The sequence below is a fragment of the Bemisia tabaci genome, chromosome 9 (genome assembly GCF_918797505.1).
Source record: "Bemisia tabaci chromosome 9, PGI_BMITA_v3".
NCBI classification, from domain to species: Eukaryota; Metazoa; Arthropoda; class Insecta; order Hemiptera; family Aleyrodidae; genus Bemisia; species Bemisia tabaci.
In genome coordinates, this window is record NC_092801.1 from 5,727,255 (window position 1) to 5,865,866 (window position 138,612).

At 41.1% G+C, this 138,612-nt stretch overlaps 3 protein-coding genes across 6 annotated transcripts; 1 reads left to right on the plus strand and 2 right to left on the minus strand.

Annotated features, from left to right (window-relative positions):
• Window positions 1–61,061: 61,061 nt before the first annotated feature.
• On the minus strand, window positions 61,062–74,973 carry LOC109035151 (uncharacterized). 2 transcript variants are annotated; one of them, XR_011900522.1, is made up of 3 exons: window positions 74,815–74,973; window positions 63,207–63,826; window positions 61,062–62,813 (listed from the first exon to the last, which is right to left on the minus strand). XR_011900522.1 is itself a non-coding variant. In XM_019048666.2 (2 exons), the coding sequence occupies exons 1-2, from the start codon at window positions 74,819–74,821 to the stop codon at window positions 63,267–63,269; spliced, it is 567 nt and encodes a 188-aa protein (XP_018904211.1). In that variant the 5' UTR covers window positions 74,822–74,973; the 3' UTR covers window positions 61,062–63,266. The 2 variants fall into 2 exon arrangements, 1 of the variants encoding a protein (XP_018904211.1); XM_019048666.2 differs by having other exon boundaries at window positions 61,062–63,826.
• A 9,189-nt stretch (window positions 74,974–84,162) lies between these two features.
• LOC109035157 (uncharacterized) lies at window positions 84,163–106,090 on the plus strand. Its single transcript, XM_072304260.1, has 6 exons — window positions 84,163–84,564; window positions 85,675–85,761; window positions 87,170–87,474; window positions 88,826–89,162; window positions 99,479–99,873; window positions 101,805–106,090. The coding sequence occupies exons 1-6, from the start codon at window positions 84,526–84,528 to the stop codon at window positions 102,181–102,183; spliced, it is 1,542 nt and encodes a 513-aa protein (XP_072160361.1). The 5' UTR covers window positions 84,163–84,525; the 3' UTR covers window positions 102,184–106,090.
• On the minus strand, window positions 87,297–119,929 carry LOC140225413 (uncharacterized). 3 transcript variants are annotated; one of them, XM_072304266.1, is made up of 3 exons: window positions 119,614–119,929; window positions 111,039–112,296; window positions 87,310–87,432 (listed from the first exon to the last, which is right to left on the minus strand). In XM_072304266.1, exon 2 carries the CDS (start codon window positions 112,292–112,294, stop codon window positions 111,362–111,364), a length of 933 nt encoding a protein of 310 aa, XP_072160367.1. In that variant the 5' UTR covers window positions 112,295–112,296; window positions 119,614–119,929; the 3' UTR covers window positions 87,310–87,432; window positions 111,039–111,361. The 3 variants fall into 3 exon arrangements, 2 of the variants coding, with proteins under 2 accessions (XP_072160367.1, XP_072160366.1); XR_011900521.1 differs by lacking the exons at window positions 111,039–112,296; window positions 119,614–119,929 and adding an exon at window positions 95,349–96,986 and having other exon boundaries at window positions 87,297–87,432; XM_072304265.1 differs by lacking the exon at window positions 119,614–119,929 and having other exon boundaries at window positions 111,039–112,300.
• Window positions 119,930–138,612: the final 18,683 nt, after the last annotated feature.

The following is a 138,612-nucleotide window of genomic DNA, read 5'->3' on the forward strand; positions in this document are numbered from 1 at the left end:
TAGCACAGGATGTCTACAGGTCTAGAAAATCGGGAATCTTCAAGGAATTTCATCATCACAGGGAGAATTAGGGAAAAGGTGGGGATTTTTTCATAAAGGCTTGAAATTTAAAAAAACCTACATTAATAGGTCTCGATGCGCGATCAAATTCCGAACCAATTACGATCAAAGTAGACCTGTTAATGACTGATGGTCACCACGCAACAGTCATCTTTGATCAAAATTGGACGGGCCGTCAAATTTTGATCAGAATGGAAGGCCACCATTCATCATTCCCTGCCGCACAAAACATGTCTGCCGATAAGTTTTTATTTTATAACCAAGCAAATGAAGGATTATAAGTCTGATGACTCATGCCACTCTGATGGTAATTGGTTCGGAACTTTGATCGTGTATCGAAACCTCATAAACTTGAGTAATAAAAAGAAAAGGAAAAAAAAAAGCGCTCAGCTGTTATCTTTGTGGGCGCGTTTTTCAGTTCCCCCAATAAAAGATGGGCGTCAATTTTGAGAGGACTACACCACCACTTAAAAAAATAAATTATAGAAAAACGATTATCGTCCTCTGTGGTTTGACTTCAGAAGCAGTAAATGAAGATATCTCAGATCAGTCTATTCTAGATAGGTCAACATCCAGTTTCTCCCGTGGCCTTGAAAAAAGGCCAGACCTTCTACCGTAGCAATTGAGCCATATTTTGCGAAAAGGATCTAGTATCTCTGATTATTATAGAAACAATAAATGATCTATTAGAGTCCCCCATAGATATTGGTGTTTTTAAGGATGAGTCAGAAATCGCAGCTCCCAATTACAAATATAGTCAAATTATTTCTTCTGACTAACTCGTAAGTCGCATGGGTCACTGGGGCTGCATTTTCATAGTAGGAACATTCTAGGCTCACCCGTAAAGGCACTTATCTTCGTAGGAAAACACAAAGCACATATGTTTATTTAAAAAATGAGCTATGAATATAGTAGTTCCCGATTACGAAAGTGAGTTCATTTGGTAATCGCCATTGGTGCGTGGACTCACATTGCTTAGAGAGCATGATTTTCCTCCTCAATGTGTGGGACAAAAGGACCTCAACAGCACCAACGACTGCAAAAGCCCAACATGCTCCGCATTCTTTCTCACCTATAGCCTGTCAGCAGAATTTTTTGCAAAAAAATAGAGAAAATCAATTACTAAAGGTAATATCGGAAGCCGGAAGAGAATGGATCTGTTGCATGCAAGAAATACAACCAACAAGCCCAAAAACATAGCCCAAATGTACGATTAAAGGAGGAGATAATTAACACATGGGTACACAAGGCTAAAACATTAAAAACACTCAAAGGTAGGACGTTTCGAGCTATTACCAGCTCGTTTTCAGCTGCAAAAAACACAAAAAACAAGTGGCGACCTGACCCCAGCCGTATCACCGATATCAGCCGATATCACGTAACCACTGGAACTCAGTACCGAATATCCGAGGCAGACATAGTGGCCGCCTACACACCAACCAATGTGGAAGATGGGTAGGCAACCCCTACACATTTGCCCTCAAAATACGAACTGAGGCCACTTCATTGAAAAAAAAAAATTGGTGATTTGCAGCCCCTGAGCCTTCCACGTCTGCTCGGAAGTTGCATAATATGTCTCTATATTTCGCAATACGAACAGCTCGAAACGTCCTGTCTTTTAGTGTTTTTAATGTTTTTGCCTTGTTGACCCATGTCATACGATGAACTGAACACATCTTTCTAGACTAAGTTCGCTTGAAAATCACTTTGGACACATAATGAAAGTCTGAAATTCGCTTCCCAGCGCACAGTCTGCGTAGTTTTTACACGTTTTTTTAAGTTTCCCGCGTCTTCGAGAAGTTTTTCTTAGGCACCGCAGACCAGCAGACCACAGAACATTCTTGAGCATGCTGCCAAGAAGATTTTATTTTAAATCAAAAATAAAATGTCTGAATGAAAACGGGTTTCTGCTTGATATAAGTGACATTTCTTTTTATATTAGCATATTTTCTTCTTTATACATTATTCTCTTTGTTGATGCATAAGGATATCTTTTAGGCGGTAAGTTTGAGCATATTTTTGCTTGAATTAATTAGTCACTTTTTCCTCAAATGAAGTTCCAAAATTATGCTGAACGTAATTGAAAATAGATACCTGACTTAGTAAATTTTTCGTCTATCACTCTCTTTTTATCACTGTCACTCGATTCAATTTGCGAGGCAACTTCGTGCTTTTGAAAAATGACAAATTCTTTTTCATTCATTGTCGAAAGGTGACAAATTCTTGTCATTCCTTGCAAAGATATCTTTCCAAAGTTATACTTTTGAATTTCACTCAACATTGAAAAAAAAATTGGTCGTATGAAACGAACTTCCGGTGTTCCATATCATCCAAACAATTCGGTTTGTCAAACTGAACTTTCGGTTCGCGTAAGCGACCGTTCGGCATGTATGACGGAACTTTGCTCGTCAGTTCACTTTACCGCACAAGTTCAGTTACACAAACCGAAATTTCGGTTGCTCGAACCGAAAGATCAGTTTGACGAGCCGAATAAGTCGGGACGATATGGAACACCGAACTTTAGTTCATACGACCGAACTTTCTTTTCAGTGAAGATCTATATTAAAATCGTTGTTTTAATTTTGATGCGATAATATTATCATTAAACCTCCCTAATCATCACTGATAAAAACGGTATGCTGTTCCAGCACCTAGGATGTCCAAAATGTGTCTGGTGATCCTAAGATGCTACCTTGATCACCCACGCAGTTTTTGCATTCATAGGTTGTAAAGTTAAGTGAGGGAAGTAAAGGCAGCATCTTGGGATCACCAGACACATTTTCGACATCCTAGGTGCCGAAACAGCATTTTTTCAGTGATGATGTAAACCACGTGGAGCCTACTCAGAAATAACGCTTAGTAAAGAAACACAGTGAATACGGCCATGGAGCTCTATAAATCACTTCTCTTCCTTAAGGTGATTCGATGGACGCCATATTTTGTGTAAGAACGGCATGCGATATATCGCATCAATTGGTTCCATTTTTTCAGCTACTCGTCATTTTTCTCCAATTTTGAGATCGCAATTCTGTTGTCAGGAGACTAAAGCACTCACTTACCAATTTCAACGAGGAAATTCAACGTAATAAAGGCGTGGTTTTTTTGGAGAGAAAATATCGCATTCGAGTGCAGTTTCGATATCAGTATCGAATGCGATGTTTTCTCTCTAAAAAAAAACACACACCTTTATTACGTTGAATTTCTTTGTTAAAATTGGTAAGTGAGTGCTTTAATCTCCTGACAACAGAATTGCGATCTCAAAATTGGAGAAAAATGACGAGTAGCTGAAAAAATGGATCCGATTGATGCGATATATCGCATGCCGTTCTGACACAAAACATGGCGTCCATTTCTGTTGAACTGGTTAAGGTACGACTATGAATCCGGTTCTAAGCACACAATGCAATCAGTGTACTGCCGTGGTAGCGAGGAGAGCAGTAAGTGCACAAATGAAGTTTTGAGAAAACGGACTCAGATGCTTCTGACCGGAAAAATGCATTGACAGTGAAGCCTCCGTTCTTTGTCACATTGCCACTAATCGTCCGAAAGACTCACCGGAAGGCTACGAAACTATTCAGCCACTGAGGCAACGCTAGGAAGTATCCTCTCCCAATGAAGGTGTTTCTTACGCATCGGTATTGGTATTTGGAGTGAAGCCGAGTGCTAAAAATAATGTAAAATTTTCTTTTCTAAAAAAAAAAAAAAAATTACATTATTTCTTGCACTCGGCTACACTCCAAATACCAATATATTCAATGCTAATACCTTTCAGACGTTGTATTACAATGTTCGCTGATTTTGATCGTACGCATCGTCACTTTTCATCGAAGAAATATCCCCCGAGGAACCACATCACTCGCTAATAAATGCTGCTACACGGGTGATCGGATTTTTGAATGATGCAACTATTCGACCTCTGAGGCAACGCTAGGAAGTATCTTCTCTCAGTGAAGGCGTTTCTTACGCGTCGTCACTTTTCATCGAAGAAATATCCCCCGAGGAACCACATCACTCGCTAATAAATGCTGCTATATGGGTGATCGGATTTTTGAATGATGCAACTATTCGACCTCTGAGGCAACGCTAGTAAGTATCTTCTCCCAATGAAGGTGTTTCTTGAGTGACGTCGCCTCTTAGCGAAGAATCATCTGAACCAATCGCATTTACCGACTAATCTGAGCCTCTACTCCGTTGATCTGGTTTTAAATATAATACATTACGGTTCCAATGTCTTACATGGCCTGCGCTGATAGCGTCCGTGATAGCAAAGAGACCAGTAAGTGGAAAAATGAAGTTTTGAGATATCAGGCTCAGAAGCTACTACTTAGAAAAATTAATTGACAGTGAAGCCCCCGTTCTTTGTCAAATTGCCAATAATCGTCTGAAATACTCCTAGAAATCGTTTGGATAGTTAAAAATCGATCGATTTTATTTCAATGGAGAATTTGCATGCAAATTTTTTATTGTTTCATCTGAAAGTGTTTAAAGAGCTGATTTCAAAGTATTTTTTATAATTTTTCTGATACGGGAAACAGTATAAAAATGTATTTAAAAGTGAGAAAATGCACCGCCTAGTGACCTCATTGGGCGGCATTTCCCATTTAAACACACGTATTTTAGCAGATTAGATCATTTTGTCATATCTTCTCCAATGATTGTTCAAGTCATGAAACAAGGGTATCCTCGTGTTCAGCTCACTCAGCAGTTTAATTTCCACTTAAACACGAAATTTATCAAATTCAGACACCTGTAAATTCTCTATCACATTAAAATGGTACTTTTCATTTTCATGTTAGGCTAGTGTTAGGAAATACGACCGCAAGTGCAATTTTCTGCATGCTTTTGTGGTTTCGTTTTGGACACACAACAAACGCATTTTCACGTTAGAAATTTGCAGAAGAGGGCGGCACTTTACTTAAAAGCACTGTTTTCATTGGCTCTCTGGAAGAACAATGTCGCTTACTGTCTTGCCTGAAACTTCTTAATGTGTTCGCACTCACGGCTTTGCCATATGTCTCGTTTTGATACAATTAAGAGGAATTTCGCTGTTTTAGCAATTCCAAAGATTCCATCGAGAATTCAGACGAATTTTAAAGAAGACTCGATTTCGAAAAATTTGACCCTTACTGCTCTCTTCGCTATCACGGCAGTATAACTAGTAGTTTGATTTTGCCCCAATGACCCCTTCGATCAAATCAAAACCGGGAGATATACGGACTTTGGTTTTGTATTTGGACGTATTTCTGTCAAACGGAACTATGTGCATTATGACGTGAGCCCTCCCTAGTAAAAATAAAATGCCCTTAGTGCGTTCGGAGTGCACTCGGAGTGCATGCGATATATCGCATGCCGTTCTGACACAAAATATGGCGTCCATCGAATCACCTCAATGGCACCTAATAGAAGAAGTAACAAAAATGAGGGTTCCTTCCGGAAGGCGACGGCGTGGACGTCCTGTGAAAGGTTGGCGACAAGGGGTGGAGGAGGAGATCAGAAGGTGCCAATTGCCTGATGATCTCTGGGAGGGTAGGGGGCAATGGCGATTGGGCGTCGCAGAGCGCGAGGTGGCGCTATAAAAGCGACTTTAAGTATGTAACGAAAATGAGACCGAAGAGGAATAGAAAACTAATCTTCAGAGTATCCGCTGTTATTATAATACTAATTAATAACTGTTATTCATACATTCTTATGGGTCTCAGGGCTCATGTCTTAATGCACATAGTTCCGTTTGGCAGAAATACGTCCATTTGATCCCATTGAAAACTTCATTATAGATAATTTTATTGATTTTTTTATCGGGGAGGAAGCGGATACTCTGAAGATTAGTTTTCTATTCCTCTTCGGTCTCATTTTCGTTACATACTTAAAGTCGCTTTTATAGCGCCACCTCGCGCTCTGCGACGCCCAATCGCCATTGCCCCCTATCCTCCCAGAGATCATCAGGCAATTGGCACCTTCTGATCTCCTCCTCCACCCCTTGTCGCCAACCTTTCACAGGACGTCCACGCCTTCGCCTTCCGGAAGGAACCCTCATTTTTGTTACTTCTTCTATTAGGTGCCATTAAGGTGATTCGATGGACGCCATATTTTGTGTCAGAACGGCATGCGATATATCGCATCAATTGGTTCCATTTTCTCAGCTACTCGTCATTTTTCTCCAATTTTGAGATCGCAATTCTGTTGTCAGGAGACTAAAGCACTCACTTACCAATTTTAACAAAGAAATTCAATGTTATTAAGGCGTGGTTTTTTTTTAGAGAGAAAATATCGCATTCGATACTGATATCGAAACTGCACTCGAATGCGATATTTTCTCTCTAAAAAAACCACGCCATTATTACGTTGAATTTCTTTGTTAAAATTGGTAAGTGAGTGCTTTAGTCTCCTGACAACAGAATTGCGATCTCAAAATTGGAGAAAAATTACGAGTAGCTGAGAAAATGGAACCAATTGATGCGATATATCGCATGCCGTTCTGACACAAAATATGGCGTCCATCGAATCACCTTAAAGTTGAAAATTACCTGAGACATAGTTTCTGGGTATGAGTCGGCAGGAAATCTCCAATCCTTGATTGCTTTTCCTTGAGGAGCCGGGCCCTTGTAATGTAAAGTCTGAAACGGTGTTTGCCTGTAAGACGGCGGGAGGGAAGAACCACGATCCCTGAAACTCGACTTTCTGACACTAGAATCCCTGAAACTAGGATAACGGGACGGATTCGCTGCGGGAGTAGGGGGCAACGAGCCACTCCTCCTGTTGTTGTTGTTGTTTTTAGTGCTTTTCGCGCTTCTTCGCAACATTCGCGGCGCCAGCAGATTTTCTCCGTCAGACTTCCGGTCCGGCTCAGCGATTCCCTTAGCTGCTCTGTACTCTTCGCCTGTGAACAGGATGTCGAAGTTCCCTTGTAAATTGGCGTGAATATTAATCAGGGACAGGAAGTTTATGGCTTACCATGTCAGACCTTAACAATGTGCCTGTTGCAAACTTTTGCTAGAGCAAAAATAAGAGTTGTTTTTTATAGAAAGTGTCTCAAATATCACGATCAGTGCATCGGAAAAGTCTTAAATGCACTCTTTACTTCACAATTTGCGTCAGAAATTTGCGTTTTTTCGAGCTTTCCGCTTCAAAAACGACACAACGGCACAGATGAGCATTTCGTAAGAGGAGTCATTGCCTCCAGCCCCTGCTCATAAGGATACTAAGCAATATTCAACATAAACGACCCCAATCCACCAAAACACATGTGATAGGACCAGAGACAAGAGAACCTCCACTGGCCTCCTAGCGACAGGTGGAAGCTTTTACTTTCGGGGTTTCAACAATTCCTTATGGACAATTATTAGGGAGCAACAGTCATCACGCAAGTTTCGGCTGTTGACTTACCTACATGGTCGATGATGAGCTTCGGATGACGTCATGAGCTAAACAACTTTCCCAAACGTCGGCCATTTTCGGCTTGTTTGCAAAACGAAACTGCCAACACGTTGTTGAACATCAACCATGTAGGTAAGTCAACAGTAGATGCTGAAGTCCCGAAAGTAAAAGCTTCCACTATGGCCAAGATACTAGTGGAGGATCTCTTGTCTCTGGATGGGACGATGATTCTCACCACCTGATAACAATCTGCGTGTTTACATTCACATTTTTCTCGTGTTGATAGATATCCGCCTTGATAGACCTCGTGCTCTCCTCAACGGAAGCGTAGGCCATGTTGATCATGGGATTGGATGGAACGACTCCTCCAACGGAATGTTCACCTGTGCTATAGTATCCTTTTAAAGCGGGAATCTTAAAAAAAAAAAAAAAATTTCTTACGCAGATTCTGAAATTAAGAGTGCATTTCAGGGTTTTTCGATGCGCTCATTGTGATTTTTGAGACACTTTCTATAAGTAATAACTCTTATTTTTGGTTCGAAATGTTCTTTATGGAAAATGGCTCAATAATCACAATGAGCGCATCGAGGACGTCTGAAGTACACTCCTGACTTCACAATCTGCCATGCTGCTAGCGGGACACAATTAAATATTAGAGGCAATTTAATTTGAAAGGGAGTGATATAAAATTATTTGCAGGTCTAAATCAAGGCAACATTTAAGACTTGAAAAATTCTAGTTGTTTCTAGCAGTGAGAAGTGAAAAACAAGCAGTAGCTCCAGCGGACTGCCGCTGGAGAGCGGCTGTGGGCCGCTCATGTCCAAGACATATACAGGGTGGGCCAGAAGTTCCAGGACGGTCGGCTAACTTTTAAACGGTTCGAGATAGAAAAATGAAACTATGGGAATGTTCCTATCTCAAAGGGGACCATATTATGGGGGAGTCAAAATTTTGGTCCCCCCTAAGGGAGGAGGCGAGGGGCCCCCAACTTTTTTTTTTCAAATGGCAACCCCTATCTTGTGATACCTCATTCGGAAGACCATAAAAAACTAAGAATTTTGGCGCAAACCGCAGATCAATATCTTAATTTTTGACCGAGTTATGATAGGATCAAAGGTCAAATTTGACCTATTTTCAAAAAATCACAACTCCGGTTCAAATTATCGTAAAGAAAAAAATAAAACGGGAAAATTTACTAATTGTGTTCGCTTTTTTTTAAAAACTGCAGAAATCACTTCGAACTAATTTTAAGGGGGGATTCGGACCCCCAACTACGTCAATTCAAAGGTCATTCAATTTTCCCGTGAAATAAGCCAATTTCCCCTAGATTTGCCTCCACATTACCTCTGTAAGGTCAAAATCAGTTCAACATTACGTTGGGCAAGTCCTCAAATTTCAGGAAAAGTTAAAAAAACGCAATTTAAGGTAATTAAATTTGACCGTTTAAATTGGTTTTTTTTTAACTTTTACTGAAATTTTGGGGACTTGCCCAACGTAATGTTGAACTGATTTTGACCTTACTGAGATAATGTGGAGGCAAATCTAGGGGAAATTGGCTTATTTCACGGGAAAATTGAATGACCTTTGAATTGACGTAGTTGGGGGTCCGAATCCCCCCTTAAAATTAGTTCGAAGCGATTTCTGCAATTTTTAAAAAAAAGCGAACACAATTAGTAAATTTTCCCGTTTTATTTTTTCTTTGCGATAATTTGAACCGGAGTTGTGATTTTTTGAAAATAGGTCAAATTTGACCTTTGATCCTATCATAACTCGGTCAAAAATTAAGATATTGATCTGCGGTTTGCGCCAAAATTCTTAGTTTTTTATGGTCTTTTGAATGAGGTATCACAAGATAGAGGTTGCCATTTGAAAAAAAAAAGTTGGGGGCCCCCCGCCCCCTCCCTTAGGGGGGACCAAAATTTTGACTCCCCCATAAGATGAGTAGGGTAAAAATGGGGATTTTAGAACAGTAAATTATCCAACAGCGTTGCATGATTGTGCAGAAAAATATGAATTAAATTACAGCGTTGTATAGGGATTATTGTTGAATATGGCAACGCTGTAAAAAGAAAGTATTGCATGTTGCCCCTTCAATGTGCGGGTTATGCAATCGTGTATGAATGCCCCTTCATTTTTCGGGTTATGCAATGGTGTATTTTTCAAGATGGCGCAGCAGCGTTACCAAACGGGGCACGTAAATAAATGATTTAATTTTGGGTGAAATTTTGCAACATTGCATTTTACAGTGTTGCCAGATGGGGCAAGAAATTAGTTGATTTTTCCGTACAGTGTTGCCAGATTGTGCAAAAAAATTCGGATTTTCGGACTTGAAAAATTTTTCGGTTTCGAGAGACCGTATCTTTCCATATGGGTCGGTATCGGATAGTGTAGATTAGGGTCTGATTCGGGAATTTCAAATTTTGTACTAGTGTGCGCTTGGAATGGATATTGCAATGTTCAACAGTTTGACGAATCAAAAATTTTTATTGGATATTTACAGTTACAGTTTCAAACAGTTCGCGTTTAGAAAACGCAAACACGTTTCGAAAACGCAAACACGTTTCGAAAACGCAAACACGTTTAAAAAACGCAAACACGTTTAAAAAACGCAAACACGTTTAGAAAACGCAAACACGTTTAGAAAACGCAAACACGTTTAGAAAACGCAAACACGTTTCGAAAACACAAACACGTTGAATATTATTATTTATACGAAATCCTTACTATCGATCCAACTATTGTGACTCGCGTCCAGACCCAACCATTTGACAAAGACCTGGTTTTTCTTGCGACGCAGAATTTTCTCCACCAGGAACGTATCTTTATAGTTGGTGGGTTGGAGTTCTTCGCGGTAGAATTTTCCTTTGATGATCGTATCGTGTGCGTCTTTCAGATCGTACGTGATCGGAACGGTGGGATTGACGCTGACAATCTTGAAAATTTCCGTGCTCCAATTCGGTGTGTATCCTTTCTCGAACATGGCTTTGAGTCTCGAGATCCGGACGTGATCACCGACATTCAGTTTTCGTCTGGCCAGACGTCTCTTTTCAATTTTACTCAGCGGCGGTCCACGAAGCTTTTGCAGGATCATCGGTACATCCTTTTCGGTGACATCGATTGGTTTCATCCCGATTGTGCGATGAACGCTCCCGTTATATACACGGATGAGTTTCGGTAATAGATCTACCCACTTGTACGATCCTTGCGCGCTGAACTCTTTCCACATCTTCGTTTTGAGCGTTCGATTGAATCGCTCCACAATGGAGGCTTTGGTTGTCGAGAACGAGCTGTACATATTGATATGGTGACGCTTCATCAATGCCTGACATTTGGAGTTGTAGAATTCCGAGCCCATATCGACTTGTAAATGTTTCGGTGACTTTCCGGCTGCTTTGAGAACGCGTTGCAGAGCATAAGTGACATCCGTGGCCGTTTTCGATTTGAGCGGTTCGGCCCACGCCTTTTTCGAGCACGCGTCGATGACGGTGAGGAGATATCTGTATCCTTTGTTGACCGAGGCGTACGGTTGCATCTCGACGAGATCGGCTTGCCATAAATCGAACAATCCGAGAATCCGTACTTTACGACGCGGATAGTTTCGTCGTGCAGGTTTATGTAGCTCCTCGACGATCCCACGTTTCTCTGCCGACATGATAATTACCGTCGACGTCGTCCGCTCTCTCGATTCAAATGCTGTTTCGTTGCTACTATTTTAACCAGACGATTGTAAGATTGCTGAAGTTGGTGGATACGCTCCAGACAGTGTTGAGCTAATTTCATGGCTTCCTTCCACTTCCGTTCGGACCATTGTTTGTTCACCACATCCTCATCGCTTTCGGGATCTTGCACTTGACGAATCCGTTTGTTCGATACGATATAATTTCCGTCGGAATCCAGTGAGAATCCGTCACCTTTTGGCCCGCGGCGGAATTTCGATCGGCCAAAACCGTCCGTGTGACTCATCGCAACACTATTTTCCTTTCATTCGATTCACAACCTCTAGTTGAGTGATTCTATTTTCCAGTCGTGATAATTTCATCTCGAGTCGTTGCGCGATACTTTTGTATTCTTCCATTCTCTCCAAACAAAGCTGTGCTAAATTCATAGCTTCCGTCCACCTCGAGTCTGTCCATTGTTTGTTCACGGCGTCGGTATCCTCTTCGGGATCTTGCAGTTGTCGGATCCGTTTGTTGGATACGAGATAATTTCCGTCCGGATCCAGTAAGAAACCGTCTCCTTTGAGACCTTGCTTCGTGTTGCGAACGTAAGTTCCTTTCGATCTTCCAAACCGGTCGGTGTGACTCATTTTTGTGCGGAACCTATATTTAGTGGATGTAATCCGCTTCGCGAAGCTCTTCGACGATACTCAGAATTTCACGATCGTGATCGGTGTGACCAGCTTGTTTCGAAGCTACAAGTAAAACGAGACGTTGGACCAATTCGTTCGGATCGTCCCAATAGACGAGTTCCCGTTTCGCACGGTGAATTTTCATACCAGAGCCTTTCTTCAATTTTTTACGCGATGACTTCCTCGTTGATCTCGGAGTAGATGTAGCGAACAAAGGTTTGATGAGATCGCGGTATTTTTGACTGCGGTTCGAGTTGGGTCTACCGTGTGGATGGTGATTCCTCCAATGCGCATTGGTGAGCGTAACTACTCGTTGGAAATTAGCACGATCATCTGCTGTGTAATTACGCGGATGTTTCTTGAAAATGAGCTCCAAGAACCCGGGTGTCGGTTCGAACACCTCATCGCCACCGTCCAAGATTAGTCGTCCGTCCGAATCGAAACTTATGATTCGGTTTCCGATAAGATAGTTTCCGTTGATCGCTTTCCGCACACCATACGTGGTATCGGATTGTTTCGGTTGTTTCTCCAGATCGTCCAAGTAGAACTGTACGTGCGGGGCAGTGATTGTGTTTCGAGAATCGACGTCATCGTCTTCAGTGCGACTCGTTGTTTGTTCTTTACCCGTTGCATCTTGGAACGATTCATCATCGTCATCATCATCATCCTCCTTTGAATCGTCATCATCATCGTTGTTTATATTTTTCGGTGATCCGAACGAAGCAAATAAACTATCAACAAACGTTGTTCCATCTTTCGTTTCCGATTTTGAAGCTTCGATCTTGGTTTTCTTTTCCTGAGGAGCAGCGACAAGTGCGGGAGTTGACGACGACGACACAGTTTTCTGCAACGCTGCGAGCGGATCTGTCAACGGTTTGAAAACTTTCTTCAACGTCACCTGAGCGTCCGCCTCTCCGGTGCGAATGGTATTTAACTTCCGTTTGATATCTTGACGGATTTTATCGATACTACCGTATTTCTGAGCGATCGTCGACAACGATAAGTTATCCATCTTGTTCAATAAAAGTATCGAAGCCTTTCCGGTACCTTCCCTCGTTCTTATTACTATCTTTATCGATGACTAAAAACCCGTACTTGTCCTGCCAGCACACCGAGCAGATGTGTCTGAAATCTTCGAACGTGAAATCTGTGTTGACGTGATCGTCGTAGATGTGTCGCAAGTTTGTATTGTCCTGTTTGAAAACTACGAGCAGGTTAGCGTTATCGCGAATCAATTGTTTCGGTATGCGAGAATACGTTTGACACAAGTAGAAACTGTCGACCGAGCTGTGTCTTCCCATACTGAAATATTCCCGCATCGCATTTTGTTTGTCACAAGCGACATCATCGAAAATGAAGACCGAGTCTGATGCGGCATCGTTTGGTGGAACAATCTCGGCCGTGTCCGAATAGACGTTGTATCCGAGACCGTCGATTCCATCGAATATCCGACGCAGTTCTTCGTACTTGGGTTGGAACGGTGTCTTGGAGTACAAGTACACGTTGCGGAACTTCAATCCGTTCGGATGTTGTAGCAAGCAAACCATCACGTTTGTTTTACCGCAGTTGGACGGTCCAACGACAATGCAACGGATACTGTTCGGTAACAGTTCACTGTGTCGTCGTCGTTGTCGTCGGTTTTCATTTTGCTTCTTCCGTTTGTCGAGGTTCCGGACTCGCAGTGACTTTCTTTGCTTGACGAGTCGCATCGTATTCGTTCCCTATTTTATCGGACAGTTATTTTCTTTACTTCTCCGTATAAATAGTATGGAGATTTTCGTCAGAGTATGTCACCGAGAAGAACATCAACTTGCAGCAAAACCAATCGAGGACGTGGACTGTTAAACTCGTTGATAAATTCACTACCGTTCGAACTACACTTACCGGGCGACTACAGGTACTGCGGACCGGGCACTCGCCTCGCAGAACGATTGAAACGCGGAGATCCGGGTATAAATCCGCTCGACGAAGCTTGCAAGTCCCACGACATCGCTTACAGTAAGACCAAAGACACCACCGAGAGGAACAAAGCCGATCTCATACTTGCGGACAGAGCTTGGGAACGTGTGAAAGCGTCCGACTCATCGTTGGGTGAAAGAGCGGCAGCATACGCCGTAACGAACGCTATGAAACTCAAAGCCAAACTCGGAATGGGACTAAACAAGACGGTGGCAGCGAAAAAACCGAAATCCAAGAAGAAGAAGAAGAGAGCGTCGAAGAAGAAGACGAAACCGGTGGAGCGGTCGATCGAACGAATCTTGGCTCTCCCAAAGATGGGTGCCGGGGTGTCGAAAACGAAGAGGAAGAAGAAACCGGCGGAGCGAATCTTGGCTATTCCGAAGACGGGTGCCGGAGTCAAGAATCTTCTGACGAGTATCGGTCTGGCCGCGCGAACAATCACACCGGTAGCGAAAATGATCAAGACGGTCATCGACGGATCTTTGAAGAAGAACGTACACCTCGGTGAAGGATTGTACTTGCGACCGTACCGTAAAGGTTACGGACTTTACTTGAGACCTTACCGAAAGAATTTAAACTGATCCGTGAGCTACCGCGCCGAGCGATGACGGATGTTGAGTTGAGGATCGCTGCGACAGAACAATTACGAATCCCGCATTTCCGCGGTGTGTTCATGATCGATGAATTGGCGACCAAGAAACCCAAACGTCCCGAGTGCGGTATCGTCAATCTGGACCGAAGCGATGGAGCCGGTACACATTGGACAGCATACCGGATTTCAAAGTGCGGTAACGCATTGTGCTACGACAGCTTCGGTGATCTACCACCACCCGTTGAAATTACGCGATACATTTTACGCTCACGCGGTAGCTCAACGATGACGACAATAGGATACAATTATGATAGCGAACAAAATTTCAACTCGAGCGTCTGCGGGAAACGATGTTTAGAATGGCTCGTACAAACCAGGAATATATAGTATTCTCGAAACCCGAATATGGAAACTCAGAAAAGATGTCACACGTTCATGTTGACGGGGAGGAGCAACGTTCTCGAGTTTGCACTGCCTAGACCTCTCGAGTTGTTCGGACCTTGCGAGATCGGTCTGACGGGTTTTGTAACTTATTATTCCATCCCGAACATCGATATAACGAACAGACTGCTTTTTCTACTCCGAGAGCCCTGAAGAGAATTACTCGGCAATTTCCTTCCCGATCGGAGCCTACGAGATCGAGGGTATACAAGAATACTTGCAGGGAGATCTTGGCGGAGCGGAAGCTATCAAACTCAAAGCGAACAACGCTACGCTTAAAGTAAGCATCAAATCCAAGTACTGGATCGATTTCCGCAGACCCGGCACTTTACGTAAGGTGCTCGGATTCGGAAAGCGTCTCTTGGCACCGGACGAATGGCACGAAGCTGACTATCGCGTCAACATCTCACCTGTAAACATGATATGCATCGAATGCAGCATCGCCGACGGTGGATACGTGAACGGGGTGCGCGGACATCACATTTATGCGTTTGCTCCCGATATCGAACCAGGATTCAAAATGGTAGAGCAACCGTCGACGATTCATTACTACCCCGTCTTGGGTGATAAGATCCAACGTTTGCTCGTTAATATAGTAGACCAACAAGGAAGAGCGATCAATTTCGGTGGTGAAGAAGTGACAGTTCGACTGCACGTGAGACCAGTAACTTATGGGTAAACGAAGGATCCAGAACGACGATACGTTCCTAAATTCTCTCGCATATAATAGTATTGATAATCCACGGACTAGTTGTCAGCAACAGCAGCAACAGAGGAAAACTTTGAGCGAATATTCCAAGAGGGCTCTCACACAACTCGGATTCGTGGTGAAAAATCCGAAATAAGAACAAAATGGAAGCTTGGCGACAAGAGATCATCGAATACGAATACATCCGTTTCGGTCCGGTCGACGAACGGCGTGGAAACAACGATTCGATCCGGTTCACCCCCGATACCCACGGTCTGATCACCGTGCCTCAAGATTCGAGGATCTTCATGCGTTTAGAAGTGAAACTCGAGAAAAATCCTGGAGCCGCCGCAGATGCTGCGAAACCTAAAGTCAAGTGGGCTAACAATTATCCCCTGCACTTGTTCGACCGTATGCAGTACAAAGTGAACGGGACGGAAATCGATAGCATGCAGTGTGTCGGAGTGACATCGACCGTGAAAAATTATCTCACATACACTAGAGCGGAAACCGCGGGACTCGCAACTGCCGGGTTTTGTGACATCTCTTCTTCATGGGCCGAATGGGATATGACAACGTTGGATGAAACTCAGTGCGCCGTCGTTCCGTTGTCTTCACTCAGCGGATTCGCAGTACATTTCAAAGACGTTCTAGTCAGATGCTCGCAAGAGTTGATCCTAGTGCGCAGTGGTACGGATAAGAATGCATATTATATCACCGACGCGGCGACCGCGGACGGTTACACCATCAAATTTAAAATAATCGAAATCTATTGGGAGATTCCCGTCGTCAAATTCACGTTGGAACTGGAAAAACAAATCTTGCTCAAGATGAAGAAGAACGACAAGATGAGTTTCGGTTACATGAATTGGGAATCGCACGACATCCCTGGGATTTTTCCGACCAAGACGTTCAAATGGAGCGTAAGAACAACCAGCAGGCACAAGCCCAAATTCGTGGTGTTGGTATTTCAAACGGATCGACGGGACAATCACCTGAAGGATTCCTCTCGTTTCGACCATGTAAATGTGCGCTCGGTCAGCGTTCAAATCGGTGAGCGTCGGTTTCCTCAAGTTGATACGATCTACGATTTCCCGACTATGGATTATAATCACGCCTACCTGAACTACACCGATTTTATGAGAGACTACTGGAAAGGTGAGAAACTCTGCGAGCCAGCTATGTTGTTTGAAAATTTCAAAGATCGCGCGATTTTTGTCATCAAATGCGTTCAAGGTGAAGATCTAAAAACAGCTCCGGTGGATATCACGTTGACCGTTGTGGTAAAAGAGAATTTCCCGGCCAACACTACAGCCCAAGTGATTCTGATCACTCCTGTGAAGTATTCGTACGAACTACTGCACGGAACCGTGAGGCAATTGGATTGATCTTAAGCAAAAATTTAAAAAAAAAAAAAATAACATGTTTATTTTTTTCATTTTTTTTTTTATTTTATTTTATTTTATTTTTTTTTTTTCAACCATTACATCATTTACAAAGAATACAAACATGACATACAATATAAATCAAGCTGCAACGTTTGGAACGAGTGCGAATTTATATGTTCTTCCGATCGGGCCTTCGTAGATGAGATCGAAGGATCCAGCGTTGATATCCTGAATTGCATCGTCCGTCAAACGGTTCGTAATGTGCGAAGGTAGGAAGAGGAGACGATGATGATTCTCGAAGATGATATCGGCGGCAACGGTGATCCCGTACTTGGTTGGTATTTTGATGAGTTTGTTCATCTTGTAGCGGGCGCTTACAGTCAGCTCTTTAGCGTTGACGATCAAGATTGAATTGTTGAAAACTTCCATGTCGTCAGTTCTTTCAAGGTACAAATGATTCCAATTTTCGTGCGCTAAATATTTCGAGTGAAACAAGTTGTTTGCTATATTAAGCACGGATACTTTTCGACTGCTATATTTCGCTTCGATAATTCGTCTGCGAATGATTCCACTTTTCGTGTGCTATATATATATATTGAGTCGGGTTGATTCGACAATTTGTCTGCTATATTAAGCACGGATGATTTCACTTTTCGTCCGCAATATTTCGGTTCGTTCAATCTGACTTTCCATCTACTACTCCTTTATTATTATCGGGGTGATTCCTTTGTTCGTCTGCCACTATAATCTTCTCCTGCCATTGCATGATTTCATCTGTGAAATAATCACGATAATAAGATGCCGACATCCACATACACAATCGGAATGCGTTCGACATTGCGCAGAATGGATGTACTAAAGGACACGTATATGCTGTCGACCAACGAGCCAATAGTCGCAAGGACGGACAATCTTTAGTGTCCAAATTTACAACGATACATTTGTCCGGCACGAAACTACTGATGAAATTTCGTTTTTGTTCACCTTTAACATAAAGTACATCGTAGCGGTTCCCGATGCTATTCATTTTTGAAGTGAATTCATCGTACTCGAGAAACCCGCTTTCCCATTCCAAGTGATGATAATTGCGTGTTAACCAGTTGTTTGTCACAACGTCTTTAGCGCTCAACATGCTGCTCGGGAACGGAGGTTTGAATAAATAGAGTTCAGTTTGAGTACACTTCATGTCCACAAGACCAAACTCTTTGACGATGAAATTTCCTTGGCTCCAAAAACCTTGTACATCGAGACAAGCCATCATTTGTTCGTTCCGTTAGTTGCACTTTTACTATTTTCAAATTCGAGGTTTCTTAACTGACGGTTCTCCAGCAGAATTATTTATACTATTTATACGAGGTTGTTTAACAGCGAGGATGTTCCTATTTTCAAATTCGAGGTTTCTTAACTGACGGTTCTCCAGAATTATCTATACTATTTATACGAAGTTGTTTAACAGCGAGGATTTTTCTCAACTCGGTCTCGGCTCCGCAACTTTCATCCACCATGCAAGGATCTTTGTTGTCACGATGACCCCAAGGAACAGTGCTAACACCGTCTTCTAAAATACAACGTTTATCGTCTAAGCCGGAGAGGGTTCTTTTTGTAGTTTCGAAGGAGTATAGTTGATGTTTCCGCGCCCCGATCCTGCGCATCGAGGCGGTCATTCTCGATTCAGGATCTTTTAATACTGTGAGAAAATTGGCAAAGTTTAGCGATCTTACCACTGGTGTTGATATCCCTTTTGCCCTTTTCTCTGTTTCCCCGTCGCTAAAACGATACGCATACATCTTGGGTCGCAGCGCGACAAACTCAGCAATGGGTATTCCACCCGTTTCATCCTTAAAACTACCCATTACTTTACGGTTTGTCGCGCTGCGACATTGATGACCTTCTGGGAAGTTGGAGGTGTCGTACAAGTGTAGATCTGACATCATATCATCGTAGACGTTCGGTGTAGTCAACTCGTAAATGAACGAGTCCGTATCCATATAGAGAAGTTGAACTTGGTCGGGATTGTACTTCTTAAGCATGTGATTATAGTGGAATTGATACATGTGTACTTTACTCAGATCTAAGATTGAAAAACCAACAATCATTGGTCTGTCTATGACGACCTCTGTTCTCCGTAAATGGATTGCTACCAATTCTTCTGCGAAAATCGTGCGATCTACGAAATCGACCCGTGAGATGGCTTTCAATATCTGTCTGCTGTTTGTACCCAATTTAATATTCTTTCGCTTCAACGGGTTCTCGATAAATTTTCCGTAGCAAGCGTTGCTGCACAGTTTCAGGAGCGTTTGGTGGAACGGATTCGTAGCGTCCCGTCTCAACCGGGCGTTCAGCTCGATGAAGGGTGCCAAGAAAGGAGCCTGACGGAATTTGATGGCCCGGTTGACGCGCAGGAGTTTTAATCCTTGACCGAGCGCTTCTTTCAACATTACATAGTGGATAACATAGTTGTTTTTATTAGCTAGAGTCGTCAATAGTTTCGTACATTTCCCCGCTCCCGATGGTGGTATTTCGTTCTTGCACAAGAACGGAAGGTCCTTGTGCAGGTCGTGGAGGTGTTCTGGATATTCAATATCTACATCGAGTATGTACCCGAAAGGAGCGTCGTCGGGATGGTTGATTATAGTTTTCGCCAGAGTTAGCAACTCTTCTCCTTCCGGGACCCAAGTGTAGTTATCGTAGGGCAGATGCTTTCTCATGGTGTGTGCGTAAAGTGCCGTCACATCCAAGTATTGTATATAGTTCACTGGTTTTTTAGGATCAAACTGATCCGGTATCAAAGGATTGTTTGCAAGAGCGTGCCGTTTCACCACCTGTGTTATCCCACCTCGGATCGAGCTCATAATCATGAATACCATATCCATATCATTGAAGAGTTGAATTTTCACATTAGTTATTTTTAGGAAGGCGTCGAAAGCGAAACCGGGTAGCGTCAGGTAATTGGCACAGTCCAAACTATAATTTTTTATTCCGAAAAGTCGGAACTCCTCAAACACATCGCTGAGGAGGCACACATCGAGTCGCAAGTAGAAATCTGAATACTCGCCGAGATTACGGAAATTGAAAGTTTGCCAAACTTGGAGAAACCGTTCGTATTCTTCTTCAGAGATGTCCGTTTGAGTCAGGGTGTTGAAGAAAGCCTCTCGCGGTGGTGGACGCGTCTCGTTCAGCTTGGCCGGATTGTCAACGTAATCGTACGGGAACGGAGCTTTCCGACAAACCATATCGAACTCATTGTCTGTGCGAGTGAGTTTCCTCGTGCGAACGAAAGATTCGCGCGGGATCGTCTGAACCAGTTTATCCAACGATGCGGGGAGGAATCGGAACGAGTCGATGAACTTGATCGAAAACCTGTTTCCCAGATGGACCGTCATACTGATGTAATTTTCCTCCGTGTGTGGTATTATTTCGACGCGATGAGGATATTTGTTCAGAGCCAGCACTACCTCGTGGAAATCATACCTGCTACCATTGTGCAGGACGACTCTAACACATTTCTCATGTCGGAAAATAAGATTGCAATTTGAACATAAGCGCCTTTCGATAATTGGACCCTGTTTTCCCTCCCGCTCTCTTTTGATGGTCATGATCCCTTACCTTTACGATACCTGGTTGTGAGAAATCCACCTCACAATGTCCACACCTATTTTCCGCTTCAAATGTGGCCCGGTCTTCATGTGTCATTATTATTTTACTCTCTTTGTCATTGTAACTCTCACTGATTCTTCCTACGAGAGTGATTATATCGTCCAGAAATTTGATATGTGCCTCTTCGCCACGGTACAGTTTCGGTTCCGTCATTTTAAATTCGGGATCCTCCGTGACGAGGAGGTAAGCGTAAGAATTTGAGATGTGCCGCCTATACGCAGACGCTGGATGCTCCGAGTCACCATGAATTTGTTCCAAGTAGGCTTCAAAGTCTGCATAAATTACATAATTATGTTTTATTTCCTTGTGGTGATTTTCGAATTTGAGGTATCGCTCGTCTGGAAATGAAGCTAGGAATGCGTCTTTGCTTACTAAAGAGCAAAGAACTTTATGTTGATTCAATTCCTCCATCGAGTTCTTGTGTGTAAAGCATTTCTTGCAGATGTAGATACGATGTTGATGTTTTGTCAACTGATTACGTACAAGTTGTTCAAAGTTACTGATCCAGCAATAATGGTAACTTAAAGGTACGGGGGTTGAGAGACATAGTAGGTCGGTGTGGTCCTCTCTTTCCGGGTCGGCAACTTTAATTGGGTAAACTGTATACTTTTTCTTGTTGGACACCAAACTCTCACGGAGGCCAAATACCGAAACCGATACGTTGTTCCTTTTCTCGAATTTGATAATGTCATCTATGCTCGTGGGTAATCGAACGTCCGAGAAATCGTAACGATCGAACAGATTTAAATATTTTTCCGGACGATGTTTATTTTTCTCTTCGACTGGGAGAAACTTTCCCAACATTGCGTACAGGAAACAATCGTTTAATGCACCGTTATTTACATTGACAACATGCTTCGTCGAAAATGGCAGCTTAACATACGTTCCTCCTCGATGTAACGCGTAATAGCGGTTGATACGTAGCTCCATACCTTGTATCTTCTTCAGCACCCACCCGGATCCGTTCATGTGAAAATCGAATGACTCTTTATTGATCTTGGCCCTGAACTTTTCATAATACTCGTCCAGATCCGTTGACGCGAAAATAGCTTCGTTTTTAGTCTTAAACTTTTTCAACTGCATTCCTTCCTTGTCCTTATCGTCAGCTTTCTCGTACTCGGCGTAAACTAGTATATTAACCTTCAATGCCTCGCCGGTGAGTTCTTCTTTTATTTTTTTAAGCATGAGGTCTTTAGCCGATAGGAGGTACTCATCTATGATGAGATTCTCTGGCTGGAAGTTTGTGATGAAAAATGTTTTCAACCTGCTTTGACAAGCAGTCTCAACTTGAACAATCGGTACTTTCATCTCGAACAAATTTCTTATGTGACTTGCAGATTCTTCATGTTTTTCTCTTTTATGGTATGATATTTTACACGTGTCACAATATTCTTGATCGTTGTTGTCATCGGTAGGTGATGAGGTGGACATCTTTTCAATATGTTCGGGAGATTGCTCATGATTCTCTCCCTCCGCATAAAACTCATCACAAATATCACAATGGATGAGCGCGTTGTGCTCCTGTTTAATGTGCGTTTCATCGTTGATACCCTCCTCCTTCTTAATTTGTTCGGCACCATGTTCGTGCTTTTCACCTTGTCTATAAAATTCATCACAAATATCACATTCGATGAGCTCCTGTTTAATATTCGTTTCATCGTTGATACCCTCCTCCTTCTTAATTTGTTCCGCACCATGTTCATGCTTTTCACCTTGTTTATAAAATTCATCACAAATATCACATTGGATGAAAGTTTCAACATTCTGTTCTTGAGCAGCCATGATAAAGATACTATTTATACAGGCTCAAAGTCTTCCGAGTCGGTCAGAAAAGAAAACTTACACTTTCTTTACGTTTGCTAGATTCTGTTCACGGAAAAGATTTCAAAGCGAACAAGTGAATACTATTTTAAGCTCAAAGTTTTATACTATTATAAGCTCGAGATTTTCTGATTTCGTCAGAACAGAAAATCAACACTATTTTCTCGTTTGTAAGATTCTGTTCTCTGAAAAGATTTCAGAGTGAACATGTGAATACTATTGTAAGCTCGAGGGTTTCCAATATCATCAAAAGTGAGACTGAAGAGTTTTCTACGCGGAGGTAAATATATTTAGTTTCCTCACCGAGCGGAAAGAAACTGTAGACTCATGATTTACCTCAAAGTAAATATAGTAGTATTTGTTAATCACCAAACTCGGTTTCACTCGGGCAAACTGTGTAGTCATAAGTCGTAACATAAATTACACTTTTATGTAGAGTTATAATTTACCGCGGAGTAAATATAGTAGTATTTGATAATCACCAAACTCGGTTTCACTCGGACAAACTATGTCGTCATAAGTCGTAACATAAATTACACTTTTATGTAGAGTTACAATTTACCACGGAGTAAATATAGTAGTATTTGATAATCACCAAACTCGGTTTCACTCGGACAAACTATGTCGTCATAATTTGTCAGACTCGATTAGGTCGAATACGTTAGCACTGGACACTGAGGACGCTGGCGGCGAAACTATTATCCACGAAGGCGAAGACATAATGATTCCCCTACCTACTGCGCTTGACTAGAGTGGTTCGAGTAGCTGATGCAAGAGGCGAGAAAGTTGCATCAGCCAGAGTGGTTCGAGTAGCTGATGCAAGAGGCGAGAAAGTTGCATCAGCCAGAGTGGTTCGAGTAGCTGATGCAAGAGGCGAGAAAGTTGCATCATTGTTATCCACCACTTAAGTGCCTCTACCTCGATAACGCCCACTCGAGTCTGTCTGAGTGCTAAATTTTCTCAAGTGTACTTGAGTCCTAACTGTGTAGTCATAATTTGTAGTCGCAATATAAAACTACGCTTTCATACAAGTGGGAAAATTATCAATGCGAGTCGGGGGAACGTATAAATAGTGTCGAGGAAGTGTGATCGATCATTTCAAAACAAGAACTCGTCAAGTATGGACGCTCCAACCCTCAAATCACAATCGATCAGAGCGATGAACACCTTGGATATGGTATATGAGGCTCTCACTTTCAAATTTACAGGAATACGAGCAGAGCTTTTGAACAAGTTTGCCCGACTCCTTTTTCCTGACAAGTTATTCCACCATCTTAAACTCAGCTCAATAGACACTTCCGATCCCGTCGGGTGTTACGGCTTAGTTGAGATAACGGAAAGATTTTGCCTTCTCCTAGAACGTGTCGCAGACGAGCACGAAATAATTTACTTCCTAAAGCAGGGGTACAAGAAAGTAGACGAAGAGGACTGGAAGATAGGTAGACTGTTAAGTGCAATTCGCGTAGTATTATACACAAGAGAGAGAGGAGAGCGGGTCTAGCAGTTGGATTTCGTATAAATAGTATGCATTCTCTTCTCAGTATCGCAAGGAAGAAATCATGATTGATAAAATAATTCTCATCACCATCATCATTGCTGTTGTTGGAGTGAAATCCTCACTGGTGGAAAACTCATCCGAAGCAAACATCACAATGTGCCCTGTCTGTCCGGAAATCAAATGCGCACCCTCTACCTTGACGGATGTTCTTCTATTCATCTTGAGTTTACTGGCGCTCATTTGCTCCGCTCCGTACCTGTACTCCAAGTACCTTTCATCCGACTGCAAGTTCCGTTTCATCAGGATGGCCCGGAAAAATAACAATCGGAAACTCGATGACATAAGTGTAGATTTAAAGTTCGGAGAAGGAGAAGGATCCGATGTTTGTGGTTGACAACCCTCACGTTTTTAGTGCGTTTTCTAAACGCGAACTGTTTTTAAACTGTAACTGAAAATATCCAATAAAAAATAATAAAAAATGTTTAATTCATCAAACTGTTGAACATTGCAATATCCATTCCCAAAACACAAGGTTCCCGATACGCATCGGAAAACCCTCGTAGTCCAGCGTTCGTTAGCGTTCCCAGGCATAACGTGCAAGCGACACTGCGCGACATTGTGAAAACTGGCCCTAATCATAGGGTAGGCTCCTACATGGCGGTCAGAAGCCTTTCGAAGGGACGAACAGAAACGAACGGAGAGCGCGAGTGGGAAAACCCTCGTATAGTCCAGCGTTCGTTAGCGTTACCAGGCATAACGTGCAAGCGACACTGCGCGACATTGTGAAAACTGGCCCTAATCATAGGGTAGGCTCCTACATGGCGGTCAGAAGCCTTTCGAAGGGACGAACAGAAACGAACGGAGAGCGCGAGTGGGAAAACCCTCGTAGTCCAGCGTTCGTTAGCGTTCCCAGGACAAGTCCGAAATCTCGAAAACCAAAACTCGTATCGAAATGCGGTCAGTACAGTTTTCCGATCTTCGATAATGGAAAAGAATCGCATCGGTCCGCACCGGATCGGACGAGGGTGATTTTCCGAAAAATTTTCAATTTTCCCGAATCAGACCCTAATCTACAGTATCTGATACCGACACATATGGAAAGATACGGTCTCTCGAAACGGAAAAATTTTACAAGTCCGAAAATCCGATTTTTTTTGCACAATCTGGCAACACTGTACGGAAAAATCAACTAATTTCTCGCCCCATCTGGCAACACTGTAAAATGCAATGTTGCAAAATTTCACCAATAAATAAATCATTTATTTACATGCACCACGCGGCAACACTGCTGCGCCATCTTGAAAAATACACCATTGCATAACCCGAAAAATGAAGGGGCATTCATACACGATTGCATAACCCGCATATTGAAGGGGCAACATGCAATACTTTCTTTTTACAGCGTTGCCATATTGAACAATAATCCCTATACAACGCTGTAATTTAATTCATATTTTTCTGCACCATCGTGCAACGCTGTTGGATAATTTACTGGGCTAAAGTCGCCATTTTCACCCTACTAAGATGGTCCCTTTTGAGATAGGAACATTCCCAAAGTTTCATTTTTCTATCTCGAACCGTTCAAAAGTTAGCCGACCGTCCTGGAACTTCTGGCCCACCCTGTATAAACTACTAGCCATAATAAGCTCGCTGTGCGAGCTGAACATGGCTAGCCGGGGAGCCTAGCCAGGGAGTACCCCTGGATCCCCAGTTCCTCGCTTCGCGATGAACTTGCGACTCGTTCCGCGAGCCGCCCCTCATAGCTATTAACTTTTAAAAGAACGAATTTACTTTTTTTCACGAAGTATGGTGAATAGTGGCGAATATGTTATCTTCGTCCTCATCCACAATCAGCAGACTTAGCATTATAAGCCATGGCCGCCATCTTGGATTTTGAAATTTTGAAAATCTGACCAAAAATTCGAATTTCCCGTTGAAAAATACCTCCGGACACTGAATTTCACGAAAATCGAGTGAACAGGACCCGACGTAGCATTTTAGGCCATGGCCGCCATCTTGGATTTTGAAATTTTGAAAATCTGACCAAAAATTCGAATTTTCCGTTGAAAAATACCCCCGGACACCGAATTTCACGAAAATCGAGTGAACAGGACCCGACCTAGCATTTTGGCAATCAATTTAATATTAGAGGCAATTTAATTTGAAAGGGAGTTATATAAAATTATTTGCAGGTCTAAATCAAGGCAAAATTTAAGACTTGAAAAATTCAAGTTGTTTCTAGCGGTGAGAAGTGAAAAATAACTCTTTAGAATTTCGTGAGTTAAAAGATGACAAAAATTCCGGCTCAAAGAAATTGATCAGGCATGGAAATCGTCGGGAACTTGAACGCACAAATAGACAACAAGCCGCAACAAAAAGAAGCGCCTTCGAGAAGGCGTTGATACCACCAACCGTACACCTAGCATACATTTCTATACACTTTGCTGTATTTAGTGCAGAAGCATTGAATTGAAGGCGTTCTTGACGCTGTTTTGAGGGACTTGAACCGCAAGTTTGGTCCGGGCCTTGGACGCCTCGTTAGCTTCGACCGGAAATGAAGAGCTAACGTACCGGAAGGTAGCTTTCAGGTAAATGAAATTTATTTGAAGATCTGCCATCAGTCTTTTCTAAACCACAAGTGGACTGGAGTTTCAGTCTTAATTCACATGGAACGTGTTGGCTAGATTTTTCGGTTCATCGAACTGAAGATCAGCTCTTTCCGCAAAAGTAGCTGGTTTTCTCGACTGAGGGCCCGCAGTCTTCGAAACCAAAAATCGACGACCAAACTGAACGGTACTTATATTTGAGTTTTTTTTTCACGCCTGCCTCACCATTTCCTTTGTTTCCTGTCATTATCAACAACTTCGAAAATAATGTTCCCGTGCGGTTTCAATATGGTGAGTGCACATCAGTGGCGTGGCGTGAATTGCGATATTTCGATTGTTATGCCATTTAAACCTACGGTAAAGAATCGATTATTAAGGTGTTCGCTGCGAACACCCTGTTTATCGATCCTTTTCTATAGGTTTAAATGGCATAATAATCGATATATTGTAAAGCACGCCACGCCAATGGTGCACATTCCCATCGTCTTCAACATTTTTGAGATGCACTTAAACGCAACTATTCGGTGTTGCACTTCGTCAACTTGTTTTTCTTGAACGCTTTCACAGTGAATAGCAGATATCGCACTGCCGCACAGTGAATCGAATCAATCAAAAAGGTCAGACATGAAATTTGTGACTAAAACTGCAAATTTTGGTGTTTAATTCATCACATTTTGAATTATAAGCGGTGCCCCTGGAAGAAAATTCCACGAAAAATAAATGGAACCATTTTCGGTACCTTAAAATGTTGTAAAAATGGAGTTATAAGCTCTTAAAGTTTCTAGATTATGTCCGACCTCTCCTATTGACTCGATCCACTGTGAGCCGTGCAGTGTAAAAACGCATGAGCATTCGAATGTTGCCAAATTTCCTCCCAGAAAATATTAATTTTTGAAGAAAGCAATACACATTTTTCATTTACATTTTTAGAACTTTTTGATCAAATTATGAACGAAATTCTATAAAAAAATCGGAAGAGAAATATTCACTTTTCTTTCTGGAAATTCGTGATTTTTCGGAGGAAATTTGGCAACGCTTAATGGCCCACGCGGCGTTCTTCCTTAGCACAGCAGTGGCGTGGGTGCTTTGCGATATTTCGATGGCTCTGCCATTTAAACCCATGGAAAAGGATCGATAAACAGGGTGTTCGCAACGAACACCTTAATAATTGATTCTTTACTAAAACTTGAAATGGGGCAAAATCGATAATCGATCATTCACGCCTCGCCAGCACAGCAGTGTACATACTTGTGCGATCGGCGTACGGGCCAATTCCGAAAGAAACACTGCCTCCTCCTTCAGCCTGAAGCTCGTCAATCGTGGCCAAATTCGCCTTGAAGACCTCAAATCGGTACTTTTCCTCTGCCTGTGAGCCGTATTTTCTACCATAGGTCTCCTTGAACACCTCGAATCGTTGTCCTACGCTCAAGCATGATATTTTCGCCTGTCATTCAGGAAAAAATAAGAGGCAATTGGATTTAAGATGCCTGAAAAACAGTTTCAAGTGACAGAAACCTGAATGGAGATGTTGCATGTGTGAGGAATTTACGATTTGACTGTTGATTCTTATGTAAAAGTTTAAGAGAAACACGATGGTGCCACGGGTTTTCTCTGAAATCAACTCCCAAGCTCAAAAAAGCTCTCAAGTTGAGGTCAAAATGGAGGGGATATCCCGTATTCCACCATACCCTGAGAGTCCACGTCTACATCAAGACAAACTCTCCATGCAAAGATAGGGAGCAAATACATTGACAGGGCTGCCACTTTATTTGGGGGACTCCAAAACTGAAAACACGACGGCAACCTTGCTAATGTATTTGCTCCCTATCTTCGCATGGAGGGTTTGTCTTGATGTAGAGGTGGACTCTCAGGGTAGGGTGGGATATCCCCTCCATTTTGGCCTCAACTTGAGAGCTTTTTTTGAGCTTGGGAGTTGATTTCTGAGGAAACCAGTGGCACCATCGTGTTTCTCGCGAACTTTTGCATAAGAAATAACAGTCAAATCGCAAATTCCTCACACATGCAACATCTCCATTAAAATAAAACTTGCCCAGCCCATGCTTTGAAACCAAGTGTGTAAGATTTAAGACTCTCTTAACAGCGAAGTATACACTTATTTAGACGTACTTAAATCGGAAGGAACTATAATCATCCTGACATTAGCCCTGAGATCCATAAGAATAAAGGCATGTCGGCAATAAAGGCATGACCGCATGTCACAATGCTGCCGTGCTTAAGGAAGAACGCCGTATGAACATTCGAGGGTTGCAGAATTTCCTTCAATAAAATGTTTATTTCATAGGAAAGTCATGAATATTTTTCTTTTAAATTTTCAGAATCTTTAGGTAATATTGCGAGGTAAATTATCTGAAAAATTGAGAGGAAAATGTCCATAAATTTACCAGGAAATTCGCTTTTTATCAACGAAAATTTGGCAACCCCTGAAGGTTCATACGGCGTTTTACCTCAGCACGGCAGAATGGATATCGACGGTGAAACTACCAAACCACGTATCTCGTTTGCGGTGTTTAAAAATCTACGCTCACATTTTATTTTTTTGAAGTAGACCAAATCAATATCATTCCTTGAAATTTACACAGAATTTTCTCCACGCAAAGAGGAAAAATCACAGAAATTTTCAAGACTGGACGTTAATTAGTTTTTCATTTAAAAAATAAAGTATGACAGGAAGTCTGCGACGTCGCAAACCGAGATACGTGGTTTGGTAGTTTCACCGTCGATATGGTTCCCTTGGGAAGATTGCGTCCATTTCAATGGCAAAATGGCACTGAGATCTTTAATGGCAAACTAAAAAGCCAGCTGCCAGGACTGCTCACCTACAGTTTGTTTTCGTAAGGGACTATTCACCAAAACGTTTTCATCCAAGAATTTTATATCCACGGATATTCACCCAAAACCCTTTTAAACCTACTTTTTTTTGTTTTGTTTTTTTTGTTTTTTTTTTTTACCAAGAGGCGCTTTCATTAAGTTGCAAGTATCAAAAGTAAAAATTAAGCGCTGCTCTCTCTAAAAGGAGTTAGAAATCAAGTTCGCAATCAACTCTACCTCACTTACGACTTCCCCAAGTAGTGTAAAATGAATCGCGGAAGCGGTTGGTAAGGAACCAAGCCACATCACCTATCGCCAAATTTAATTGGACACTTTATTTTTTTACAAGAGAATACGTTTATGTAGATTATTTCGGAAATTTTTAGAAATGGAGAATTTGCGAGTGTCTAAAATGTTATGAATTTCGCGTTTTAGTGGAAATAACCGAGTGAACTGAACATCAGGATACCCTTAATCAATACATCGAAGAATTATACGAGATGTGACAAAAGTATCTGATCCACTAAAATACACGTGTTTAAATGGAAAATGCCGCCAGATGACGTCACTAGGCGGTGGATTTTTTCACTTTTAAACCTATCTTTAAACTATGTCACATACCACAGCAAAATTGAAAAAAAAACACTGCGAAATCAGCGGGCCGATTATTGAAACTGATGGACAAGGCCATAGACAAAGAAGACATAGGAAGTATGGAGCGATCCTATTGGTTGACATGGTTGGTTCTTATAGACTAAGGAAGAAAATGATGAACTAACTGTCGGGTCTTCAGTGGGTTGCCGTTAGTTAGTCTATTACATACCTCCTATGTCCATTGCCATCACCTACTTCCACCTATAGGATCCCTCCAAATCCCCTTTGTCGTCTTTGTCTATAGCTTTGTCTATAAGTTTCAATAATCGGCCCGCTGCTCTTTATAATAAAGAATTTGCGTGCAAATTCTCCATTTGATTCGTACTGTGCAGAAAATTCACTGAAATTTTCACAAAAAAAACCGCTCATCCGCGTTTTCATGTAAAAAATGAATTGCCCAAGGCAATAAATATTAGATGAGTCAAGCTACTTTACCGAGAATTAATTGTTTCCCATACATTTAAATGGGGGCAAAAAACACTGCTGCCAACTTTCGAGCATCACCACTACCTCAGTCTATCGCTTCGTCTTTCGATTTCAATTTCATTTTAACGTCTGCAGCCTGATTCTTGAAATTTTGTGTTTGTCGGGTGGACATAGTTTAAATGGCGGAGCGTGATTGGTCGGCTATGTCTTATCGCTGCCTTGTTGTGCTCTGTTGATCGGAATGAACGACAAACTAATGGCACCCTTTGAGTTTCCGACAGTATGTCGTCCATTCCAGCCGACAAAGGACGACAAAGAAGCGATAAGACATAGCCGACCAATCACGCTTCGCCATTCAAAATATGTCCACCCGACAAACACAATATTTCAAGAATCAGGCTGCTGGCTGCAGCCATAGAGTACATAGAGTCGTAATGTAATTGGGAGAGCTGGCGCCACTTTTAAGCATTTTCCATGTCTCGAATTCCGAGACTCCTGCGTGACGCCGGGTCACTTTTTCGATACATAATCGATAGTTTGCGATACACGGGTACCCGGCCATCCGATGACAACAACAACAACAACAGAGGAGATAGGAATTATACCACGTATTCCACACCGCCATTTTGGATCGAAAATGTATCGAAAAAGCGACCCGAACTCGGCGCACACCGGGCTCGGAATTCGTGGAGCAGAACATGACGCCAGCTCTCCCATTTACATTACGACTCTATGTACTCTATGGCTGCAACTTTTCGTGTTCCGGGAGTGTCATTGTTGCATACACACGAAACTGAAGGCGTTTCTCTACCTTGATTTTTTGTTCGGCCATGCTCCTTTGGCTTGGGCATGTAGCGGGAGCCGATGATCCTCCTGAACAGTAAACACACCATTTTTGATCGCAGGTCTGGAGCATGAGAGGATTCAGCTCCTGAGCGTTGAAAGTGCAAACGCAGATCCCCTTCTGACACTCCCCGCGAGTCCATGGGATGTTGTAGAGAGGCACCCTACCCCACAGTGCGTTGCAGTGCCCGCTGCAGCTTTGCGGATCCGGGCCTTTCGGATCACACTCCATGGCGGAATAAACTAAGCGAGGTTGGAAAGAGGAATTAAAGACATTTCGGCACCCTCCGAGCAAAGGTTCACGAGGGTGGTTTCACGATAACTGGAATAGTCTTGTCGCCGTGACGGACAACACATTTTCGGTCATATTTTTAGTAGAAATGATAATCACTCGAATTGTTTCGCATTATTCTACACATCACTGGAAAAAAACAGATTGAATCTAGAGTCCAGACTCATAAAAACATCGACAAAACAAGAACTCTTGATTCAATCAGAATCTAGCTTAAATCAAGAACCAAGCCTCTTAATTTAAGCGGATTTCGTTTTGATACAAGCAAAAATTCGATTAAATAAAGGGTATTTTTTCTTGTCAATGTTTTGAGTCTGGACTCTAGATCCGATGTGTTTTTTTTTCAGTGAGGGCCACGTATTATAACGCTTTTTAATGATTTATTGCTCTACTTTTCAATTAATATTATGTGAATTTTGAAAAATGCCTGTTACGCGGTATAAAGTCAGCGTAACAGACATTTTCGGTCATTTATATATTAAAATTGAAAATTAGAGCGATAAATCGTTGAAAAGCGTTATAAAACGTAACCCGGTGTAGATAAATACAAAAAAGTTCGAGTGATTATTATTACTGCTAAAAATATGACCGATATGTGTTGTCTGTTACGGCGACAAAACTATTCCAGTTATCGTGAAGCCACTCACGAGTGTCATGCGACGTTTTAAAGTTTCCACTGCCATTCTATTTTTTTTACCGAGAAATAGTTGGTTGAATCTGTTTGAAAATGTCTCTGGATTTTATCGGTAACACAAAGAAAATTTAGTTGATTTTTCGGACAGCTTCGTTGAACAATTTCTCTGTAAAAAAATAGAATGGCGGAGGGAATTTTTAAACGTCGCATGGCGCTTGTGATACTTTGGCCGAATGGTGACGATTTATGTCCTGTTGTTGTCGTAAAAAAAAAAAAAAAAAAAAAAAAAAAAAAAAAAAAAAAAAAAAAAAAAAAAAAAAATTCAATCGTGATGGTGAGAAAAGGTATATGAATAGGTCACTAAACCATTAATGAATTTTGACCTGCGAATATACATGATTCAAAAGGCAAATGACTTGTAGAAGACGATGCGCACATTAAAAACGATAAAAAATAACTCAGAAACTGAGAAATATGCAGTATTCAAAAAGCGCAACATTTCCGCTAATTCGAAATGCCCCGGTTTTGCGCCGAACCAAATGATGGCATCCGGCACCAATCAGGAGCGAAGACAGGTTTCCTTGGCGCAAAAGTAGGTAATGCTAGAGTACCTGTGCACGGGAGGGTATTGTCATCTCAATCCTTTTACTACAGATGAAGTTTGCCACTCTCTGATTGGTCGGCCATCATGAAGCCCCAAAGTTGGCCCAATGTAAACAAACCCCAGCCCCTCCGCTCCAATGTAAACAAACAATATGACGGAAAAGTTCCTCAAAGTTCTAGACGTGATTTTGGTTGTGATAGAAAAGTATTTATAATCAACTTTTGAATTGAGTTTGGATTGAACTTTGATGGATATCGTTGCTTAGAATTAACTTTTGGATGCGATTATCACTCATTTCTCAGCCGATAATACGTGGTCCTGTGGGTCGGATTTGCTTACATTGGGTCAACTTTGGAGCTTGATGATAGCCTAAAACTGATGAGCCAATCTGAGAGTGGCAGAGAGATGGCAATACTTTCCCGTGTATAGGTCTGGTACTCTAGGTAATGCGTAGTAAGTTCGTCAGCGCAATCAGTGGAGTGGCGTGAATTTCGATGCATCGATTGTTTTGCCATCTAAACGTATGGTAAAGAATCGATTATTAAGGAGTTCGCTGCGAACACCCTGTTTATCGATCCTTTTCCATAGGTTTAAATGACATAAAAATCGATATTTCGCAAAGCATATGCCACGCCACTGAGCGCAACGGTTTTTTTTCTCCCCGTGAAAAAGAAGAAAAAAATCCTATTGAGCGCATTTTTTGAATCGCAGTAGCCTCAATAAGTCTTGACGTCATAACATAATTGCTGCTTACGATGAAGTCGTTTTTTGGTTCCACAAAAAAACCATAGGTTTGAATGACATAAAAATCGATATTTCGCAAAGCATGCCACGCCACTGAGCGCAACGGTTTTTTTTCTCCCCGTGAAAAAGAAGAAAAAAATCCTATTGAGCGCATTTTTTGAATCGCAGTAGCCTCAATAAGTCTTGACGTCATAACATAATTGCTGCTTACGATGAAGTCGTTTTTTGGTTCCACAAAAAAAAAAAAAAAAAATCCATCTCTCTCGCTCTCACTGGATCCTTGCGTGTTAGTTTCCCACTCTTATTTCGAAAGTAATGGCATTAACGTTTCGTTTTTACCAAATTTGACTGCAGATGTTCACTTCTCGTGCATTTTTCGAACTTATTCCTCAGAGCATCGAGGGAAATACATCTTGATGAGAAATTTAGAGAGAGAGATAGCTGCGCAAAATGGTTATTTGACAGCAAAAGTGATGGTTTTCCGAGAAAACCATCCGTACGTCACGCTGATCACCATCGACGGACTTATTAGTGGCCTTTGTCGAGTTTCATGACGCATGGCTAAAAGAGTCCACTAGCCCCTCCATAAAAAGGCCATTTACGCAATAGCCAGCAGGTTGATGTGAAAAGCAGGAATAATCTGCACCCTCTTCAACGTTGCCGACAATTCCTCAGAGAAGAAATGTCGTTTTTTCATCGCCTTTACTCTTTCTTGGTCACACGGCATTATAACAACACGTGTTAGAGGACAACAAATATTTAGTTCTTAGTGTGCAATTGGTCAGTTGCGCTGGTCATGGAATCGTGTTTTTGTGCTTGAGTCTTGTAAGGAGATCAGCCAAAAATAATAATATCTGTCCAAAATCTAATTAAAAACAACTTCCGAAAAAAAGAATAGGTCCTTTTGGCTTATTAAAAACTTAATGAAAGTATGAGATCTATAAAAAAATGAAATTAAAACGGCTTGTCCAGAATGATGAGGGAGACTGGATTCAAACCAAGAACTTCCTGCTTACGACTTCATTTGCAGGGAATTGGTTGGTCAGAAATTGCCGTAGAATCATCGTATGGACGTAATATTTCCAGGGGTAATGCTTCTCGAGTGCAACATTCAATTTCGACGTTAGGCGCAAAAACTAAATGCACGCGCATATGTCATAGATCGTATATTCCATACATCAAATAGGTGAAATTCTATCGATATCGATTGGTTCAACATCTAAACACAGCCTCAAAAATTCTTCTTCTTCTTCTTTGAAGGTTTAATGGTTTTATACTCCAATGTGGAGCCTACGGCTAACTGTAGACATATTGTGGTTAGGAATTGTTTAGCTGGTTAAAGGGAGCTGATAGCCTCAAAAGTCAATGAAGTAATCCGAGGGAACGGGTTATTTATGATAGATTTTTCATTCTTATGACTACAATACGGCAATGAGAGGTCAAATTGTTGGGAATTTTCTCATTTTCAGCTTGTCCAGCTTAAATCCAAATTATTTCATTTGAGATTATGATCTATTGTTTTGAATGAAATGACACATCGAACCACTTTTGAATACGATCTATTATTGCCGGAGCATCAATTTTCGATGCATACATTCAAACCTCCCGCTCATGAACCTACATACTTGAGTTAAATCGTTCACTAAACGCCACTGTAATAGTCTCTACGGTATGACAGTATAGCAACCTCAATCTCAGCACTTCGGCTCAGCTGTTATTCGTTGCTGACATTTTGAAGACCACCAGGGCGTGCGGATGGAACAGTGAACAATTAAGACGCCTGCCAACGTCGTTGTAGTGCGCGGTTTGATTTATCTGGTTTTTTGTAAGCGGGAAATTTGAATTCCTCGTAACATTTGCTTAATAAATATTCTAAAGTCTTAATTATGAGTTACGAGTAGTATCAGTAAGTCCGGTGCGCAAATCGTGTTTTACGTGAAATTTTGAAGAGGGGATGGAACATGTACCTTACTGCTTCAATTTAAAAACTTATGTTTCCAAATTTGTCTTGGTGCTCATGTTATACAATTTATTCGATTTGCTCCTGGTGAAGATGCTAGTTTGATCGAGTGCAAGACAAATTTCGGTGGAAAATGTGGTCGGGACACGATGACCAATTGGACTAAATTTTGCAATTGAGAACTGAAATTTTTGACTCAGTTTAGAAACAACGTGCGCAGCATCTGTTTTCCTGAGAAAATAAGTAATATTACACACAAGCCAGAAATTGTAGTTCCTAATTACAAAATGTAGTCCAATTGAAGGAAGAGGAGACTAGCGAAAATTTGTATGACTGGACAACCCTTAGGAAAAAGATTAGGTACTGGGTGAAGACTGGAGAAATCTGCTCTGTGATTGACAATCCACATTATATTCAATTTTATTTAAAGATATTTATATATCGCTGTTAAATATAAATCTACAAATAATATTTAAAGTTTGTTTAAACTCATAAAATCAAGCCAACACATAATTTTTTTTTTTTTTTTTTTTTTTTTTTTTTTTTTTTACATTTTTCTTTATCTTGGGTATTTCTTCCTGAAATAAAAGTTATTCTACATAGAAAAATAAGGGCTTTAAAGGCTGCATGCACGATTATGTGGGGACAAGCTAATGAATATTAGTTTGCTAAAATAGAAAGAAATATAATACTAATCTGACTTAGAGTGGAAACAGCTACAAGTATTAAAATACCTATCACTACTGATGAATTTATACTGGCTCGTATAATTATAGCTATAGTTAAAATAATTTGTGCCCTAAGAAATGGGCACAAAGCTAGCTCAATTTTCGTGGGGGTGATTGCATATTTTATTGCTGCTTTTATTAATTTGACCAGTCCATTACATGTGTCGATTTTTTGTTTTCCTAATATTTATGATTCATTGTGCTCGGCGCCAAATGGCCTAACAAACAGAGTATGCTCTAGTCGCTCGTAGGGGGCCGTCCATAAATTAAACGTAACGCACTTTTCGGGCATTTTTTCGCATTTTGCCCCCCCCCCTCTTGTAAAGCTTTCGTGGCGTGGATTCCTATCCCTTAACACGTAGAGACAAAATAGCGTATCGTTTTCCTCGATACCCCCCCCCCCCCCCCCCCAAAGCGTTCCGTAATTTAAGGACGGCCCCGGGATGAAAAAGAGGAGGAACAACAACAACAATTTCGGAGGAACTTTGTTTCTTTTTGATATCTTCTCTTGTCCGCTGTTGACGACCAAATGCATTAAAGTCGTACTACTTTTATAGAATTGATAGATTTGAATTTTAAATGAGGGGCTTGCAGGACAAGGCGCACAAGTGCAGTTTTTGCTATTTTGAGAAATACGTGTTTGAAGTTCGAAATTACATGGATCCTAATGGCGGAGAGAAAGTTCAAACTGACGTAAGTTTTTGGAGTATGGATTGTAGCCGAGTGCTAGAAATAATGCAAAAATGTTTTAAAAAAACACTTACATTTTATTAACAATTTTATACCGAAGCTTTTCGAAGCGAACGCTTCATCGTCAGGGTCACAAAATCAATATCACAAAGGCCACAATTTAAATTTCAAAGAAGGTAACATATTTCATTGATGGTAACAATTGATAACAAGCTATTAGATCAGATCACTCGTAAGTTTTTGATGCGTAAAAATTGGACTTTGGAAGCGAATATTTCACATAGTATGCGTTAAGACTAGTTTTACTTGAATTCATTAATATCTCAATTTTCTCAAAAACTGCATTTATGCGCCTTGTCCTCCAAGACCCTCAAATATGTTTTTAAAAGTCGCGGAACTTACCTTTATCAACCAGGAAAATGAGAAGGCTGGTGTAGAGCATGGCTAATATTGGATCAAGAGGTCCAAAACCAGAGTTACACATGATCAAAGAGTGCTCAAGCAAGACTGTGGTCGCTGAGAGAGGCGTCATGATCGGGTTCTAAAGGGGGAGGCCACTTTTTTTGCCCTCCATTCAATTTTTTTTTGAAATATGGAGAGGTAAGTGAGGCAAATCTATCGACGCACTTCTATTTTTTGCCTGGCTCTTTTTCGTCCCTCGTGGAAAAAGTGAGCTTTTCTCGTCTTTCTGGAAAAATTGACTCAACGTTGCTATCGCGTGGTGAACACTGTCGTGCTAAGGAAAAACGCCGTATGAGCCTTCAGGCCAAATTTCCTTCGATAAAATGTTCATTTTTGAGAAAAGTAATTAATTTTTTTCTGATAATTTTGCTCGCACTTCCACCGAAAAGTCCTGAAAATTTCGAGGAGAAATATTCATAACTTTTCTCAAAAATGAGACTTTTATCGAAGGAAACTTGGCAACTCTCGAATGTTCATACGGCGTTTTTCCTTAGCACGGCAGAACAGGTTTGTTTGGAACGTACCTGACCACCACAATGACGCTCCAACCTGTTTCAAAGTATTTCTAACCAAAAATTCTAGCTGAAGCACAATTCAGCTATGCATTCACGACTGCAAAAATTTCGAAGGAAATCGACAACCTAGCGTGCATGAAGGTTTCAATTGTAATCTTCCGTCACATTCTTACGGCGCAATGATACAACTATTTGAACTCTCCGGAATGCGTGAGGTATCACGCCGCATTTGAAGGCGTTTTCAAAACAGCTTAGTTCCGATACCCGGATTATCGTTTTGCATAGTTCATATTATTTTGTTATATTCCGTACCACTTGTTTATTTTTAATCCTCGTATAAAAACCACCCATTTGCTAAATACAATAAATTCAAAACACATTTCTTGGAGTTCATTCTATGCAGCATCGACACAACTCGCCCTCTCCCGGGGAGAATCGTAAACAGTTCGTCTTCTACCGCACGAAGGAACGTAACTCCATTCCAAGGTTGCCAACTTGACTCGAACAATTCATTTATTTTACTAAGCTAAATCTGAAAAATGTTTAACGACAATTGGTCTTATTTTTGCGTGAAATCGGAGGTAAAAATCAGTGAAATTTTCAGGTAGAAATGCTCAAGATCCTCCTATAGTTGATATGCAATTTAAGAGGAAAAATTTGGCAACATCGAAATACAGTTACTTGTTCTTTCGTGAGGAAAACGACGAGTCTAAACTCGTGTCTATACGTTTATTCTTTAAAATATCCGTGATTTTTCTGCTCTGTGCGAAGAAAATTCTATGAAAAATTCACGAAATTATGCTGCTTCGCTTCCAGAAAAAAGAGTAGTGGGAGTAGAGATTTTTAAACACCGGAAATGAGATCCGTGGTTTTGGAATTTCACTGTCGAAATGTTTTAGATTGAGATTCACAAAAGGGCACACAGGGGCTGGTGGAAACGTTGTACTATGATTTACATACCGTATTTAACGGAACTTTACTCAAATTTTTAAGGTGCAAAAAATAAATTGTCTCCCAAATATAAGCGACACTTCACCGCAGCATAGAGCGAAGCTTTTCGATTTTACGCTTTGTGCCATCGTGCCTTCAATTTCACTGAACGTAACACGGACATCCATCGAGTACGAATAGTTGTATCTCTGCGCCGCCCCTATGGTCTTCTACAGGACCTATTCAACGGGACTTTATTCAAATTTTGAAGGTGCAAAAAATTGAAGTTTGGCACCACAGTTTCATCATACATACTCTAGAAGGGATCGTCACCTGAATTTCATTGACTATAAATGATTGAAAAGACTGTAACAGGCCTTATCAACAGAGCGCGCAACAGGTCTTCATTAGCTGATCGTGGGCCGAATTCGGTAGTGCGCCACAAGGTGTATATTTTACCAAGTTACGCCTCATCTATGTGAATTTTTGGGCAACATGGATCATACCTGATGGCAAGTGATGCCCTTTTTACCCAATTTCATTAAATTTGAATCGAAATTTGTATGCTTAAAAACGCCGAAAAATTCTAGAAATCAGTGAAATTTATAATTTTTTGGAAGCTCTACACTTTTTTTAACTCTAATTTACGCTATGAGAAGTATAAACCATTTTGTTCCGCGTACCCTTAAGTTTAAAGTGATGCCAATTTAAATGTCGCCTTTTGTCGCCGAACGGTCGAAATTATTTTTCTTTGCGGAGAGCATCTCGGCACATCGAAATGTGGAATATTCCGTGAATTTTTGGTATTTTTGCGACTGTTATTCCCCGCAGAGTGTAAGTAAAATTTTTCTCGGGTACAAAATAAAATTATACCGATGTATTGTGAGCCGCTGACTCTGAAAATGACCTTTGTTTTTTCCTATCACCACTCAGATTTTCCTTCCGAGAAAATGAGCAAATTTGACGTCATTATTGTTGACATGCGTGCAATTTGTTTGGATGAATTTCCCCGAACCCTTTGCACAAAATACTGGGAAAAATCGGACTCATCGAAGAACTGGAGGGTGATGAAAAAACAACCGAAGTCATGTTCGGATTTAGCATCTTAAAATACAAAAGAATCACTCTACCACGGGTCCAGGGAAAAAAAAATGAATTGCACGCATAACAAAGATACGTCAAATCTGCTCATTTTCCCGTGGAAAAGTCGCTTTTTCGGAAAACTGAGAGATGATAGGAAGAAACGAAGGTCATTTTTGGACTCATCGGCTCAAAATACATCAAAATGGTTCCACTTTGTACCTAAGAAAAATGTTACCTACATTCTGCGGGGGGTATCAGTTGCAAAAACACCACAAATGCCCATAATTCCCGATAAAATCGGCTTTTCCGGAAAATTGAAGGATGGTGGACAAAAACGGAGGTCGTAATCGGATTTAGCTCCTCAAAAAACATAAGAATCGCCTTATCTCACGATGGAGATATATTTTAGCTATTTTTTTATACATGCCCTTGATTATCAGAGTAGTAAAAAAAATATTCAGTTTTAAAAGCGCCAGAAACCACATTTGAAGTCAAGTTCCTCGGTCAGGATGTTAATATTTTTTTTTTAACTTAGATGTAAAATGAAATCAGCAACCCAAAACTCGATAAGCGATGTGATTAACACCCGTGTTGCAGTGAACTAAAATCCAATTGTACAAAAATAATATCGGAAAGTATTGAGATCAAAATATTTACACTCATATCACACATTAGATTTAGCATACATCGATTATAGCAAAAAAGAATATAGTTAATAACATTTAAGAGCTGCACTGATAAACAGCACTTAAATATATTAAATTAATGGATGTGAAGAATATATTTTACAATCATTAGGAATAGAAAAGAAGAGGTAGAATATTATATGTATATGTATATTAATCATTAGCAATAAGAAAAAGATTAAGATACATCAACTTTTAAAACGATACATTGCATTTTCGAATAAAGCTCCGTTGAATCCAGTCTGTGGACCATACTGCGTTGTTACGATGAAAAAAGAGAGAATGGTGCTCATCTATGATTCACTTAAAAAATGGTAATACGAGCAAACACCTCCGCACTCGGAAAAAAAATTAGTTCTCGGATAATTGAAAATCCCGTTCATTTTTTCTCCGAAAAACGCCACATCCAAAAAACAATGAGTCGATGGCACGAGCTGTATGATGAACGCCAAATGGATTGCATTTTGCAAAAAGGAACCAGAAGCATTGCGATGATGCTAAGATTGTGCAACTTTATCTTTTGCAAAGAAATTACTGAGAACATGAAAAAATATGGAATTGACTTGGTAATTTTTGTCTTAAATTTACAGTTTTTAGCGAGTAAAATAGAAACTATTATTGGATAGGTAATCGGGTAGTAGTAGTAGTAAAATAATTTTATTTTAAAGCGGTGCTTTAGCATCTAAGGCCATTTACACCTCTAAAGAGGACAGTAACAGTAATAAATTTACATGGAAATATCGGTAAAAATACAAAAGGGTTGAGGGGAAAGCTTAAATTTTGAGATTAGTGGAGCGCATAAATTCAAAAAGTTTCACAGGATGAGTATTCAGAAGTAAATTTTTAAGAGAGGGTAAGGGGTAGGGAAAAAGGGTTTTCCTCCAAAACAAAAGAAGTTGCACAATCTTAGCAACATTGCAATGCTAGTGGTTCCTTTTAGCAAAACGCAATCCAAATGGTGCGACGAACACGCGTTTTCTCGGGATCCACACGTCAGAACGAAGCGTTGAGATCCCAAAAATAGGTGTGCACTCCAAAATACGTGGTTGCTGCGTTAAAAATCAGCAGTATTTCCGATTATAAATTACGCAAATTGCATTGAAAAATTTGCCCAACTCGCAACGTATAGTGTGCTGATTGTTGGTCTTTGTATAGTGTTGAATTGGTCTCGATGATTACGAACTGAATGTTTTGCCAATCATCAAAACAGACCAAAAAATAATTTGATTTAATTTAAAAGAGAAAAGTGGATGATATGTCGAAGGCAATTAGTCAAATCAGGCATTTTATCAAATGCCCGGGCCGGTAGTCAAATTTTGAAAGTTTACGGGATTCTGTAAATTCATGGCGAGGAGTTCACGGGTTTTCAATACTTTGGGAAGGATAACTCTTCAAACGCAAACTCTCCTTGTTCCCACCTTTTTACATGCATTTAGTAAGTTTGAATGTTGAATTTTAAAAGTTCTATGTCTTATGTCGTGCTGATAATTTCATGATAAATGTGCATTCAAGATCTTAAAATCGTTTAAATTACTATGCTGCATATTTTTACAGAAAATTCATTCTAGCAGGAGCAGCGAATTTTTATGTCTAAAATTAGGGTAAAAATCAAAATTTCAATCTAAGTAAGAATATTTGACTACTTGCCTGGGCATTTGACTAAATGCCTGATTTGAATATTTGCCCTCTACAGTTACATCTCTTGCGCTGTTTTGTAGGCCAACCAAACGAAACGGGTATAAATGGGTATATCCTACATGCACGCTGGGCCCCCGCTGCCCCCTCAAAAAAAAATTTATAGATGTTTTGAATGCAACTATTCGAAAGTTTTTGGTGCTAAAAGTAAACAAAAAGGCGTAATTATTCTGCAGAAATTGATGGAAAATCTCCATCATAAGAGCTTCATAATGCGTCCAAATAGATTTAAAATTTCAAAAATTTCCCGGGGGAGGCCCCCCCCCGACCCCCCCCCCCCCCCCCCCCCTGTGCTAAGGGCCCGGGCCAGAAAATTGGTACCAGGGCCCGAGATGGGATGTGGCGGGCCTGTGCGTAGTGAGAGTATATAAGTACTGATGATTGGAAAATCCAAGGCTATGAACTGCTCATACATACTTTCTGGCTTTCACTACTAGAGCAGAGATGTGCCGTAAACATGTCGTGAATGGAAAAGCATGTGCATGAAACTTACCATCATTCATACGGGTAGGACGCTGGGTCCATACGGTATGGGCGCTGGGTCCATCGGTATAGACGCTGGGTCCATACGGCATGGACGCTGGGTCCATACGGTATGGACTCAGGGTACATATTCTTCGTATGTAATATTTGCTCATACTAAAATGGACTCTATCCCTATTCATAGGTTGGCATCAAATTTTTCACAGTCTGTATGTGGCCCCGACCCATAATTGGACGTATTTCCGGTAAACGGAACTAAGCTCCAAATTGAGTTCCTTTTGAGGCTTTTGGAACCCCAGATATAAGTGCGTTCTGTCAAACAGAACTAAGCGCCATGGAATAGCATTGCGAGTATAGGATGGAACGAGCATTCCGCAAAAATCCGCAAATTCCGGGTGAGCGTTCCGCAACACCCGCCAATCCAAGCCCCCCTCTCCCTTCCTCCCCCGATGGCGCTTAGTTCCGTTTGATAGAAATACGTCCAATTTATGCAGCGTCAGTACATAAACTTTTTTCAGTGTTGATATAATTAGATTTTTGAGAAACAAAGTTACACGGTTGCCGACGATCAGGAAAATCGGGAAAGTCAGGGAATTGCTGGCGCATCTACTAATAGAAATTTGCATGAAAATGTTTTATTACCTCGTCTAAAAGGGCTTAAAGGGCTGATTTCACAGTATTTTTCATAATTTTTTGATGTGGGAAATAGTATAAAAATAGATTTAAAAGTGAAAAATGCTAGCCTAGTGACGTCATCTGGCGGAATTTCCCATTTAAACACATGTATTTTAGCAGATCAGATCGTTTTGTCATATCTTCTCCAATAAGTGTTCAATTTATGAACCAAGGGCATCCTCGTGTTCAGTTCACTCAGTAGTTTCCACTTAAATACAAAATTCATCAAATTTCAGGCACCTGCAAATTCTCTATTACCTACCTAAACATATCACTTATCTTCCAACTATTCACCTTATCTGGTCATTTTTAGGGCTTTTCATCTATCAACCAGCTACTGAATAATGCCTTTTTCCATGACGGGCGTATTTCTGCCGAAATATACTGCCGTGCTGAAGAAGAACGCCGTAAGAACATTCGAGAGTTGCTAAATTTCCTTCGATAAAATTTTTATTTTTGAGGAAAGTTATGAATATTTTCCATCTAAATTTTCAGAATCTCTAGGTGGAATTGCGAACAAAATTACCTGAAAAATTGGGAGGAAAATATTTATAAATTTACCAGGAAATTCTTGTTTTATCAGAGGAAATTTGGCAACGCCTGATGGCTCATACGGCGGCGACCGGGGGGGGGGCATGATGGGGTACGCTCGTTTGAGCTGAAGGCACTCATGAGCCAATAAAACAAGAATTTCCTAGTAAACTTATGAATATTTCCCTCCCAATTTTTCAGGTAATTTTGTTCGCAATTTCACCTAAAGATTCAGAAAATGTAAAAGAAAAATATTCATAACTTTCCTAAAAAATAAAAATTTTTCCGAAGGAAATTTGGCAACTTTCGAATTTTCATACGAAATTCTTCTTTAGCGAGGCAGATTAGTGCTTCATATATAATTCCCATTCGTTCTTACCGCCCTTAACTAAAGAACACACCCCTTCCGCCTTCCCCTTCCTTTCCACCCGAGCATAGTTCCGTTTAGCAGAAAAGCGTCCGATTTTATCTCTAAAGAAGGACATTTTATCAAAAGTTTAGCGAAACTCAGCGTATAAAATAAATAAATAAATAGATATATAAAAAAATGAATAAAAAATAAATAAAAAAATAAATAGATAAATAAATAAATAAATAAATAAATGAATAAATGGTAGGTGGAGATGTTATAGGAAGGTCAAGAATGGCCAGGGAAAGCCAGGGAATCAGAAAATTTTGAAGTCAGGGAAAAGCAAAACAAGCCGGGAAAGATAAGGAATTTGAAGATGAAGAAATTATGGCAACCTTGAAAAATAATGAAATACAAAGTCTAATTACATTCGAGTTATATTTTTTGTGATTTTCCTCTTTTTCAATATGGCATACCTTCGTGGAGAATTATAGGTTTTGCCGAATGACGACACGCGACATCGAGTGATGTCATCCGTGTGTCGTCGTGGGTTCAAGCTAATGGTACTGAGATTTTTCACGAAATTTTTTGCCTTCGATTTTCTGCGGTCCTCGATCGATAAAAAACAGTCACTTTTAAGCTATTCCATTAATTTGCTTCAGATGATTGACAAGAACATACTTGCTGCACGCTTTGGTTTTTGTTCCCCGTGACATTTCCCGCGACGTGTTTTTTGCTGATTCTTGTGTAGCTTTGAACGAAAGTAATTTTTTGCCAATGGATCTGTTGAGACAGACCTGCGGGCTGGATGATGAAAATTATAGACAAAGCTATAGACAAAGAGGACATAATGAGTATGGAATGATCCTATTGGTTAATTTAGGTGGTATTCTTATAGACTATGGGAGAAAACGAAGGACTAACTAAAGGGTCTCTCGTGAGTTGCCGTTAGCTAGTCTATTACCCACCTACTTCGTCCATTGCAACCTCCTGCTTCCACCAATAGTATCTCTCCATATCATTGTTGTCTTCTTTGTCTATAGCTTTGTCTATCAATTTCAACTATCAGCCTTCACGTTAGATACGGCGCAATGGCTTTGCGTATTTGCTTATCGTGGATCATCATCAAGACCCCATGGAACTCCGTAAAATACCCCGTAACTTCGAAACCTCAATACTTTTTTTAAACCCATGGATAAATTCAGCTTTAAGAGTAATGGAAGTTAGCTATTTTCATAAGTTTTGGTTCATAGCCATTGCTAAAATTTATAGAATGTTTAGATGAGCCTTTGGAAAAACATTGGTGGCCGTAACTCTGACTGGGAAAACTTTTGGAATGAACTTTGTACAGGAGAAAGTCACATTTTGTCCCATAGGACACAATCTTGCTGTCTGGTCGTTCAATGGACCATATTGGACGAGATACAAATGTACGCATTCTGATTTTTGTAACTCAGCCAGAATTTCACGTAGAACACGATTCTTGTATCGATATTTACTGAAATTAACTCCTAACTAAGATGTAAACGTTTCTATTTTACATCGTTTACGGGGAATTGGCCGGTCACAAGAAACGCATATATACTCCGTCTACCGTCTACCGTACTCCGTCCAGTCTAGTCGAATCGCGCACTACAACGGTTTCGGCAGGCTTCTCAACCGAGCTTTGTTCATTTCCCACCCTTTTTGGTTCGAAGTGTAAAAAATTTGCTACAGCTGAGCCAAAGCGTCAAGATTGAGATTGTCATATTTTCGTATCGCAGAAACTGCCACGCTAACTTTTAGTTTCCCATCTGGCGTACATAGACCGTTGTGTTTTCATGAGCGGGAGCTTTGAATTCACGCGTCAAGAACATTAAATACCATTAATAGGAGTCAATTTCAGTAATTTTCTAATTCGTGCTCTACGTTAAATTTTGGTTAAGAAACACGCGCCAGAATGTCTAGAGGTCCATTCTGGGACATCCTGTATGTCGCGAAATTCATTCTCCGTCATAGTCGTTTCGCGCCTCAGCCTCCAGGAACGTTAAAAACCAAAAATGTTTTTCTAGAAACCGCACACTGAAAAAAATGTTTCCTAAATACAAGGCGGAGCCGTCTTAGACCAAGTAAACTGGATACTTAAAAAGTATCGACAAGAAACGGAGGTTTGAATTAAGACAACGGAGTTACCTTGGATCGAGAAATAGCGTTCTCTCAATCCAACGCTCCACGTCCCCTTAAAAGAAGAAAGCGTTTACTTAAAAAAAGGAAACATTCCATGCCGTGAAAATATTTCCTAAATTTAAGAAATTATCGTTGGTTTGAAGTGAGTATCCGTCGTATTGATCTAGGTAAACTGTTTACTTAGAAATAGGAAACATTTGCGTAACTCCCACGTGCATTTACTGGCTTCAAGTTAATGGTTTGTTCAAAATTAGTAAACGGCGTGTTGGACAGGAATGCGCGTTTATTGTATTGAAACCAACTGTTGTCTTAGAATTAGTAAACGGGGACGCCCGGCATGAATGGATGTTGCCTAACTCTCAGGCGTGTTTACTTATTTCTAGCCAATTGTTGTTTCAAATTTAGTAAATAGTCACTGCAGGTATGCACACTGCACCCATATCATATGTATTATTATTGATCCATAATAGCAAAAAATGGTTTAATTTATCGAATTTTTGATGAAAAAAATTTTCAATTGTATATCTGCAAGTATCGAGGACTCGACATGGCAAGTACCGACTTGCAAATTTTGGCCTGCCTATCGGGATTTGAACCTGGGACCTACAATTTACGAACCTAACACCCTACCTACTTAGCCATCGGGGCTTATGTCTACGTCGGCCGAATTTACACTATAAGTCATTGACTTTAGGGCTCTCATCATTATTGTGATAGTGCATATGCGTGAGACCTGATGGGTTAAGATTTTTTGAACCCGAAAAGATGAATTCGGAGCAAAAAAGAAATACGCGTGTTACTGTTGTCACTTGTTTTACGTTTATTTTTGTTTCTTTCCCATTTTATATTAATTTTTAATCTCTTTAAAAAGAATTTAAAGCAATGCGCCTTTTTTAAAATTTTCTCTCTTCATTTTTTCTTGAGGAATCGCTGACTTTAAAAAAATAAGAATAAAGAATGAAACTCTTCGAAAATGTTTGTAACACAATAACTTTTTATTTTTGATGACTGAGATTGTTACATTTTTTAAATATTACTAGTTCTATTCAATTCGATTACAATATTCAAGACTATTCTGGACCATTTATTAGACTTTTCTATTTCAATTAGAATATTAGTAGTTCTATTCAATAGTTCTAATTAATTCACATCGGGCGGAAAAGGATGAATGTGAGCACTATAAAAGAAACATTAATAGTTCTAATTCCTTACTTTAAAAAATAAGATTTGAAAAATAAGCTTTGAGATTTTCTGGATTAAGGCATCTTTTTCCGTGGACAGTCACAATTTATTCATAAAAAAAGTTCAATCTTCGATTACTCTTATATTTTACTCAGTTTACATAATCACACGCGTGACGTTCTAATATTTTATTGTATAGCTGCACTTCATTTTCGTTACACTCTCTAAAGTTGATAGGAAGGTGGTAAAGAAGTGCTGGATCCACCCTATTTTGCAGGGAAACAAGGTAAAAAGGGTCAAATGCTTCAATTACGGTAAAAAATGTTGAGCTCTTATGAGTATCCGTACAAGACTGTGGAGGGAGGGGGGGGGCGGAAAGATCGGTCCCGACAGGCCCTTCGACCCAAAATTTCCCCGGACACAAATGAATCAAAGTTTTAAATATCAACAATTTTGCACTCGCAAATTCCTTTCGAAAATACAGAAAAAACTGTATTTTGTTTTCGATCCACTCCATCGTTGCGTTCATAAATCAAAGGGACCCGGAAAATCGATATTGAACAGTGTAAACACTACGTAGCAGCAGAGTTATTCGATTATCTTCATCTGTCAACTTGGTGGGTGACATGCTGAAAAGTATGATTCTCTCCACATTTTTTAATTTCTTCCTCGGCCCTTAGCATAAGCATGCATTTTATTTGACCCTTTTTAATTCTATCTGCGAGGGATCTTTCATTCATCGGGACAGGAAAAGTAAGGAAGAAAATAAGTAAAAAGAATTGCGATTTTTTAGTGTGAGGAAATACATTGTCCGATGAAACTGAACTGAGGCAATGCAAAAAACTCCCGGCTTCAATCTACTTAAGTATTTAAGTCCTCTTTATGAGGCCCCCTTCATTTAAAAATAAAAATTAAAACTTCAAATACACAGTGCCGATCTATTTAAAACAACGCAAATATTTCCTCTTCCTCTCCTTCTTTACTTCTTTATTTATTTAATTTTTTGTCGACGCCGAGCATATGAGTGATTTCTCAAAGGACACATTAAATGAATTTCTCCCTAAAGAACAATTATTTTGTAGACAAATATAATGGGCATCTTGATTTTTTAACTTCCGTCTCCTTTTATTCCGTCATAAATGGTGTTGGTTTAAGCAGATGCTAACGGCATCTGGCAGCAATTGCATGTATCATTCTCATAGGAGCCGTCACCATCCGGTTTACTAATTTTAAGGAAACTGGTTTCTTCTTCGAAGCAAAATGTTATATTGAAAGTAGGCAACCGCACATGTCCCATGCCGCATCCGTTCCCCGCGGAAGGGACTCACTCCGTTTACTACTTTTAAGGTAACTGGTTTCTTCTTCTGACGTACCGTGTTTTCTTTCATCAAACAAGCTGTTGGGTTATTAAAAGGCAACAGCGTCCGGCTTATTGCATCCTCCCCCGCTGAGGGCGTTCGCCCCGTTTACTAATTCTAAGGAAACCGTTTTCTTCTTTCGACACAACGTGTTTTCTTCTACCAAGCAAGCTGTTGGGTTAAAAGAAGGCAACAGCGTCTGGCTTATTGCATCCTCCCCCGCTGAGGGCGTTCGCCTCGTTTACTAATTCTGAGGAAACCGTTTTCTTCTTTCGACACAACGTGTTTTCTTCTACCAAGCAAGCTGTTGGGTTAAAAGAAGGCAACAGCGTCTGGCTTATTGCATCCTCCCCCGCTGAGGGCGTTCACCCCGTTTACTAATTTTGAGGAAACCGGTTTCTTCTTTAAACGCAACGTGTTTCACTGTACCAAGCAAACTGTTGAATTGTAAAAAATCAACGGGCGTATTGCTAATTGCATCCGGTCGCCTCGTAAGGAGTTAGCCCCGTTTACTAATTTTGAGGAAACCGGTTTCTTCTTTCGACACAACGATTTTCTTCTACCAAGCATGCTGTTGACTTAAAAAGAGGCAACGGCCGGACTCAGAAGGCGTTCACCTCCGTTTACTAATTTTAAAGAAACTGGTTTCTTCATTCAAGCAAAAGTTGGCTTATTTTAAAACAACGTTTATTTTATTTAAGAAAACACGATTCGCTTGTCTCAAGCGAATCATGTTGTCTTACATGAAGAAAACCGTTGGTTTCTTCCAAGTCAAACCCGTTTTGAAATAAGTAAAAAATCCAAGTAGACGCGTTTACTTAAATTCAGTAAATCTTTTTTTTCCGTGCACTTTTTTCTCATTTTTTAGACGCGGTAACAGTTTTTATAAAGTAATTACAATCTGGAATTGGGTCGACATGCGACAGCAACCGCACCCGAAAAAAGAAGAATAATTAATTTTTAAAAATGGTTTTGCTGATTGCAGAATACACCGAAGAAGATACTGATTTTTCTAATTGTAAGCTACTAAATTAAGGCCTTGGTGGCCCCCTCCTCATTCAATTTATTCCTCTATTCTCCAGCTCCCTTATTATGATTCATTACATGGCCGTGGCCGTGGCTCTTGGAAAGATTTTCTCGGTCCCTTAAAGTATTTTATCGGGGCCCTCGAAGTTTGTAGCCGGTTTAAGATGCTATTCTGATACTCTAGTCCAGTGGCGTGGCGTGCTTTGCGATGTATCGATTATTCTGCTATTTAAACCTATGGTGAAGAATCGATTGTTAAGGTGTTCGCTGCGAACACCCTGATTATCGATCCTTTTCCAAAGGTTTAAATTACATAACAATCGATATATCGCAAAGCACGCCACGCCACTGCCACTGCTCTAGTCCCATCCGCAGCGTATATCGTCCTTTTTTGGCCGAAATCAAAATGTGCCAAGATTTTTAACTCAATGGATGCGATACATCGCACACCAGTTCACCCACACCAGGAACCTGGGACAAATCCCCTAACGATTCGCATGATTTCGATTATAAGCGCCTTCAAGTTTGCGTGCTACCTTACGCATTATCATGGTGTAAGTTTAGTAGCCTACCCGAACCGAACCCAGCTTTGGAGCAGGTAATGAATATTTCATTATTCAATTATTATTTAAGTCAGCGCATGACTTTGCCCATGGTTTGTCACAAAATTTACAATATCTAAGACTAAGACGGAATCATACTATTTGCGTGTTGGAAACGAAAAAAGCATCAGACAAGGCAGAGATAAATCAAATCGTTTGTGGTCACGACGCAAGTTTTGTGGGTTACAAAGAAAGTGAGAGCTCTTGTCCTCATGATTTCAGGAGTTGCTCGAAATTTAGGTCCTGTAAATTACAAGGAACAATATGTTCCATTGTTGCCAAATTTTGACAAGGAAAGCACGACAATCTAGAGTTTTTCTCATTTTATTTTCTCCATTAAATCGGACGACGAAGTAATATTGATGAATATTCGCTCTTTTGACATAAGTGCGTATCTCGAGGTCCGCGTGAGCTCTGTTTCGCATATGGATCTGTGTTTTCTGGGGCTTATACGGGAAGCGAGATACGCCCTTACGTCCGAAGAGCGACGATTTATGACGGATGATACCTCGACCCAGTTAATTGTTTCATTGGCTCGTAAAAGAACGAATTTACTTTTTTTTAACGAAGTATGGTGAATAGTGGCGAATATGTTATCTTTGTCCCCATCCACAATCAGCAGACTTAGCATTTTAATCCACGGCCGCCATCTTGGATTTTAAATTTTGAAAATCTGACCAAAAATTTGAGTTTCCCGTTGAAAAATACATCCGAATACCGAGTTTCACGAAAATCGATCAAACAAGATCCGACTTAGCATTTTAGGCCACGGCCGCCATCTTGGATTTTAAATTTTGAAAATCTGACCAAAAATTTGAGTTTCCCGTTGAAAAATACATCCGAATACCGAGTTTCACGAAAATCGATCAAACAGGAGCCGACTTAGCATTTTAGGCCACAGCCGCCATCTTGGATTTTGAAATTTTGAAAATCTGACCAAAAATCCAAGTTCCCCGTTGAAAAATACCTCCAGATACTGAGTCTCACGAAAATCGATCAAACAGGCACCGACTTAGCATTTTAGGCCACGGCCGCCATCTTGGATTTTGAAATTTTGAAAATCTGACCAAAAATTCGAGTTTCCCGTTGAAAAATACATCTGGATACCGAGTCTCACGAAAATCGATCAAACAGGCGCCGACTTAGCATTTTAGGCCACGGCCACCATCTTGGATTTTGAAATTTTGAAAATCATCGACATATCGAAAGTATCACCATGATTCCAAAAATACACTACACAACATATCATTCACTCACAAAAAGAAACAATGAATTAAAATAAAATCATGGCAAGGTCCACAGCCGAAAATGGCGACGATTCCCATCTACCAACGCGCTCTAACCAATGGTAGATGTACCATTGGTAACATACACTGCAGAGACCGACCGGAATAGCAGCTCTAGGTGCTACCACCAGAGCCGCTAAAATGAAGTGAGTAATAGACTAATCAACGGCAATTCACGAGGGATCGTATAGTCAGTTCATCATTTTCTCCCTTGGTCTACAACAATCACCCATTTCAACCAATGGGATCACTCAATTTTCCCTATGTCTTTTTTGTCTATCGCTTTGTCTATCGATTTCAATAATCAGCCCGCTGACCTGCGAAGTTACTCGTCTATATTACCAATGCAACTTGTCCAGGTAGCTTTGTTACCCGCATAGGTTCAAGCATGTCCACCTATGCATGTAGCAGAAGTAGTGTCATTATGTACACCTCTGGAGACTTAAACGCCGGGAGTAAGAAAGTAAGCGACAATTTCAAAATTGCAATGGTTACTTCAGACTAAAATTGATGATTTTAAGCAAAAAAAGTGTGGCGATTTTTGGAAATTAATAAGAATTTACGGCTCATAGTGACGTTTCATTAAAATATTTCGTAGAGAATGAAATATTTTTACTTTTTGACAGTCATTCAAAAGATCAATTGTTTTCCGCGATTTTTGGCGAGGGTTCCTTTTAAAGACAGATACCTACCAATTTTTTATACTTTCGAAGGTGCCAAAATAGCACTCTGAGCCACTTCCGCCATCTTTAAGTTTTGAAATTTAAAACTTATTTGAAAATTCGACCTCTAAGTGAAAAGCATCCACTGCCACCAAGTCTCGCAAAAATGAATCAAACAGGATCCGAGATAGCATTTTAGGCCACATCCAGTATCTTGGATTTTTGAATTATGAAAATTTGAGTTGGAATTCAAGTTTTCCGTCAAAAGATGCCACCTGGTACCGAGTTTTAAGAAACGTCCTGTAGTGAATTGACGGCGACAATCGCGTGATCCTCTGCCATCAACTCGAGGCAATACTCTTGAAGGCGCTCTGAGCAACTATTCCACCTCGGAAGTATTGCACAGTATCAGACGAAATTGAAGGCGCACTAACGTAGGCAACTTGACTGGTAGCGTTTATCGTACGATATGCGACTCCTGTTCGATCGATTTCTTTGAAACTCAGTACCACGTGGTATTTTTTGACGGATAACCTGAATTTTAAGTCAAATTTTCATAATTCAAAATTCAAGATGGTGGATTTGGTCTAAGATGCTATCTCGGCACCTGTTTGATTCTTTTTTGTGAGACACGGTGGCAATGGATGTTTTTCACATAGAGGTCGGATTTTCATACATAATTGTAAAATTCAAAAGTCGGAGATGGCGGTAGTGGCCGAGAACACTATCCTGGTGCCTTCGAAATTATTCGACTTTGCAATCGAGGTATCTATTCTTTTTAAGTTCAGTTTTAAATCGATGTACTCTCGGCTAACTTAAACCTCGATATCGGCTCGCTCTTCAACCGTTATGAAATGAATCTGTTCGTTTTGTTTGTTTGTTTTTTTCTTTTAAATTATTCATTAATTATTTTTTATTCCATTTCCAACAGGAGTCTCAAATCGCACGATCCATAGGACTCTACCCAGCTAGACAGAATCTCAGCTAGACAGAATCTCGCTTTGGAAATTAAAATTTCTAAGAGAGACTCTTGGAAGAAACTCATAGGCGATCTTGACTCAAATCCATTTGGTAGGGCATACAAAGCTATGACTTACCGCATTAAGAGAACCAAAAGACACGATACTCACACTCTATCTGAGATCGAAGTCAAACAATTTGTTACTAAACTGTTTCCCAAACACAAAGACATTGAATGGTTGAAACCCGAGGTTCTTGTAACAGATGTTCCCTTGATAGAAGATGATGAGTTAAAAGACGCTTTACGTAGACTAAGACCAGGCAAGTCCCCAGGACCTGACTTTATTGACCCTATGATAGTTAAAATATTCATTAATTCCAATTTCAAAGCGATCAAAGACATGCTGAACGAACTGTTAAAAGCCTCTGTCTTCCCAGAAATATGGAAAACGGCTAGGTTAGCTCTTATCCCTAAACCTTCAACTACTCCAGATGTTAAATTTAGACCTATTTGTATGCTTAACTGTATTTCTAAAATTTTTGAATATATTTTATACGGTCGGATGCTTAAATTTGTGAAGTTATCTGATAACCAATTTGGTTTTAGACGTGGTAGGTCTACAGCTGATGCTCTCAAAGCCCTTAAGAAGATCTATGATGAGAACAGGCTAATACCCCGTAGACATAGGCAATCCTTATGTCTTATAGGTATTGATGTTAAAAATGCTTTTAATAGTTTAAGATGGGGGGATGTAATTGATAGTTTAGTTAAGAATCTCGTCCCTAGTTATATTGTTGCAATTATACAGAGCTATTTATCTGATAGATATCTTATTGTTAACGAAGAGCTAATGAAATTATCATCAGGAGCTGCACAAGGCTCAGTAGTTGGTAGTTTATTCTGGAACTTAGTGTATGATGAAGTTGTTAGGATTAGAATCGATCCATCTAGGATAATTGCATACGCCGATGACCTCCTTGTTATCCTTAAGAGTTACCCTGAGAGAATTTTGGAAGAAAGTAGTAGAGTAACTAAGAAAATTGGCAAGAAATTAGAAGAGAAGGGACTTACCTTAGAGCCTGAAAAAACGGAGGCATTATTTATTGAAGTTCCAAATAAATTTAAGGATAGCCGAATTGTAGTTGATGGAGTAGAGATTGAGACTGGAAAGTCGCTTAGGCATTTAGGCTTTCATCTTAGTAAGGGTTTAAAAATGAATAATCATGTTAAAATTGTATGTACTAAAGCTAAAAAACTATCTAATATCTTACAGTCAATTGTTCCAAACTGCTTTGGACCTTCTTATGTGAAAAGACTTATGATATTTCAAGGTGTGTTATCTATTATTTTCTATGGCATCTCTGTTTGGGGGAATTTCCCTGAAATGAATCTAAAATGTAACTTGTATGAAATAACTAAAGCCATTCGTCCCATGAAGCGGGCCTTATGTATGGCCTATAGAACTGCGTCTACGAATTGTCTAGATATACTATCTGGTATCCCTCCAACGGACCTGTTATTGGAGGAAAAATATAGGAGGTCGAGAAAAGAGGAAGACTTTGTGGAGATCAACAACGATATTATTGATAGATGGTGTATCCGCTGGAGGGATAGCCCCACTGATGTTTGGTGCAAGCGCCTCATCCCGGATTTAGAGGTATGGCTTGATAGGGAATATGGTTATCCTGACTTTTACATGACGCAGTTCTTTACTGGTCATGGGGCGTTTGGGTCATATTTATCGAGATTTAAGATTATTGATAGTGATATGTGTAAATTTTGTACGGTGACCCGGGACACGCCGGAACATACCTTCTTTGAGTGCTCAAGATTCACAGCCGATAGAATGAGGATTGAAGCCGAACTGAACATTAATTTAAAACCAGACAATATTGTGAAAGAGATGATAAGTAGCAAGATTAAGTGGAAGATAGTGCATAATTACATTAAAAAAATTTTAACTGTTAAAAGTAGTGTATATAATAGTAGAAGACATGATAGAACGATAGTAGAAGCCAACCAACTCCCGGCCGATGATATACCTTCGGGTAATTCCGGCGTGTCTCGGATCACAGGTACATAAATATTTAAGGAATCTGTAACTAATAGCAAAAAATCAAATCTATTCCAATTACTTTTATTATCAAAATGTTTAATTAATAATACATGTAAATACTCTGTTAATAACCAAGTTATTATTAACTAACTAGTAGATGATTTAATTCTATTCTAATCTAATCTTACTTTTACTCATTTAATTAAACATATTAACTATGTATTAACTATGTACAATACTGAGATACAATAAAAAAAAAAAAAAAAAAAAAAAAAAAAAATAGGACTCTACGGATGCCAGTGAATGTACATACGTTAGTGCGCCTTCAATTCCGTCTGATACTGTGCAACACTTCCGAGGTGGTATAGTTGCTCAGAGCGCCTTTAAGAGTATCGCCTCGACTTGATGGCGGAAGATCACGATTGCCGCTGATATTATACTCTGACGCGTGCGCAGTTACACATTTTCTCATCACCAAAAGTGAGATAAAAAACGACCATACCTCAATTTGCGACGTTGCAACTTTTTCACTGCCTCTTTTGAATGAGTAAACGAATACGAACACTTGAAAATCTGCCGTGATTTTTCCGAGATAAGACACAATACATCATTTGAATGTGCCGCTAACGAGCTGATAATAACAGTGATTGTCATTTGGTACGTTTCGGTGTCTTATTACCTCTTCGGGCTCATTTGCGTCCAGGGTTATAAAATTTTGGGTCTGCTTCTGTTTGTTCGAGGGTTCCTACACCCCGACTTCTTTTTCTCCTGTTTGATTGAAGCATAGACTTTAGACAATAGACGTAAATGAAACACTCAAATTGAACAATCGCACTGTTCATATTCGTTTACTCGTTCAAAATAAGTAGTGAATAGTGAAAAAGAACGTCGCAATTTGAGGTATGGATGTTTTTCATCTCACAGTCGTCGGTGATGAGAAAATGTGTAAATCCCAAAGACATAAAGACGGAGTGCTCGTATCTAAAAGCACGCGGAAAAAAGTGAAGCCTGGTTTGGCGCTGGGTGCTTGTGTGAGTGTGTAAATGAGCGCGGGAATCCATGGCGGCAAACGGAAATTTGATTTGAACTTGTCCTCTTGATTTTTCCTTATTTCTTCTTCGAAACGTGTTTTAAATGCCTAAAACGATTGTATTAAGAAAGTTCGGTCTGCGTCCTAATATAATACACCTACTTTTGCTCAGTAACAGGCAGTAATCTCAGATAAAGTTAGTTTTTCTTCTGCTCATGGTGGTTCTGCAGGTTCAAACAGACCGTTACAGTGCTAGATGACCGTTACTCCCAAATGAAATTAATCGGTCGACGACGGACCAAAACTAACCTAAAGTTAAAAAAATATGAGTGGGTAAGTGAATTTGGGCAAAAATCAACCTAGAATACTTTGTTTCCGCAATTTTATTTAGTTCCCGCCCTACATTTGAATTTCAAACTTGTCCCGATTTCCCCGCCAATCCTCTAGCCAATAGTAGAGGTGGTTGAAAAGAAGCTTCATTTTTTGCTTTTAGCCCTCCGTCTTTATGTCTTTGGTAAATCCACACGTTCCACGTGGTATTTTTTGACGGATAACCTCGAGTTAGGTTAGGTTCCAGTTTCCAGCTTCCAGTTTGTCGCGCAAATCGTGGAAAATCGTCCACATGTTGTCTGAATATTGGAACTTTATCGCGATTTTTCACGTTGAAAATTCCTCCTTTAAGGCACCCTTCCTTTATTCATTGAAGTGTCATTTAATTATTTTAAAAGTTGGTTCTGTACTACCCATCCGTTGATGTCAATTGTTATCAAAATTGGTGTCAATAGACCATCCGCGTTACTCATATGTTTGATAAAGAATTATGAGCCATATCCAGAGTTCTGTCAGTAAATACTGCTGAATCATCACTGCCCGATAAGATAGAGATAATTCGAATCGTTGGAAATAACGTGCACTTACGAAACGAAAATATAGTCGGACTTTTCCTGTGGCAAGCCTCGTGTCATGAAAAAAAAAACGTGAATAGCTCAAAATAAACTTGTTGGCGATCGGCCCGATCCTTACAAAGCGTCTGCAATTTTGTTGTGTGCGCGAGAAGTACCTAATCGTGCAATTCCGTGCGTTCAGTCGCGTATTCTGTGCTCTAAAAGCTGTCCTATCTCTTAAATTATACCTTCAAATATACAAAAACGTAATTGAGAATGTATCTGTTCTCTGTGTTTGTGATGGTGTTGTTTATTGCGATACATTCTGGGAGTTCCGTGGGGGATTCTCCATTTGTGGAGAACTATAACTCTACCCAATTGTTGTTACGGAAACCAATCAATCTACAAACACCTAGCATTCCACAAGCATCGGAACTTGGATATAAATGTGCAGAATTACCAGCGGAGTCCGACCGCTTCAAGACGGTAATAAAAAAGAAGTGCTTCGTCGACAAAACTGACTATTTGTACAATATGGTCAAAAAAAATGAAACGCAAGTTTTATGGTTCCTAGCACGCCCTAGGCGCTTCGGAAAAACATTACTCATCGATACTATTGAATCTTTCTTTAAAGGGGAGACTGAGTTTTTCGTGGATACTAACATATATAAGCAGCATATGAAATACAACCGATGGCCAAACTATCCAGTTATTCGCCTCGATTTTTCCCTGATTAAAGCAAATTCCTTCTCTAATTTTAAGAAAGCAATGTTAGCGTTATTGGAAGATGAAGCGAAAGTCCATGATATTCATCTAGATACAGATGTTGTCACGATAGCCATTCGCCGATTAATTCTGAGGCTGAAGAGAAAGTACAATAAAAAGGTTGTCGTTTTAATAGATGAATACGATGCGCCTTACACACACGTGTATTCGGTAAATAAGTCTGAATCCTCCCTGGTTTTAGCAAATCTTCAGGAATTCTTTAGTGTCCTGAAAGGTCGGGTTGATGATATACGATTCAGCTTTACGACAGGCTTAAGTTGTCTGGCTTGGGCGGATTTTTTCTCCGGCGCTTATGCGGCCAGAGATATATCAATGAACCCTTCTTATGCTGGAATAGTAGGGTTTAACGATACAGAGTTAACGCAGTATTTCGAAAGATTTATTGAGAATGTGGCCGACAGAAAAGGAAACACCACAAAGGAAATCCTCACTGAGATGAGGAAGTGGTGCGATGGGTTTCGTTTTACCAGAAAAAACGAGCCCCTCTACAGCCCGATTTCAGTAATTGGATACTTGAGATCAGATGGTGTCTCAATCAACTCTTATAGCGACACGGGTGGATCCAGTAAGTTTCTTGACCAGAAACTAAGACAATTTCCATATGAGGCCATTGAAATTTTATTAAACTATGACACCAAAGACAATGCTGATCAATCAAATGATAAAATCGAAGACTATTCGGATGAACTGGAGGAAAACCCGGAAATATGTGCTACAGAGGATGAACTTTCAGGACGGAACAACTTCGAAGATACGTCAGATACAGCACTAGTGGTTTTCCTTTACCATTCGGGCTACTTGAGCATCAGCAGCTATGACAATGCAACTTCTTGCTCGCATTAGCACTAGTATACTAGTACTCAGAGGCAAGTCGAAATCAAAAAGCGCTGCCTATCGGCTGAGCGCTTAAAATAAATAAAAAGTGAATAGACAAACATGACATGCATCAAATTAGACATCAAAACCATAATTTGGTCGTATTTCTGTCAAACGGAACTAAGCGCCGTAGGGAGAGGAAGGTAGAGGGGGGCTTGGATTGGGCGTCGGGCTCATTCCGTCCTATACTCGCAATGCTTTCCCATGACACTTAGTTCCGTTTGACAGAACGCGCTATCCGGCATTCTCAATTCCTCAAAAGGAACTCAAATTGACGCTTAGTTCCGTTTGACACGTCCATTCATGAAATCAAAGGGGTGTTGTTGAAAATATTGATAACTGGTATTAGTTTTAAATTTGAAAAATGTAAGAAAAAAATTAATTCCAAAGTTTTAAATTCGCACAATCTGTGCGAACAGTATTAGAGTGAGGAGTCACTTCGAGGTGCCTTGTCGATAAAGCGACCATGAATTTCAGTGCGCCTTCAATTTCCTAGTTGCACAATATATGCTACAGCGAAGGCGAGGAAAGTTTAACACGCGCTTGGTTGCAGGAGCGTGAGGGAACTAATATTTCAATCAGTAGCTGGAGTCAATGATCAAGCATTAGTATTTCTCCATTTGAAGTTATGGTATAGAATCGACTATTAAGGTTGTCAAGAACAACCTGTTTATCGATCCTTTTCCATAAGTTTAAATGACAAATCAATCGATGTATCGCCAATCCACTGATTTCATCCACATGCCGTTGCTGACTCTTCAAGCCCTCTTTGCATACATTTATCGGTGGCGTGTGAAAAAAATGAATGGCTGCGTGATAAAAATTGCAATTAGGTCGCATTTCATTAATTATTTTTGTTTTTGCTGCCGAAAACAGGCCTGTGACGGCTTAAAACGTCCTACATTTTCATTTTTTCCAGTACCTTTTTTTAAGCCATGTTTTACCCATTTAGACCTATGGAAAAGGATCGATAAACAGGGTGTTCGCGACGAACACCTCAATAATCGATTCTTTGCCACAGCTTGAAAAGGGACAACATCGATACTAAATCATTCATGTTTCACTATTGGAAGGGCGTGAGTTTTCTTCGTCTTTTCTCCTCATTGTAGACGTAACTCGACACTATATTCACACATTGTTTACAGCTAACCACGATTTTCCGTGTGTTTGATAAGGGTTGTTTATTAAATATTATGAATCGGTCTGGTACGGGAAAGGGAGGTCAATCAAACTCCCATTCGGCGCTTATGGTCAGATATTTTCAATAATTACAAATATTGTGAGAGCTCGTGTAATACTGATTCGATAACAACAGTTTGTTGACTTCCGTGGCTGGCTCTTATCTGCTACACAAATGCCGGTTCTCCTCAGACGAACCGATTTAAATGTTAATTTTATTGTTGGTCAAGTAAATTCCGTGTTATCAAGACTGTTGATGCTTTGTTGAATAAAGCCGTAACAATTTTTTTGACGTTCATTCAAAGTTTGTCACAGGAATCACAGATTTAATTTTTATGCAATAATTTTTAATAGGTTGTTTGTGTTTTGCATTTTTTCAGATTGGCCTTGTGAAATATATCGACAAATATAACTTGCTCAGAAGAAATTCCTTCCTTCACACATATGTTCACTATAATAACCTCCATCTGAGGCTTTTTGTTTTGTTATAAACTGCTATAGTTCAGGGTAAAAAAAATAATAAAAAAGCACCATCCCCTGCTGCATTACGGAATAGAGCAGTAAGCGAAGCATTTTCCAAAATTGAACCAAGAGAACTACAGTACAAAATTTTGTAACTATACTTACCTGTAATGTATATAGCTGTGATCAACGTCCGCCAAAAAATGTTAATTAATTGAGAAAATTGTCGTGTAAATTTAATTTCTCCCATGAAAATTCAATTTTTAAGTGAGAAAAAAAGGTTTCAAATTCATAACAGCATTAGTATGCACATGATTTTATTTTCTCTAAAATTATAAAAACAACAACATCATCATCAAAAAAGAAAACAAAAATAGAAACTGAATAATTTGAAAACGGGTGAATTTATTGTCGGAACTCTTGTCATAATTGTGCACCCAATCAGAGCAATATTTCACTCTTGATATAAATGAATTAATTGAACAATATTTTTCTCCTTCTAAGTTTTTGCAACGAATTCGAATTACTCACAGTTGACAATCAAGGTCTTATTCTGATTGATAAAAAAAAACAGTCAGCACAAGCTTCTCATCATTAGTAAACCAGGAAAACAGGTATATCGTTCGGGTTCGGTATTCAAAAAGAGGAGCCCCTTCAATCAGCGAATAGACAACACACACAACACCCTGGCACAATTTCGTCGTTTCCCCACGAAAGAGCGTAGCCACATTTCAATGTTGCCAAATTTCCTCGCGTAAATTGACTTTTTACCAGGAGAGTCTTGGGAATTTCTAATTGATAATAATCACACTGAGTTTCCTTCCGATCTCGCGCAAAAATCAGTCAAATTCTCAACGAAAATTGCGCGAGTACACTCCTGTAAAAAGTTAAATCGTTGGAGTCGATTTTGCAACCTTGGAATGGTGTTACGTTTTTTTCGTCGGGGAATCGACGAAAAGCAATTAAGGCCTAGATACACACAGCGATTAATCTCCGCGATTGAAAGACGAAAGCCAATGGAGAGCCTTGATTTCGATATATCCACATCAATGGATCGAAATCGAGGCTCTCCATTGGCTCCTGTCTTTCGATCGCATGAAATCATCATGAAATTTGGAAATTGTGCTACTTCGGTAATCGAGATCCGTGTTTCCGTGATTTAACCGTCGACATCGGCGGATCCAGCAAATTGGCAACATTGTTTTTCTTCATTTAAACCGATGGAAATGTAGCGATTCTTGGAGGCTGATTATTGAAACTGATAGACAAAGCTATAGACAAAGACGACAAAAGGGATTTGGAGGGATCCTATTGGTGGAAGCGAGTGGTGGCAATGGACATAGGAGGTAGGTAATAGACTAACTAACGGCAACCCACGAGAGACCCGACAGTTAGTCTATCATTTTCTCCCTTTGTCTATAGGAACCACCCATTTCAACCAATAGGATCGCTCCATACTCCCTATGTCTCCTTTGTCTATAGCTTTGTCTATCAATTTCAACAATCGGCCCAGGTGCTCAACAGGCAACAATCAGGGCAACAATCAGGTGCTCCGACAATAATCGATTATTTAACGCAGGTTTAAATGGAGTTAATCCGGTATCGCAAATTGCCGGCTGGATCCGCCTCTGACCGTTCTACCGTGCTGAGGAAAAACACCGTATGAACATTCGAGAGTTGCCAAATTTCCCCGAATAAAACATGTGTTTTTGTAGAAATTTATGCGTATCTTTCCTTAAAATTTTCCGATAGGTTTGATTAAATTGGGAACAAAATATTCAGAATTTGCCCGGTAAATTCGTTGGTAATTAAAGAAAATATGGCAACGCCTGAGGGCTCATACGACGGCGTTTTTCCTCAGCACGGCAGCGGTGACATTATGTATTTTCAAACCTTATCACTGAAAAAGTTCTGTTCACAGGGGCCCTGCACTTCTTTTGTAACAGTCACAGGAGCTTCCGTTATGAGGACAGAATACTCTATTCCCACGACCGAAGTTCTATTCTCTCAACAGAGAAACTCTGTAAGAGTAACAAAGAAACTGCAGGAGCCCTGTGCATAGAGTACCCGTATAGGGAGAGTATGGACAGATCGGTTCATGTAGGGCTTAGGGCCCAAAAAAGTAGCCACCCTTCTGAGCAACTTCTAACACACAAAATTTCACTGCCAGCCTACAGATTTCAATTCTAACCAAGATGGCTAAGAATGTACATAAATGAGCGTTCTTTCGCAAAAATAAGTAAATTTATGCAAAAAGTAAGCCAAATACATGCTTTCTAAACGACGGTTCGTAACAACTGTATTTGTAAATCGCTCTGGACATTCGAAATCCATAGGTTGGCTGCCCTTTTGGGCCCTAACTTTATTCGCGGAGGCATCGGTGAAGGCCTGCTGGACTTTCGGAGTTTCAGATGTGTCTATACTCTCCCTATACAGGTACTCTACCTGTGAATAGAGGGTTCTGTCGCCAGCACCATAATTTTTTCTCTGCGCAGTAATTAAATCTTAGAAATACTTTTTCAGGTCGTCTTCCATTTTCAGGGGCTCCGTCGCGGGGGCGAAGCGATCGACGACCTGTCCTTGCTTGTTGATAAGGAACTTGGAGAAGTTCCACTTGATGGAGTCGGTCAGGAACCCGCTTCCCGCCTTCTGGCTCTTCAGCCACTTGTAGAGGGGATGCGCGTTGTCTCCGTTCACGTCAATCTTAGCGAACATGTCGAAGGTAACGCCGTACTTCTTCGTGAACTCGAGGATCTCCGCGTTGGTGCCCGGCTCCTGGCTCAGGAACTGGTTCGACGGGAAGGCGAGGATCCGGAGGCCCTTGGACTCGGAGTATTTGTTGTAGAGCTCCTGGAGTTGCTTGTAGTTGGTCTCGGTGAGCCCGCACTGGCTGGCCACGTTCACGATGATGCAGACGTGGTCCTTGTACTTGGAGAGGTCGACTTTGTTCCCGCGGATGTCCTCGGCGGTGAAGTCATAGATGGAAGTCGCTTGTTGCCAGTCGTTATCCTGGTCGAAACCAAGAACGCCGGCGAGGCACACGAAGGATAAGGCGATTGCAACACCTGGAAAGAATAAAATCGTGTCATGCACTGCATCCAGTGGTCTTGAAGTAGGAGAAAATGCGTAGAAAATGTGCTCAAAAACCCCCCGGTCGGCCTCCTATTGTGTAGTGGTTGTAGCGCTTGCTCTATGATCGGGAGGACCCGGGTTCGATTCCCGCGGCCAGGCGACCCGAGTTTGACGGTCTCAAACAATGGTTGCCTGGGACTGGTTCAGTAGGGACGGAGGGGGGATGGGACTTAAAGCGTGGGATTAGCCCTCGAGGGCTATTTGAAGTAATAATAAAAAAAGAAAAAAGAAAAAAGAAAAAAGAAAAAAAAAAAAACGATTTGCAGGGGGAATCTTGGTGCATCAGAAGAAATCAAAATGGAGATGTTGCATGTGTGAGGAATTTGCGATTTGACTACTGATTCTCATGTAAAAGTTCGCGGGAAACACGATGGTGCCACCGGTTTTCTCTGAAATCAACTCCCAAGCTCAAAAAAAGCTCTCAAGTTGAGGACAAAATGGAAGGGATATCCCACGCTATCCTGAGAGTTCACCTCTGCATCAAGACGAACTCTCCATGCAAAGATAGGGAGCAAATACATTAGCAGGGCTGCCACATTATTTGGGGACTCTACTGTATATGTATATGTATGTATGCTAATGTATTTGCTCCCTAACTTCGCACGGAGAGTTTGTCTTGATGTAGATGTAGACTCTTAGGATAGCGTGGGATATCCCCTCCATTTTGGCTTCAACTTGAGAGCTTTTTTTGAGCTTGGGAGTTGATTTCAGAGAAAACCAGTGGCACCATCGTTTTTCTCGCAAACTTTTACATAAGAATCAATAGTCAAATCGCAAATCTCTCACACATACAACATCTCCATTTTGGCTGATCCTAGTTTCGAGACATCTGAAATTTTCATAGAAAATACAAGTTTTTTATTGATGTTGATTCGCTTTTTTATTTATTAGACCATTGAATCCGTGTTGATTGGTTCACGTAAAATACAGACTTCCTAATAAACTCTTTTTTTTTTAACTGAACAAGTCGCCTTCGATCTTCTGCGTCTGCAGCAACTGTCGTTACGAATATGTTGTGAGCGCTGATTTCAGCTCAATACATATTTGACTCTCTGAGGGTGTTTCATGTGCGAAAGCAATTCGCCTTCAGTTGCGTCTGCAGCAATTGTTGTTACGATTATGTTATGAGTGCTGATCTCAACTCATTACATACTCGACTCTCTGAAGGCGTTTTATGAGCTCAACTAGCGCAATCTGTCGGAGAACGCACGAAGTAGGGATTGTGCGATTTATTCAATCTCACTTCTGTTGTTCTCCAACAGGGTGCTCTACTTTCGCACATTAAACGCCTTCAAAGAGTCAAGTATGTAGGGAGCTGACATCTGTACGCACAACATATATTCGTAACAACAATTGCTGCGGACGCAGCTGAAGGCGAATTGAAAATTCTCGTATAATACACGATAAAAAACATTTCAGCTCTTAAATTCATATTTTTACCGCAAGAGAGTTGTATTTTTGGTCTTTTAATGGGGGATTCTCAAAACACTTCTCAATACGGATAAAAAGATATAGTATTGAGCACTAACTGTTTAGATCAAATGGAGCCAGCTGATATGGCAGTACTGCTGAGACCTACAGTTCGTAGGGCGGGACCCTAAAGTTTTAGGGCTCAGTGCTACTGCCATACTAGCTAGCTCCACTTGATCTAAACAGTTCTTGCTCAGAAATATATAGTTTTTTCCTTGAACATAAACTAAAACATGAACTAAGTTTAAATGCAAAATAAAATATCATCATGAATCGAACGAAAAATAAAAAAGTGAACCGATCAACACTGATCCAATGGGCAAATGAATAAAAAAACGGATCAAAATCAGTAAAAAAAACTTGCATGTGCGGTGAGAATTTCAAATTGCGATGTCTCAGAATTAGGATTAGGCAAGAGTTTAATTTCTCGCGATTTCAAGTCCACATTTTAAGTCCAAACCGTTTTTGGGTACATTTTTGTCGCAATTTTCTTCTTCAAGGCCACTGTATACGCTGATGAAAATATGTGTGCCCATGCGTTACTTGTGGTTAATATAGGAAGAGAGACACAAACTTACACACATTTTGTTTTGATTTTGATATAGTTTGCGGTGAATTCAACGCAGAAAACAACTGGGAAAATGCATTCTTCCGATTTCGTCGTTGGCATTCACCACTTGTTTTTTATTACATTTCCTCGAGAAAACCAGGGCCGGATTAAGGGGGTGGCCCATGGCGGCAAATTTTGCGATTTTTTTAAATGTAGGTATAAAAAAAGTCGGATTCAGAAAAAAATATGATCAATAAGAAAAGGAAACAAAATGTCTCTATCCTGAGAGTATAGTAATTTCTAATTTTGTCGTTTTTCGGTGATACAAGAGCCAGCATCTTTTATTAGTCGAGTTAAGATGAGGAACTAAACACGCAATTTTGCCTGGAGCTTAGCGCAGAGAGGAATGATGACGAGGACTTGAGATGAATCGGACAAGCCCTCGGCGCGGCGGTCAGCATGTAACACATATTAGCGCCTACAAGACTGCATGAATACTTCACCCATTGCGCCAAACACAGTGCGGTCACGCGGTCAGGAGCGGTTGGCGTGAAATGCATAGCGCCTACAAGACTGCAGGAATACTTCACGCATTGCGCCTAACACAGTGCGATCAGCACGGCGCGGCGCAGCGGCGGAAGTTAAAATTATTAAACCACATTTAACCTATATTAGGCTGGCTGGTTAACCATTCGAGGTATAAACAGCGTGTTCGCAGCGAACACCTTAATAATCGATTCTTCACCATAGGTTTAAATGGCATAACAATTGATACATCGCAATTCACGCCACGCCACTGCTATAAGCTCCGAGACCTCCTAAATTTGCATATCTTGCATATTTGCATATATTTATATTTCAAACTATTTTAACTATCCAGAATGCAAGTTGCCTACCCGAAAAATTGAACGAATGACATTATTTTATACTATAAGCTCCGAGATCTCCTTTTGCATATCATTCAAACAATGTGAATTTTTATTTTTTGTCACATTCCGTTTGAGCTTCTACTGGGCCGATTTCCATGATTTTGTTGCTATTGACAGGCGATGGGTCCTAGATGAGCCCGCTGTAATCAGATTATGGAAATAGGACCCACGTTTTTTTTAAATAAGAGTAGACTAGGGAGCGTAGAAAGGGGGGGGGGCAAAATTTGAAATTCCCGGCAATGAAAAATGGCGGGAATTTCAAATTCAGCGAAAAATTGAACTAACCGGGAAATGTCGAATTTTTGTCTGATGTTAGTAGGGTAAGGTAAGCGAATCCAAGGTATGCTTCTTTTCTACAGACTATCCAAAAGCGACGAAACGCTCAGTTCCGTTCGTTCCGTTTCGTTTCAGTCTTGACGTGAAGTTTGAGATTACTTCCGATTGGTTCATTCGATTCTTATTGGTCCAATCGATCCCGGCCAGAAGGAGATTGAACAATGAGAGTCGAGTAAAAAAATATTTTAATTTTATATGGTCGTTCTCATGTCGAAGCGGGCCTAAGAGAGCACGAAGCGCCTTCTGGGGGTTGGGCCGCGTAGCGGCCAGGGGCATAGAGCCCTGGTTAGGTTTAAAAATGAAGTTAAAACACTCTAAGTAGGTAATCTCTAGCACGTAGGAGAAGTTATGTATACATTTTGACTTTGACCACACGTGAGTCACCCACGGTCAACGTCTCACTATTTCCCAAGTTGGCACGTAATACTACACCTAAATGGCATTAAATGAACTCGGATAAAGACACACGGCTCCCCGGTGGAAATTTTCCGTTTCATCTAACGTCTTAATTGCCGTGGCGAGACGTGAAATGATCGATCATCGATATTTCCCTCATTTGCAGCGACGGTGAAGAATCGATTATCAAGGTGTTCGTTGCAAACGCCGTGTTCAGCGATCATTTTCCGTGGGGTCAAATGGCAGATCAATCGATTTATCGCGAGGCTTGCCACGCCGCTGGAATTGATTCAGGTCAATCAAGTTAATAGGCGAGACGCCGCAAAATTTGATGGATGCGTCTGCCCTGGGTCCATATAATGTTTGAAAATGTAACTTACGACATCACGAAGCACTTAATGTTCTTAATATTAGAGTATTTAATAAATATTAGAGAGTAAAATGTTCATTTTGTCATCGTGATTGTGTCCATGTGCAATGTTATTTTTTGCGGTTTTATTACATCATTAACTGAAGTGTAAGACCATGTATATCCGTCTGCAACATTGTAGATTTCCTCTCATAATTCATTTTTTTATCGCAAAACTAATTAACGTAATTTCTTGAAAATTTTATTGATTTTTTCTCCTTAATAGCAGAATATTCCTTAAAAATTTCGAATTATGTGGTTGAAAGTTTTTTTTCTCTTCGAAAGAATAAATCAAGGGCAGAAATTTTGAAACACCGCCCTGGGAATACGCAATTTTGTACTTTAACCATCGATATAATAGCGGGCACTAGTACGTAGTGAAAGTCTACAACAGGCTTATTTAATGTAAAAATTATTAGATGAAAACGTAATAAATTTAGTGATATTCTATAATCATATGCATTCCATCATATTAGTTTATTATATTTATTACTAGTATGAAGCAATGACGCGTGTATATCATATTATTTGTATTTAGCAGTAGATTCTATTGACCTTAAAAGCAAAAGGGTTTCATTTGAAGCGATTTAGTTTTGCTTCAACTTGGGACATTTCCTGACAGGGGTAGAGAGAAGGAGCTAGAGAGAGAGAAGGAACATAACTAAGATAAGATAGTATTTTATCATTTATTTTTCATTAAATGGGATGAACGGAACAATCTCTTCGTCAACAATTATTTCACCCTATTATTTTTTTTTTTAATTTCACTGTTTGATTTGACATTGGGTGTTTTTTAAATTTTCAGTATACCTAATTTACGTCGTTTAGCATACAGTTTCCGCTGTCAGTTGTCCTTTAAGCTCAGGCAAGATAGGCGCGTGCGGCGCGCGGCGTTTGGGTGTCGCAGAACGCCCGCGTGCGTCATAGGAGCGACTTTTATGTATGTATTTACGCATTTATGTATGTAGCACAATTCACGTAAATAATTTCAAATTGGATTTCATTTTGCAATAAGGAACCGCTATCTCTGGCTCTTTCATTAAAGCACCTTTCTGCATAGGGAAACCAATGGCATACCATCGACGGTGAAACTACCAAACCACGTATCTCGGTTTGCGACGTCGCAGACTTCCTGTCATACTTTATTTTTTAAATGAAAAACTACTTAATGTCTAGTCTTGAAAATTTCTGTGATTTTTTCTCTTTGTGCGGAGAAAATTCTGTGAAAATTTCAAGGAATGATATTGATTTGGTCGACTTCAAAAAAATAAAATGCGAGCGTAGATTTTTAAACACCGCAAACGAGATACGTGGTTTGGTAGTTTCACCGTCGATATGCTGTTTCTACAATGAGCCACAAATAGTAGTTCCTTATTGCAAAAGGTGGTCCAATTGTACGTCGTAGATTTAATTTTATGAAAATACCCTGTGGGAAATTCACAGAATTTGCCGTTCAACCCACAAATTCTGCGTTAATTTCCGGGCGAGACACGAGTGATGTTACTGGGTCTATCCAAAATCCATTCATAGGCGTACAGAAAGTCCTCAAGGCCTCAGCCGTAATGATGGTCGTTCAGTAAATTGTGGGAGAGTTCCCGTTTGTAATTGGTCAATTTCTGTATGGACTGAATACACACATGGGTAGAGTTGCCTATTAGTGCGGGGCCAGGCGGGGTAAGGTGACAATCCAGTCGTTGTGCGCGTGGTTTATGGGAAAAAGAGGAATCGATATCCGGACTTGTCACGCCTTAAAACCAGTGACGTGGCGTATTTACTAAGAAAAGGGTAAAATTACCAAGAATTTAGGGCTCTATTTGATCCCAGTTTTTTCTTGGTAAAATTACCATTTATGGAATTGGTAATTTTACCGAGAAATCTCGGTAAAATTATTGAACTTTCTCGGTAATTTTACTGGACCTTGGTGAAAACGCCAATATTTTTTATCGACTGTGGTAGAATTACCAAGATAAAATGGCAAAGTTACCGGGAATCGATTACCAATAAAAGTGGTATTCTTACCTGAAAAAAACAGTAAAAATACCGGTTTTTAGGTAAGCTTACCAGTCTGTCCTGGTAAAATTACCAATAATTGGTAAAAAAAAGTGATATGGTAAAGGTACCAACGGACCTTGGTAAAAACGCCGATAATTTTTTTTCAGTGTATATTGTTATTTTTAGGTTACTATGCATCAAAAGTAATTACACATTGTGTAATGAAATGATTAATCCAAGTAAAAAGTAAACATAGTTTGTGTTATCGAACAAATTTTAATGAATTACTATTTCTTGTATAATTGACAATTTTAGCCAAAAAAATGATAAATTATGCTCAGAGGTTAATTTCAGCTGCCCTCCTCCCCCGCCCGAGGTCTCGTTTGTAACAGTGGCGTGGCGTGAATTGCGATAAATCGATTGTTTTGCCATTTAAACCTATGGTACAGAATCGATTATTAAGGTGTTCGCTGCGAACACCCTGCTCATCGATCCTTTTCCATAGGTTTAAATGGCATAACAATCGATATATCGCAAAGAACGCCACGCCACTGCTTATAACCCCAGCATACTTCCATGCTCTGCAGGAAGAACGCTGTATGAGCCTTCAGATTTTACCAAATTCGCCTTAGTGAAATACTAGCTGTTAAAAAAAAAACTTGGGAATCGTTTTCTTCCAGTTTTTCAGAGAATTGAATCAGTGAGAACGAAAACTCACCAACTCGGTACCTCGAAAATGCTCTCTTTTCACTAAGGACGGAAATTTTCATAAAGGTCATTGAAGTTACCGTATCCGCGCCAACTTGGACATTTAAAGCCTCCTTAAATACTTGCTTTTAGGCACCAAAAATATTTTCCTTACATTAACTTCTTCACCTAATATGCAGTTTTATGTGTGTCTTGATTATTTTCATTTTTTCGAGTTGCTGTGTTTTCGTTATCACTGATTCAATTCCACTCTTGGTTTGATTTAAAGTATGTGGAAATGTCAAGAAATTATGTTCATAAGTTTCCTTAAAATAAATACAGGGTGATCCAGTGTTAAACGGCCAGGCTGTAGGAGCGTGTTCTATGGGTCAAAATAAAACTTTTTTGTTGTAAATTGAGATTTCGATTTTTTCAGATCATTTATGAGTACAGGAGAGTAAAAATTTTCATGAGATTTGATTCTCAACCGTTGCCAAAATTTAGGGAAACGATTTACTTTCCGAAATTTTGGGGAGACCGTAGCTCCAACTGGAGGCACTTTGAAAAGAACTTTATACAACAAAAAATTATTATTTTGACACGTAGAACACGCCCCTGCAGTCTGGCCGTTTAACCCGGGAACCCCCAATAATGTGCGCTGCCTTTATGGTAAAGGTGAATCTTCTTTTAGTTTGTTCAACAAAATATTAACAAACCTATTGAAACTGTGATGGATAGCTAGAAGTTTGCATTTGAGCCTGCAAAATTGATCTTCTGCGCATATGGGTGGCGTGGCGTGCTTCGCGATGTATCAATTACTGGACTGCATTTTGCAACTTGGAACTATAAATTCTGGCTCCTCTGTAAAAACACTTATGTGCATAGGGAAACTAATGGCTCATACGTTGTTTTTAAACCGGGCTAGAATTCATAGTTCCAAATTGCAAAGTGCAGTCCAATGATATACCACTCAAGCATATACGTCTATTATCGAGGCGTTCGCAACGAACACCCTAATAATCGATTCTTCACCATAGATTCAAATGGGATGGTATCGATAGGCGATTATCACGCCGAGCTACTGCTGTAAATACTGCGCACTTCATTGTTGAAAAATTATCAGGAGTGGGAAAAGTCAAGGTCTTTCAAAAATATTTTCCCAAGGGTTGAGAGGGGACCAAACACACATTTTACCAATTAAGAATAAAATCAAAAGCAAGAGTTCATTAGCACCTCATTTTTTAGTAATGAACATCTAGCATTGCAATGTCGCTAAAAATGTACAAGACCTCATATCTTGGAGGCAAAATCCAAAAATTCAGTCCGTTCATATTTTCAACCCCGAAAACTTTATTTGAATGAGAAAACTGCTCTGCAAGTTTCAAATCCTTGGGTAAGTGCGAAGCCACGTATTTCCATTTATGACGTTGCAGACTTCTTATCATATTTTTATCTTAATTTTTTTCTCATTTTATCTTATTTTTTCCTTGGAAAACTAGTCATCGTAATATTTTGAAAACTTCCTCAATTTTTCTTTTCTGTTAGCAAGATATTCTAAATTATTTCAAGCTACAAAATTGGCTCGTTTCCCGACAAAAAACTGAAATAGTAGCGGTCATTTTGCAACATAGCAATGGAGATACGTGGTTTCGCTTCTTGGCAATCGTTATTCCTTTCAGGAGGGAGGAAGTACGTGAATCCTAAATTCACTTTCTTTATGATGTAAGGTATAAAATCGGGGAATAAGCAAACATCGAGATATGGAATGCATTTTGCCAAACTACAAGTTTCACTATGATGTTTGGCAAGTTTCTTGACGCTAAGCACCCTTAATTTAGCTGTTTATCCCCCAAAAAATTTCGTTTACTAGACCTAATCAAGAAAAAAATTCTACAAAATGTGGCTCAAACTGTATTCAACAAGGTGGTAAAACATTGCTCGGTCAGCACTATTTTGCGAGGAAAGCGAGACCAAAAAGTTCTAAAATTTCAATCAGGCACGGTAAATAACTTGAACTCTAATGAGTATTTGTACAAGAGTGAGGGGGGGGGGGGGGTTGTAACTGGGGCATAGATGGATTAGAATATGAAGCTGGGGCACGCCGAGAGACCTACAACGTTTTGGGTCTACACTGAAAAAAAAAATCTCGGTGTATTTACTAAGAAAAGGGTAAAATTACTAAGAATGCAGGGTTCTATTTGATCCCAGTTTTTTCTTGGTAAAATTACCATTTATGGAATTGGTAATTTTAATCTCGGTAATTTTATTGGACCCCGGTAAAAACGCCAATAGTTTTTATCGACTGTGGTAGAATTACCGAGATAAAATGGCAAAGTTACCTGGAATTGATTACCAATAAAAGTGGTATTCTTACCTGAGAAAAACAGTAAAAATACCGGTTTTTAGGTAAGCTTACCAGTCTGTCTTTGTAAAATTACTAATGATTGGTGAAAAAAATGAGATGGTAAAGGTACCAACGGATCTTGGTAAAAACGCCGAGAATTTTTTTTCAGTCTAAAAAGGCCACAAACTTTATAGGTCTTTTCTCCCCTAATAGTGCGAACCCAGCACTATTTCATCATCTTGTTAAACCTGAACCGTAGTTGAAAATAAGCGAAAGCTATAATTAACCCTTCAACCTGACCAATCGAATACAGTATAGGTATTTCACGGTATTAGTCTTGCAGCTTTATTTTAGGGTTTACAAACCAGTGGCGTGGCGTGCTTTGCGATATATCGATTGTTGTGCCATTTAAACCTATGGAAAATGATCGATAAACAGGGTGTTCGCAGCGAACACCTTAATAATCGATTCTTTACCATAGGTTTAAATGGCACAACAATCGATATATCGCAAAGTACGCCACGCCACTGTTACAAACGAGACCTCGGGCGGGGGGAGGAGGGCAGCTGAAATTAGCCTCTGAGCATAATTTATCATTTTTTTGGCTAAAATTGTCAATTATACGAGAAATAGTAATTCATTAAAATTTGTTCGATAACACAAAGTATGTTTACTTTTTACGTGGATTAATCAAATCATTACCCAATGTGTAATTACTTTCAGTGCATAGTTACCTAAAAATAACAATATACACTGAAAAAAAATTCTCGGCGTTTTTACCAAGGTCCGTTGGTACCTTTACCATCTCACTTTTTTTATCAATTATTGGTAATTTTACCAAGACAGACTGGTAAGCTTAACTAAAAACCGGTATTTTTACTGTTTTTTCAGGTAAGAATACCACTATTATTGGTAATCGATTCCCGGTAACTTTGCCATTTTATCTCGGTAATTCTACCACAATCGATAAGAAATATTGGCGTTTTCACCAAGGTCCAGTAAAATTACCGAGAAAGTTCAATAATTTTACCGAGATTTCTCGGTAAAATTATCAATTCCATAAATGGTAATTTTACTAAGAAAAAACTGGGATCAAATAGAACCCTGAATTCTTTATTATATTACCCTTTTCTTAGTAAATACACCGAGATTTTTTTTTCAGTGTACAGCCATCGAAGTCAATTTTTCCTCTCTCTCAAGAAATATAAATTTTAGTGTTTGGGACAGACAGATCCTCCAGCACCGGAAAAAATGCTGATTTGACATTCTGGATGTAAAAATGTAAGCGAGAACCCACAAAACACTGAACTAATCGCTACAGCAGCGACTTCAGCAATGTAAAGATGTAAAACTAATTGCTGTGGCGGTTAGAGAATTTGCAGGTGTCGGAAACTTGATACATTTTGTGTTTAAGTGGAAACCATTGATTCAACTGAACACGGATATACCCTTGGTCCATGATTTGAATAATTATTGGAGACGATATGGCAAAATGATCAAATCTGCTAAAATGTGTGTGTTTAAATGGAAAATGCCGCCAGATGACGTCACTAGGCGGTGTATTTTCTCACTTTTAAATCTATTTTCATACTATTTCCCATATCACAAAAAAATTATAAAAAATACTGTGAAATTGCCGCTTTAAGCACTTTCAGATGAAGCAATGAAAAATGTGCACGCAAATTCTCCATTCAGCGTTTTGTGAGTTCTCGCACACTTTTTTACATCTAGATTGTTAAATCAGCATCTTTTTTGCCCGGCGAGGCCCCCGGGTAAAGTTAAGTCGCAAAACAACGAGGATAACTCACGTAACATCTTGATCGGCGATGGATGTAACACTTCACTATGGTCAATGGCTCGCAGTCAACTGCTCGGCTCCCGCTCGCTCGTGACCCCACTCTAATCCAATAAAAACACACTCACACCGAGACACGCACACACACGCGCAGCCCCGCGGATGCGCACAGACGGTCCAGATGGAGGGGGTTTAATTACGAATCTCGTAGTCAAGATCACGGCCCGCGTGGGGCTTGAGTCACACGCTAAAAATACTCACGGTTGGTATCGATATCCGATATATCGATTTTTTCTAACGAGAAATCGATCCCGATACATATCGAGCTCCGGAATATCGATATTCACAAATATCGAACCTAATAATCGATATTTTACTAACGCTTTGCCCTGCTGCGATTTGCCCTATTTTTTTTTTTTTTTTTTTTTTTTTTTTTTTTTTTAGATACTTCAAGTAGCCCACAAGGGCTAGTCCTACGCTTCAGTCTCACCCCCCTCCCCTCTGCCCCTAACAACCAGTCCCAAGCAACCATCGTTTGAGACCATCGAATTCGGGTCGCCTGACACATGTATTACATTGTATGTACAACATTGTATTACACACACTGGAAAAAAAACACACTGGATCTGGAGTCCAGACTCTTAGATACATCGACAAGAAAAAATACTCATTGATTCAATCGGATTTTTGCTTAAATCAAGAACCAAGCCTCTTAATTTAAGCGGATTTCCTTTTAATATAAGCAAAAATCTGATTGAATCAAGGGTATGTTTTCTTGTCAATGTTTTCAAGAGTCTGGGCTCTAGATCCAATGTGTTTTTTTTTCCAGTGCAATGTCTAAAAGGTAGTAGCACTGAATATATTGGTATGTGGAGTGTAGCCAAGTGCTAGAATAATAATGTAACATTTTCTTTAAAAAAAAACTTACATTTTCTTAATAAACTTTGACCGAAGCGCTTGCTTCGAAAAACCTCGGTCAAAGTCGATTAAAAAATGTAAGTTTTTTTTGAAGAAAAGGTTACATTATTTCTAGCACTTGGCTACACTCCACATACCGATATATCGACGTTGAAATATCGATACAATGCTATTGATGAAACGATTTTTTAGGAGTTTAAAACACTACACAAGAGTAAAATTTAAGATTCTAAAAAATTTAAAAAAACTTTTAAGACAATTTTTGAACCACTCACTTGCATAAAACCTTCTTTTCACGGAAGCGGACGCGTTTCGGAGGTTACCTGCCCTCCATCATCGGCGCGACATGTGTCGCGCCGATGATGGAGGGCAGGTAACCTCCGAAACGCGTCCGCTTCCGTGAAAAGAAGATTTTATGCAAGTGAGTGGTTCAAAAATTGTCTTAAAAGTTTTTTTAAATTTTTTAGAATCTTAAATGCTATTGATATTTGGGTCTAAAATATCGATATTCCATAGTATCGATAAAATATCGACATCGCTAACTCGGGGGTCACCGATGAGTCGAGATCGCACCGCTGGCCAATGAGAGGACCGGAAACAGAATCGAGGATTCCTCGCTTTGATCGTGTAACAAAGGCCTTAAACGTCTGGATAATTATTCACTCCGCTTTGCATGTCTGCTAAATATGACTTGCAGTTTCGGTTTCGCAAGGGTTACGTAAGCGTTTGTTTTCGACGGTAAGTGATAATCAACTGGTACACAGATAATTAAATTTGCACGGATTCGATACTCGGCTCAATATCGGAAGCAGCGATTGGCGCAATGGAGATGTTGCATGTGTGAGGAATTTCCAATTGCCAGTTGATTCAAATGTAATAGTTCGCGAGAAACAGGGTGGTTCCACTGGTTTTCTCTGATATCAACTCCCAAGCTCAAAAAAAGCTCTCAAGTTTCTTCTCAAGTTCTCAAGTTTATTCTTGGTTCAAAATAAAATCTTCGTGACGGCATACTCAAGAATGTTTTTGCCTAAATCAAGTAACTTTTTTCTCTAATGAAATACAAAAATGATGCTAAAAGTTATTAAATATGGACGGTAGGTCTTGGTGAGTTTTTGGACAACCTCTCTCTTTTTGTGCCGTAGTATCTTGATTTATTTTGCTAGGAAAGCTCGGTGCTCTTAAAGTATGACTGTCATATTTAATGTGTTGGAGCGCCCTCAATTTTGTATGATACTACGCAACACTTCTGCTGCGAAATAGTTGCTTGAAGCGCCGCGGCGCGGCGGGCGAGGTCGTCCGGCGCGACACGTGCATTGGCGCCTACAAACCTAACAGGGATACTTCAAGCATTGCGCAATGCGTGTGGTATCCCTCTTAGGTTTGTAGGCGCCAATGCGCGTTTCGTGCTGGCAGCACGCAGCAGGCTCAAAAAAAGCTCTTACGTTGAGGCCAAAATAAGGCGTTGAGGCGTGGGGATATCCCACGCTATCCTGAGAGTCCACCTCTACATCAAGACAAACTCTCATGCAAAGATAGGAAGCAAATACATTAGCAGGGCTGCCGTGTTTTCAGTTTTGGAGTCCCCAAATGAAGTGGCAGCCCTGTCAATGTATTTGCTCCTTATCTGTGCATGGAGAGTTCGTCTTGATGAAGAGGTGGACTCTATAGCGTGGGATATCCCCTCCATTTTGGCCTCAACTTGAGAGCTTTTTTTGAGCTTGGGAGATGACATCAGAGAAAACCAGTGGCACCATCGTGTTTCTCGCGAACCTTTACATAAGAATCAACAGTCAAATCGCAAATTCCTCACACATGCAACATCTCCATTAGGGCTCTGACTATTAGTACTTATGTGAAACAATCGAAATATGTCGAAGTATGTTACTGCCGTGCTAAGGAAGAACGCCGTATGAACCTTCAGGCGTTGAAAAATTTCATTTCATAAATCATCAATTTTCGGGAAAATTTGTGAACGTTTTTTCTTCAATTTTTCAGATACTTTTGTTAATTATATTTAATATTAATAAATATATATAATAATTATTTTAATTAATACATAATTTCCTGAAAATTCCGAGGAAAAATATCCGTCGTTTTCTTCAAAAATAAACATTTTATTGAAGGAAATTTGGCAACTATCGAATGTTCATACGGCGTTTTTCCTTGGCACGGCAGGTTGCATCGCCTGGAATCGATGGTCACTGAACGATTAGTTCACTCTCTTTGGTCCCGTATTAAAATTAGCCCATGGTTGATTTGGCCAATGAAAATTGCCAAAATAGAAAATCGTCCGAGCAAATATATCAATTTTTGCGCTCGAAAATTGAATCTGGTCCAATGGACGAGGTGTAATTAAAGCTAGTAGACGATATTTCATTGCTCGAAAATCGAGGATATAAGTTCAAAACTTTCAAATGTTCCGTGAAATTTCGAGGAGGAAAGTTTACAAATTTCTCAATGCCTGTTCAATGAAAAACTCGCTCCCAAATTCCAATATTTAAGCATCAAAAAGTCAGTTTGAAGTTTCTTTTCGCCATGAGGGCCCATGTAATGTCCAAACTTCAAACACATGTATCTCGAAATGGCAAAATCTGCACTTAAGCGCCTTATTCTCCAGGCCCCTCAATTAATCATTAAAGTTTGTTTCCCAAAGTTTCGATATTCATACCGCGTGAAATTTGGATCGATTTGAGTAAAAACCAGTTCGCCTTCAATATCTCGGTAGGTAATGTAAGGAGTTTGGGGACAGCAATAGTTGCTCGCAGCATTTTGGCATGTTTCCTTAGTCAATTAATAGCTGTAGCGCTTCAATACTTCAATAACTTTGTTTCTAACTCGTTCCAACCAGTGCGCCTTCAATATCTCGATAGGCAAAGGAAGCTACTTGGGAGTATTAACAGTTGCTCGCCGCATTTTGGCTAAGTTCACTCCGCGGTTTATTTATAGCTACAGCGGTCTAAAATTCACTCCTATTCTTTCTCAATCGCCATCCGACCGTTTTTTAAAAAAAAAATTATTTTCAACTAGTACTTCTCTTTCTTTCTCAAGTATTTGCCTTCAAATTTAATACATTTTTTCATCCGCTCCTTCCATTTGTCAAGATCGTCTTTTGGAAATCTTCTTTGGAGATGTGTTTGAAGAGTGCTTGGACTTCGTTCTTGATTGCGTCCTTTGATTCAAATTTTTTCTTCAATTGCGAGAGCAAGCAAAAGTCGCAATGAGCGGGATCAGGACTGTCCCAAGTAGCATTTCTCAACGGGAAAATCGCTATATATTTCGATTTTATTAGCGATAAAATCGCCAGGACCATCAACATCGAGCGATTATCCTCAATTTTGTTGCAATAAAATCGCGATTTCATCGCCCGGCACTATATCGCGATATTATCGAAACAAAAATCGCGATATAGGTATGGTGATTTAATCTAGATTTCATCGACAAAAATTGATCACGATTTTATCGAACAAAAAATTGCGATGTTTAGCAATTTAATCGCAATGAATCGCAATTTTTTATTTGATAATTCGCGATGAATTGCCACCTATATAATCGCGATAATCAACCGATAAAATCGCAATTTTTCTCGATCAGTGCTACTTGGGTGGTGGGTGCCTGAGGGTCTCAACTTCATTCTTTAACATAAAATTGCTGGCGGCATTCGAGGTGTGAGGACGCGCAGCATCCAGGTCGCTTTCAATCAGTGGCGTGGCGTGAATTGCGATATATCGATTGTTATGTCATTTAAACCTATGGGAAAGGATCGATAAACAGGGTGTTCGCAGCGAATCTGCGGTGGATGTAGTTGCCGTTTCATCCCCTTCACTTCCTCTCTTCTCTCAATTGACGGTTCTTGATAATTTTGAGAATTATAGTGACCATCATGCTGTCGAGTTTAGGATGTGCAAGAGTTTTCCCCCTCCAATTATTCCCCCTGTCTCCACTGGATGGTGGATCCCAAAAATAGCCAGTCCCTCTTTCACAACCCTGGTGGCAAGAACCCTTACTCTCATACTGGCAGCTACTTCATTCCTTACTGCCCAAAGCTGTCAGGCGGCTCTGACGTATTCTCTCAATAATTCTTACGCGATCAAGGATCCCTCTCTGGAAAAAAGGAAATCCTCATATTGGTGGACCCCAGAGATTGCTTCTCTGCGAAAATCCTGTCTTAAACAGCGTAGACGTCTTTACAAGATGAAGGGGAAAAAATGCGCTGAAAATGATCAGGCATACCTTGATTTCACTAACTCGCGGAAATTGCTAAACGATGCCATCTTTAAATCTAAAAATTCACATTGGGATAATTTGATTGCAGATCTGGAGTTCGATTGTTGGGGCAGGGCCTACAAAGTTATGAGAAACAAATTCAAATCTCCCAAAACTCATGATAACGAGTCACTTTCTGAACTTGAACTTAGGAGGGTTGTTTCCGAGCTCTTCCCTATTCACCCCATCATCTCATGGCAAATGTCTGTAATTGAGGAAGAAATTGTACCCCTTTCCAACGACGAGGTTAGACGGGCATGCTCGCGCCTTAGACCAAAAAAAGCCCCGGGTCCTGATAGGATTCCCCCCGAAATTATTAGATCTTTTGTTCTCTCAAATATTGTCCCTTGTACGGATATGTTTAATAATTATTTGTTAACTGGTCATTTCCCCATCGAATGGAAGGAGGCCATCCTCTTTCTACTCCCTAAATCAAAAAAGGCTGGAATTAAGAAATACAGGCCTATATGTCTTTTAAATGGCCTGGGAAAAGTTTTTGAACACATTATTCTCTTTAGATTGACCTCCCTTTCGGACCCTCTCTCTGAGAGGCAATTCGGCTTTAGACATGGCCGCTCCACCTTGGATGTCATTAATAAACTCCGGGACATTTACGCAGGAAAGCACGACGTCAAGGGGAAGAAGGCCTTAGCTATTCTAACACTTGACGTCAAAAATGCTTTTAATTCCCTTTCATGGCTTGATATCATTAAATCTCTTGAGGGGAAAAACGCCCCAGCATATTTGGTTAATATAATCAAGAGCTACCTTTCGGATCGGGTAATTACCTATGGTGCCTTCTCCTTCCCGGTCTCCTCCGGTGTCCCGCAGGGCTCAATTCTAGGTCCCTTCTTGTTTAACATCTGCTATGACTCGGTAATCGAAAAGGTGCACTCCGTGAGATGCGAAAAGTTGGGTTACGCAGATGACCTCTCTGTCATTTTTGAGGCCAGCACTATCCCGGAATTGCGTGCCGTTTCTGAGGTGGTATCGGCTGAGATAAACGAGGAGCTTGGGCCTAAGAGACTTGGTCTGGAGCCTGACAAAACTGAGGCCTGCCTTCTCGGAGGCGGGAAGAGGTGGAGCAGGGCTTCCTTTCGAGTACTCGGTTGCCTCATCAGGCCCTCCCTTTCGATAAAATATCTTGGCTTCTGGATAGACAAAAACCTCAGCTTTAAAAATCATGTCATTAAAGCCTGCGAAAAAGCTAAGAAGGTTCATTGCTCCTTATTACCCCTGCTGCCGAACATCAGAGGCCCCACCTTTAAGAAGCGTAAGCTCATTTTAAACGCTGTATTTTCCTCCCTTTTTTACGGTCTGCCCGTTTGGGCTGAGGTCACTAAGATCGCTAAGTATCGTAACATAATTACTAAAACTTGTAGACCTTTTAAGAGATGTATCTGTGCAGCTTATCGCACTGTTTCCAACAACATATTAGATGTTCTTTCCGGCATTCCCCCGTCCGATCTCTATATTGAGTCTAGATGTAGGCAGTATGATGGTGAGCCAAAATCTCTCATTAAATCTGACATTGTTGAGAAATGGGTCACAAGACTGGAAGGCCAGACGGATTCCGATGTCTGGTTCAAATCAGTCTTACCTGACCTCCGCAGTTTTATCCATCGACCCTTCGGTGACACAAATTTCTTCCTAACTCAATTCTTTAGTGGTCACGGGAATTTCCGGGACTATCTTCACAGGTTTAAACTGACCCCTGATGACCTATGCCCTATGCCTAATTGTAATAGTAGAGATTCTCCCGAGCACACCTTCTACCACTGCTCTTTCTTCCTCTCGGAACGCAGTTTGCTGAACGCTTCTCTAGGGGCTGTTTTTACTCTCGCCTCAACTCAAGATCTTCTTCTTTCATCGCAAGACAACTGGAATCACATCTCTTCTTATATCGAGAAAGTCCTAAGATTGAAATCAAACCAACAGCCGTCCCTCCACCCAGACCAACCACCCCCACCCCCACCCCCCCACGCCGATGGTATACCTATTGGTAATTCCGGCTGGACCATTTCACAACAGACTACCTGATTTTCTTTATGTCTCCAAACAGCTTAAGTTCATGCCTTTTAAAATAAGTCTAAAATACTAGTTTTAAGGTCTATCAACACAGAGGGGCACATAGCTCGTCTTTTTGTATAACTTGTAATTCAAATAATAAACTTTTGGTCTCAAAAAAAAAAAAAAAAAATAGGCAAAGGAAGCTACTTGGGAGTATTAACAGTTGCTCGCCGCATTTTGGCTAAGTTCACTCCGCGGTTTATTTATAGCTACAGCGGTCTAAAATTCACTCCTATTCTTTCTCAATCGCCATCCGACCGTTTTTTAAAAAAAAAATTATTTTCAACTAGTACTTCTCTTTCTTTCTCAAGTATTTGCCTTCAAATTTAATACATTTTTTCATCCGCTCCTTCCATTTGTCAAGATCGTCTTTTGGAAATCTTCTTTGGAGATGTGTTTGAAGAGTGCTTGGACTTCGTTCTTGATTGCGTCCTTTGATTCAAATTTTTTCTTCAATTGCGAGAGCAAGCAAAAGTCGCAATGAGCGGGATCAGGACTGTCCCAAGTAGCATTTCTCAACGGGAAAATCGCTATATATTTCGATTTTATTAGCGATAAAATCGCCAGGACCATCAACATCGAGCGATTATCCTCAATTTTGTTGCAATAAAATCGCGATTTCATCGCCCGGCACTATATCGCGATATTATCGAAACAAAAATCGCGATATAGGTATGGTGATTTAATCTAGATTTCATCGACAAAAATTGATCACGATTTTATCGAACAAAAAATTGCGATGTTTAGCAATTTAATCGCAATGAATCGCAATTTTTTATTTGATAATTCGCGATGAATTGCCACCTATATAATCGCGATAATCAACCGATAAAATCGCAATTTTTCTCGATCAGTGCTACTTGGGTGGTGGGTGCCTGAGGGTCTCAACTTCATTCTTTAACATAAAATTGCTGGCGGCATTCGAGGTGTGAGGACGCGCAGCATCCAGGTCGCTTTCAATCAGTGGCGTGGCGTGAATTGCGATATATCGATTGTTATGTCATTTAAACCTATGGGAAAGGATCGATAAACAGGGTGTTCGCAGCGAACACCTTAATAATCGATTCTTTACCATAAGTTTAAATGGCATAACAATCGATATATCGCAATTCACGCCACGCCACTACTTTCAATTGCAGACGTTTTCGCGAGACGTGTGTGCGAAAATCCGTTAGAACATTGTAACAATAATCGCTGTCCACCGTGGATTTATCGGTTTTACAAAAGGCTGATAAACCATGCCCTCTGAATCAAAAAAGGCAATCAGCATTTGTTGCCAAGTTGTGTTCGATGGGGAGAGATCATCAGAAAAGTTTGATGTGTAAAACGAAAAGAAACAAATAGAAAAAACGGTTGGGTATTTTCTTACAACGTGTTTTTAAAGTGTCATAACTCGGTCAATTTTCATTCAAATCAAGTAATCTTTAGCGTAATTGCTTCAATGGACCACCAGACAAGGTACGAATTGAAGGATTCTGATACATGTTTCTTAACCAAAATTTCACGCAAAATACGATTCGCGCAACGAAAATGACTGAAACCAACTCCTAACGAAGATATTAACGTTTTTATTTCACATTGGTTACAAGGAATTTGAACTGCCCGCTCACAAGAAACTCAAAGCTCTACGTGAGTCAAATCGCGCACTACAACTGTTTCAGCGAGCTTCTCAATCGAGTAATGTTCATTTTCCACCGTGTGTTGTTCAAACTATAGGCAATTTGCAACAGTTGAGCCAAAGCGTCAAAATTGAGGTCGCCACATTTTTATATTGCAGAGACTGTCATGATAAACGTTCAGCGCGCGATGTGAATCACAGAGCATTGAGTTTTCATGAGCGGGTGGTTTTAATTCACGCATCAAGAATTATTGAATATCTTCGTATGGAGTTAATTTCAGTAATTTTCGTCGTGCGTATCGTCTTCTACGTGAAATTTTGTTTAAGAAACATTTATCAGAATGCTGAAATTCGTACCTTGTCTAGTGGTCCAGCCCAAGATCAGCTCAATCCGTTCATCAGTTTTTGCGTTACAGCACCAGTCCGGGCCATTGTGGGACTGCCTTTGTAAAATGCCCTTGCATAATATTTCGACGGCGTAAGTCCCCAATCACATATCTCGTTTTCGGCGTCTGAAAAGCTCCGCCTGTATGTTATTTTTTGAAGGAGAATAAATTGACATCATTCCTTGAAGATTTTGCAGAATTTTCTTCGCACAGAGAGGGAAAATCACGGCAGTTTCAAAGAATTGCCGTTGAGTAGTTCTCTGTTTTAAAAATAAATTTTGACAGGAAGTCTGCGACGTCGCAAACCGAGTCATGTGTTTTCCGATTTACACCGTCGATTTGTGGTCTTATCATAACTCGCGTTGTGTTTGTATTGCTCTCTGTGCTTTGAACTGGCTCATTCTATTTCTAAAAGTTTACTGTGTTTCGGACAACAACCTTGATATTGATTTATTTTTCTTTGTGAAAAATGCTACAGTTCCTGTTTTACATCGGCTTTGTCCTTCAAGTAAGTGAATCTCAAGAGACAACATCACATTTTTCAATGGGCCTTCAATTTATTTTCACATATCTTGGTAATCTTCTATTGGTATTGATTTCAATACCAATTTCACCATGTAACGTCGTTTGCTGGTTTTATTTTAATTTATTTTTTATTTTTAATTCTATTTTAGCAGTTGATAATGGTGCCGTAAGGTACCGCAACGTCCTGCCTTTGTATTTTAGCCTTGTTTCCGCTTTTTCCTGTGTTTTCGATTGTAAATCATCATTAAGCTGCCAAATTAGTTTACGTTTTTAGTAAAAAAATAAAAACCTTGTTTAAGTCTCACCCTTGAACGGACGTATTTCTATCAAACGGAACTACGTGCATTAAGACATTAGTCCTGAGGCCCCTAAGAATACCTGCATAACAGGGCTCACGTCATAATGCACTTAGTTCCGTTTGACAGAAATACGTCCAAATGCTAAAATCACGAGGAAGTACAATGTGTTAGAGCTTTGAAGGTAGAGAAAGCAACAAGCATTTAAATTATGTGTAATAGTTGTGAACTAAGTATAGTTTAAGTCATTATACTGTTGAGGGGAATGGTAGCCTCTGTTACCTTCATGCAATTCAAAGGGATTCCAACCATCATGAGGTTGAAACTAATGCTTGAAGTTGGAATACTCGAAACAAACCAGCATTGTAATAAATATATTTATTTTTCATAATTAAAGGAATTTCATATTTTATAATACTGATTCGAATTATATTTTTCACCAGCGCAACATGGAACTGATATCAAATTAAATCTTAATAAAATCAGACACATTCAAGCATAAGTAGACTCCTTAACGCCATTCCGCATCATTCTTTGTACCTATGTAATGTGCATATAAATCTGCAGTAAATTAAATCATATCTTTTAGACTTAATTTTATTATTCCGTTTTTTACACCTATACCGCTGATATAATTCGTTTTTTAAACCCATATAGCTTATATAATGCGCCTCTCCTAAAAAACGTGCATTTGTGTCCTATGGCCCTTCTCTCCATGAGATGTTGCAAAGTTTATTTTATATCCATCCATTCATTATTTATTTTCAATTTTGAATATGTTTTCTTTTTTCTTACAGGCATCTGCATTTATTGCGCCGCCTGATGAATATGCTTGTCCATTCCCCACCTCAAAACCAGAACTTGATAGTTTACGACCCTTGGCGGTAAGCTAACCTTCGATACTTGTTGACATACTTCGAAACTGTTATTTACCCACGTTTGCAAACTCCTCAATATTTTGTCTAAAATTTGCAGTTAAGAACTACAATTTCTGGCTCGTCTATAAAATCACTTACCTGCATTGGAAAAATTATGACACATATAATGTTTCTAAACTTTTCCAGAAAATAGTAATACCGTGTTGCAAAATGTCGTCAATTTAACGGATGAATGGACATTCAAGTAGCCTATGTGCATGAGGAATATTGATTTGCATTTCTGAAAAAGTGAGAAAAGCGGAAGTGCCTTCAATTTTGAACATGCAACCCACACATCCATGGAACACGAATAGTTGCATCAAGGCGACACAATCAGCTAATTGTAGTATCCGTAGGTCAATATAATCACCGATTCGAATCAGTCATTCTAAAAAAGACTTAAGTGCCAAAAATACTAATGCGAGAAAACAAAGTAAGCAAGTGCAATGGTTGAGGGAAGCGCCGAGGTTAATGTTGCCATATTTTCATGCCGCAGAGGCAGAAACGAGGCGTGAATGATCGATTATCGATATTTCCCCATCTGAAGCTATGGTAAAGAATCTATATTAAGGTGTTCGCTGCGACCATCCTGTTTATCGATACTTTTCCATAGATTTAAATGACTGTCGATACATCGCAAAGCACGCCACGCCACTGCTTGCGGTAACTCCGAATTTCGACATGCCTGTACTCTCTCCATTTAATAACTCTACGAAAACAACTTTTTACACTACATGTGCCAAGGAAAAACGCCGTATGAACCTTGAGATGTTGCTAAATTTCCTCTGACGTAATACGAATTCATGGGAGAAGTTGTCAAGATTTTTCTTTAAATTTTTCATACCATTTTGTTCACAATTTAATCTAAAATACCAGGAAATTTCAAGGAAAAGTATGGATTAATCACGAGAAAAAAAAAATATTTTATCAGAGCAAATTTAGTAACTCTTGAATGTTCATACAGCTTTCTTCCTTAGCACGACAGTACACTATGACATTATTATTGTCTCTATCTGTAACGGGGCACTGGGTCGTTACCCAGTGTGGCAAAATTTCATGAAAAATAAAATCTTGAAATTTCACGTGAAATATTTCATGATATTCCAGAAATTTATGAAAGATATTGAAAAATACCGGTTCCTTTTCATGTTTCGCAAAAAAAAAAAAAAAAAAAAAAAAAAAAAAAAAAAACTGCGACCTTCTTCTATTTTTGAGTAGGTATTTGAGTGCGAGTTGCATACTCTAGTCCCTGAAAAATATGAAATATTTCACGGCCTTGTGAGGTTTCATGAAATTTTCACCGAAATTTCCAATCTTTCATTTCTTTCTTACGTTTCAAGCCACCCTGTAACGACCTGAAACCTCTGTTCGGCAGAAGATATACCAAGATGAGAGAGAAGACGGGTGGTGGCCCTTTCGGGAGGTGGCCGGCCGTGAGTCGTTCGTCGATAAAACGGAGTTCATCAAATACTTCCTGGACACCCGCAAGCAGCTCGTCTTAGTGGCGCCACCCAACTTCGGCAAGTCCACCAACCTCCACATGCTCAAGCACTTCTTCCAGATCCCCGTCGACGCCATGGGTGCCAACCTCACCTTCAACATGGCGGAAAAAGGCACCTTCTTCGGCAAGCTCGCCATCTGCAAGAAACATCCCTCCATCTGCAGTGATTATCTATCCAGGTGACCATATAACTCTTGTGTACCTCTGTAGGGAGGGAACGGGCATGTCGAGAAATGTAGCTCTTAGTGCAGAAAAGGGCAGCCAACCGCTGGACAAGAAAAACACTAGATAAATCGTCACCTTTCGGTCGAAGTGTCGCAACCGTCATGCGACGTTTCAAAATTTCAGTCGTCATTTTATTTTTTTACACAAAAACGGTTCAACGAATCCGTCCGAAAATTTCACTGAATTTTCTTTGCGCTGCCGATAAAAGTCAGTGAAATTTTCGAACGAATTCAACCAAAAATTTCTCTGTAAAAAAATCAAATAGCGGCGGACATTTTTAAACGTCGCATGACGCTTGCGAAACTTTGGCCGGAAGGTGACGAAATGCCACTGCAAATCTTCAGATTCTAACATCAAATCAAAATGACCAAGAATGTTCATAAATGCCCGCAAAAATGAGTAAATGTATGCAAAAGTAAGTCAAATACGTGCTTTAGAAACAACGGGTTGTAACAATTGTAATAATATTATTCTGGATGCTTTGAGTTCATAGGTTGGCTGTTCTTTTGGGCCCTAAAAGCTCCATGACCTAACCTCCAAAATTACCAAGATATCCGTACTCTCCCCATCAGGGGCGTGGCGTGAATTGCGATATATCGATTGTTGGGCAATTAAAACCTATATTAAAGAATCGATTATGAAGGCCTAAATACACACGGCGATTAATCGCTGCGAGTGAGGGACGAAAGCCAATGGAGAGCCTCGATTTCGATATATCGACGTCAATGGATCGAAATAAAGGCTCTCCATTGGTTTTCGTTCTTCACTCGCGGCGATTAAAAAATCACCGCGATTTTTGAGACATTTTCTGTAAGTAACAACTCTTATTTTTGCTTTAGCAAAAGTTTGCAACAGACCCATTCGGTTATGTTTACCGATCAAAACCTGACTCCATGTCATCCTGACTAGAGTCCCTTTATACTGAGAGTCAAGACAATTTGAATCCATTTCTGATTGGTTCCCGTATTTTAGGCCTCCACAGTGTCACAAACGGGAATAAAGATTACATTTTCACCAATTGCAAAGATTATAATCAGGAATGGACCAGGGAATTACGGGTTCGGCAAGGAACAAACGGAATGAGAGGAGGAACGGAGAAAGGCATTTGAGAATGGGCCGATCAAAGATTACGAAAAACGTTCAATTTGTGTAATCTTTATTCCCGTTTGTGACATCCATGAGCCGAATTGTCTTGACTCTCAGTATAAAGGGACTCTAATCCTGACTACTTCGGATCTACCGAACTCTTTTTTGAGTTTTGTGTAATATGAACAGGCTCATTGAAAGTTTTACGCCTGGTTCTAGCGCCCCGGTCGTGTCTCTAGACCTGGAGTCGGTGGTCGGCTCGACCCCGACGACGTTCCTCGAGACGTTCCGCGCGGAGGTGGAGCGGGTGTTCCGGGCGCACGGGTACCTGGCCAAGAGCGAGCGGCTCTCGGCGTTCAACAAGGAGGAGTTCGCCAGCTACGAGTCCCACCTCGGGGGGCCCAACCGGACGATCGCCTTCTACAAGGACGGAATCGACGTTCTCACCAGGCTCCTCTTCGTCCACCACCGGCGCAAGTGCATCCTCCTCGTCGACAATTTCGACCGACTCGCCGTCGCTGCCATGCTCGGCAAGGACGAGGAATACCAGCTCCCGGTCAGTACCTCACTCTAGAGTACCTTTATAGACAGAGTATGGCCATTTCTGTTCCGGTTTTTCGTTGGTCGCGAGCGAATAGGCTGACACGATGCTCTTAGGGCCGTAAATAAACAAACAAGATGGCCGTTATCAGCAAGCAAGATTTAGGATATGCACATCTTACATCCTCCTGTAATAAAGGTGAACAGAGACAAGAGACCCTCCGCTGGCCTCCTAGCGACAATTGGAAGCTTTTACTTTCGGGGTTTCAACAATTCCTTATGGACAATTATTAGGGAGCAACAGTCATCACTCTATAGTTTCGGCTGTTGACTTACCTACATAGTCGATGATGAGCTTCGGGTGACGTCATGAGCCAAACAAGTTTCCTAAACTTCGGCCATTTTCGGCTTGTTTGCGAAACGAAACTGCCAACACGTTGTTAAACATCAACCATGTAGGTAAGTCAACAGTAGAATGCTGAAGTCCCGAAAGTAAAAGCTCCCACCAGGGCCAAGATACTAGTGGAGGGTCTCTTGTCTCTGATCCCACTCTTGAGTACCTTTATAGACAGAGTATGGCCATTTCTGTTCCGGTTTTTCATTGGTCGCGAGCGAATAGGCTGACACGATGCTCTTAGGGCCGTAAATAAACTAACAAGATGGCCGTTATCAGCAAGCAAGATTGAGGCTATGCACATCTCACATCTTCCTGTGATAAAGGTGAAACGCGATTTAACAATGTTTTCGTGTTTTTTTCGTGTGTTATTCGTAGATATGCTCGTTTAAATTGTTACTGCCGCATAATTGAAATGTTTGTCAAATTTAGCTTCTCATCGATGTTACGGTGAGCCGCCATCTTGTTTGTTTATTTACGGCCCTAAGAGCATCATGAAGCCTAAAAACTCGTTGACCAATCAAAAAGCGGAACAGTTTTCCTGTAGTAAAAAGATACGGATGGCCATACTCTGTCTATAAAGGTACTCTATCCCAATCTAGAAAAATTAGAGTCTCTTCATATATATCGACGGTATAAGTCGGCAATCACATAACTCGGTTTGCGACGTCGCAGACTTCCTGTCATACTTTATTTTTTAATCGGAAAACTACTCACCGGTAATTCTTTCAAACTGCCTTGAATTTTCTTTTCTGTGAGGGGAAAATTCTGCAAAAACTTCAAGGAATGATGTCAATTTGTTCTCTTTTAAAAAAATAACATAGAGGCGGAAATTTTTAGACACCGCAAACGAGTTATGTGACTGCCGACCTACGCCGTCGATATAGAACCGCTTTTATAGCGCTCTCTGTTGCTCTGTGACGCCTAGCCGCTAGAGTACCTTAATAGGAAGAGTATGAAAACCTCGATTTATGTAGCTCTTAGGGCCCAAAAGGGGCAACAAATTTTACTGATTTTTTTTTTTTTTTTGTGCTGCCGATGAAATTCGGAGAAATTTTCAAACAGCTTCAGGCAAAAATTTCTCTGTAAAAATATCAAATGAAGGCAGAAATTTTTAAACGTCACATGACGCCTGTGATACTTGGCCGGAAGGTGACGATATGTGATAATCAGGCGCGCATTTTTTCGATCTCACAACTGAGTATGTGATGTGGTTTCACGCGAAAACGAAGGGAAAATCTTCGTTTTCCCGCCTGTCTCAAATTATTGACGTTAATGAATGTAGGTATCATGCTCGCATATGGATTCGGAGATCTATTGCTCAGGTTATAGGACATTTTGTCAACGATTTTTTTTCGTGGACATGTTTTTTTTCAGTATAGTTTACGTACACTCGTTTTTTCGGCGGGAAGTTTTCACAGTGGCCTTGAAGCAAAAACAATGATACAAAAATGTATCCAAAAACGGTTTGCAGGGGTTGAGTCTATGCTACGAGTGGACTTTAAATCGTGGAAAATCATAATCATGGCTGATCCTAATTTCGAGATACTGCAATTTGAAATGTTCATAGTGAAGGCAAGTTTTCTACTGATTGTGATCAGTTTTTTTATACATTGGTCAATATTTATGTCTCCCTTCTAATTTTCACCGTGACAAAAAAAAAAAAAAAAAAAAAAAAAAAACAATCCGAATAGCTACGATTTAGAATCAGGGACCATGGTTTTTTTTCGGAAAACACAAATAAAAAGGAAACTAGGACTAAATATAATGTCGTGACCAAATTTCCCATGATTTCATTTAAAATCGTTCGAAAAATGCTTGAAGCAAAAAAAAAAGCTTTGTCAGCAAAAATTTGCGTATCATTTTAAAAATATTGATTGAAATTGAAGCATTAACTGTGGTTTGCAACGTTGCAATCAAGGTAAATAAGCTTCTTTTTGCGTGGAAGCATCGATAATTGAGTTTGTTTCCGGCAGGCGTGACATACAACTATTTGACCACGGGTGTAAACATGATGCAGCTCCGCCGGATTGAAGGCGCGTCAAACTGCGCAGATGTCTTCACCGCCCTGCCGACCCTCACTGGCGGGACGAACGCTGAAATCGCTGCGACACTTAGACGACGCGTCATTATTTATGACTCCCTGCTAATTTTCACCGTAACAAACAAACAATAAAATCCTAATAGCTACTATTTAGAATCAGGGACCATGGTATTTTTCGGAAAAAGCAAATAAAAAGGAAACTAGGACTAAATATATTGTCGCGACGAAATTTCCCGTGATTTCAATTAAAATCGTTCGTAAAATTATTGTAAATTTTTAAAGAAAATCTGTGCGTATCTTTTAAAATATATTGATCAAAATTGAAGCATTAATTGTGGTTTGCAACGTTACGATCGAGGTAAATAAGCTCCTTTTCGCGTGCAACCATCGGTATTTGAGTTCGTTTATGGCAGGCGTGACATACAACTATTTGACCACGGGTGTGAGCATGTTGCAGCTCCGCCGGATTGAAGGCGCGTCAAACTGCGAAGATGTCTTCACCGCCCAGCCGACCCTCGATGACGGGACGAACGCTAAAATCGCTGCGACAATTAGAGGATGCGTCATTATGTACGACTCCCTTCTAATTGTCACTATAAAAAACCAAAATAACTATCCTAATGGCTACGATTTAGTATCAGGGACCATGGTTTTTTTTCGGTAAAAACAAAAAAAGGAAAATAGGACTAAAAATAATGTGGCGACGAAAGTAGGAGGACGTTTCAGCACTGAAATTTCGTAACGCAGCATTTTATTTTGCATTTAAACTTAGTTTATGTTTTAGTTTGTACCATAATAAAAAAAAAATTACACAGGAACACAAGGCTAATTTTCACGTAAATATCACCAAAACGTATCGGCTGGAAAGGCAGCCTTTCTCAGTTGGATTAAACAACAAACAATTATAAAAATAAAAAAAAAATATTACTTGGTTGTACCTTCCAAAACGAGAAATTACTGGTATGCGATTTTCTCTCACGAGAGAAAAGTATTCTCGCGGGAGGGACAACTATTCTCTCGGGAGAGACAACTATCCTCTCGAGAAAGGAAACTTTTCTCTTGGGAGAGAAAAATATTTCTTCTGGGTTCATTTTTGTCGAATTTTTTTTTTTTTTTTGCTCTTAGAGCACTGTGAAAACTCCCCTGTCGAAAAAACGCGTGGACGTATACTTCTAGAAAAAACATGTTCGCGACAAAAAATCCTTGATGAAATGTCAAAATACCTAAGCGATCGATCACCGAATGTAAGTGTGCGAGCATGATACCTACATTCATGAACGTCAGTAATTTGAGACAAGCGGAAAAACGAAGATTTTCCCTCCATTTTCTCGTGATACCACATCACATACCTAGTTGGGAGATCAAAAAGTTGCGCGCCTGATCATCACATATTGTCACCTTCCGCCCAAGTATCGCAGGTGCCATAGACTTTTAAAAATTCCCGCCGCTATTTCCTAATTTCACAGGGAAATTGTTGCCTGAATCTGTTTGAAAACTTCACTGAATTTCATAGGCAGTGTGGATTGCGCATGCATCGCGCAATGCGTGAAATATCTCTGTAGGTTTGTAGGCGTTAATGCGCTTTACGCGGGCAGCCAGCTCGAAACGCGCATTGGCGCCTACAAACCTAAGTGGATACTTCAAGCATTGTGGAATGCGTGAAGTATCCACTTAGGTTTGTAGGCGCCAGTGAGCCTCTCGCGCTGGCAGCACGCCGCTCAGCTGTGTTTGGCTCTAATTTTTAAGCTTGCGGAGTCAGCGTTTTTCAGCTGATGATTTTGAAATGTTTGTATACTCTGCATGCCCACTCTTATTCCCATTTAAATTGATGAAAGAAAAATATGTATATAAGGAAAATATAATCTGTCTTTCTCTCCCGAGTGAATAATTTTCTCTCTTAAGAGAATAGTTGTCTCTCCCGAGAAAATAGTTCCCTCTCCTCAGGAAATGGTTTTCCCTTCCGAGAACACAATATGTTCTCTCCAAAAAAAAGGTTTCTCCCTCCAGGGAATAGTTTTCTCTCTGGAGGAAATGGTTTCCCCTTCCGAGGAAATAGTTTTCTTTCCCGAGGACATAGTTTTCCTACCCTAGGAAATAGTATTCTCTCCGTCGAAAAAATTTTGCCCTCCCGAGAGAATAGTTATCCCTCCCGAGAGAATACTTTTATCTCCCGAGAGGATACTTTTGTCTCCCGAAAAGATACTCTCCTCTCTTGAGTGAAAATCGCATACTAGTATTGTTCCCACTTGTAAAGGCACTGCCAAGTACTACTTTTCTAGATTTGTACATTATTATATTTTTTTGTCCAACTGAAGAAGGCTAACTTTTTAGCCGATACGTTTTGGTGATATTTACGTGAAAAAATTAAATGAAAATATTACTTTATTTAAAAAACAAAAGCATTTTTAAAACGAGGCAAATATTTGTAAAACCTTTTTCAACCGATGGCATCGATATTGATCTCAATGAGCTGTAGTTTTGTTGAAAAAAAATTTTAGAAACAGGAATGAAAGAGGGGAAATGACCAAGAAGCGCGTAATCTTTGGTTTTATCCCCCTGTTGTAAATAGATATTTTAGAGTCAAATACGTCCAATTTAGAGCGTTTGGTTGCGCGTATATACAACGCTGCAACACAGTAAAACACAATATATATATAAAAAAATTTAATGCTTTGGAAACCATTAAATTTGACACGGAACCAAATTAATGTCTACAAAACGCACGCTATATTTTCCTGTAATACATATTTTCTTTAATCAATTTAAATGAGAATAATCCATGCAGAGTGTGCAAACATTTTAAAATCATGAGTTGAAAAATGCTGACTCCGCAAGTTTAGATATTAGAGCCAAACGCAGCGGAGCGGCCTGCTGCCTGCGCTAAACGCGCATTGGCGCCTACAAACCTAACAGGGATACCACACTCATTGCGCAATGCGTGAAGTATCCCTGTTAGGTTTGTAGGCACCAATGCGTGTGTTGCGCTGATCGCCCTCGCCCGCCACGGCGCTTCAAAGAACTATTTCGCAACAGAGGTGTTGCACAGTATGATACGAAATTGAAAGCGCTCCAACGTATTAAGAATGACAGGCATCCTAAAAGAGTACGAAGCTTTCCTCGCAAAGTAAATCAAGACACTACGGCACAAAAAGAGAGTGGTAGTAAAAAAACTCACTGTGTCCTAGCATCCGTCTTTGATAACGTTTAGCATGATTTTTGAATTTCAATAGAGAAGAAAGTGATTCTATGTAGGCAGGAACATTCTTGAGTATGCCGGCAAGAAGATTTTATTTTGAATCAAGAATAAGATAGCTGAATGAAAGCGGGTTTCTGCTTGATGTAAGTGCCTTTTCTTTTTATAAAACTATATTTATTCTTTCAACAACCATTATTTTCTTCATTTATTCAGGAGGAATTTTTTTCGGTAAATTTGAGCATACTTCTGTTTGTATCAAGCCACTTTTTCCTCTAATGAAGTTTAAAAAGCATGCGAACCGTTATTGAACACGGCTACTAGGGCTCAGTAAGTTTTTCGACTACCGTTCTTCTTTTGTTGTCGTCACTCGATTTAATTTGTGAAGGAACTTCATGCTTTTGATGCCACCAATCATGATACGTTGGGGTGCCTTTAATCTCGTATGATACTGTTCAATATAATTATATGTCCGGGGGGGGGGGGGGGGGGGGGAGGGAATGCACACATCAATGGAAAAAGGTGAAAGGAAACAACCGCACGCACACAGTAATCGTCTTTTAAATCCTACCTTTTAAATCCTGACAGGCTGACATCGCAGATTAACTTTCTTTAGGTAGCAAGGTGGAGAAATGGTGCTGGGCCCACACCATTTTGCGGGGAAATCAAAGCCAAGAAGTTCAAAAAATATAACTAGAGTCAAAAATAGATTTTCTTGACTCTAATGAGTAGTACAAAACTGAGGGGGGAGAGTGTTCAGCTCAGGCAGTTTGCATTGGAATATTAAGTTTGAGTCCAATGCATTCCAATTAAACTGTCTATTCAACTCCAATTCAAAATGCAAACTGTCTGAGCTGAACACTCTCTCCCTCAGTTTCGTACTGGTACTCATTGGAGTTAAGAAAAAATTATTTTTGACTCTAATTATAATTTTTGCAACTTCTTGGCTTTGATTTCCCCGCGAAATGGTGTGGACCCAGCACCATTTCTCCACCTTGTTACACACAGTTCGGGCCACTTCTTAGTGTTTTTTTCTCTCACTATCTTCAGGTAGTCGAGCAGCGAATCCTCTTTAAAGTGAGCAGCCTCCAACAGATTGTACCCGTCACATAAAAATGCGCGTTTTTCCTTCTACTGTTGATCTTTTGACTGCCGGCCGGTTATTATTTGGCAAGTTCATTTTGATAGTTTTATCGACCTGAAAGTTTTGCAAAACGTCTACGACTAAAAATACAGGGGGTTTCGGGGCATAGAAATGAGAATTGTTTTGCCTTTGAAACGATAACGGCGTTATTGGTATTGCAAATGTGACCCGGCGACAAAAGTCCAAGCCCGGTAACGGGGTAGGTTTTACGACGTGCACGGTAAATGGCTTTTCGGCATGAGCCCGCGTCATTTTTTTCGAAATCGTTATTTTCGATTAAACTTAATTCTTGTCGGATGCTTTTTAGGAAATTTTAGTCGCTTTACTTTCACAAGCAGCGCACAGTCGCTGACGATTGATCACCTTATTTTCCACTTGGTCATGACTTTCGCGATGACCCTTTGTCTCCAAAATATTGTGAATAAGCTCGTTCGCTTTTAATGTCGCACAGCAAATTCTCTTTACGCATCGCCGTACAACATTTTTGCACTTCAATTTTTCGGAACCAACGGTATTTAAAACTGTCAAACACTACGCACTTCCCCCTTTATTTGTTTCAATGATCTTGAAATCTGCCATGCTGCACCGCACACGAGACACGGACTGATACAATTCACGTGACTGCCCGGGTCATCGCTTCCTATTATCAGCCGGTATCGGCGCGGCGCCGCCGTGCTAAGGAAAAACGCCCCATGAACATTCAGGCGTTGTCAAATTTCCTTATATGAAACGTGAATCGTCTGGTGAACTTATGAATATTTTCCTCCCAATTTTTTAAATGAGTATGTTCGCAATTGCACCTAAAGATTCTGAAATTTAAAGGAAAAATATTCATAACTTTCCAGAAAAAAAACATTTTATCGAAGTAAATTTGGCAACTCTCGAATGTTCATAGGGTGTTCCTCCTTAGCACTGCAGCCGGCTGCAGTTAGATTATAAAGATAGGGGAGACACTATCAGAGGAGATCTCTTAATCGCTGTCACTTACCCGTTGCCGAACAGTCCGGTTATGTTCCGTCTCGTATGATTTAATACGCAATTTAACATAGAGAAATGTGTGCGGTATGCGCCCGTATTTGTGCGGTTCCGGGTCGCCCTTTTTAAGAAGTGTGCGGTTCTTGGATTACCCCTTTCTCCTAAACAAAGCTATGCGCAAATGGGGAAGATGGGGTATGCTCGTTTAGTCGAGGGCAGCAAAAATGAACAGGGATTCTGCCATGCTAAGGAAAAACGCCGTGCGAACATCCGAGGGATGCCGAATTTCTCCTCTTAAAACATAAATTTTTGAGACGAATAATGAATATTTCTACCTAATATTCTCTGATACTTTAGATCACATTACGAAGAAAATTCCTCGAAAAATTGGACGGGAAATGGAGACGTTGAAGGTGTGAGGGATTTGCGATTTGACAATTGATCCTTATGTAAAAGTTCGCTAGAAACACGGTAATGCAACTGTTTTTCTCTGAAATCAACTCCCAAGCTCAAAAATGTATTCTTGGTTCAAAATAAAATCTTCGTAACGGCATACTCAAGAATGTTTCTGCCTAAATCAAGTCACTTTTTCCTCTGGTGAAATTCAAAAATTATGCTAAAAGTTATTAAATATGGATGGTAGGTCTTGGTGAGTTGTTGGACAACCTCTCTCTTTTTGTGCCATAGTATCTTAATATATTTTGCGAGGAAAGCTCGGTTTATGACTGTCATATGTAATGTGTTAGAGCGCCCTCAATTTTGTATGATACTGTGCAACACTTCTGCTGCGAAAAAGTTGCTTGAAGCGCCGCGGCGCGGCGGGCGAGGTCGTCCAGCGCGACACGCGCATTGGCGCCTACAAACTTAACAGCGATACTTCACGCATTACGCAATGCGTGTAGTATCCCTGTTAGGTTTGTAGGCGCCAATGCGCGTTTCGTGCTGGCAGCACGTAGTAAGCTCAATAAAAGCTCTTGAGTTGAGGCCAAAATGGAGGGGCTATCCCACGCTATCCTGAGAGTCCACGTCTACATCAAGACGAACTCTCCATGCAAAGGTAGGGAGCAAATAATTTAGCAGTGATGCCGTGCTTTCAGTTTTAGAGTCCCCAAATAAAGTGGCCCCTGTAGCCCTGTCAATGTATTTGCTCCCTATCTTTGCATGGAGAGTTCGTCTTGATGTAGAGGTGGACTCCCAGGATAGCATGGTGTATCCCCTCCATTTTGGCTTCAACTTGAGAGCTTTTTTTGAGCTTCGGAGTTAATTTCAGAGAAAACCTCATCATCAAACCTCAAACATCGTGTTTCTCGTAAACTTTTACATAAGAATCAATAGTCAAATCTCAAATTCCTCACACATGCAACATCTCCATTGGGAGGAAGATATTCATAACTTTATCAGGAAACTCGCGTTTTATTGAAGGAATTTTGGCAACGCCCGAAGGTTCATAAGTCGTTCTTCGTCAGCACGGCAGAGCTCGCAGCGGCTTCGTCGCCGCTGACGTCAGTGGCGCTTTATAATCCCCATTCATTCTTACGGCCATCGAATAACGAGCACACCCCAAATTCCGCACCCGCACCTAGTCCTGTCTGGTAGAAATACATCCAATGGAGATGTTGCATGTGTTAGGGACTTGCGATTTGACCATTGATTCTTTTGTAAAAGTTTGCGAGAAACACGATGGTGCCACTGGTTTTCTCTGAAATCATCTCCCAAGCTCAAAAAAGCTATCTCCTCACCCCGTCCATCGATCGTCTTAAAAATGATTTTATTAGAATAGAGAGGATTTGTCAATTTTGCAAGCTCTGTTCTGAACCCTCAAATCACCTTTTTTTCGCATTTAATACTATAGATCCACCAAGACACATTTCATGATCTTTGGTTCCCGAGGGCTGATAATCTCTGGAGGGACCCACCGTCTTCTAATTTTTGCATTTTGACGCAGGTCTTTATCTTGACACGACCTTTCCATGGTTCGAAGTGCCTGATAAATGTTTCGGGTCAGAATAGAGATGTTGCATGTTTGAGTTAGCGATTTGACTATTGATTCTTTTGTAAAAATTCGCGAGAAACACGATGGTGCCACTAGTTTTCTCTGAAATCATCTCCCAAGCTCAAAAAAAGCTCTCAAAGTGAAGCCAAAATGGAGGGGATATCCCACCCTACCCTGAGAGTCCACCTCTATATCAAAACAAACTCTCCATGCAAAGATAGGGAGCAAATACATTAGCAGGGCTGCCACTTCATTTGGGGACTCCAAAACTGAAAACACGGCAACCCTGCTAATGTATTTGCTCCCCACAGATTAGTGTTGCTCCCTATCTTTGCATGGAGAGTTTGTCTGGATGTAGAGGTGGACTCTCAGGATAGCGAGGGATATCCCCTCCATTTTGGCCTCAACTTGAGAGCTTTTATTTGGGCTTAGGAGTTGATTTCAGAGAAAACCAGTGGCACCATCGTGTTTCTCGTTAACTTCTACCTAAGAATCGATGGTCAAATCGCAAAGCCCTCACACATGCAACATCTCCATTTTTCCTCTTCATCAAGCGCGTCTCTCATGCATTGCTTCATTCTTGCCACAGACGGAGGTGGAGGAGATCTACTTCTCGCTGGGCGAGACGGCGAAGCATTCGGCGTTCGTGTCTCGGACTTTGCTGACGGGCGTTTTCCGGATGGGGAGTCACCGACAAGGGCACGACGACAACCTCCTCTACAAGTCCATCTTCGCCGACCCGCAGATCAGCCAGCATTTCGGGCTCACCTTGGCCGAGGTAGAGGCGCTCATCGGGCGCTTGGGTCGGAGCAAGGACCAGGCTGCAGTGGATCTCGATCGGATCAAGTACCACTTCGGTGGCTACAGGATCTGCGACACACAGATCAAGATTTTCAACACCGGATCCGTTGTCGCGTATCTGGAGGGCGAAGGAATCAAAATCCCTTCGCCGCCTCTCTTCCGCATCTACAAACCAATCTTCAGGTTCGCAAACCTTACCCGTTTCATTTTTTTTTAACTTCGGAGGAGGGAGCACTTCCGGTGTAAGCACTACTGACGAGCCACTGGCAGAATCGGTGGCCCGCTTCGAAAAAAGAACGATAAGAAAAAAACGAAAATTTTTTCATACACTGAAAAAAAAATCTCGGCGTATTTACTAAGAAAAGGGTAAAATTACCAAGAATTCAGGGTTCTATTTGATCCCAGTTTTTTCTCGGTAAAATTATTGAACTTTCTCGGTAATTTAACTGGACCTTGGTAAAAACGCAAATTTTTTTTATCGACTGTGGTAGAATAACCGAGATAAAATGGCAAAGTTACCGGGAATTGATTACCAACAAAAGTGGTATTCTCACCTGAAAAAAAACCAGTAAAAATACAGGTTTTTAGGTAAGCTTACCAGTCTGTCTTGGTAAAATTACCAATAATTGGTAAAAAAAGTGAGATGGTAAAGGTACCAACGGACCTTGGTAAAAACGCCGAGAGTTTTTTTCAGTGTACCCAACTCTCATTTGTCCATTCTCCCTATGGCCGGGAGCGATTGGACCAATTAGAATCGTATGAAAAAAATCGTCATCTATTTCAAACATCCCGCCAAGACTTAAAAGAAACGGAACGAACAGAACGGAGCGTTTCGTCGCCTTTGCATACATAATCTGTAGCAAAGAAGCGTACCCGTTAAATTTGAAACACCCGGCATTTTTCAGTGGCGGGAATTTCAAATGTTGCCCCCCTTTGTAAGCTCCCTAATCTACTCTTACATAAAAAAAAGCTGGGTACTAGTCTCAAAATCTGATTACAGCGTGCTCACCTGGGAATCACCTGTCGATGACCGCAAATATCATGAAAATCGGCCTAGTAGAGCGCTGAAACTAAGCGTTGCCAGTTGTGCAAATTTAGGAGGTCTCGGAGCTTTTAGTATAAGATGTCACTTGCAAGTTGAGTAAAGATACTGGATGAAAAGTGAGTTTTGAGAATTGTATAACCAATTTTATTTCATTGCGTAGATACGAGGGTCCGTCTTCAGCTAAAGAAAACACTTACGGGCATTTTACCTTTCTAGCCCAAATTTTAAAATAAAAAATCACAAGAAAGTGGTGAAAATCCTCCTGGAGGTAAAAATGCGAAAAAATGGAATATGATAATTTTTTACTTAAAATTCGATCCAACTATTCCTTCCAGGCTGTGATTAAGGGAAGTTTTGGATTCGATCGACATGAATGGCACTTGTAAAACACGGAAAAAAAAACTTCGTGCGTGGGACTCGAAGTTTAGGTCATATGGATCTCTGAAGTTTTAGGATTGAGCATCTGAACACTTTAGGTCGAGCTGTCGAGGTTCGGATCACACATTTGAAACTTCAGTTCTTACATCTTAAGTACTTCAGATGTGAGAACCGAAGTTTTTCGGATGTGAGAACCGAAGTACTTCAGATGTAAGAACTGAAGTTTCAGATGTGTGATCCAAACCTCAGAAGCTGGACCTAAAGTGTTCAGATGCTCAATCCGAGAACTCCAGAGATTCATATGACCTAAACTTCGGGTCCCACGCACGAAGTTTTTTTCTCCGTGTGCTTTGACCGGAAGGCGAGGACACCCAAGGATCATCAACATCTGAGCAATTATCCTCGATCTTATCGCAATGAATTGCGATTTTATCTCCCGACAATTTACCGCGATATTTTCGAAATAAAAATCGCGAAAAATGGCGATTCAATCTCGATTTTATCGACAAAAATTGATCACGATTTCATCGAACCAAAAATTGCGATCTATTCGCCACACATCGCAATTTTTAATGCGATAATATCTCGATATATTGCCACCGATATAATCGCAATTACCAACTGATAAAATCGACATGTATCGCGATCACTGCTACTTGGGCATTGTAATAATCGAGACGAATAATTGCAGGTATGAAATGATGGGCGAGCACCTTCACGAGGCTGTCGAAAATGGAACGGATTTAACACCGCAAGGGGTGATCTCGATAACGGACCTATTCCAGCTGCGACAGGCCGGCCACATGACTGTCGCGAACTTCAAAGGGACCCACAACAAGGGGCTCCTTGTGCAGCTTCTCCAAGAGGCCGGCTACTTCACGGTCACCTCTCGAAAACCCAACGGATCCGTCCATCTTGAGATCCCTTGCGTGGCCGTCAAGGAGGCTTACGAAGATCTCGTCTACCACAACGAGTTCTTCGTCACCGAGGAGGAGTGGAAGAAAGAGCTCGAAGCTAACGCCACGAAAAACAACCCACGTGACCATAAGGGGAAGAAAAGTGGCTCATGATATTGTTAGAGATCAAAGAGCAGTGGCATAGCTAGGAATTCTTTAATGGCCAGGTTACACGCTCAAATTTCCGTCAAATTTCGATCGAAATGATGACCAAGATGGCGGTCGAGAGTTATCTAGATTGATGAGTAAAATTAATTAAAACAGCGTGTTGATTGAAATAAGCACGGTTGTGTGGAGATCAGATGAAAGATGAGCCCCACAGCTCCATCTTCTACAATCAAATTTTTGCAGGCCGCAGAAATTTGATGGTAGACGGTGCGCACCAGTCACCATTTATAACGGCTCAGCTCTCAAGCCAAGTAGCTGAACACGTAGGGGATGGTCGCAGAATGGGGGCGTATCCACCAGAAAGGGTAATCCTAGAATAAGGGGGGGGGGGTAGATCTAGGGGGGTGTAAGAGCCCTTTCACTCTGTATAAATGGTCACCTACCTTGAGAGTGGTATCCTAAGGAAAGAATAAGACTCACAATCTAGGGGTGGCCGCTCGTGTATTGAGTACTCGTATGGTAACAACGATAATGATGGTATATAACGATAAAACTACAACTAGGTCACACAGACCTCAAACGACTATCACACAGATACACAACTACTACAAAAGGGGGGGGGAGGGGTCTCCAAGCAGGAAGAGCCGTCGGGGATACTGCCGCTGGACGGGACTTTCGGCGAGGGGAGGGATACTCAAAAGCTCAATCACCGGGGTGAGACGCGGGACGGGGCAACTTGAGGAGTCAAAGACTCGGGAAGGGGGTGAAAGGCCGCTGGGGCGAAAGAAGGGTCGGGGACGAACCGTAGGACCAAAACTTTCGACCGAGGGATACTCGAGGACTTGACTACGGGGTGAGACGCGCGTCGGGGTTCCGCGAGGAGGCGTAGACACGGATGGTGAGACGACTGACTTCAGGGGATTTCAGAGGGCTCCTCGTGGGTCTCCAGGCCTGCTAACTTGGGCGTCGTTTCCCACGGTTAGCTCGCCAAAATCCCCTGACCAAGCATGTCATATCCGTCAGGACTCCGAAATCCTCGGAAAGCAACAGGTTAGGTTGCCATCCCGTGGACCTTGGTCGCCCGGCGCCCGAGACTGGGGTATACGCAATTGGGGGATTCCTCGGGCTATCTGACAAGGCTGTGTCTGGTGATGTCACCGAGCGATGTCACTGACGGATGTGACAAGCTGTGTCATGAAAAACTCGCGGATCCACGATCTCGCGGCGCGATATTGGCTCGCTGCTTCCAAAACCGCCGTAACTCCAATATTCCGTTATACTCCCCCTACAACGACACAGGATAATGACCTCATTATCCGCAGTGGGTCACTGGGAGGTCGAGCGTTTTGGAAGCAACTAGTCAACACTGGGGTATGATTTTGTAGAGACTGGGGAAGTGTGATAAAAATTGTTATCAGTCATCGCGCCCGTCCTTTTGGGAGCATTAACCTGCTACTGTCATTCTTAAATCTAAACATTGTGTCTTATTACAAGGGTTTAACTGTACAGTGAAAGAAGGAAAGTGAAATATGACGCTGGAGAACGCTCGGCGGTTGTCGCCGTCGTTATACGAGTCGATCAGCTGGCGCGAAGGTCACTGACTCATGGCGCGGGGCCGGAGAGTGAGGAGCTTCTTGCTTCGTATCGGGTGTCCCGAGCAGCTGAGTGTTTGTTTGTGAAAGGTATTATGTATGATTGAGTCTGGAGGGTTACTTGAGTTTTTTTTTTTGTTTTACTAACAATCCAATGATTAAATCAATCAATCAACAATCAGCAATCCTTCAATTTTGTATGTATAATTTTTTGCTGGGTTTTTGGGTGGCGTGAGTGAAAGAAAGTAGCTGATGGCAGCGATAGTTAACTACAAAGTCACGATACGGTTGTCTAATGTCGTTTCTATCATTGGTATTTTATATAAACTACTATATGAAAACTTAACTATTCTAACTTCTCTATCGATTATGCTTTATCGATGGCTGCGGCTATATATATTCTATCTACTATTAAATCTATTCTATCTTTACAATTTTCACAATCGTTGCGACTCGTTGCCCTGTCAGCGAGATTGAGCGGCATTGCGGCTGTTGTCCGGTAGGTGTCCGTTGTCCCCCCCTCCATTCCGGTCTTCTCGTTTTTTCGCTTCGCAAATGCTCGAGGCCGAGGGGCACCCCGAATAATCTGCTCGTCTCAACATCGGTTGATGGAGGTACATCTACTGCTCATCTCTACGTCGGTTGACGGAGGCACATCTACTGCTCATCTCTACGTCGGTTGACGGAGGCACATCTTACTGATGCTATCTGCGGGTTTTGTGTGTTTCCGCTAGCATCAGGGTCCCTTCCCTGGCAGCACTATGTGGAGAGTTTTGTGTTCTCCTGCGTTGCCAGGTGGGAGTTGGCAACATCCGGATTTCGTAGGAAAACAGGCGTGTGTTCCGATTGACTGTGATAGCACAGGTCACTAGATTGGAGTTGCCAACATTCAAATTTTGTAATTGAGCAACGTTTGGTTGGCTCGGCTGTGTTGATGGTAGTACACCGGATAGGGGTTATCAACATCCAAAAATTTGTAAACGAGCAGAAATTTGCCATTTCCTGCTCATCTCTGTCGGTTGACAGAGGGACATCGGTCGCCGTGCGGTTGTAGGTATCCTTTCGGCCCGGGCATTATTAACTGCTCGTTTGGTGTTTTTTTCTTTGGATGTTGGTCCCTGGTCTGCTCATCTCCCATGGAGGAACATCGTAGGAAGGTGGCATCTCTATGTCGTAGTACCGGAGGGGGGGGGGGGGTCTTCAGTGACATGACGCAATGCGGGGGGGTCTCTGTGTAGTTGTCCGTCTTCTTTCTGGGGTTGGAGGCTCCATGGGGCTGACTGGGTTTCACCGAGTCGGCAACAGATCGTTTCCTATGTTAATATTAATCATTCTATACAAAGTCGTAATTAGTTATAGGTATATTACAAATTTCCCAATGTCTTACATTTTTTTAAAGAAAAATTTTGAATTACTCGCTGAAAGTACTTTCACTAGGAGGTCTCATCTCTTCTGAAGCATCTCTTTCTAGGTATTTGTCTGTAATGGGTATTTTTTTTTTTTTTTTTTAACGCTGATTTTAAGCATTTTAAAGCAGATTCCAAGGTCTACAAAGTGTGGAATAACAATGTCTCAATTCATGCGACGATCTGTCATGCAAAGTCAAAGTGCAAGGTGCAAATTGCCACAAAGTTAATTGCATTCGCTACATGCACTGTGCGTTTGCATTATGTATTAGGGGGTTGCTACTAAACTACTGAACTACTGAACTATTGATCTAAGTTTTTATTTGTACTGTACAAGGCTATTAACAAGGCATGAAGGCTGAAGTAAACAAGGCTGAGATGGTTGTATGCGCTAGGCGGCGCAAATAACTCGACGTAGAGAACATTTCAGCTCACAATTAAGGTGCAGAGGAGGGTCGAGAAATTTGGCAACGCTGGGTTGTCTCCATTTAAGCAATTATTTTAATTTAATTGCATTTTTCTGAGCCTATAGGTACTCGAAGTTATTTACATCTTATTTCTAATGCCTAAATTTTATTTCGAAATGGTGTGGCTACTATTATTATTGTTATATTCATCTATTATTTATTTTATCTACATTTTTTGAAATGATGTGGCAGGTAGGGGCCAGTGCAATCACAGTGCTGTCAAAATGCTACCGTGAACGATCGCGTTCGGTTCTCGTCATGAACTGAGGGATTTTTTTAGGGAGATAGTGAGTAGATCTAATTAACGTGTCGAAGATGAAAAGTTACTTCATTTTGAGAACACTGCGGCTGCGCCGGCTTCTACTCTGGCGCTCACTTTGCTAAAAGTACTAAAATACATTCAATTTAAGCTTAATTCACTAAAATATATTTATTGCTAGAGTTTGTATTGACAGTAGCAGATGTTCCCCGACGGCTCTTATAATTAAGTTTGGAAGAGATAGAACCAGTTTGAACATACTACACGAAGTTTTCCTAAGTTGAGTGGCAACTCTTAGGGCTTCGTGCATTATATCCACGTCTGGATACGTGAAATCTTTGAAGCTCGTCTTTACAAGATGCTGATTTTTGTTTCTTTCTTGTCTCAGAAATCTAGCATTTTTTGGAGCCTTAATCAATGTTGGCATGTCGTGTGTCAAGTGAATTGAAATCAATGTTGTAAATGGATATTTATCTTCAGTTAGGCCCCCGAAGCACGCTTTTTTTTGAGAGTTCTGTTGTTAGGGTGATCTTCGGAGTCCTAAGTGAAGACAAATTTTGTGGTGTTCTGAAGGTAGGTGACCGTTAGTGGGTTTGGGCCCTATGTTGTTTGGAAACTGTCGCTCAGGCGTAATGAGTGGCCTCCTAAAAAAAAGTTTCTTTCTCCTACATACTACCCTTAACCTTTTTAGTTCTAATACTTAGTGAGCATGATTCGTGCTTTAAAATATTTGATGTAAATTAACAGAATTTGCACGGTTTAAATTGTTAAAAATTGGAGATAAACTCCCTGTCATTTAGGCATGACTAAGTTTGTAGTTTAAAGTTAAGTTTAACTAAAATTCATCATAATTTCCAGTAACTTTTACGTTCTTAGCTTAGGATTAATATAGAACTAATTTCTGGAGCTAATTTAGTTTTGTTTCTGATGCTTTGGCGAGGCATTGAGCAACGAAAGATCAACCTTTGTGAAAGCGTAGTGCCTGTTTTTTTGTAAAAGAAAGGAGGAAAAGAAACTGAATTGATCATGGTGGAATTGTACATGTTAAATTGACGCGATTCATCCTGGTACGTTTCGCATTATAGTACCAAAATGTTTCATTCTAGTGGTAGCTAGTGAGAATAGCCGAGGCTATTTCGGAGTGTTGTTGACCGTTCGTTACTCAAGTTTTCTTTCCTTTACGCCGGTAGTTTATTGTGTAAATTGCATCTCAATATGGCATTGCTTGCGGGTTGCGATTTATTGTTCGATCCACTCAAATTAATGGGAAACCTACGGTCGTGGTATCGATCATTTCCCACAGCTTCAAATGGCTTAGCCATTGACGCACTGCGATTTACGCCGCACAGTGGTATGAGCAAACAGTAAAGGTCAGACATCAAGGTGTTGGCTGAAAATTTCAGATTTTGGTATGTGTTTATTCAAAGAAACTGATCAGACAGGCTGTCTCTGAACGGGAATTTTATGAAAGAACCAATGTATTCGCTCTTAAACTTTCTCGTTACTAGTTTCGATCTTATAAGTTCCCGAAGCTTTTAGTTTGTATTCGACCTCTCCTGCTGGCCCGGACCAGTGTGCGCCGCGTTTGTGCAGCACGTGATTTGAAAAAAATGGAGTGTATAAAATAATTAATAGTCGAACTTTCTGAATGTTGAGAAGCTTGCCAGGAAGCCACCTAGGTATTAAGAGGTCTCTTCCATTGTAATGTGGGCGTAAGCGCCTACATTTATTTTATTTAGTATAAGAATGAGACAAATTAGTTCTATACGGAATTCTACTGTAACTTGGGGCGTTTAATGCCGAATTATCGGCCTTTTACTTAAATATATTTACTAAGTAATGTTACTTAATTGAAATCTAAACTATATTAACCTAAGCTTATTCCTATCGTAATTGCTCTTTTTATAAACTGTGCGTTGCACTTCGTTTCTTTGCATAGAGTAAATTTTCAAGAATTTTCCTGGTACGTGTACGAAACAATTTGGTATCAATTTCCGTTATTTCTTATTGAGCTCATATACTTCGTCGTTCCCCCCACACAAGGGCGCCTCTGGGCCACCTCATGAGCTCTAGGAAGAATGGGTTCCTATGTGGATTATGGCTCACGTGTGAATTGAGACACACCCCTACGTTAGCGGAACAACGAAGTATTAACGTAATATGAACTCAAAATGAAATGAATTTGATGGATTGAAGTAATTGAATGAATTGAATTGATATTGAAATTGAATATGTGATTGAAATTTTTCGAATTGGGGACTGTAAACTTTGCATAAAAAATGTGTGTTAAAGTTTGCCTGAACGACGCGGCGAGAGACCCTTCATTGCAGCGCTGCTCTTTCACTTAAAAGTAATTACTGATCGACTTATATAGACGAAAAAAATGAAATTTGTCAAACTCTGCGGGAAGCGACGGTCAGTCTGCTGTTAATTTTGAAATTACGTTTGGCGGGCAATTATGCATCACTGCAACAGGGGGCCCGCGTCGTGAAGGGAAACAGAGTCTCAAACATCGGTGGAGAATCACGAGTGTGAGAGTTTTGCTGATAATTTAATAATTTTGTCTATCAGGACTCGATTCTTGGTCGACTTGTCTCTATGAAGATCCGTGTCTCAATATAATTTTTGATTAACTGAATTTTTAAGCGAGGATAAGGGCGCGCGAGTACCGCGACGCTTCCGAGACTGTGACTAAAAAAAATTAAAATTAAAAAATTAAATTGCCGTGAATTTGTTGATAAATTACTCAAAATTGTCTCTATTTGGTGCTCGATCCCGGTAGTTCGCCATTCTCGCGCGTCCTTCTCCGTGCGAAAATTAAGTTCCCGTATTTTTGATAAGAGTTGAAATTAATTACTGCGCATTTCATCGTGAGAAATAATGGACGCATTTCCATCGAACAGGGCTGCACGCACCGCGACATGAGCCGTATTGTACACATGGTCTTATGAGGTTCAGGGCTCACGTCTCAATGCTCGCAGCTCCGCTCGGCAACAATGCGCTCATTTAATTCTTCGAAAGTTGCTCTGTATAAGGTATTATTATTTCTATTCAGTTGATGAGGCAAATTGACAACGCTCCCGGGTCATATGTCTCCTCGCCATTGCGTAGAAATGCGTTGCTCTCAATTTGCTGTTTCCGCGACACAAAGATGCATCCAAACTCTCGGGTGAGATCTGTTTCACGTATGACTGCTGGATCTCTGCGTCTCATCTCGTGGCTGGGATGCATCTCGGTGCCGCAGGAGCAGCAAATTGTGTTGCTGGTGAACAAGTTTGCTGAGAAAATGTTGAATTTTATAAACGTAGGTGTTGCGGTCTCCAATAGCTAGGGGAGCAAATAGAATAGAGAGAGAAATAGGACAGAGGAAAGAAGAGTAGGGCGAAGCGATCTGGCAACCTCGGAACGACGAGTTCCGAGCCTATCATAGATAGCGCATGGATGGAACCCGTCGAACTCAAAGCGACCAGTCCATAAAGCGAGAAAATGGGGATAAATCTACATGACAGAGAGAAAATGCACTATAAAAATATGAAAAATACTAGGGGGCCCTGCCCCCTGACCGCTACGCGGTCCAACCCCCGTGGCTTGCGTTACTCACCTTCCGTCTACTCTATGTGTCCCCTATACGCCAGTTAATAGTCACAACACTTAACTTCATTATACCAACCCCAAAAAAAAAACAAACCCATCAAACCCCCCCACAACACCCACCCCACCAACTACCCACCATACCACCAACCACCCCCACAACCCACACCCACCCCACCCACCCCCCCCCCACACCCCCCACCCCCCCCCCCACCCCCCCCACAACCACCCACCCCCACCCCCACACCCCCCCCCCAACCCCCCACACCAACACCCCCCCCACCCCCCCCCCCACCCCCAACCACCACCCCCCCACACCCCACACCCCCCACCCCCAACCCCACCCCCCACCCCCCCACCCCCCCCCCACAACCACCCACCCCCCACCACCCAACCCCCCCACCCCCCACCCACCCCACCCCACCAACCCCACCCCCCATCCCCCCCAACCCCCCACCCCCCCCAACCCATTCCCCCCCAACCCCCCCCAAACCCCCACCCAATAAAACATTATAAAACTCCTACCCACCTTACAACTCCACCTAATCCCCCACCACCAATCACTTTATCTATCTGGCCACAACTGACCCCCTATCTCTACCCCTCACCCCCCCCCCCCCCCCCCCACATCCAAACCTTGGACCCCCTCCCCAGTGACATGAGCTTTAAAAGCTCTACAACATTAAAAGTTCGGGGTTTCATAATTTTTTGCACATCTACATCAACTACAGATGACATACATGTAAAGATCATCCTTATCGGTCCGGCAGTTCGTCAGAAATAGTGCTTCCAAGATTTTGCTTGTAGCTGTATAATATAGATGCACTCTAAGCACTCACCGAAGTCCTCAGTCTGGTACAGCCATGCGGCGTTGAAGCGGCATGCTCTCGACGTCACGGGCGAAACCTGGCGCCATCTCACTCGCGTAAGCTAGAAATCTAGCCTAGCATGGTAACAGCTTTCAAGCGGGGGCGTAAAGGATCAAAAGTGCGGACATATCAGGAAAAAGGAGCTGTAGCTAAGGGCAAGGGTGCGGTTGGGCGACACAAGCACACTCTCATTCATACCATCATAACTAAAGCAGGAAAATAGTCGTCTACTACTAAATAAGCGAGCTTGTTTTACCAAGAGTGATGAGAAGCGGTAGAGCGAAGGCAAATGTCAGCAAAAGCGGCGATACCAAAGGTAGCAGCTGGGCAGCAGTAGAGCAGCAGGGCAGTAGCAGGAGAAATCACAGAAGCGCGGCGACGTTCTCGGCGTAAGTGAGGCGACGCGAGCTGAAGTCTGAAATGGCTCACTGGGAAAGTAGGGGAAAATCTCCAATCAGCTCTGATTGGCCGATCAGCCGCCTCGGGGCTCTCTCCTCCTGCCGTCCTGCAAGCCCGACTTGTAGCGACAAATATAGCGAAAAAATACGATGAAAATCGGCGCCAACAAACACCCCCGGCCTTGGCGCCTCAGCGAGGCGTCAAAATGAAAAACGCGAGGAACTTACAAACTAATACTAAAACTAAACTATTTGCTAGTGGCTGATAAATAAACTCACTTGCGGTTGCAGAAGCGGTGGTTTGCGGTGCAAGAAGCAAGGAAAGAGGAGGGTTGGGGGCGGTGGGGAGTGGTTAGCGGAATAGCGATAAGTTTAAAATTTGATTAAAATAGTGAAAATAGTGGGCAGAGCGATATGAAAAGGTAAAAAAAAAGAAATAAGAAATAAAATAATACGTAACTTTTAGCGATTTCTTAGCGGTATTTTAGCGGTGAATTAAGGTTTTGGAAATGTTTCAGTATGGGATCCCCACACGGTGCCTCGCAGCAACCCTGCACACCTCGCAGGTGCATTCCACTTGAGGGAGAGCGGGGGGCGGCAAGCTAGGCTGGGGGGGCACCCAAGTGGGCTGGGGGGGGCGGCGCAAACAGCTGGGCCCTTGCTGCTTTCAGTTGAGTGATGTCTTCCGCCAGGGCCGCTCGCTCGCGGAGCAGCTCGTCCTTTAAGGCGCTCTGCTCCGTCCGCCAGCGGCGGAACTGGAGGACCTCATGGTCCCGCTGCTTGCGCAACCTCTCCAGCTCCACCTGGGCCGCCTCAAGAGCGGTCATGGCTTCGCGACAGGTGGCAATCAGCTCTTCGCGTCTCTTCATTTCCTGAGCTTTTTCGACTGTGGCTCTCTCCGCCAGCCGTTGGAAGACCTCCGCGGTAGCGTGCCCGTCCTGTGGAGGGAGCGTTTTCGGTTTCTCGAAGAATCCATGAAGTAATGAGTGGTGCCGCCCTCCACAAGACTGGCACACCCGCGGAGACTTGCAAGCCGGCAGGCGGTGAGACCCGAAACAGTTTACACACCTCCCTGCCGCAATCACCCTCTCGTAGCGGCCCTCGGGGGTGCAGGAAGATAGCTCCGGGCACCGGTGTGAAATGTGCGACCTGTCGCCACAAAAATTGCAGGCGGTTGCGGCCGGTGGCTGGCCTGGGCGATAGGTAGCGGTTGAAGCGGTTGGATGGTTGAAGCGGGGGGCGGGTTGATAAGCGGGAGAAACAGGTAGGAAAGGAGCGGCGGAAGATGTAGCGGGGTGGTTAGCGAGTCCAGAAGCGGCGGGAGAGCTCTCTTGCGGCACCGGGGCTGTGTCCTCCGCGAACGTCTGGAGGTGATAGTTCTTGATGAGGCGGGGGAGGCAATTGCCTGGTCCGGTATGCCAGTGCCAGCCCTCCGGAGCGGGTTCTAGCGGGAACCGGCGCTCGAGCGAGTCGGTCGCCGGTGCGTACAGCGAGATTACCGTTTCGGCGCTGGAAGAGGAGCCTGAATCCGACATTTCTGAAAGCGTACGTCGTGTTTGTTTAGCGTCGAGCTAATCATGTAAAAAAATAAATTTTGGGAGTGCGTGTCTGTCTAGTATTACGTTTGAATTCTTTCGTGCGAGCGTCTTTTTTTTTTTTTAGAATAAAGTAGAAAATATGAAATAAAATGAAGTATATTATAATAGCGGTTGGGCGGGATTTTCGTTGCGCGCGGAAACTGGAAGCTCGAAGAAAGAAAATAAACAAAAAAATTATTCCTCAAGCGGTAGCGGATATAATTTATGTACAGGACGCATATATTCACTTGTGGCTGTGCGTACGGTTGCAACCCTCACGCGGCCGTCTGCACCGGGGTGAACTTTGGCGATACGCCCTAATTTCCAAGAAAGCGGGGGTTGGTTTGGTTCTTGAATGAGGACTAGTGTGTCTACTTTTAAATTTGGAGAGTCTTTGGTCCATTTTCCGCGGGGGAGTAGCGAGTGAATATATTCATTTTGCCAACGTCTCCAAATTTGTTGGAACATTCCTTCAACTAAATGCCAACGCCGTAAACGCGGAATATCTGCGTCATCAAAAGAGTATACCGGAAGCGAGTTGAGCGGTCTTCCTATTAAAAAATGGCCTGGTGTGAGGGGTTGCAAATCATTTGGGTCAGCGGAGAGGGCGGTTAGCGGTCGCGAATTTAACATGGCTTCGATTCTACAACAAAGGGTATTCAGTTCCTCTAAGTATAGAACCTTGTCTCCGATGGTGCGGCGGAGATGAGTTTTAAAAGATTTCACGCAGCTTTCCCATATGCCGTTCATGTGTGGTGCATGAGGGCATCCAAACATGAAGTTAATTTTGTTTTTTTGAATAAATTCGCGGAATTCTTTATTTGTTTCATCATTTTGCAGGCTCTTATAGAAGTTAGCGGCGCCCACGAAATTAGATCCTAAATCCGTAAAAAACTTTTCCGGGCTTCCCCGGCGGGAAGCAAAGCGGTGTAGAGCGGCTACGAAATCCGGTGTAGACAAATCGTGAACAACCTCTAAGTGCACTGCTTTTGTGCTCATGCACACAAATACGCACACGTAGACTGAGACTACTCGTGCGGATCGCAGTTGATGAATCTTTACTTTAATGGGACCAAGCAAGTCAGCTCCCGTGTGCAAGAAAACTGGGGTAGGTTGCACGCGGTACTTAGGTAGCGGTGCCATCATAGGAATTTTATTAGTGGGCCTTGCTCTAAAGCAGGCAACACAACGGTGTACAACGGATCTAACCAAATTTCGCGCGGATAAAATCCAAAAACTGCGAGCAAGAGTAGCTTGAAGTAAGCGCGGTCCAGCGTGTAGGGAATCTTTATGATATTTTTCAGCTAAGAGTCGCACTAATGGGTGCTTAGCGGTGAGAAGATAAGGGTGGCGGGAATCAAGAGCCAAATCTGAGTTATCAAGCCGTCCTCCAACGCGGAGGAGCTTGTTATTATCTATGTATGGAGTCAATTTTTGAATGCATGGTTTGCACTGCTGTTTTTTTATTAATTTTTGCAATTTCGTCTGAAAATGACTCTGTCTGAATACGGCGAATTAACCATAATTCTGCCCTTATCAACTCTGCTGAGCTTAATGGCGGGAATTTTAACCCCTTTTTCACGTGCTTCGGTGCGGGGGAGCGGGGCCGTTTCGATTTGAGACTTGCTAAGACACGCGTTCGATTAATGAATCGCGCTATCCAAGCGAGAATTTTCACACCTTTATCCCATGACGAGAATTTTGGTAGCGAAAATTGCGGAGTTGAAGCGGTAAGGGCGGAAATAGGTGTTTTTATGTCTGGGAGACTCTCTATAGGTACCTCTACTAGTGATACCGGCCAATTTGTCGGATCCTCAGATAGCCATTGGGGGCCTTTCCACCAAAGTTTACAATTGAGCAGTTCGTCAGGGGTTAAACCTCTGGACGCTGGGTCGGCACAATTGTCCTCTGAGCGAACGTGTCTCCAAACAACATCGGAACGGAGCGATTGTATTATGGTAACACGATTGGCAACGAAAGTTTGCAAGCGATATGTTGGAAGGCGGATCCAGGATAATACAGTAGTTGAGTCTGACCAGCAAAAAACCTTTTCTATCTTATAATAAGTTTCTAACTGCGGTAAATATGCGTTGAGTAACTCGGCTAATAAAGTCGCGGCGCAAAGCTCCAATCGAGGTAACTTGACCTTTTTGAGGGGTGCAACTCGAGTTTTAGCGATAATAATCGATACATGCGCGGTTTCATTTTCAAGAGCGGAGCGGAGGTACAGTGCAGCTGAGTAACCAATTTCTGAGCTATCACAGAATCCATGAATTTGAAAGTGAGAAGAGCCTTTGCGGTGTAATAAGCGCGGAATTATAAGTTCTTTAAGCGCGGGCATCGACCTTTGGAATCTCGACCACTTTTCTACAATTTCAGATGGCAGAGTTTCATCCCAATCGTAATGTGAGCGCCATAATTCCTGCATGAATGCCTTGCATTTTAAGACTACGGGGGCTATAAGGCCCAAAGGGTCGAATAGCGTAGCGATAGCGGATAAAATGCCGCGTTTGGTTTTTGCAGGCGCAGAAAATTCGGTATTGAAGGTGAAAGCGTCTTTTACTGCCAACCAGAGCATTCCTAAAATTGAGAAGCGGGGGTTATTTGGGTCGTCCAAACATGGGATTTCTAACTCGCTTGCGTGAAAACCTTCTAAAATACTAGGGTGGCTTGAAGTCCACTTCCGAGGGTGGAAATCGCCGAGCGCGAGAAGCGCTATGAGAGCGAGTATAATTTTACGAGCGTCTTCTTCTGTTTCGGCTCCTCCTAAAATGTCATCAACAAATGTGCTGTTCAATAATATTTTAGCAGCTTCAGGGTACTTTTCACCGTGATCTTGCGCGTGTTTTCGTAAGGTTCTGATAGCGAGGAAGGGCGATGGGGCGAGACCGAAGGTGACGGTATTCAATAGATACACTAAAAGCGGGTCATTTACAGATTCACGCCAAAGAATGGACTGAAAAAATCTATCATCTTCGTGGAGATCAATTTGTAAAAACATTTGACGAATGTCAGCGGAGAACACCACAGGGTGGCATCGGTAATAAATTAATATGTCACGTATATCATTTTGAAGTTTTGGCCCGGGCAATAAAATGGAATTGAGACTCACACCATTACTCGTAGGGGCAGACGCATCCATTACTACACGAAGCGGCGAGGTACTAGAATTTTTCAAAACCCCAGTATGTGGCAAGTAAAAATGTTGCTGATAACTAGGGGGCGGTTTTGTGACAGACATAAAATTACTTTCTTTGTAATTTTTCATGAAATCCTTGTAAAGCGAATGAAATTTTTCATCCTTTGCGAACCTTCTTTCTAGCGACGCGAAGCGGTTTTCGGCCTGAAAACGCGATTGTCCCAAGGGGGGATGATTTTTCCTAAACGGCAGTCTAACTTTATATCTACCGTTTTCCTGTTGCACAGTGGTTTGCACATATAAATTTTCCGCCTCCTCTTCATCAGGAGTTAAAGCAGGTTTAGACGTTGTCACTTGTTCAATGGACCAAAAATCTTCGATTTTTTGCGAAATCCTATCGAGCGTATGAGTAAGAAGAGCGAGTGATGAACGTTTAAGTGCAGTTTCTCTATTGGGCTCAGAACTGGGCACAGGACCCATGACAGTTAAGCCTAGCGTGGTCCCTAAACCGATAGGACCGTCTTGAGTCGGCGCGACCCTAAGACCAGTAAGCAAAAATGGAAAAATGTCTGCTCCTAGTAAACAATCGCAATAATCGCTTTCTGTAAACAGCGGGTCTGCTAAATCATAAGAAGTGAAGATTTCGCGGATTTCGTGCGGAATAGAAACAGGAGGAATTTTTCCTGTTAAGCGGTTTACTACTATAAGGCGCGCATTTGCAAAAGCGAGATTTTCTTTTGAATTTAGAATGTCAACGGTAACTACTCCATCAACAGACACGGGTGCTTCGGCGATTCCAGTAACATCTGGGGCGCCGTGATTGGGCTTTAAATGAAGAAGTTGAGCCACCCTACGCGTCAGAAATGAGCTCATAGCGCCTGAGTCAAAAATCAACCTAACCGGGATTTTGTAACCCTCTGCGCTGCGCAAAATAACACGCGCTGTGGGAAGAATACTATAGGCGGGAGCAGGTGTGGAATTCGACACGAGGGCCGTAGACAAAACGGCACCGTCTGATAGCGGGTTTATTTGAGTAGCTTCCTGAGTGACGTCATCAGCGAGGTGCGCGAATGGAACCGCGTTATCATGAGAGATCGGGCTGTGCGCTGTATGAGCTTCTGGATGCGGAGGTGGAACAAGCGGGGGGCGGGAGGTCGCCGCGTTGACGAGCGTCGCGGGCGCGAGCTTGTTTTCCTCAAAATGTAACGAAGAATGGTGGCGACCATTGCATACCGAACAATTTCTAGGCGAACGGCAGGCAGACACAAAATGCGGTGATAAGCAGTTGTAGCAGAGACCTTTCTTCTGTACGCCTTCAGCGCGATCGTGGGCATCAAGCTGTAGATAAGTATCGCATCCGTAGATCACGTGATCATTCGCGTTACACCATTTACACTTGTTATTGGAGTATTTGGTCGGCGAAGACGACGAACTTGCAGGAGCGTCGGCGTGTGACGGTCCAAAGTTCGGCCCGGTGTCCGCGGCTGAGACTCGCCGCGTGGGCTGATACCCGCGACGTTGCGCTATCTGCTCATAAGAACTCCGATTTTTAGATGCAGTATGCGACAAAAAATTGCGACTCGAGTAAGATGAGCGTTTTACATTCGCGGTTGAGGGTAAGTCTGAATCACCAACAAGCGTGCATTCAGCCTTAATAAAACTAATGATTTCAGAAAGCGTTGGGTACGTTGTAGGGTGATCGCGCGCGTCATCTAGGCGTCTCCGATAAAAATTGTTAAATTTTAGTAGAATTACTGCAACTAAAAAATTTCCGTAAGACTCGGTTTTATGCTTAAGCGCGGTGAGGCCATGAATATGTTCACGTAATTTAGCGAGTAACTGAGACATCTGGGTGTCGTTGCTTACCATAGGTAGTTCTAACAAACCATGATAATGCCTTAAAATGCAATGCTTTTCACGCTGATAGCGATCTTTTAACATATCATAAGCAACCTTATAATTTTCATCGGTGATGTCCATGGTTCCGATCATGGAAAGCGGCTCCCCTGTTAAGAAGGACAAAAGCCGTTGAAATTTTACAACATTTGAACTAGTAGAATTATGAACCGCAGCGTTATACAAATTGTAAAATGTTGGCCATTTATCTACCGTACCGTCAAAAGTCGGAACTTTCAGCGGACCTAAACGTACGTGCTCTAATGTGGTAGCGACGGATTGAGCGGGAGGCGGGGCGGCAGGAGCTCCGCCAGGTTCTGAGACAGGAGCTTTCATGTAACGCAAAAAATTGCTTAAAGCGCAATCAACCAAATCGTCAAACTTGTCCTGCATTTTGACCGTCGGGATTTGATTATCCTCACTTAAACGCGTATTCAATTCTAGAATTTCGTCTTGGCATGCATCAAAATCTTCTTGTAATTTTTTGACGCGTTCGCGAGTGTCAGCGTACATGTGACAATTAGCGAGTGTTACATCCGCTGAAGCAGTCTGGATTTTTTCGACGCAATTGTAAATTCGCGCGCGTTTTTGTTCAAGGAACTCCTTTTGACGCGTGAGTTCGTCGGCGTCTGCCATTTTGAATTTTCTTGATTAACTAAACGCGGTGACTTAATTGGATAGAAAAAAGAGCGAAAAACTAAATGCGGTGACTTAAGCGGATAGAAAAAAGAGCGAATTCAAGCTCGTGCCAATAGTATAAAAAAAAACATGCAAAAAGAGAAGCGCTACGCACAAAAAAACTCAAAAGCACTAGACACTGTAACACTACGAAAATATGTCAGCAAGAAGCAATCAACTAAGCCAAAATCTACTTTGAAGCATTCTACTAAAAGCATTGAGAACAAAGTCAGAAGTTGTGGTTTTGCATGAATTGCAATTTTACATCGTGAGAAAAAATAGAGAAAAGCGGAAAAATATTGTCTCAGATATGTAATCTTAATTCGAAGCGAGATTGTTAGCACTGTAACTAATTCTAAGCAATGCACTAACTTTTTACTACAGTCTTACACTGATGCAAAATTTACTAGCAGATAAATGAGCAGAAAAAAAAGGCAAGAAAAAATATTTAGCTTTGATACTTATCAAAAAATAGCGAAAAGATACGCGAGTGGTTGGCACCAGGAATCGGCGCTAAGTCGAGAGAACTTGGAAAAACTGTTGCATGGTCGTGAACATAAGGTTCTTAGTACTTATAGATAATTTACTATGGAAGCGTTGAGTTTCACAAGATGAAGGTTTATTCGGCGAGGGGCTTAGAGTGCAAGAGGCGTGCTATCTCTGGTCATGTAGAATCCAAAAAAAGCAAAAGAGAACAAAAAGGCAGATATAGCACTGAAAAGAGAAGAGACAAGAAGTGAAGCATATTTCTAAATAGTTTGAGCAGGTGCAGTATAGAAGTACTCTGAGAGTAAGTGTGCGGTAGGCTCGGTGGGTCTGTCACCCCCGGCCATGGCTTTTGCGAGGGATTCACGAGAAAAAAGAAAGAGCGGAGGCCGAAAAGAACGAGCTACTTTTTCGTTAATTTGTTAAGCAAGAAGAGCAATAATAAAATTCAGCGGCGAGGGTAAGCATTGTATCACTGTGGACTGTAAAAAAAAGCGTAAGCCAAAGAGCTTGATTAATTAACTCCGGCCCGAAGGACCATTTGTTGCGGTCTCCAATAGCTAGGGGAGCAAATAGAATAGAGAGAGAAATAGGACAGAGGAAAGAAGAGTAGGGCGAAGCGATCTGGCAACCTCGGAACGACGAGTTCCGAGCCTATCATAGATAGCGCATGGATGGAACCCGTCGAACTCAAAGCGACCAGTCCATAAAGCGAGAAAATGGGGATAAATCTACATGACAGAGAGAAAATGCACTATAAAAATATGAAAAATATGCACTCTAAGCACTCACCGAAGTCCTCAGTCTGGTACAGCCATGCGGCGTTGAAGCGGCATGCTCTCGACGTCACGGGCGAAACCTGGCGCCATCTCACTCGCGTAAGCTAGAAATCTAGCCTAGCATGGTAACAGCTTTCAAGCGGGGGCGTAAAGGATCAAAAGTGCGGACATATCAGGAAAAAGGAGCTGTAGCTAAGGGCAAGGGTGCGGTTGGGCGACACAAGCACACTCTCATTCATACCATCATAACTAAAGCAGGAAAATAGTCGTCTACTACTAAATAAGCGAGCTTGTTTTACCAAGAGTGATGAGAAGCGGTAGAGCGAAGGCAAATGTCAGCAAAAGCGGCGATACCAAAGGTAGCAGCTGGGCAGCAGTAGAGCAGCAGGGCAGTAGCAGGAGAAATCACAGAAGCGCGGCGACGTTCTCGGCGTAAGTGAGGCGACGCGAGCTGAAGTCTGAAATGGCTCACTGGGAAAGTAGGGGAAAATCTCCAATCAGCTCTGATTGGCCGATCAGCCGCCTCGGGGCTCTCTCCTCCTGCCGTCCTCCAAGCCCGACTTGTAGCGACAAATATAGCGAAAAAATACGATGAAAATCGGCGCCAACAGTAGGTCAATTGGACTGCGCAAATTCTAGCCCGGTTCTAGAACAACGCATGTGCCATCAGTCCCCCTATGCACACAAGTGTTTTTCCATAGAGGTCAAATTTTCTGGTTTCAAACTGCAATTTGCAGTCAAGCTAAAAGGTTCTGTTGAACACGTTCCGGTTTAAAAAATATAAATTTAAGTGACCGATTGGTACAAAAGAAAAAAATTAAACTAAATTTAATTAAATTTTTGGGAAATTGCTGATGAAATAGGAAGAAAAACAAGGCTAAGGTTCGCTGATCAACCGCCTAGCTCTTCCCGAGCTGTTTGAGTTTATACTTTAAGAGCGCGTTACTCATTTAGAATCTCAATAAAAAAGTAAGATAATAAAGAATAAACATACATTTATCAAATTAGGGCGTATGCCTGAAAATCATTTTCCGTGAAGAAAATGTTTTAAGGTGGATTTTTTGTTGTGAAGTGAAATTATGGAAAGAAAGAGGAAATCTGGCGCAAAAATGGACTGAAAATGGTGGTGAGAGCTGGAGAGTGTAAGGAAGTGGAGAACATGCTATTTTTCTTTCGTTTACGTGATTTAGAGAAAGTTTGACGGGGAACGAAGTTTCTTCTCTGCCGAGTAAAGGTTCTTGGTTGTTCTTTTTTCAAAAATTGTGTAAATTTTTTAAATTTACATTTACGAAGTACTTGATAGTACTGGGATTTTCCAGGTTGTAAAAATTTTTGGCACACTTTCAGACGGTCTCTAAGTGAATTCACCGGTAACATAGAGGAAGAGAGGAAGCAGTCACATGTGTTGAAGGCACAAATGCGAACTGCATTCGCCGTTGCTTCGAAATATTGGTGTAATGGGTTTTTTAGATGTGTTAGCCATTCTTTAATCGTCATTACTGCGCAAGCAAGGGCACAGCAGATTACAAGAATTGGAGGTAAATTTTTATATTGAGGCAATTTATTAAATTTGTCGGCAAATTTTTCATCAGAAGGAGAACTCATCAGTACGTTGGGTGGTTTAGTACGTTCCATCCCTGTAGGCGAATTCGTTGATTTTCGTTGAACTAATTCCCCTATGCAATCCGCAGTACATGCTCCTCGTTTTAACTCAGTTATGCTGCTCAGTAAATTACGAGGTGTTAACAGGCGATGTTTAACTGTTGATGTTTACATCAATGATAAGACCGCTATGCCGAGATTTTCCCGAGCGAGAGTGGTGCGTTTACTAGGTAAGATTGACATATTTTCAAAACTGAAACTTTTCAAAAATGGCTAGTAATTATGCTTTGAAAAAGCAACTTTGTTCTTTTGGATAATTCTCGTCAACAACTTCAAAAATTTTTTGTTAAAGTAACGCAACGTATGGATTCCGCGGCCCAAATTTTCCGTTTAAAAAATACATTTTTTATATTAGCAAGTTTAGGCGCCTATGAGGCCTTTTGTCCGGCCAAATCCGGCCGCCGGCCCCTCATGCGCCGCCGCGTCCACGTTCGCTCGGACACCGGATCCTCCGCTTTTCGCGAGCTCTTGCTCGGACACCCGACGCGGGGCGCAGAGCTAGGGCGCTCCGCGTTTCGCGTGTTGCCGGATTTTTTTTGGGTCAATGAATATATTGAAAATTGATTTTAAAAAAAAAATAAGAAATAAATTATAATTAATTTTGGAAAATATTGACAATATCGAAAATTATGGTAATTATGGCATTTGAGAATATTGTGGGACCAATTAGTGTGTTACGAGGGATGGGGGTGTAAGCGAATTAGAGAAAAGTAGGAAATGCTTTTCTTCTTCTTTATTTTTCAGTATTTAGAGAAGGTCGGACGAGGGACGTAGTCCCTGCAATTAATTTTAGTTTTTCAGTGATTACGAATTTATTTCAAAAATAACAATTGCTGATTTGTGCGAAGGAAATTTTGAAATTTTAACTCGTAAAGGCCGTGGACTAAGAGAAAATTTCAGCAATTTTTTGGTATAGTCGACAAATGAACTATCGAGTGAATTATTACTGCAAATGCAAGTGTTTCACAGTTCTGTTTTGCGAGGCAAAAAGATTGAAGAAGAAGGGTTTTTAAAAAAATTAAAAATAAAATGTTTTGCATTATCATAAAAAAAATCGACGCATTTAATTCTATAGATTATTTAAACATCCCTAGTTCCAGTTGTAAGCGCTCGCCCGGCTCGAGATTACAATTGTGAACATAGCGAAGTGAGTTTTTGATTTTAGCACTCAAAAAAAAGGAAAAAATAAAGACCTGAAATGGATAAAAAATAATAAAAAATTTGAGTGAAAAAAGCGGATGCTTGTTATTTGCAGGACGATAAGCAGGTTTGCAAGCGTGTTAGAATCACTAGATTGAAGAGATAGATTTTCAGTTCATAGGTGAAGAGAAAGTTAATCAAAAGGCAAACAAACAACAATTAAGGGCAAATTTGAGGATACTGAATGTTTTCCGCTCTTTCTGCACCTGTAAAAAAACACACACAAACAGTAAATTTACCAATTTACCATAGACTGGCACTGGTTGTTCTCCGTTATCTGGAGATCCTGAAACTCCTGATAGTTGTAACGCGAAACGCTACCAATGAGCTGATCAGATAATGGAGTAAACAGGATAGCTGACGTCTTCTGAAAGTGTCAATTTTCTGCAGGTAAATTGCTTGGTTTCCGGAAGGGATTTTATTAAAAAGTCGCACACAAAAAAAATAGTGGCGGAAATGAGTAATTTAACTTTATCAAATTTCTTGATTTAATTCTATGGAGATCAAAATGGCTTTCTAGTGGCAAAATTATAGTGAATGAATTTAATTGTCGAGAAGACTGCTACAAAAAACGTTTAAAAAAAAAAGACATGAAGAATGGAAAAAACGAAAATTTGAAAGTGAAAAGTTTAGAGTGAAAGAGCACTGAAGAGTAAGCAAGCAAGCGTAGCACAAATACTGAGTGACAGGGCTCTTACTTGGGGAATTTTTCGCTCTCACTGTTCTCTATTAATTGTTTCTGTAATTGTATCTAATAATCCTAAAGCACGTAAGATGTTTGTAAGATCTAAAGGTGCCTGTAATGATCCGTTTGGGATTTGCTGCTGCTCGGCGTTAGGAAGATTAGATAGGACACGGCTGACGGTATTTTTACGTTTTTTTGGCACAATGTAGCACATGAGAATGGAATATTACCGAAAAATATGGTGATAAATGAGGAAAAACTCGAAATTTTTGAAAATTTTGTCGAGTCGGAAAATTAGGGTTCAAAATTTTTATTGAAGAGAGAAAAAAAAATTGAAAAAAGAGAAGGAAAAAAAAAGTTTAAAAAAAAATAATAAGTAAAAAGAAAATAAATTCGAATGGAGAAATTTTTGGGGAGCTCCGTGGGTGTGTTAATTCTAAACTTCCACCTCCCAGAATCCTGCAAGACGGTAGCAAAGTCAGATCACCTTGGTCGATTTTACAGACTTACTCACTTACTCAGCCTTGAACCGCGAAGTCACCAAATAATTTTAATGACGTCAATTCACAGTCCGTAGCCGAGCTACAGTTTTGAACCGCGAAGTCACCGAAGAAAATTCGGTGACGGCTATTCACAGTCCGCAACTGAGCTGTATCGGGGTGAACTATCTCTTGCTGAGCTTACAGAGCAAAGGAAGTCAGAAGCGAAGATTCAACACGTTTAGGAAGATCACCAACATTAAATCAAAATTGATAACTGACGGCGAAAGAAAGGGGAAAAAAGAGAAAAAAAAAAGGAAAGGAAAGAGAAAAAGGAAAAGAAAAAAAAATCTAAAAGAAAAATAAAAATAAACAAGCAGTGAACTCCAACACAATGTGTTGATAAGGCGCGTCATTAACTCGCACATATCAACCCCTTTGGTTTTCATTTACAGAGATTTCAAAATAGGCAAGTAGCACAACAAGAGAATTCATACGATCCAACACTTCAACGACGCACTTTGACGAGACTGTGTATTGTGAATGTAGAAAGCTATTCGAACGAATTTGAGTTTTTTGATCTGCCTCAAGCAAAATCTTATCAGATTCTTGAAGAAAAGTGCTGCGGAATAATTTAAGCGGAGAAAGGAAAAATTCTGTCGAACTCCTAGAAGATAAAGTCGATTTAAAAGGTATTTTGGGGCTAAAATACCCAAATCACCGGTAGTATAAATCCCGTTATATTATTGAAAAGAAATTGACTCGATATGAATAAAATTGCTTTAAATATGTCTTGATTTTGTTACTTTAAACGTCTTTCCATGGAAAGAAGTTCAACCATGTCTATGCTTTATTCATTCATGAATTGAAAGTAAGAAATCTACATCCCGAAAATCTACCGATTTGCCGTAAAATATCGTAGAAACTTGATATACCAGGTCGATGTACCCACTCGTTGAATTTACGAATCAATTTCGTGAGTGCACATATGTAAAAGTCATTATGCTATAGTCATTTTGGGTGCCTTTATTTTTCAAGAAACAATTAGGTACACGTAATTTCAATCCCGAAGAACCATCAATTTTCCGTATAAAATCGATAAAATCAAAATATGTCCACTCCCTGACGTGAAAATAAGATTCTACGTGTGAAAATGCTTATGCATCGATATGCTGAACAGAATCCATGTCTATCTCAAAATTTTTCTCAGAGGTTTGTGTTATTATCAGCTTCCCTTTAAACCCCGGTTCGATGGCCGAATCGGCTGCCCAAAAAGCAAGCCATTTTTGAAGGGTTCTATGAGAAATTCGTGATATTATCGGCTCTAAGGAAATCACCTCATGGCTAAAACTGGTGGTATACATGTTTGAGTGCTAAAATAATCGTATTTAAGGAAATAAGGCATTAAACTATGGAGTCAATTTCTTTTTAATAATATAACGGGATTTACTACCGGTGATTTAGCTATTATAGCCCCAGAATACTTTTAAAGCGCCTTTACGTTCCCGAATCTCGACGGATTTTTTTTTTTTTTTGGCTTAAACGACTCAAGAGACACTGTAGTTAAAAATATAAAGAATTTTCGATTTGGACATATAAAAAATGTTTAACTCGTTGAGGCACACTGTGTATTGTATGGAGTACTGTTGCTTTTCGACCCTTGTCTTTGGGTCAAAATTCTTACAAGGAAGCCCCTTGCGAGAGGCGAATTTTTTGTAATTACTCCCAATTTTTTTCCGTTATATAATGGAATTGCTTGTCAAATTCTGAGGTCAATTATATTTAATTGTAATTTATACATTTCTCTTTTTCCCTTCATTTTATTTTTCGTCTGGCGAAGTTTCGTTGATTTCTTCGGATTTCGAATACTGTAACTTCTCTTCTATTCGGCCGATTTTTATGAATGAGACCTCTTTTACTTCGTGTTTTAACGGAGAGTAAGAAAAAAATTGCTAAGTACACGCGAAACAATTTTTTTTAAAATTGGACGAATCCTAGCGTGACGGTGAAATGGTTAATCGAGCGTAAGTAATTAGGGTCCCGGCCGCCGCGCCGCCTCGCCGTGAGCCGAGCCGGTTCGGTTATTGTTTTCGAGAACCCGACGCTGGGGTCAGGCGCGAGGGGAAGAGAGGGGTAGGTAGATTTCCATATGTGCGCATGTAGCTTCCTGTATGAGCCACGTTTAGCAAATGGTCTAATGAGTCTCGAGGCTCATCACAGATTGCACTTACGGCTATCACTTACGGCCGTGGCGATCAGAGCAAAGGTACCAACTTTTGAAAATCATAACAGGGGTTTGGAGATCTGTCAAAGCAACGTTTTGAACAAAACGGAGCAGTGCAATTCTCATTCAAGGAGTGCCGAACTGGTCAGCCATCCTCGAATCAGTTCGCTTGCTTCCGCTTATATATGCATATTTTAAATCAGCGCGTCGTACTCTTAGGCTTTTTTTAAAAAAACCAAGTAACGTAGACTCTTGGTATTCACTGCACATAAACTAATGAGCCCCAGAATGAGAAACAACTTTAAATCATAATTATTGACGGATAAATAAACTTTTTACACGCTTTGGAAAATCTCAGAAGTTCGCGGTAGTCACTTTTCGGTAAGGAACTAAGGGACTCGGTTATTGTATCGAGCAGGGTTCGAAACGATCGCAAAGGCGGTATACTACGTATACGCGCCAAAAATTATCGCTGAACGGAGTGTGTGTGGAGAAAAGGATGTGATTAATCGGGGCAACTATGGCCTCTTGGCCGTAATTTTTAATAAAAGTTAATTTTTAGGTAGAGCAAAGAGTGTCTAAATTTATTGTAAAAGAAAGAAAAGTTTTACTTGGAAAAATGACCTAAAGTTTTTGAAAAATTTAACGCGATTTAGTTGAACTTAAAAAAAAAACTTCAAATAATTTATAAATAAAATAAAAATAAAATTTCTAGAAATTTTCACACTCAAAAAAAAAAATTTTGCTTGGCTGCGAATGAGGTACGGGACAATAGCACACTCCGGGGAGTATAGTGTTATTACCCGGGGCCTGCACCACTTATAACGTGCTCAGCTCTCGAGCCAAGCAGCTGAACACGTAAGGGATGGTCGCAGATGGGGGCGTATCCACCAGATAGGGTAGTCCTAGAGAAGGGAGAAATGGTCTAGGGAGGGTGTAAGAGCCCTATCACTCTAAATAGATGGTCACCTACCTCGAGAGTGGTATCCTAAGGAAAGAATAAGACTCACAATCTAGGGGTGGCCGCTCGTGTATTGGGTACTCGTATGGTAACAACGATAATGATGGTATATAACGATAAAACTACAACTAGGTCACACAGACCTCAAACGACTATCACACAGATACACAACTACTACAAAAGGGGGGGGGAGGGGTCTCCAAGCAGGAAGAGCCGTCGGGGATACTGCCGCTGGACGGGACTTTCGGCGAGGGGAGGGATACTCAAAAGCTCAATCACCGGGGTGAGACGCGGGACGGGGCAACTTGAGGAGTCAAAGACTCGGGAAGGGGGTGAAAGGCCGCTGGGGCGAAAGAAGGGTCGGGGACGAACCGTAGGACCAAAACTTTCGACCGAGGGATACTCGAGGACTTGACTACGGGGTGAGACGCGCGTCGGGGGTCCGCGAGGAGGCGTAGACACGGATGGTGAGACGACTGACTTCAGGGGATTTCAGAGGGCTCCTCGTGGGTCTCCAGGCCTGCTAACTTGGGCGTCGTTTCCCACGGTTAGCTCGCCAAAATCCCCTGACCAAGCATGTCATATCCGTCAGGACTCCGAAATCCTCGGAAAGCAACAGGTTAGGTTGCCATCCCGTGGACCTTGGTCGCCCGGCGCCCGAGGCAGAGGTGTATGAAATAGTAAGGTTTCTCGGACTATATGGCAGCGGCCTGTCTAGTGATGTCACCGGGCGATGTCACTACCGGACGCGACAAGCTGTGTCATGAAAACCTCGCGGATCCACCGATGTCGCGGCGCAATTAGGGCTGTTCAATCGGTTGTCGGTAAGCCACCGAAACAGTTCCGTCAAGAAAAAGTTACGATAAGAGCGCTCTTGCCGATAGCGATCAGAGTTTTCGGAGCTGGCGAAAATAAGCTGTTGCCAATTGTACACCTATTTTACGCGCCGCCGCGCCAGGCAATCTGATAAACCGACACACGGGGCAACAATGTATTAAGTGCGAGCTCTCAAAACACCGATAAGGCCGGCTGTTGTCGATATCATGGCCACTGTCGGTACTGCCGCCAGTTTCAATAAGAGACGATGTCGGTAGTGTTCCGGCAAGAATTCGTTTGAACACCCCTAGGCGCAATATTGGCTCGCTGCTTCCAAAACCGCCGTAACTCCAATATTCCGTTATAGGAAGATTTCGCATTTCTAGGCGTCATTTCTCAGAGCGTCATTTTCGTCATTTTCTCCCTGCACTGAAAAAAATGGTTGCGTTAGCGTAGTGAGAGTATATAAGTACTGATGATTGGAAAATCCAAGGCTATGAACTGCTCATATACATACTTTCTGGCTTCCACTAATAGAGCAGGGATGTGCCGTAAACATGTCGTGTATGGAACCCCATGTGGGGCTTTAGTAGAAGAGCCCCACCATGGCAAAATTGTCAATCAACTTCCGAGACACCCAGTGGACGCTCCGGTCCGACCCCCTCCCCTCCACACTCCCTCGCGCGATTTACGTACCCTATTGCCGTGCTGCCAAAACCCCTAAAATCAACAATCAAGCCAACGAACCAAAATAAAGTAACCAAACCTAACCTAACCTAACCGAACCTAACCTAACCTAACCTAACCTACCCTAACAGAAAAACGAAAAATACAAAATGAAAATAAACAACAATAAGAAAACGGACGCAAGTGTGACGGGCAGTTACTGAATAGACTCCGCCGCTCTGAACTTTGACCGAACATCACACCACCGACCTCACACATTCTTCCTCCCTCCCCACCCATCATTTTCCGGCTGCAGTTTGTTTACCCGTTTTGCAACCGCACTCAACCAGCCGTCCACCTGAAGCGTCCACCGGGTGTCTCGAAAGTTGATCGACAATAATGCCGTGGTGGGGCTCTTCTACTAAAGACCCAAGCAGGGGCATGAACTTACCATCATTCATACGGGTTGGACGCTGGGTCCATACGGTATGGGCGCTGGGTCCATCGGTATAGACGCTGGGTCCATACGGCATGGACGCTGGGTCCATACGGTATGGACGCTGGGTCCATACGGTATGGGCGCTGGGTCCATCGGTATAGACGCTGGGTCCATACGGCATGGACGCTGGGTCCATACGGTATGGACGCTGGGTCCATACGGTATGGGCGCTGGGTCCATACGGTATGGGCGCTGGGTCCATCGGTATAGACGCTGGGTCCATACGGCATGGACGCTGGGTCCATACGGCATGGACTCAGGGTACATATTCTTCGTATGTAATATTTGCTCATACTAAAATGGACTCTATCCCTATTCATAGGTTGGCATCAAATTTTTCACAGTCTGTATGTGGCCCCGACCCATAATTGGACGTATTTCCGGTAAACGGAACTTTCCAAATTGAGTTCCTTTTGAGGCTTTTAGAATCCCAGACAGTGCGTTCTGTCAAACAGAACTAAACGCCATGGAATAGCATTGCGATTATAGGACGGAACGAGAATTCCACAACAATCCGCAAATTCCGGGTGAGCGTTCTGCAACACCCGCCAATCCAAGCCCCCCTCTCCCTTCCTCCCCCGATGGCGCTTAGTTCCGTTTGACAGAAATACGTCCAATTTATGCAGCGTGAGTACATAAACTTTTTTCAGTGTTGATATAATTAGATTTTTGAGAAACAAAGTTACACGGTTGCCGACGATCAGGAAAATCGGGAAAGTCAGGGAATTGCTGGCGCATCTACGAATAGAAAATTTGCATGAAAATGTTCTATTACCTCATCTAAAAGTGCTTGAAAAGAGCTGATTTCACAGTATTTTTTATAATTTTTCTGATATGGGAAATAGTATAAAAATAGATTTAAAAGTGAAAAATGCTAGCCTAGTGACGTCATCTGGCGGCATTTCCCATTTAAACACATGTATTTTAGCAGATCAGATCATTTTGTCATATCTTCTCCAATAATTGTTCAATTCATGAACCAAGGGTATCCTCGTCTTCAGTTCACTCAGTAGTTTCTACTTAAACACGAAATTCATCAAATTTCAGACACCTGCAAATTCTCTATTACCTAAACACATCACTAGTCTTCCAACTCTTTACCTTATCTGGTCATTTTTAGGGCTTTTCATCTATCAACCAGCTACTGAATAATGCCTTTTTCCATGGCGGGCGTATCTCTGCTGAACGGAACCATACTGCCGTGATAAAGAAGAACGCCGTAAGAACATTCGAGAGTTGCTAAATTTCCTTCGATAAAATTTTTATTTTTGAGGAAAGTTATGAATATTTTCCATCTAAATTTTCAGAATTTCTAGGTGAAATTCCGAACAAAATTGCCTGAATAGTTGGGAGGAAAATATTCATAAATTTACGAGGAAATTCTTGTTTTATCAGAGGAAATTTGGCAACGCCTGATGGCTCATACGGCGTTCTTCCTTAGCACGGCAGCATAGACGCGGGGGCAAGATGGGGTTCGCTCGTTTGAGCTGAAGGCACTCATGAGCCGTGGGCATGTAACAAGAGCGTTGTGGACGGAGCTCATGAGTTCATGATTCGTCAAAGGGAGGTCGAGCTATCGTCGTCGCCGCTGACGTCATTACTGCCGTGCTAAGGAAGAACGCCTTATGAGCCATTAGGCGTTGCCAAATTTCCTTTGATAAAACAAGAATTTCCTGGTAAATTTATGAATATTTCCCTCCCAATTTTTCAGGTAATTTTGTTCGCAATTTCACCGAGAGATTCTGAAAATTTAGATGAAAAATTGTAATGGGGGGGAGGATGAAATGATCCGTACACGTAACTCGAAATGGTAGAGCTGATGTATATCTCGAAATAGAAAGCAACAGTATACACGGGATGCACTATACTCTAGCTAGACGGCTAGGTGCTCCTCTACTTGCTGCCTCGTAGGTACGGAATACGAATGAATCCGCCGCGAATCTCGAGAGCATACATCTCGTAGCCTCCGATGACGCGATGACGTCAAAGACGTGATTGCGAGATACATCGGCGCTCCGAGATGTAAACTCTAAACATCCAAATGCTGACGCCTGAGCCCGCACTTGCGAAATCGATGGCTTTCGGCCCGAATGAGCTAGAAAGCATAATGGAATGTGGTCCGAAAACGTAAGTGATAGGGCCCCATTCTATTACAAAATATTCATAACATTCCTTAAAAATAAACATTTTATCGAAGGAAATTTGGCAACTCTCAAATGTTCATACGGTGTTCTTCTTTAGCACGGCAGATTAGTGCTTCATAATTCCCATTCATTCTTACCGCCTTCAACTAAAGAGCAAACCCCTTCCCCTTCCTTTCCACCCGAACATAGTTCCGTTTAGCAGAAGTACGTCCAATTTTATCTGTAAAGAAGGACATTTTGTCCAGGCTCGGACTGGCATGAAAAAAGTTAAGCCGCGGTGACGCATCGTGAGGGGCCCCACGGGGGTGGGAGGGTGGGGGTAGACCCCCCAAGAAAGAAAGGAGGTCCGAGGGGAGGCCGCCCCCCCCCCCGGGAAATTTTTGGATCTTTTATATCCCGACGGGACTGGGCTTGTCGATTTCCTTTGACATTTTAGCAGTCGTGAATGAATAGCTAAAATTCGCTCCAGCCAGAAGTGTATTCAGCAAATGAGTAGTTTTTATACGATGATTGAAAACAAACAAATGGTAGGAAATAAAACATAATAATCGGAACTTTGCAAAACGATAATCCGGGTATCGGAACTTGATTGTTTTGAAAAGGCCTTCAATTGCGGTGTGATACCTCACGCATTCCGGAGAGTTCAAATAGTTGTATCATTGCGCCGTATGAATGCGCCGGAAGATCAAAATTGAAATCGCCTTCATGCACGTTGGCCTTGTCGATTTCCTTTGACATTTTTGCAGTCATGAATGCATGGCTAAAGTGCGTTCCAGCTAGAATTGTAGTTTGCAAATGGGTAATTTTTATAGGAGGATTAAAACAAACGAGTGGTAAGAAATAAAACAAAATAATAGGGACTTTGCTGTTTTGAAAACGCCTTTAATTGCGGCAATTTGTGTCCAAAGTTTAGCGAAACGCAGTGTATAAAATAAATAAATAAATAAATAGTAGGTGGAGATCTCATAGGAAGGTCAAGAATAGTCAGGGAAAGCCAGGGAATCAGAAAATTTTGGATTCAGGGAAAAGCAAAACAAGCCGGGGAAATATAGGGAATTCGAAGATGAAGAAAGTATGACAACCTTGAAAAAAAAATAATGAGATACAAAGTCTAATCGCATTCGAGTTATATTTTTTGTGATTTTCCTCTTTTTCAATATGGCATACCTTCGTGGAGAATTATAGGTTTTGCCGAATGACGACACGCGACATCGAGTGATGTCATCCCCGTGTGTCGTCGTGGGTTCAAGCTAATGGCACTGAGATTTTTCACGAAATTTTTTGCCTTCGATTTTCTGCGGTCCTCGATCGATACTTGCTGCACGCTTTGGTTTTTGTTCCCCGTGACATTTCCCGCGACGTGTTTTTTGCTGATTCTTGTGTAGCTTTGAACGAAAGTAATTTTTTGCCAATGGATCTGTTGAGACAGACCTGCGGGCTGGATGATGAAATTGATGTACAAAGAGGACATAATGAGTGTGGAATGATCCTATTGGTTAATTTGGGTGGTATTCTTATAGACTATGGGAGAAAACGAAGGACTAACTAAAGGGTCTCTCGTGAGTTGCCGTTAGCTAGTCTATTACCCACCTACTTCGTCCATTGCAACCACCTGCTTCAATAGTATCTCTCCATATCATTGTTGTCTTCTTGGTCTATAGCTTTGTCTATCAATTTCAACTATCAGCCTTCACGTTAGATACGGCGCAATGGCTTTGCGTATTTGCTTATCGTGGATCATCATCAAGACCCCATGGAACTCCGTAAAATACCCCGTAACTTCGAAACCTCAATACTTCTTTTAAACCCATGGATAAATGTAGCTTTAAGAGTAATAGAAGCATTTCATAAGATTTGGTTCATAGCCATTGCTAAAATTTATAGAATGTTTAGATGAGCCTTTGGAAAAAAATTGGTGGCCGTAATTTTGACTGGGAAAACTTTTGAAATGAACTTTTTACAAGAGAAAGTCACATTTTGACCCATAGGACACAATCTTGCTGTCTGGTCGTTCAATGGACCATTAGACGAGATACAAATGTAAGCATTCTGATTCTTGTTACTCAGCCAGCATTTCATGTAGAACACGATTCTTGCATCGACAATTACTGAAATTAACTCCTAACTAAGATGTAAACGTTCCTATTTTACATCGTCTACGGGGAATCGACCGGTCCTAAGAAACGCATATATACTCCACGTGAGTCGAATCGCGCACTACAACGATTTCGGCAGGCTTCTCAATCGAGCTTTGTTCATTTCCCATCCTTTAATGTTCGAAGTGTAAAAAATTTGCTACAGCTGAGCCAAAGCGTCAAGATTGAGATTGTCATATTTTCGTATCGCAGAGACTGCCACACTAACGTTTAGTTTGCGATCTGGCGTACGCAGACCGTTGTGTTTTCATGAGCGGGAGCTTTGAATTCACGCGTCAAGAAACATTAAATATCTTGGTGAGGAGTCAATTTGAGTAATTTTCTAATTCAAGCTCTACGTTAAATTTTGGTTAAGAAACATGTACCGGAATGTCTAGAGGTCCATTCTGGGACATCCTGTATGTCGCGAAATTTATTCTCCGTCATGATCGTTTCGCGCCTCAGCCTCCAGGAACATGAAAAACCAAAAATGTTTTTCTAGAAACCGCACTTTTTTCTCATTTTTTAGACGTGGTAACAGTTTTTATAAAGTAATTACAATCTGGAATTGGGTCGACATGCGACAGCAACCGCACCCGAAAAAAGAAGAATAATTAATTTTTAAAAATGGCTCTGCTGATTGCAGAATACACCGAAGAGGAGTCTAATTTTTGTAATTGTAAGCTATCAAATTAAGGCCTTGGCGGCCCCCTCCTCATTCAATTTATTCCTCTATTCTCCAGCTCCCTTATTATGATTCATTACATGGCCGTGGCCGTGGCTCTTGGAAAGATTTTCTCGGTCCCTTAAAGTATTTTATCGGGGCCCTTGAAGTTCGTAGGCGGTTTAAGATGCTATTCTGATACTCTAGTCCCATCCGCAGAGTATATCGTCCTTTTTTGGCCGAAATCAAAATGTGCCAAGATTTGTAACTCAATGGATACGATACATCGCACACCAGTTCGCCCACGCCAGGAACCTGGGACAAATCCCCTAACGATTCGCATGATTTCGATTATAAGCGCCTTCAAGTTTGCGTGCTACCTTACGCATTATCATGGTGTAAGTTTAGTAGCCTACCCGAACCGAACCCAGCTTTGGAGCAGGTAATGCATATTTTCATTATTCAATTATTATTTAAGTCAGCGCATGACTTTGCCCATGGTTTGTCACAAAATTTACAATATCTAAGACGGAATCATACTATTATTTGCGTGTTAAAAACGAAAATAGCAGACAGGATAAAGATAAATCAAATCGTTTGTGGTCACGACGCAGGTTTTGTGGGTTACAAAGAAAGTGAGAGCTCTTGTCCTCATGATCTCAGGAGTTGCTCGAAATTTAGGTCCTGTAAATTACAAGGAACAATATGTTCCATTGTTGCCAAATTTTGATAAGGAAAGTCAAGACAATCTAGAGTTTATCTCATTTTATTTTCTCCATTAAATCGGACGACGAAGTAATATTGATGAATATTCGCTCCTTTGACATAAGTGCGTATTTCGAGGTCCGCGTGAGCTCTGTTTCGCATATGAATCTGTGTTTTCTGGGGCTTATACGGGAAGCGAGATACGCCCTTACGTCCGAGGGGACGTTATTTACGTTAATTGTTTCATTGGCTCGTAAAAGAACGAATTTACTTTTTTTTAACGAAGTATGGTGAATAGTGGCGAATATGTTATCTTTGACCTCATCCACAATCAGCAGACTTAGCATATTAAGCCCCGGCCGCCATCTTGGATTTTAAATTTTGAAAATCTGACCAAAAATTTGAGTTTCCCGTTAAAAAATACATCCGGATACCGAGTCTCACGAAAATCGATCAAACAGGCGTCGACTTAGCATTTTAGGCCACGGCCGCCATCTTGGATTTTGAAATTTTGAAAATCAGACCAGAAATTCGAGTTTCCCGTTGAAAAATACACCCGGATACCGAGTTTCACGAAAATCGATCAAACAGGCGCCGACATAGCATTTTAGGCCACCGCCGCCATCTTGGATTTTGAAATTTTGAAAATCTGACCAAAAATTCGATTTTCTCGTTGAAAAATACCTCCGGATACCGAGTCTCACGAAAATCGATCAAACAGGCGTCGACTTAGCATTCTAGGCCACGGCCGCCATCTTGGATTTTGAAATTTTGAAAATCTGACCAAAAATTCGAGTTTCCCGTTGAAAAATACACCCGGATACCGAGTCTCACGAAAATCGATCAAACAGGCGCCGACATAGCATTTTAGGCCACGGCCGCCATCTTGGATTTTGAAATTTTGAAAATCTGACCAGAAATTCGAGTTTCTCGTTGAAAAATACCTCCGGATACCGAGTCTCACGAAAATCGATCCAACAGGCGTCGACTTAGCATTTTAGGCCACGGCCGCCATCTTGGATTTTGAAATTTTGAAAATCTGACCAAAAATTCGAGTTTCCCGTTGAAAAATACATTCGGATACCGAATCTCACGAAAATCGATCAAACAGGAGCCGACTTAGCATTTTAGGCCACGGCCGCCATCTTGGATTTTGAAATTTTGAAAATCTGACCAAAAATTCGAGTTTCTCGTTGAAAAATACCTCCGGATACCGAGTCTCACGAAAATCGATCAAACAGGCGTCGACTTAGCATTCTAGGCCACGGCCGCCATCTTGGATTTTGAAATTTTGAAAATCTGACCAGAAATTCGAGTTTCCCGTTGAAAAATACATTCGGATACCGAATCTCACGAAAATCGATCAAACAGGAGCCGACTTAGCATTTTAGGCCACGGCCGCCATCTTGGATTTTGAAATTTTGAAAATCTGACCAAAAATTCGAGTTTCTCGTTGAAAAATACCTCCGGATACCGAGTCTCACGAAAATCGATCAAACAGGCGTCGACTTAGCATTCTAGGCCACGGCCGCCATCTTGGATTTTGAAATTTTGAAAATCTGACCAGAAATTCGAGTTTCCCGTTGAAAAATACACCCGGATACTGAGGCTCACGAAAATCGATCAAACAGGCGTCGACTTAGCATTTTAGGCCACGGCCGCCATCTTGGATTTTGAAATTTTGAAAATCTGACCAAAAATTCGAGTTTCCCGTTGAAAAATACATTCGGATACCGAATCTCACGAAAATCGATCAAACAGGAGCCGACTTAGCATTTTAGGCCACGGCCGCCATCTTGGATTTTGAAATTTCGAAAATAATCGACATATCGAAAGTATCACCGCATGATTCCAAAAATACACTACACAACATATCATTCACTCACAAGAAAAAACAATGAATTAAAATAAAATCATGGCAAGGTCCACAGCCGAAAATGGCGACGATTCGCAACTACCAACGCGCGCTCTAACCAATGGTAGTTGTACCATTGGTAACATACACTGCAGAGACCGACCGGAATAGCAGCTCTAGGTGCTAGCACCAGAGCCGCTAAAATGAAGTGAGTAATAGACTAATCAACGGCAATTCACGAGGGATCGTATAGTCAGCTCATCATTTTCTCCCTTGGTCTACAACAATCACCCATTTCAACCAATGGGATCGCTCAATTTTCCCTATGTCTTCTTTGTCTATCGCTTTGTCTATCGATTTCAATAATCAGCCCGCTGACCTGCGAAGTTACTCGTCTATATTACCAATGCAACTTGTCCAGGTAGCTTTGTTACTCGCATAGGTTCAAGCATGTCCACCTATGCATGTAGCAGAAGTAGTGTCATTATGTACACCTCTGGAGACTTAAACGCCGGGAGTAAGAAAGTAAGCGACAATTTCAAAAGTGCAATGGTTACTTCAGACTAAAATTGATGATTTTAAGCCAAAAAATGTGTGGCGATTTTTGGAAATTAATAAGAATTTACGGCTCATAGTGACGTTTCATTAAAATATTTCGTAGAGAATGAAATATTTTTACTTTTTGACAGTCATTCAAAAGATCAATTGTTTTCCGCGATTTTTGGCGAGGGTTCCTTTTAAAGACAGATACCCACCCATTTTTTATACTTTCGAAGGTGCCAAAATAGCACTCTGAGCCACTTTCGTCATCTTTAAGGTTTGAAATTTAAAACTTATTTGAAAATTCGACCTCCAAGTGAAAAACATCCACTGCCACCAAGTCTCGCAAAAATGAATCAAACAGGATCCGAGATAGCATTTTAGGCCACATCCAGTATCTTTGATTTTTGAATTATGAAAATTTGAGTTGGAATTCAAGTTTTCCGTCAAAGGATGCCACCTGGTACCGAGTTTTAAGAAACGTCCTTTAGTGAATTGACGGCGACAATCGCGTGATCCTCTGCCATCAACTCGAGGCGATACTCTTGAAGGCGCTCTGAGCAACTATTTCACCTCGGAAGTATTGCACAGTATCAGACGAGATTGAAGGCGCACTAACGTAGGCAACTTGACTGGTAGCGTTTATCGTACGATATGCGACTCCTGTTCGATCAATTTCTGTTTCGAGAATTTTCATACAAAATTGTAAAATTCAAAAAACGGAGATGGCGGTGGTGGCCGAGAAACCTATCCTGGTGCCTTCGAAATTATTCGACTTTGCAATCGAGGTATCTATTCTTTTTAAGTTCAGTTTTAAATCGATGTACTCTCGGCTAACTTAAACCTCGATATCGGCTCGCTCTTCAACCGTTATGAAATGAATCTGTTCGTTTTGTTTGTTTGTTTTTTTCTTTTAAATTATTCATGTATTTATTTTTTATTCCATTTCCAACAGGAGTCGCATATCTTACGATCCATAGGACTCTACGGATGCCAGTGAATGTACATACGCTAGTGCGCCTTCAATTCCATCTGATACTGTGCAATACTTCCGAGGTGGTATAGTTGCTCAGAGCGCCTTCAAGAGTATCGCCTCGACTTGATGGCGGAAGATCACGATTGCCGCTGATATTACACTCTGACGCGTGCGCAGTTACACATTTTCTCATCACCAAAAGTGAGATAAAAAACGTCCATACCTCAATTTGCGACGTTGCAACTTTTTCACTGCCTCTTTTGAATGAGTAAACGAATATGAACACTTGAAAATCTGCCGTGATTTTTCCGAGATAAGACAAAATACATCATTTGAATGTGCCGCTAACGAGCTGATAATAACAGTGATTGTCATTTGGTACGTTTCAGTGTCTTATTACCTCTTCGGGCTCATTTACGTCCAGGGTTATAAAATTTCGGGTCTGCTTCTGTTTGTTCGAGGGTTCCTATACCCCGACTTCTTTTTCTCCTGTTTGATTAAAGCATAGACTTTAGACAATAGACGTAAATGAAACATTCAAATTGAACAATCGCACTGTTCATATTCGTTTATACTCGTTCAAAATAGGTAGTGAAAAGGTTGCAACGTCGCAATTTGAGGTATGGATGTTTTTCATCTCACAGTCGTCGGACGGACTCCTGTTCGATCAATTTCTTTGAAACTCAGTACCACGTGGTATTTTTTGACGGATAACCTCGAGTTAGGTTAGGTTCCAGTTTCCAGCTTCCAGTTTGTCGCGCAAATCGTGGAAAATCGTCCACATGTTGTCTGAATATTGGAACTTAATCTCGATTTATCATGTTGAAAACTCAACTTGCGCGCAGAAGCGTCGGTCATGCTGAACAGGGACTGAATGGAACGACTCCTCCAACGAAATGTTCACCTGTGCTATACTATCCTTTTTGAAGCGGGAATCTTAAAAAAACACAAATTTCATACGCAGATTCTGAAGTTAGGAGTGCATTTCAAGGTTTGCCGATGCGCTCATCGTGATTTTTGAGACATTATCTGTAAAGAACAATTCTTATTTTTGCTCTAGGAAAAGTTTGCAACAGGCCCATTTCGT

What these genes read in the sequence shown, in the direction of transcription:
- LOC109035157 (XM_072304260.1), top strand. Translation starts at nt 84,526, where the DNA reads ATGCTACAGTTCCTGTTTTACATCGGCTTTGTCCTTCAA. An exon ending in ACATCGGCTTTGTCCTTCAA is followed by an intron (nt 84,565 to 85,674) that starts GTAAGTGAATCT and finishes TTTTTCTTACAG; the next exon opens with GCATCTGCATTTATTGCGCC. An exon ending in TGCAGTGATTATCTATCCAG is followed by an intron (nt 87,475 to 88,825) that starts GTGACCATATAA and finishes GCCTGGTTCTAG; the next exon opens with CGCCCCGGTCGTGTCTCTAG.
- LOC140225413 (XM_072304266.1), bottom strand. Translation starts at nt 112,294, where the DNA reads ATGTCGGATTCAGGCTCCTCTTCCAGCGCCGAAACGGTAATCTCGCTG.